The 144,179-nt window shown below is 39.4% G+C and overlaps 1 protein-coding gene across 1 annotated transcript; it reads left to right on the top strand.

The window, feature by feature from the left end:
* The first annotated feature begins 24,363 nt into the window (after positions 1-24,363).
* MEI4 (meiotic double-stranded break formation protein 4) lies at positions 24,364-141,769 on the top strand. Its single transcript, XM_036318411.1, has 4 exons — positions 24,364-24,670; positions 52,763-53,298; positions 88,465-88,596; positions 141,500-141,769. The coding sequence occupies exons 1-4, from the start codon at positions 24,364-24,366 to the stop codon at positions 141,767-141,769; spliced, it is 1,245 nt and encodes a 414-aa protein (XP_036174304.1).
* Positions 141,770-144,179: the final 2,410 nt, after the last annotated feature.

The following is a 144,179-nucleotide window of genomic DNA, read 5'->3' as shown; positions in this document are numbered from 1 at the left end:
CGGGCCGGATCCGGCCCGCGGGCCGTAGTTTGCCCATGGCTGCTTTAGACTCTTGATTCTGTCATTGGGTGACAGACTAGATTACCTCTTCTAACACCAAGCTTTTAAGAATCCTTGACATATATTCAACTTAGTTTTGGTGCTAAAGAAATTTTATTATACTCACAATCTATTAAAATAGATGATCTGTTCCAAAATATGGTAATTTAATATATCCACATGATGGACAATACAGAAAGATAAAAGGTTTTCGAATCAAGTTTGTATCTTTATTTCTTACTATGTGATTTTGAGCAAGTTATTCCCTGAACCCCTATTTGCACATTCATAAAGAGTGCTTAATAGCAGTTATGTCACAGGGTTATTGGAGGATCAAATATGATGATGGACATAAATCCATATATGTATTGTATCATACAAATACTGATATTGAAAGTAATTTTTTCCTGTTCTATAATGTATCATGCTATGACCTCCTGAAAGCATTGAGCACTCTACTGCAGAAATAAAATATCGTGACATCGCCCGCATTTTTTCTAAAGTTGAAGCTTTCTTTTATCATTCAGGTTCATTCTTGAATGTCTTCCCAATGAATAATAAATATCAAGTTTATCCAGAATAACAAAAGAATGATGACAAATCTACCTAAAATTGTAGCTCATTTCCTACCATGTATAAGCATCTCCAGATTCCAGCATACAGATGCACCTTTCTATGGTTATTTCTCTTTCATTTTCGATTTATATAGACACACATACATAAAGTACTTGACCATGATTAGAAATATCTGGAATCATTTTGCTTATTGAGAAGTAATTTAAAAGTAACTGTGGGCTTTCCGGCGTAGCTCCCTAATTTCAAAATAGGAAGTGTATGTGTGTATTTATATGTATGTATACATACTCATGTACACCTGATTACTTGGGTATACAGACACATTAAATACAGGTGCAGATTGTTAAGTATTCTTTCTCATGCTGAAAGGCTCTAAATTTTAAGTAGTTTCAATTAAGAAAATGTTGATTTTTTTCTTTCATAATTTTTAATTGTGCTTCAAATGTTTAAAAGATGAACTTTTCTGCATATTTCCTGGTAATGCTGACTGTTTTAAGTGTTTATTATTATTATTATGGTTAGTATCATCATGTTGTAATTTACTATGCTGTAAGAATTCTGCTTTGAGGACATTGAACTACTGAGTAAAAGTAAAAACAGAGAAAGAGAAACAAATATATACACATGTTAGATACATGCTCCCAAATACACATATCTGTAGAAGCTAAACTTTGCTGAGCTTTTCCTATGTGCTTGGCACCATGTTAAGTCCTTCACGTGGATTATTTCATTTAATCCTCACCATAACACCTATGAGGTAACTTCTATTATTTTTATTTCATATAAGCAAACTAAGGTTTATAAAGGTCAAGTGTACAAATCGTAGGAGTGGTAGAGACTGCAGTTTCACTAAGCTGTTTGGCTTCACAGCTGCAGCATTTAGCTGCCACACTGCAGTGCCGGGTGCTTGTGTAATCACAGACTCAGCCTTCGGAAAGATAGCGGTCAGTCTGTGTAGCCTTCACTGCAGTGAAGTGCTGAAATCTGTCTTCATCTCAGACTGATGGCCATTCAGCCTCTGCTTGGGTAACTCTAGTCATTGGAGTTTCATAACTTGACATGACAGCCCATTCCACTGTTGGACAGCTGCTGTCACTGGGTATCTTATTCATCTCTGCGTTGGAAGTGTGTCTCTGTGTAATTTCCATGTATGGGTTAATTGTGCCTTCTAGAGAAACATTGAACACCTCTCTCGCTCTTCAGTCTGGCAGCCTTTCAAATGTGGTTCTCCTCCAGGTCTTCTCTTTCCTCAGCAGTCCCACACGAAGTCTCCAGACCCGTCACTGTTACAATCACCCTTCAGGACAGTCTGGTTTAATCCTCATTCCTGACAAGTTGCAGGACACAGAATTGGACACAGCAGCGTGGCAGTCGGTGCAGAGGAAGATAACTAGGCTGAGCTGTAAGACTGAGGTGAAGGTGTGAGCACTACTGCTTACTGTGTTGCATTGGACAAGTGGAAACATAGCTGAACCTCAGACCCTCATCTATAACATGGACATAATAACTACTGTAATGGACAGAATTATTATGGGGGTCAAATAAGATGGTGCTGGGGAAAGTGCTCTTTGGACCGCAGCCCCTGCCTCAGGCCTGTCAGCTTCCCTCTCCTTGGCCTTCACTTTCCACTCTTCCTCATCAGCCTAAGGTGCTCCCTCACTGCTCTTTGCATCTTTGCTCAAAAGTCATCTGCTCATTGAGGCCTTTTTTGATTACTATATTGAAAATTACATCCAGTCCCTTCTCCCTCCATCTTACCTGAATTATTTTTTAGCTGTTTATCATGATTTGTATACAAGTATTTTATTTATTTTGCAACTCCCCCAATGTGAGCTCAAGAATTCATCTGTTTCTATTACTGCTATATTCTGGATATAGCTAGAGACCAGATAATACTTTTTGGGTAAATGAATGAATTATCATCATGTTTATGTTTCAGATGTGGTCTGACTACCAAAAAGTACAGTGAGATGCTTTCCAGTTTTTTGAACAGAAGAAAGGTACAGCTGGGAAATTTATGAATTGTTCTTTTTTATATTTCAGATTCATAAATTAATTGGTCAGTTAATTCCCTTGTGCTGCAAGGCTATTTTCTGGCAGAATAGTTATATGAGTGGGATTCCTGGAGTGAAATATTAGAATTCTCAAATTAAAAAAATATTACTGAAAATGAAAAAAATATAGTTCATCACTGGCTTTAATTTCTAACCACTTAAGGTCACAGTTTGGTGAATAAAGTTTTATTTTACTAGTAAAGTAACAACAAGTAATTGACCTTTCTGTTTCTATGCTCACTGTAACTATCATCTAGATTTCTGATTTGACAGTGTGCCACTACAAGACTTTTGTCTCAGAGTGATTGCAGCCCCAGCTAGTTGGCTATTTCTGTGTTAATATGGTTTGGAGTTAGTGGATGAAGGGGATTTAACATAGCCAGGGAGGCAGAAATGCCAATGTATTTAGGCTGTACAAGTAGAAGGTTAAGTTGGGCCAGAAGGGTGCTGGGATCTCCCAGCATGAACAGAGCCCAAGAAACATGTTACCTGCCTAGATAGAGTTCTCAGGGTTGGGTTAGGAACACCTCCTTCATCTACTTGAAGGGGATTGAGGGCTTAAGATTACTGGAGGTTCAGGGAGTGCCAAATTTCTGCACCAATTGCTGTCTTTTGTGGTTTAGTGACTTGCACATTGAGCTAGCTGGCTGCCTCGTCTTAATGGACTAAAACAACTGAAGTCAGCAAAACATCTGATTGTAACAGGTGGTCTGTCTACTGGCAGGCTGAAGAGGGAAGACTTTGTGCAGAGCAAAAATGTGTCTTGGGATACAGGGAAAAAATTAAAGCATACACTTTCCTTACCCAAGAGAGTTGACTCTAGACCTATGAATTATTGACACATGCTTTTTTGTTGTTGAATGTTTGCACGTCTACTCAGATCAAATAATGCTGTCAGCAGCTAGTGCTGTGTCAAACTGTTCTAAATTTAAATCTGCAGGATCGTGTTTGGTCTGAGTGCCTGGAAAATCTCACAACCGCATATTTAAACTTATTTTTAATTTGCTTTAAAATGTATTTAATCACAAAGGAGCTTTCAGCAGAATGTTATAAATATATCATTGCTAAATACCAAAGTCTTGCAAATACTAGTATACTTAACATGGGAGAATAGTGTTTTGGGAAAGGGGGGAGGGGTAATATATGTGTTAGAAGAAACTGTGTTTGAGTAGATGTATGAAAGTGAGTTTATGATTTTATAAAATATATTGGAATTAAACAAAATAATTTCACTAGGGACATCACTGATACCAGGTCAGTGTAAACTTTAATAACAGCAATTATGATGGAAGCTTTTAAGTAAACAATTACCCTTATCTAGAAAAGTGAACATTTGGGCACAGAATGACTAATTATTTTTCTAGTTATACCAGAATTGCATTTGGATTCAAGCTTACTAATTGGGTGTCAAGGAAGACATTGATCAATGTAATGGTTACACTAGTAAAATTGGGTAGGAAAGCACAAAATTAGAAATTATGTGGTTCCAAGACTCATTTGTTCCCTTCAAATAAATTGTAGTGTAATAGCATAGCTGTAATAGTAGTACTAGTAGTAGTAGTAGTGATAAAAATAACCAACAATTCTTGAGTGGATTCAGCAGGTACTATACATGCTTTTCAATCATGATTCACATTGTCTTTAAACCAATTTTATGAGAATGTTAACTACTAAACACATAGTTGTACACTGATTTTTTACTGTGTGGGACATCTGCACACCCTAAAACTTACGTTGTTCAAGGATCAACTGTATATTTTTCATTTTGTGCCTAAAGTGAGATATAATTACTCTCTCATTTAGCTAACAAAGGGCAGAGCTGGGTTTGGCCTGCAGGCCTGCCATTTGAAAATCTGGGCTTTAGTCCCTCTGCTACCCAATTAAGGTAGGGATACCTACTTATTTAGACTTATTTGCCGGTGTTAGTGGAGGAGTGAAGAAGGGAAAGACGACATAATCTCTGACCCCTATAGCCTTTGATCCCTAAATAAGTTAATGCTAACAGAAAGGGAAGACAAAACAGATCATTATTAAGAGCTAGAATTAGTGGTCAGGAGATGAGGGAAAATCACAAGGGTCTGAAATAGCTGAGGAAGACTTCCTGAAAGAGGTAGACTTTGTGTTATGCCTTAAGTGCTGATTAAGTTTTTTGCCACAACACCTTGTATCCTTTGGTGTTCAGGTTCTAATAAGAATTCTATGAATAGGAATCTAGCTTTGTTTGCCTCAAAAGGGGACTTTGGACACTTTAAAAATGTAGTTCAAATATGTATATACTTTCAGTGTTGCAGTTCATTTCTGAAAATAAATATGGTATTGCTTATCTCTTCTAAAATGTGGAAGTAGATAATATCAGCTTGTTAACAGTGTCTTCTGTATAGACATGAAGGAAAGAGTTCAGAGCAGTGTTTTGGAAGAACTGAAAGAGAGAGAGCAGTGCTTTGAAAAGATAACTTTCCACATTTCATAGTATCACCCACAGTAAATGCTTCCTTCCTTTAGCAGTTGGGTTGGGCTTGACTATATTAATTATATGAATTCTTTATTCAAATTTTACTGTTGGGCTCTTGTTTTTAAGATCATTTAATCATTCCAAAAGAAAATAAAATATTTAAGATACATACATATTATGACTTTTTAAGACATACAAAAAAGTCATCATGCCCTAACCGGTTTGGCTCAGTGGATAGAGCGTCTGCCTGCGGACTGAAAGGTCCCAGGTTCGATTCCGGTCAAGGGCATGTACTTTGGTTGCAGGCACATCCCCAGTAGGAGGTGTGCAGGAGGCAGCTGATGGATGTTTCTCTCTCATCGATGTTTCTAACTCTCCCTTCCTCTCTGTAAAAAATCAATAAAAAAATACTTTTTTTAAAAAAAGTCATCGTATATAATAAAGAGCTAATATGCTGATTAGACGGAATAGCAGAATGACCGTCTGGATGACCTTAAGGACGAAGCCAGGGCTGTGAGGGCCGGCTGAGGCTGTGAGGGCCAAGTCCCTTGCACAAATCTCATGCATCAGGCCTCTAGTAAAGAATAATACAACAAATACCAGTGCATTCAACTTCTAGCTCAAAGAACTAGATATTTGCAAGGCAGAAGAAACCCTTTTTCTTTCTGATTTTACCCCTCCTTCCCCTGCAGAAGTAATCACATTGCTAAGTTTGGAATGCATCACCGCATGCATTTCTTTGTACTTTTGTACATATGTTTATATTATTAAGCAATATATAGTACTCTTTATATTATTTATATCAAAGTATATGCATTTTTTATTCTTGTTGCTTTTCTTTTAACTATGAAACAGTTAACTTTTCTTGCTTAATAGTATTTGATTGCATAAATATACCACAATTTATATAGCTGTTCTATTAACTGATATTTAGATTTATAATTTTTATTACAGACAATGAAATTGTGAACAGTTTTGAACATGTCTCTGCATATATTGTGACATTCTTTCATGTCTAAGACCATTTTCTTAGCTTTTCTGTGGCTTGCTTGTTCATCTCTTTTGCTCATTTTTTCAAGTGGATCATCTTTTTTTTCATAGATACACTTAAGATGTTTGAATATTCACTCCACCCCCCCCCCTTTTTTTAACCATTTGTTGAAAATATCTTTGCCTAGTCTTTGGCTTACCTTTTTACTTTTGTGTGGTGTCTTTTGAAGAACAGACTTTTAAAATTTTAATGTAAAATTTGTCATTTCCCCCCTTTATAACCATATGTTTCTGGTGTAAGAAGTCTTCCATATTGAGGGAATAAAATTTAAAAGTGTACTTTAAAGCTAAAGATGAAAATAACAAGCATGACCATTTAATTAAGAACTCATAGTCAAAATTGGCTCACAAACAGTTAACATATATTTTTGTCAGCACCAGTTTACTCAAAAGAGGTTATTATGAGATGAACAATGAAACTGCTTAAAATATGAGAGTCTTCCATTGTTTATTTTATTCTTGTTTTTAGGCTGAAAGTCATTCAATCTTCTGAAAGAGATATTGTTTCCAGGAACAGAGTATGGTAGTGGTTCTCTAATTTTACTCTTTAGACCAACAACACCAGTGTTACCTGGGAACATGTAAGAAGTTCAAATTATGGGGCCAACTCCAGACCTATTAAAGTAGAACCTCTAGTGGTGGAGCCTAGGAATCTGTGTTTCAAGCCCTCCAGGTGATTCCAAGGCAGGCTCAAATGTGAGAACCACTGAAACAGGATAAAGGAAGAGGAAGCAGCATTTCTGTTGTTTGTTTGGGTTTTTTTGGACAGCTGTGTGTTCTGCTTTGTGAAGAGCCACATTTCCATGGATTGCCTTTCCATCTATGGCCTTTTCTTGGCCTGCCTTTCTCAGATGTTTTGCCCATAGCAGTAGTCACATGTCAAAGTGAGGTACAAGGGGATAACTAAATTAACATACCAGTGTTCACAGCCCTCCACTCTTTTTCCCCCCTCCCCATCTCCTAGATGAAAATTATTCTAACCAGTGATGCCAGTTTTTGTGGAAATGGGACTTTAGGGTCTGCTTTTTCAGGCTTATTGGAAGGAGAACAGCCACCAGAAAGCCTTTTTGTGACATATATTTTTATATTTCTTGGGTAAATAAATGAGTGGATTTCCTAGGCTATATTTGTTCAAATGATAAGAAACTGTGACACCTTTTCCAAAAATGGTTGTCATTTTACAGTTCCACCACCGATGTGAGAGAGTCCCATTTGCATTCATGTATTTCTTAAGTTTAGCTATTTTTGTGGGTGTGAAGTGGTGTATCACTGGGATTTTAATGTGTTTCTCTAATAACTAATAATATAATAAAAGGGTAATATGCAAATAGACAAAACCGCAGAACAACCAATCAAAGTGTAATATGCTAATGATATGCTAAGGCTGCTCAACTGCTTGCTATGACGTGCACTGATGCCAGGGGGCAGACAGTCAACTGGTTGACCAGTTGCCATGATGTGCACTGACCACCAGGGGGCAGATGCTCCAACCAGTAGGTTAGCTTGCTGCTGGAGTCCGCTGATTGTGACTGAGCGAGATAGGCCAGACACGCCCTGGAGCCCTCCCGCAGTCCCTCCCCGGCCTGATTGTGCACCGGTGGGGTCCCTCAGCCTGGCCTCACCCTCTCGCAATCTGGGACCCCTTGGGGATGTCGGAGAGCCAGTTTCAGCCCAATCCCGCAGGCCACTCCCCTTGGGAGGGTGCCAGAGGCAGGGCTCATGGCTGGCAAGTGCTGCTGCAGCAGGCACCGTGAGCCTCTCCCGATCGGGACTGATTGGGTGCGAGCCCACATCAGGCACAGTGGGGCCGGGATGAGTGGGAGTGGCAGGTAGGAGCTGCAGGTGGTGTTGAACTGCGGGTTTCGGCCTGATCCCTGCAGGCCACCAAGAGGGACGCCACCCGAGCGTTAATGCGTGCACTGGGCCTCTAGTAACTAATAATGTTGAATACCTTTTTATACAGGGGCGGGCAAATGAGGTTAACTATAATAATAAAGACAATAATCCTATCTAATAAAGAGGGAATATGCTAATTGATGACCCTGCCCACAAAGATGGCGGCGCCCACAGCCAATAAGGAGGGAATATGCTAATTGACTGCCCCGCCCTCAAAGATGGTGGCACCCACGGCCATTAAGGAGAGAATATGCTAATTGACTGCCCCGCCCTCAAAGATGGTGGCACCCACAGCCACAAGATGGCAGCGCCCAGTCCCCTCAGCCCTGCTGGGGTGGCTGGCGCATGGCAAGGCTGGGCCGGCCCCGCGTGCCTGCCTCCGGTGTCTCCCAGTCCCCTCAGCCCCCCAGCTGCCCAGGGCTGGCCCGGGGCGCAGGTAACAGGGCTGGCTGAGGCTTGTGCTGCTGGCAGTGGCAGCAGCAGAGGAGTGATGGGGCGTCACCTTCCCCTGATCGCCGGGTCACCTCCTGCCCATGAGGGCTCCTGGACTGAGAGAGGGGGCAGGCCGGACTGAGGGAACCCCTCTAGTTAATAAATAATAATATAAGAATGTGGATACTTTCGTGCACTGGGCCTCTAGTTAATAAATAATAATATAAGAATGTGGATACTCACAATTATAAACCCTCTTTTATGACATACTAGAGGCCCAGTGCACAAAATTTGTGCACTGTGGGGGTGGGGGGTGGTCGTAGTGAGGGTTCCTCAGCCCAGCCTGCTCCCAATCACAGTTCAGGAGACCTCAAGGAATGTCCTACTGATGGCTTAGGCCTGCTGGGGAGTGGGCCTAAGCCGTAGTCTGGCCACAGAGGCTCGGACAAGGCGCTGTGTATGTGTGTGTGTGTGGGTCCATTGGGGGCCTGCCCCCAGCCGCACTGCGGAGGTTCAGAGCAGGCGCCCCATGTGTGTGTGTGTGTCTGTCTGTCCATTGGGGGCCTGCCCCCAGTTGCATAGGAGGCTCGGAGAAGGTGCCCCTGTGTGTGTGTGTGTGTGTGTGTGTGTGTATGTGTGTGTGTGTGTGTCTGCTGCGGGCCTGTCCCCAGGCGCGCTATGGAGGCTCAGAGAAGGTGCCCTTCTGTGTTGATCTCTCAGGCTGCAGGCCGTGCCTATGTGTTGTTCTCTCAGGCTCGGTGCCACACCTGGCCCCTGTCCCTGAGCTGGTTGTCACTATTATGGAGTCCTGACCTCATTTGCATATTACTTCTTTATACACACACACACACACATATAGACATATATGTGTTTTGAGCATTTTTTAGTTGGGTTGTCTTTTTTTAAATGATATGTAGAAGTTCTTTACATAGTTGTATCCAAGTCCTTTGTCAGATACAGAGAGTGAACATTTCCTTCCAGTTCATTGTTTTCCTTTTTATTAGTGTTTTGATGACGTTATTTAGCAGACTGAACTTTCTTGGTCTAATTTATCAGTTTTTCTCTAATGATTATTACTCTTTTGACTTTGATGAATAATCTTTCCTGTACCTTATTTCATCCTGTTTTTACATTTAGGTTTTAGGTCTGTGAGTCAGCTAAATGTAATTTTTGGGTAAGATTAGAATAGATGACAGAGTTCATTTTTTCTCATATATTTAACTAATTGTTTTAGCACAATTTGTTGAAAAGACTTTACTTTCCCAATTTCCGTGATGCCCTTGTTGAAAATGAGTTGACTGTAAAAATGTGGACCTTATTCTAAACTTGCTGTTTTGTTTCATTGCTCTGTCTTTATTTTAATACCACATTGTCTTGATTGCTTGGTTTGTCTGTATTGTGTGTTGCAGTTAAGCAGTGTGATTTTTCCAGTTTTTTTTGTGTGTTTTTCAGGATTATTTTGGCTATTATAGTTTTTTTACAACTTTGGTATAAAATTTAGAATTTATCAACATCTAAAAATAAAATTGATTGGAATTTTGATTAGGATTGTGTATATAGTTCAATTTGAGGTGAACCAAGATCTTAAATCTCCCAAACCCTGAACACAGTATATCTCTCTAATTTATTTAGGTCTTTAATTTATTGAACAATGCTTTACAGTTTTCTAGGCCCAAGTCCTTCACATCTACTGTAAAGTTTATTCCTAATTATTTTGCTTTTTAAAAATTTTAACTTAAATGGATTTTGTGTAGACATAATCAATTTTTACATATTGAACTTATTTCATGAGCCTTAGCTAAATTCACTCATAAATTCTAGTAGTTGTTTGGTTTAAGATTCCTTTAAGTTTTCTATAGGCATTCATACTGTATCTAAAAGTAGAATTTTTCTTTTTTTTCCAATCAATTCATTTCTTTCTGTATTTCACGGTCTGTTACCTCTATTAAAGTATTTAATAGGAATAAGAAGAGTGGCTGTCCTTGTGTTTTCAGTCTTAGGGATAAAGTTTCTTATGAAACTGTTAAGGTGATCATACATTGATTTTTATATAATTTATTCTGTTACTATGTTCAATTACAGTGATTGACTTTTTAAAAGAATTTTTTTTAATTATTGATTTTAGAGAGGAAGGGAGAGGGAGAGAGATACAGAAACATCAATGATAAAAGAGAATCATTGATTGGTTGCCTCCTGCATGCCCACTTCGGGATTGAGCCTGCAACCCAAGCATGTGCCGTGGCTGGGAATCGAACTATAACCTCATGGTTCATAGGTTGATGCTCAATCACTGAGCCACTCTACCTGGGCTACAATGATTGACTTTTGAGTGTTAAACCAATCTTTCATTCTTGGTAAAATTCTGCTAGATGATGATGGTGATGAATTTTATAAATGGCAGGTTTGATTTACTAGTATTATATAAATGATTCTTAATCTGTTTATTATACATACTGGTTTATAGTGGTTTTATTTTTTTTCCTTGCAATACTTTGTAAATTTTTGTATCAGGGTTATGCCAATATACATATCAAATTATAAAATAAGTTATGTTACCAAGTTGTATAAACTTTGTATAATTTCTTTTTCTTATTGTTTACTAGAATCCAATAGTGAAACAATGTGGAAATGGAATTTTTGTATGATTGTGGTTTTTAATAAACATATAATGTCTTTAATAGAATAGGGGTTCTCAGAAATATTTGTCTTTTTTATGAATTGTTGGTCAGTATATTTTCTCAAAAAACATTAATTTCAGCATTAATACTCAAATTTATTAGCATAGATCTTCATTTTGCCTTATTTTTTAATAGCTGGAAGATATATAGTGAAATCTTTCTTGTTATTCCTGATCTTGGTATGATTGGTGTTATTTCTCTTTATTTTATTTTATTTTTGATAAGTTCTTCTAGGTATTTATCAATTTTATTAATCTTTGAAAAACTTTTGCCTTTTAAATTTTCTTCATTGTTTCTTTCTTATTGAATTGCATTCTAATTATATCTCTATGACATCTTCCTTGTACTTCCTCTGGTTTTAATTTGCTATTTTTTTTCTAATTTTCTGAGGTGGAAATGTGGATCATTGACCTTAAACCTTTCTTTTATAAAAATAAGCATTTGAAGCTATAATTTTTTTTTTACAAGGTCTTTTGGCTTTCTCCTTCAAATTTTGATATGGTGTGATTTTAGTATCATTCCATTTAAAAGATACTCTAATTACACTTATACTTTTTTTGTCCCCTATTTTGTTTAGAAATGTGTTATTTTCCAAATATTTGAGGGATTTTTCTAGATATTTCTAATTGTTTTTCTTGTGGCTAGAGAACCTAGTGTCTCAGCTTATGATCTGTCTTTTTGAATGTCCCATGTGAATAAGTGTGCATCTTCTGTCAATAAGGTGTAATGTTCTATAAATATCAATCAGTTCAAGATGATTGGTAGTACTTTTCAAATCTGTTATATTATCATTAGAGGCCTGGTGCACGAAATTCATGCATGGGGGTGGGGAGCAAGTCCCCTCAGCCCAGCCTGTACCCTCTCCAATCCGGGACCCCTCAGGAGATGTCCGACTGCCGGTTTAGGCCTAATCCCGGGGATCAGACATCCCTCCCATGATCCTATACCGCTGGCTCCTAATCGCTCACCTGCCTATCTGCCTGATTTCCCCTAACTGCCCCCCCCCCCCCTGCTGGCCTGGTCGCCCCTAACTGCCCCCCTGCTGCCAGCCTTGTTGCCCCCAACTGCCCCTCTGCTGGCCTGGTCACCCCCAACTTCTCCCCCTGCCGGCCTGGTCGCCCCACACAGCCTGCTTGTTCAGTTTGGTCATCCCTCACTAACACCCCTGCCAGCCTGGGGCATGCCATCTTGTGAGGGCATGAGGGTTAATTTGCATATTACCTTTTTATTATATAGGATCATTATTATTCCAGGTCTAGTTATTCTATCATTTATTGAAAGAAGTGTGTTAAAATCTTCACATATGATTGTGGGTTTGCCCACCTCTTCCTTAAGTTCTGTCAACATAAGAAACATTCAAATCTGTGCAGAATTTCTGTGAGTTTATTTGAGCTAAGCTGTCAACAAATGCCCGAAAGCAGAATTTCAATTACTTGAGATAATGCTCCAGAGAATGGCACCTTGTTTTATGCATTATAATAAAAAAAAAGAGATGTAAGTGGGTTATATGGAATCCATTGGTCATAGATTAGGGAGGCAGGAGAAAGCAAAGGGGAAACCTCTGGGATTGGATAAAAAGTAAAATGATAGACACACACTTCTTTTACTTAGGTGGGTATAGGATAGTTAACAGTCAACAATGAACTCAGTAACAATTAGGGGGTTTGTGGTCTCCACAGAGCGGTGCCTGTGCTTTGAGGGGTTCAGATAAAGGAAAATTACTTTGACATTCCAAGGATATGTTATCATAGATGCAAAAAGTCAATAGACAGCCTCAGTTAAAGTAAAGATTGACGTTTGTCAGACAAGATACTGGCCTAGGACATGACTACCCACCATAAACTGCTTTTCAGTTTTAAAAATTTTAATTTCAGACCATCCTTTGTGGTTCCTTTAGGTCTCTGAGTTTACAAAGTCACCATGCAGGCCTTCCCTGAGCTAGTCAGGTTAGCATGTGGCCCCTTTTTGTCCACAGTACTTTCAATTTCTGTTTCATATTTTTGGAAATTCTATAATTGCTTTTATGTGCATACACTTTAAGGATTTTTTAATCTGCCCAAATAATTGCCTTTTTATCATTATAAAATGTTTCTCTATATCTCTTTGTAATATTTTCTTGTCATGAGATTTCTTTTGTTTGCTATTAATAAAGCCATCCCAGATTTCTGTTTACTGTTTACATTTCATTTTCAACATGTTTGTCTAAAAATAGATAATTACCTTAACCTACATATTTTCAATTTAGCCCTTCATATGCAAGTCAAATAACTTAGGTAGACCATCTAGATTAAAATTGTCTTTTGCAATGAATTATTAAATATATGTGTAAATTAATAATTTTTCTTTATTTTCTTAGTAACTTTTCACTTAATAGTTCAGTAAAATTTGTAAGAGGGTAAAACCCAAATTTTATAAATTTCTTATAGTTATTGAAAGGACAAATAGATTTAGACTGAGAAACCGTAAATTAAAGATCTGAATTTCTTTTATGGTATGAGCTACTTTAAGAAATTCCTATGGTTTTAAACAAATGATTTTAATTGATTACCCTGGAGTAAAACTGAACCACTGATGTAACTAGGGCTTATTTCTATTATTTAAGTATTCTATTTATAAGATGAAGTAGATTGATGATATTTTCAATAAAAGACCTCTTTTATGGTCACAAGATAGCATGATAAAAAAAGGTTCTAGAAATTCTTAATACAAATGGTGTCACTTAAAAAAAAAAAAAAAAAAGATGCCTACGCAGCTGCAGTTCTGCCTATACTTCCATGGGCACCAAGGTTCAGGCCTGGCCATGGTGTCATCAGGAGGCCACTTGTTGGCAGTGATGAGTTTGTTTGGGTTGGTAATCTCAGGTTGGTCAGATCTAAATTTTAAGGAGGAAAGCAAGTTCTCATGGGTGGAACAAATGGGGAATTGGAAAGTTTGGTATAGGTGCCTGGGAAAAGTAGACAATAGCTGTTAGGCCACAGGGATTGCCATCATTTTTTACCTTAAATGGATCCTGTTACATGGGTGGAGGTAGGTATTGGTTCTAATAGTGGAGGATACCTAAGGACTAATTCCTGCTTTGGATGCCCTCACCTGGTACCCAGGGATATGTGCCTTATGCTGTTTTTTGTTGTTGCCTAAGAGGGTACTATACTGGTTTTTAGGACTGGCTTGCAGCTTCTTCTGGCATTTCTTAGTTGGTTAGGGTTTGTAGTTCGACCAAGTGGGACAGGGATAGGTAGTGTGGATCCTGTGAATTGACACGTTCTGGGTAGAGAACAGCTTTGTATTGATATAGGATGGAACTTCTGTGCTGTGAAAGTAGGTGAGTCTGTCACTGTCTGACTTCGGAGGATATGCAGTCATAGAACTAAGTTGACATTCTGACACCCTGACAGGTGGGAACAGATAGTTGTAGTGGAAAGCATGAGGACCAGTCCTGAGTGATGACTGACTTACAACAAAGGCGATATTTTGTGTGTGTGTGTGTGTGTGTGTGTGTGTGTGTGTGTGTTTGGAGCAAGTTGAGGAGTTGAGTTTAAAGGGATAAACATGCAAAGGACATCATGTGCTAGAGAATGTCTACAATCAAAGTGCTCAATATTTGTGAAACGATGCATCTCTAATAGGCTAGAAAAAGTAGAACTCTATTTTTTAAATGCAAATCTAAGTAGAAAGTTGAAGAAATATTGGATTACCTGTAAAATGAAGCTCTGTGAGAAGCTGTGAAACATTGTCAGTGCTGTGATGCTCCCCTTGGTGAGATTTAAGTGAAACAGCTGAGAATTAGAGTGCTTTTTAAGCATTAAAAATGAGCCTTAAGGCCAAAACCGGTTTGGCTCAGTGGATAGAGCGTCAGCCTGCAGACTGAAAGGTCCCAGGTTCGATTCCGGTCAAGGGCATGTACCTTGGTTGCGGGCACATCCCCAGTGGGAGATGTGCAGGAGGCAGCTGATCGATGTTTCTCTCTCATCGATGTTTCTAACTCTCTCTCCCTTCCTCTCTGTAAAAAATCAATAAAATATATATTTAAAAAAAAAAAAAAAAAAAAAAAAAAAATAAAAAAAAAAAAAATGAGCCTTAAAGAAAATGTTTCTGTGGGGCTGCTTGTGCTTTCTTGAGTTCATATCTGAAGTGTACACAAAAGTGAAGTCTAGGACGACGTTACATAATAGTCTCTGCAAAAACACATCTTATTTTCGAATGTGTCACTCACAAAATGGGACTTCTTATGATAGGGTCATGTACCTTTTCCAGAGGGCTTTGTGCCTTGCCTACTCCCCTCTTCACTCTTCTTTTTCTTGAAGCTTAGCCCTGGCTTGCTGGTTCCCAGAAGCCAGCCGTTCCTCTGTCCTGGGGCTGGCTGGCTGACCCTCTCTCAATTGCCTCTTCTGGGTTTTTCTTAGGTTTCTGGCTTTATTCTATAATCTTCATTCTATAATCTTTTTCTTTTAACTTTTTGCCATTTCCGAAGTGTAGCCTCATAAAGATTTCTGATTTGTAGAGGGTATAGATTTAAGTTGGGTTGATTATCAGGTAATTTTTTGTGCCCTAAAGAACAATATACTTGTTTTGGTGATGAGTATTATGTCCACATCACTATATGAAATACTATTAGTTTAACTAGGAAACACCTGTAATTCTTTCAAATTATTTTTTAAAAAATATGTGTAAATAGTAGGTATCAGGTCTCCTTTCTTCCTATGGGACTTACATAGTGGAAAATGATTGCTGCTGTGCTGTATATATGTGACTCAATTTCTGAATCAGTGTACTTTTTGCTGATTTATAAAATGTGTTTGATGTGTTTTCCTGTGTGAAATTCTGCACTAGTTACTTGCCAGAATCCAGAGAAAATACTTTATATGCCAAAAAAAGAAGTATTTAGGAATCAAAAGGTGAGGGGTGGGAGTTTGTGTAAAAATAAAGCAGTGTTGCCCCGCTGGTGTGGCTCAGTGGTTGTGCATTGATTTATGAACCAGGAGATCAGGGTTAGATTCCAATCAGGGCACCTACTTGGGTTGCAGGCTCGATCCCCAGTAGGGGGCATGCAGGAAGCAGCCAATCAATTATTTTCTCTCCCTCTCCCTTCCTCTCTGAAATCAATAAAATACATTTTTTTAAAAAAGAAAGCAGTGTTAAGAGACTCTATAGACAATTAAAATCTGTGATTAGTTAACTTTCAAAAAGAGGAAAATGATAGTTAATTGGCCTGTTTTGATGGAAATGAAACAGAAAGAAATAAAACAAGCATCCTTTTTATCCTTACTAGCCTCTTGTCATGCTCAGACTTTCTTTGCTGAAAAGGCTTTTGAAGGCCACCTTAATAATTCAGGTGGAGAGTTTTGAAATCTTGGCTAACTCCTGATTTTTCAATTTAAAATTTCACATGATGTTAATCTGCTGAGCACTTCACAATACAGTATTATTGAAACTATACAAATAATCGGGGATTTGTCAGCTAGATCTAATCCAAAAATTGTATGTTAGACTCTGTATGTTTACTGAAACTAATTCTCTAAAAAATCTTATAATAACTTACTTTTCTGGCATTGGCAGAGCTTTGCTGTGCCCCAGACCAATATTTGATAAATGCATATTCCGTCACCATGGTATATGAGGACTTCCTCATATACTCAGACTCTTGTCCTCATCATATTTATCTCAGTAACTTAGGTAATGTTCAGTCAATGTTCTTCGGTTTCTTGCTTTGATGGAGAAGGCAATTACTGTATTTATTGTAGGGTTCACAATGAAGTAAAATCTGGCTTTCTCCCTTATAGTTTACCAACTCAGACCTAATAAACCTCTGTATGAACTAGATTTCATATATTTTCTTTACTCAGAAATTGTTTGGATGAAAGTTTAAAGTTATACTGTAGAAAGGCATAAGTTTAGAGGGAGTATATTCCCTGGAAGTTTACTCAAGTAAGGACACATCACAAAGTGAAGTGTGCTGGGCCAGCACAGCCAAGGGTTCAGTGAGCCTGGGGAGGGGGTGGGGGGTGGGGCAGAGAAGGATGTAAAAAGACAAAGAGAATAAGCTGGGGCTCTGTGGATCTCCTGTGCTTGGCTGAGGCCACAGAGAGAGACCCAGGCAAGCTGAGCCTTTATTTTATAGCCAGAGGTAAACGAGGTAGTGGTCACCATAGTTACAATGTTCTTGTGAGTTTCACTTGTTTTGGCAGCACTTGCTGCACCTCCCACAGCCCATTAGCTACCCAGGTAAGATCAAGGGAGCATTTTAAGGTCACGCTTAATTATGTTAAGAGGGCTGTGCCCTCTAAGCTGGGACTTGTTTTTGGCTTTGCCAACAGGTCAGTCAGAGACTTAACCCTGTAGTCGCTCCCTACAGTAAAGGAGACATGAGACCTTTAGGTTAACTAATTAAATTCCCTTCCCAATCCATTCCCCCTCCAATGCCATTCTCCCTAGTATGTAATCTACAAAGATTTACTGATGATAGCCAGGATTAAGAACTGGTCAGGCAGCTATCTGTGACTGCCTGACCTACATTGATATGCTCATTCATTTATTCACTCATTCAGGTACTTAGTAGAGTTCTTACTACCAGCCAGTCAGTGCTCCTGCTTCAGGGCTGTGGTGGCTTGTAGCTTGCTGCTTGGGGATATGGGAAAGCTTTGTGTCCCACCTCCAAAACATATCGTGTGCTTTGAATTAGTTGAAGAAACACCAAACACATCTAAATGATTTTTTTGGTAATTATTCTACAGATTATATATGGGAATAAAGTTTTGTACACAGCTCTACTTGTGGACATGGAGAGGTCTGAACTTTATAAAATTTAAGTAGACTTTGGGGAAAGCTGATCAGGAAGGGAGATTAGAGAATTTGTGACAAAATTCTCATTTTACTGACTATGTTTGCTCGATTTTGAAAGTACTTTGTTGCTAGGTTAAAATTTTTTGAGTATGTTTAATGTACTATTATTTCATTCCCCTCTCCCAAGCTGCTGTTGGACTGATGTTGTGTTTTATAGTTAAGGACGTCTCAGAATTCAGGACATGAACTCTATGGGCTGGAGCTTCTTATCACAGCCATAAAATGATTGGTATAAAGTTCTGGGGCTTTATTAAAAACCTGTCTTCATTTTTTCTATAATTTTTACTTTGAAAAAGAATAGGGAATATTTCTGTAGGATTAGTATTAAGACATTTTTATGTCTTATGTAATATGTTTTCTAAGGCTCATTGTGAAATACTTGGAAACTATAGAAAAGTATAAACAAGAACATAAAATTAGACTTCCTCAACTCATAGTCAATGTATCATTTGTATTTTGGTAAATAACTCTAGTTTACCTTTCTCCTTCCCCCTTCCCTCTTTCTCTTTTTTCTCCCCATCCGTCCCTCCCAACTATTTCTAAATCTATCAATATTTCAATCTCTGTAGATATTTTCCCTCAAATGTCCAATTTTACTGCATTTATGCTTATGTTTTACTCTGCAGTTAACATCATGTGGGAAATATGTTCACATACTTTGAAATGTTTTCAAAAACCTTTTCAATTGAATGTATAATAGGTCATAATTTAATGAATGTATCTATTATTAGATATTCAAACTGGTGACAGGTTTTGTTTTAGGTTTTGGTGGGATTTTTTGGTAATTATAAATTATCCTATAAGATGATCTATGAGCATGAAGTTTTGTACATAGCTCTGATCATTTCTTTAAGATAAAATCTTAAATTAAAATGTTAGAACCTATTCTGGACCAAAGGAGATAAATACTTGAAGGTGTTTGATACATATTAAGGAATTATTGTCCTGAATGGTTATCTTATTTAAACTTCCACCAGTCCTGTATAGGAGTGATCTGGGGCTCTTATACAGAATTTTCATCAATGATCTTGGAGATTAACTAATTTAAGAATTTAGGATTATAATTCAAAATAGTTTTGACAGTTTAGAGAGTTGGTTATAGATGGCAAATTATAGTAGAGAAAAGTAAGGGTAGGAGAAATTGGACAGTAAATATTGTCAAAATACTGTTTGCAGAGTAGCTGTTTATATACATACTAGAAGCCCAATGCATGAAATTCATGCAAGAGTAGGCCTTCCTTCCCCTGGCTGCTGGCACCGGCTTCCCTCTGGCACCTGTGATCCGGGCTTCCTTCTGGCTGCCGGCAGGCTCCGGGGACCTGCAGCCCTGGCTTCATCCCAAAGGATGTCCTGTCTAATTAGCATATTATGCTTGTATTATTATAGATTGCTTGAAGGAGAAACTAGGGATCTTAAGGAATGTGATTAGATTTTTCAAAGCCCTGTTCTCAAATGCAAAGAAAAATAAAGCACTTTTGAAAGAAGACTCTATTTTAAAAAGACTGTTAAAATTTTATATTTTCAGCTATTAAGAACTCAAGGACACTCTATATCTTAGGGGAACATTAAATGTTCATTTTAATTATTTACTATAATTATTTGAGCATCAATTGAATATTTAAGAAGTTTTTAAATCTATGGTGACAGAAGATTTGACTTTGTGTGGTGGACCCACAATGCAGTATATAGATCATATATTATAGAAATCTGTATTTGAAACCTTTATAATCTTACTAACCAATGGGACCCCAATAAATTTAATTTTAAAGAAAGGAAAAAAAGTGCAAGATAATTAAAAAAAAAAAAAAGGTTTTCTGAAAGTTACTACTGATCTTTCCTAAATAAAACAGAGAATATGTTTAGGAAGCTCACCCTTTTTTCTCCCACAACATTTTAGGAGAAATAGAATTATCTTTACCTTGCTAATGGCACATGGAGGATAGGAACCACAAAGACCCCATATATCGAAAGCAGTATTAAGAAAGAAGAATAAAGTTGGAGGTATCACTCTACTTGATATCAAATTACACTACAAGACTATAATAATCAAAACAGCATAGTACTAGTATAAAAACATACATAAAGTTCAACGGAACAAAATAGAGAACCCAGAAATAAACCCACACCTACATGGTCAATTAATCTATGAAAAGGAGGCAAGAATACACAGCGGGATAAAGACAGTCTTTTTAATAAATGGTGTTGAGAAAACTGAACATACGCATGCCGAAGAAAGAAGCTGGATCATTTTCTTACACCCTATACAAGAATAAACTAAAAATGGATTAAAGATGTAAATGTAAGACCTGAACCCATAAAACTCCTGGAGTAATAACATAGGCAGTAAAAATTTTAACATAGATAGTAATCAATACAGTTTTTGGATATGTCTCCTCAGACAAGGGAAACAAAAAAACCCAATGGGACTATATCAAACTAAAGAGTTTTGCACAATGAAGAAGCCATTAGTGACGAAAAGACTACCTGTTGAGTGGAAGAAGACATTTGGAAATGATACATTCAGTAAGGAGTTAATATTCCAAATATATGAGGAACTCATACTACTTAACATAAAAACATAAACAATAAATTAAAAAATAGCAGAAGACCTGAATAGACATTTCTCCAATGAGGACATACAGATGGCCAATAGAAGCTCAACACTACTAATCCTCAGCGAAATGCAAATTTAAACCACAATGAGAGATCACCTCACAACTGCCAGAATTGCTATTAATAAGTAAACAAAAACAAATAAGTGTTGGTGAAGATTTGGAGAAAAGGGAACACTTGTGCACTGCTGGTGGGATTGCAAATTGCTGCAGCCATTATGGAAAACAGTATGGAGGTTGCTCAAAACTACTATAAAACTAGGACTACCATATGTCTTAGCAATTCTGGGTATTCACCTGAAGATTTCCAAAATACTAATTCAAAAAGACATATGCTCCCCTATGTTCATTACAGCATTACTTACAATAGCCAAGATATAGAAGCAACCTAAGTGTCCTTCAATAAACAAATGGATAAAGAAGACATGGTACATATATACAATGGAATAGTAGACAAAAAGAAGAATGTAATCTTGACATATGCGACTACATGGATGGACCCAGAGGGTATTTTTCTATGTGAAATAAGCCAGACAGAGAAAGACAAATACCATATGATTTCACTGATATGTGGAATTTAAAAAACAAAATAAATGAACAAAGAAGATAGAAACAAAATCATAGATACAGAGAACATTTTGATGGCTTCCAGATGGGAGGGGGGCTAAGGGAATGGGTGAAAAAGGAAGGAATTAAGATGTACAGATTGCCAGTTATAAAAACAGTCACAGGGTTGCAAAGTACAGCATAGCCAATATCATCCTAATAAAAGAGAAACATGGTAATTGGCATACGACCGCTACCCTTCCCATTGGCTAATCAGGGCAATATGCAAATTAACTGTCAGCCAAGATGGCGGCCGGCAGCCAGGCAGGTTGGAAACTAACATGAGGCTTGCTTGCTTCAGTGACGGAGGACTCCAACGTTCCCCGCCTGCTGCTGCAGGTCTCTGAGCTGCAAGCAACTATGTAACAAACATAGAAGCTAAACAAAACCCCAGAAACCTGCCAGGCTTCAGCCAGCAGGATCGCAACATTGTAAGCAAAGGCCAGAAACCTACTTTCAGGAGGGGAGGCCTAAGAGCTGGAGCCAAGCCTCAAAGCTAAAGCTGGCCCAGAATAAAAAAAGAAAAAAAAAGAAAAAAAGGAGCGGTTGGGAGCTTCAGTCACCCCCAGCCTGAAAACAGCCCTCAGCTCCTCACCCAGACTGGCCAGGCACCCCAGTGGGGACCCCTACCCTGAAGGGTGTGTGACCAGCTACAAACAGCCATCATCCCCTCACCCAGGCTGGCCAGGCACCCCAGTGGGGACCCCCACCCTGATCCAGGACACCCTTCAGGGCAAACCAGCCGGCACCCACCCATGCACCAGGCCTCTACCCTATATAGTAAAAGGGTAACATGCCTCCCAGCACCGGGATCAGCGGAGCCGCGAGGCCTCCCGGCACCGGGATCAGCGTGACAAGGGGCAGCGCCCAAACCCCCTGATCGCCCTGCGGCTCTGTGACAGGGTGCGGCGCCCCAACGTCCCCCTCCCCCCCACGGGCCCTGCTCTGTGTGTGATGGGGTAGAGCCATAACCTCCCCGTCGGCCCTGCCCTGAGTGTGAGAGTGGCGGCACCCCAAACCCCTGATCGGCCCTGCTCTGTGGGTGATAGAGGGCGGCGCCCTAACCCCCTGATGGGCCCTGCTCTGTGCGTGACAGGGGGCTGCGCCCCAACCCCCCTGATGAGCCCTGCTCTGTGAGTGACAGGGGGAAATGCCCCAACCCCCTGATTGGCCCTGTTCTGTGCATGACGGGGTGGCGCCGCAACCTCCCCATCGACCCTGCCTTGAGTGTGACGGGATGGTGCCCCAACCCTCCAATCGGCCCTACCCTGAGCGTGACTGAGGGTGGAATCACAACCTCCCGAACGCCCTGCTCTGTGCATGACAGGGGGCGGTGCCCCAACTCCCCAATCGACCCTGCTCTGAGCCCAACCAGGGGCTGCACCTAGGGATTGGGCCTGCCCTCTGCCACCTGGGAGCAGGCCTAAGCCAGCAGGTCATTATCTCCCGAGGGGTCCCAGTCTGCGAGAGGGCACAGGCTGGGCTGAGGGGTCCCCCTCCCCCCCGAGTGCACAAATTTTTGTGCACCGGGCCTCTAGTCCTATCTAATAAAAGACAAAAAGGGTAATTAACCGTACCTCCGCTATGCTTCCCATTGGCTAATCAGGGCGATATACAAATTAACTGCCAACAAAGATGGAGGCTGGCAGCCACGCAGCTGAAGCAAACAGGAGGCTTGCTTGCTCCAGTGATGGAGGAAGCCAAGGTTTCCCACCTGCTGCGGCCCGGCTCGGAGCTCTGAAAGCAAAAATGTTTAATTATAGAAGCTAAACAAACCCCAGATACCTGCTTTCAGCCTGCCGGGGCCTCAGAGCTTAGAGCGCCAGTGGTGGCAACAGAGTTTCAATTATAGAAGGTAAATAAATCCCAGAATAAAAAGAAAAAAGAAAAAAAGGAGAAGCTGGGAGGTTCAGTCACCCGCCAGCCTGAAAACGGCCCTCAGCCCCTCACCCAGACTGGCCAGGCACCCCAGTGGGGTCCTCCACCCTGAAGGGGGTGTGACCAGCTGCAAACAGCTATCAGCCCCTCACCCATGCTAGCCAGGCACCCCAGTGGTCCCCCACCCTGATCCGGGACACCCTTCAGGGTAAACCAGCCGGCCCCCACCCGTGCACCAGGCCTCTATCCTATATAGTAAAAGGGTAATATGCAAACTGACCCTAACAGCAGAAAGACTGGGAATGACTGGTCACTATGACACACACTGACCACCAGGGGGCAGACGCTCAATGCAGGAGCTGCCCTCTGGTGGTCAGTGAGTTCCTACATGGGGGAGTTCTGCTCAGCCACAAGCCAGGCTGATGGCTGCCAGTACAGTGGTGGTGGTGGGGGCCTCTCCTGCCTCCTCAGCAGCGCTAAGGATGTCCAATTTCAGCTTAGGCCTGCTCCCCGCTGGCAAGTGGACTTCTCCCGAGGGCTGCCTGGCTGCCAGAGGGATGTCTGATTACCATCTTAGGCCCAATCCCCCGGGGAGCAGGCCTAAGCCAGCAGGTGGTCATCCCCCGAGGGGTCCCAGAATGCGAGAGGGCACAGGCCGGGCTAAGGGACCCCCCCACTCCCGAGTGCACAAATTTTTGTGCACTGGGCCTCTAGTCAATATTATAATAGCTATGCATGGTGTCAGACAAGTACTAGACTCACTGGGGTGATCATTTTGTAAGTTATATAAATGTCTAATTGCTATGTTGTACACCTGAAACTACTATAATATTGTATGTCAACTGTAATTGAAAAATAAAAAAGTTATAAAAAAGTATCAGTTCTACCCCTGACTTACTGAATTAGAATATTTTGGGGGATGGGACCATGTGTGTGTACCTGTGTGTGTGTGTGTGTGTGTGTGTGTAAGAGAGAGAGAGAGAGAGAGAGAGAGAGAGAGACTCTGATGTATGCCATTTGTTAGATATCACTAAGTGAATTAATGTATGTGTTTTCCATCCCAAGAATTTGTCAAATTGTCTGAGCCTATTGTTTTTAATATTAATAAACTTAATATGCATGTGCATAGATTTTTCTTCTGCATATTTTTTATAATGCTTTCAGTTCCTGGGAAATTTTTTTCTGTTACTTGGTGTCAGCTGGTATAAACTTATTAATTAGTGTTACTCCGTAAAATCAATTTTGAGCAAATGAAATGCAGTGCAGAAGTTAAAAGGCACTTCCGTAACTTTCTTTCTTATTGCCCCATAGGGACAGAAGCCAGGACGGATAATCAAGTATGGTACCTGAGAACTGCAAAGCTGGCTCTGGCCTTGGCGATTATCCGCTCAAAGCCAGCAGACAGAAGCAGCAGGGAGCACACGGAGCACCTTGCGAGGGTCGTGTCGGGGCAGGAGTCTGAGTGGAGATCTAGAGTTGAAACCCTGGAAGCTGAAGTTTTGCAGTTGCGTCAAAAACTTCTTCTGAGCAGGATGCGTTCCGGATCGTTTCAGAGTGGTGAGTGTGAAATTACCTTTTGTTAATACCTCCATCTGTTTTATTTCAGTTTCACAATTATTTAGAAATTGTTTAGGTTCCTAAAACTAGACTTCTTCTAGGCCTATAAAGATTTTTTACTTCTAGCCATTTATTAAAACTTTATTGTTACTTCCTAATGAATGGGCTACATTAAGCAGTGGGATGAATTTAGAGAATGAAAATAGATGTGAAGACAACAATGTTTTAAGGCTTACAGATAAATTAATTTTAAAATCACATTGTTCAACCTTATTGGTATATGTATTTTATGTTGCTTTGGTATTAAATGTTATTTGTGTATTTTATGTCGCTTTTATGTCAGATAATTCATCTAGCAATCATATATCAAGTACCAGCTGTGGACCAGGCATTTAGTGGGTGATGAGGACCCAAAACCTACAAGAGGAGGTGCTGTCCTTGCCACTAGGTTCCTATTGTTCCAGCAGGGAAAATAGTTGTGATAAATGGGATAATAGAGGTGCTAACCAGGTGCAGAGGGGAAGCTATTCATTCTTCCTGGTTTCTAGAAGGTCTCCCAGCTCTGGCTACTAGTCATGAGATGGCCCTGAGGCAGTCGCAGGAACAAAGGCAGAGCAGTGGAAGACCCGTGTCCCATTCAGGATACTGCCAGCCACACTTCACAGTGACCAGAACACCGTAAGGTAGTGATGTGACGGGGGAGAAGTGAGCTTGTAGGATAAAAGGTTGTGTTCAGATTTGTCTGAGTATAATCTGACCCTGAATATACAGGGATTACCTCAAAGGAAGGTGAAATTATGTTTCTAAAATTCAAAGGGGATGAGAGGGAAGAGAGGTGAGTTGGGACCAGGATCAGGAGAGCCTTGAATATCAGCCTAGAGACTATTTTACTATATATCCTATCAGTAAGTTTACCATACAATTTATGGTCTGGGTAGGACGCTTATGAGAGAGAAAGGAAGGGACTATTGATAATTATACTAGGGCAACAGGAAAAAACCAGGACTCACTTTAACAAACTAGAACATGTGGTCACCCCCTTCATTAGGAGCCATGGGACTCCTTTGATGCAGGGGATTGACCCTAATATTGGGGTTGGGAAACATAATTCTGGTGATTTAAAAACAAAACAGAAAAAATAAATTAGATCATGTTACTCCTTTGTGGAAAACCCTTCTCTGTATCCAGTCCACTTTACGTTATATACAGACTTGTGGTCGGTGCTGGGGATGCTGTGGGTGACTTCACCTCTATTCACCTCTCCCACCTTCTCTCATACACACCCCCTTGTCAACTCTGTCACAGCCACCATGGGCGTCCTTCCAGCCCTCGAGGCTCTTCTTGCCTTGGTCTTTGTTATGCTCTTTTCTTGGACTCTCTTTGTGGCTGGCCTCTTCCCTTCCTAGAGGTCTGATTCTAAATGACACCTCCTAAGTGTGTACTCTATATACACAGTAACCCCTCACAATTATTCTTTAAGCAAACACCCCCTATGGGCTATTTATTTGTTTAATTAGTTGCTGCCATAGTCTGTTTATTTATTTAGGCTCTCCAGATCGAGAGCCTAAATTCACTGGGAAAAGGACCCATGGAAAGAATGTGACTGTCACATTAGGAGTACGCAAGTGTAGTGCACACATGATTGCTACGGGTGATAGGTACTCACTAACTTCCGTTTGGGGGATGGTCAGGAAAGCTCACTATCCTAATATCCAGATGTTACTAAAGAGTGTTATATGATTGATAGCCACATTTTAGTCTCTCTAGAGCAGTGGTTCTCAACCTTCTGGCCCTTTAAATATAGTTCCTCATGTTGTGACCCCAACCATAAAATTATTTTCGTTGCTACTTCATAACTGTAATGTTGCTACTGTTATGAATCGTAATGTAAATATCTGATATGCAGGATGGTCTTAGGCGACCCCTGTGAAAGGGTCGTTTGACCGCCAAAGGGGTCACGACCCACAGGTTGAGAACCGCTGCTCTAGAGTCTTTCTAGGTAATGGTACCCAGTGAATGGCAAACATAATCACTTTTAATTTTCTCTGTAAAGTTATGATTGACACAATGCATACATATAAAAATTTCCAGTAATCTTAAAGTGTGACTATCATAAACATCCATATCAAAACTGCTGTTTACTGTGGTCTATTTATAACCCTGATATAGTGACATGATGTATTTTTTGTTTGGAATAAGAGTGTCCCTAACAGTGAGAGCCTTGGAGATAACTTGTTCTTACACTGAAAACTTTCATAGCGCCTGTGAGAGAAATTTTCAAATACCGTATAATTAAAATCAGTTTTACTCACAGCAGGAGTTGCAGGTAAAGCGTTTCATCGCAGATGTTTGGACATAATCTATCTCTCAATCTGTTAGCTTAAACTTGAAAAATAAGGAATAAATGGATTGATTCAGATAAATAGAGTCACTCTTAAAGGAAAGAAAAAAACCTTAAGGGGGTAAAGTAGATTGATAGGAAAATAAAGGAGGAACACAGATGTTATTTCAAGATGTATAATTTGAAAGGCTGACATACCTTGCTAAGAAAACTTCATACCTAAAAGTCAAAATGATGTTATAGATGTATTTATATTATTAAATATTTCTTTCTGGAACTTTCAGGGTTGCTTTACATATGCAACTCTTCTGGAGTGTTTAGACAGCAGGCCCTCGATAAATGTTGAATGAAATACTTCTTGACAGAAAGAGGGGCTGAGGAACTGAGTTTACAATATCAACTACCCATTGAAGCAACTGAGATACCCAGATTGAAATAAAGCAGAGCTGAAATGTCAAAGTAAACAAATAAGGAAGTATGATATACTTTTTAAAGCATTTTAGGAACTCAGCTATTTAATTTCTTTTTCTACAGCTTCTTAAAGAGAAATATATTTTTAAATATTATTTATTAAGGGACTAAACTATACATAGAAGGGATAAATAGAACTTTCTGAGAATTATGCCACATTTTTATTTTACTTAAATGCTCCTTAGCAGTGGGAAGAAAGAAGGAAAGAAAGAAGGAGAAAGGGAGGGAGAGAGAAAGAGAGGAAGGATCAAAGAAGCCCAGATATCCAGTGACATTCCTCAGAACCCTTGTGGTGGTGCATGGCAAACATAGTAAGCTGTCTACTTTATATCTAGCTTTTTTCTTCCTTACTAAAGAACTACTAATTTTCTTTTGGCAGAAGTGTGCTCATGTCCAGTGAGTTAACCCATGAACACCTTTGACTTGTTTTTGCCAATATTGTTCTAAGGTTGGGCAGCAACCATTGAAAGATAAAAAGCAGTCTTATGAGCTTTTTTTCTTAATTTTAATTTATTAATTTTAGAGAGAGGAAGGGAGAGGGAGAAAGAGAGGCAGAGAGACAGAAACATTGATCAACTGCTTCGTGCACGCCCCCTATCTAGGATCAAGCTCACAACTGGGAATCGAACCAGCAACCTTGTGGGTGCATGGGATAACACCAAACTAACTGAGCCCAAAACAGCCAGGGTAGTCTTTTGAGTTTTTGATAAATATTTGTTTCTTTGGTTAAAAGACTGAGGTTCCTGAAAGAGAGTGATTAATATATTTTTTTTAACCTCAATCATCCTTTTTCCTGTATGAGTCACTGCCACATGAAGACATGATGCCTGGGACTGTGGTAGCCATTTTGTAACTGGAGGCAATATTGAAAACTAGAGGCCCAGTGCACGAAATTGTGCACGGGGGGGGGGGTGTCCCTCAGCCAAGCCTGCACCCTCTCATAATCCAGAACCGCTGTCTCCTAACCGCTAGCCTGCCTGCCTGCCTGATCGCCCCTAACTGCTCACCTGCCTGCCTGATCACCCCTAACTGCTCACCTGCCTGCCTGATCGCCGCTAACTGCTCACCTGCCTGCCTGATTGCCCCTAACCACTCTTCCTGCCTGCCTGATCACCCCTAACTGCCTCTGCCTCAGCCCCTGCCGCTGCGGCTTCGTCTAGAAGGACGACAGCAATGACATCAGGAGGTTGTTCAGATGTCTGGTCTAATTAGCATATTGCTCTTTTATTATTATAGATTAATGCCAACATGCTAAGAATGGTGAAGTAGTAGGATAAGAAGAACCTGCGTCCTTCTCGACATTGCTGAGAGGTCAAAGCAACTCTAGGCTTACTTTATAAGGAATTTTTAGAAAGGTCAACAATGGTTTAGGTCATTGTTATCCATGTATTCTCTTCCTTGTATCTGAGCACATCCTAATTTATGGGGTGGTGGGGGAGAGGGGTCATGAATAAATTAGAGCAACACTAAATTTTTCTCCCAAGAATCTTCTTGATCTACAGTGGAGAAAATTAAAGAGAAAAACTGTGTTATTTAATCTAGAACAGTTTCTTAAAGATGGCTTCATGATATTGGCAAGGATTTCATCTAGGACTGAGTAGGTGGGTGTGCGAGACCCAGAGCATAGAGATAGGCCAGGCAGGTGTTAGTGACTATTAGTGACTATTCTTCAGTGTTGACTAGGGATTGAAAGTGCATGGTGTCAGGAGCAGTGCCTTGTTGAGTGTGTGTGTGTGTGTGTGTGTGTGTGTGTGTGTGTGTGTGTGTGAGAGAGAGAGAGAGAGAGAGAGAGAGAGAGAGAGAGAGAGAGATTGAGAGATTGATTGAGAGATTGAGGGGAGACAGGCAAGGGGAATCTGGAGTTTGCTATGATACTTGTATAGTAATTTGGCATTCACAGGAGGGAAGCAGATGGATGAAGTGTCAGGTATGTGCTTTTCCCCTTACAATGTTATGTACTCAGTGTGTCTTTGGAAATGATAGATAGGCTACTGGAGGAGTAACTGGCTAGAGTAAAGAGAAAGTATGAGAAATTCAAATTAAATGAATTCATTGCTTTATTTGTGAAGCTCATTGAATACAGAGTAAGTGTGGAGGTTGTGTGCAGAGCAGTACAATTAGTTTAGGATGAATTTAGCTCATCTGCTAGTAAGATTGGGTCCTGTGAAACAACCCATCCAACCAGATGGCTTTGGGAGCATCCCTACCCTTCTAGCTGACAACGCTTAGGGTTGTTCACCTCCTCCTTGCTGTGCCCTTTGAGTGCTTTATATCCTGAAGACTGAGTCCTCAGTGTCCCATTGCCTTCCCTAGACCCAGCCTCTTGGCTTATGTGAGTTTGGATTTAGGAAAAGGTTTTTAGCTGCACTGGTGTTGACCAAGGGTCAGAACAATGACTGGATTTAACAGCTGCCCATGTGCACCTCCTCAGACCCAGCATGGACCTTGTCTTTCTCTCCTGATGCTTACTTTTCTGGTCCAGGCCACTCAGCCTCTGCCCCATCTCTTTGTTCTCGCCTTGTCCCAGACCATGTACTGAGGAGACAAGGCAAACAATTGCCTTAACAGCTCAGCACTTATATGTTGGAGCACTCACAGTTTTACAGATGCTGAAAGAGCATGAAAAATGAATGCATAAGCATTTCCTTCTTAGTTTTCACATAGGTCTTCTGATATAAATTGTCAAATATAATGATAGACGTTTACTTAAAATTGCAGTTGATTTAAAACACATATGCATAATGTACATAAACATTCGAGAATGTGCCCTTAATTTAATATTGGTTCGAATGAAAGGCTCCCAAACAAAATAGAAACAGGCTCATAGATGTGGAGAACAGACTGATGGTTGCCATAGGGGAGAGGCAGTGGGTGAAAAAAGGTGAAATGAAAAAAATAAAGAAAAGAAAAAGGTGGAGTGATTAAAAAGTACAAATTGGCAGTAACCAAATAGTCCTGGGGTTGTAAAGTACAGAATAGGGAGTATAGCCAGTAACACTGTAATGACTATGTATGGTGCCAGGTATGCTTGAAATATTGGGAGATCATTTTGTAAAGTATATGATTGTCTAACCACTGTGCTGTCCACCTGAAACTAATACAGAATAATATTGAATGTCAACTGTAATTGAAATTAAAAAAAGGAAAGGCTCCAAAATAAATTATATAGGTAATTATACATTAGATATGTTTTCTTCATTATATAAAAAGTGAGTTGTTCTTTTGAAATTAGAGATCACCAACATACAAAGAAATTAAAGTTAAAAAAACTCAGAACATTTTGTAAAGGCTTTAACAGTGACAAGGCAATAATTTAGAAATGTAAACATCGTGGTTTTATAACAGGAGCTGACTCTGGTAAGGAGGGGTGTGTGGAGATAGAGCGTAAGAAGGGCCAGACAAGCACTGGAGCAGGTGCTGGGCCCGAAGGAATCCAGGACCTTCAGAGGCTGGGCCTAGGTGAGGGCAGGCGCGCTTCCCGCGTTATGTAGTGTTCCGGTTGGAATCATCAGTCCTCCCAATCTCTTCCCTGCACCAGGCTCTGAATCTCACTGCATGGTACAGCCGTCTTCCTTGCCTCGCTGGGTTCTAGGAAAGTATGTATCTTGAATGCCAGGGTAACCCCCTTGATGGGTTTGACTTTACTTTCTGTGTATCTCTGGATTCTCTCTCCTCCCCTCCATCCTTCCTTTCCTCTTCCCTTCCTAATAAGCACCCATGTGTCCCATGATAGAGGATTCCGAATATGTCTGTGCAGTTGTATGAGACAGCCCCCCCCCCCCGCTTTTTGTTTTGTTTTGCAGGAAAAACATCCTTTTTTTAATATTGATCTCAAGTAATTTAAAAGACATCTTGTAAGGCAATTTTTGGATAGGAAATGCAGTATGCAGTATACGAGAACAGTAGAAAACCTTACATTCTGATTAAACTATGCTATTATACCAATCCTGAAGGAGTAACATAACTAAAAAATAAATATACTGCTATGAATTAATGCTAGCGTGTTATAGACAATAAGACAAAACACGTTTACGCATAAAGTTTTTTATCATGCACTTGGAACTGTGAACACACATACTTGCATTATATTCTGGATTGTACTGAGAGCTAAACTCTCTAACCTGATGTGAAATGAATTTGAATGAATTCCTAAATGGAACCTGGAGACGAGGCACATTTATCAGTAACAGTGGTACAAAACCAGCAGTTCTGGGGAGTGAACCTCTGTGGAGGGAGGTCCAATGTGTGGGACCATATGGGTTCTTCTATGGCTGTGAGAGAGCACTCATTTAAGGACGGGCATTATGCATTTCTTACACCGCAGGTAAATGGTGGTCTTGTCAGTGGAATCTCCTGTTTTGGAAACGTGGGTTTTAAAATTGAAATTGCTCATAAGCATTTCTTAGGGTTAGTGAGGCAATGAAACACATCAGAGAGTGCCTCCGCTGTGGGACATGCGTGCTGTGCAGGAGACACAGGTGGTGAGCTGCTCTCAGCCACTGAGCAAACCCGTTGTTTCCACAGCATCAATTACTGGATGGTAAGCATATGATAATTTTTCTTGTTTTTGGTCTCTCACATTTCTCTTAGAGTCAGAAAGAAACATTGCCTGTGTGTCTCTAATACATTTAGACTATGTCTGCCATGTTTTGTGCTTTGAAATAAACAAGAAAAAGATTGTTTCCAGAGAAAACTGGTTCTTATGCTTTCAAAATCCTAGCTCTAAAAATTCCTCATTACTCTTTTAATTAATAAGTCACATGAAGAACAGACAGGGTTGCTTTTGTGCCCTCCCTCAGTGCTTGATTCAGTGTGATCTTACACAGGGTAGTTCTTCAAAGATGTTTCTCAGTTTGATATTCAAATTACCATCTCCAATTAGGCTTGTAAATATTTGTAGTGTAAATAACTCTCACGAGCTCAAGTGGGATTGTCTATCTGAAATGTAATGTAATACATACATTTTACATCAGTTTGATGTAGCCACTTGCTGAAAAAGTAACTGGTAATTTAAAAAATGCTTCCTATCCTATGTACTATTGCGGAATTTTGGCATCTTTCTCTCCTTCCATTGTTATTCTAATAACAGATACCTTTCCCCCTGGTATTTAGTATAATTTGTTCATTCTTTCTGGTATAATAATATTTTTGATAGAATGACCTTATTCTTTGACCCTTTCATAACAAATTAGATGGCACTTTGCATATTTTAATACCTAATTTTGCTGTTGTGCCTTTAATAACTGAAGTTATTTCTACCTGTGTATTTTGTAAAGTATTTATCCTCATCTGATTTTTTATCCTGTGAACCGCGAGGCGTCTCATCATGTCTGTAATTTCCAGGCAGGAGTCAATCCAAAGTAGGACAAGTCCATGCTGGTGGGCTGCTTTGTGTGGCTGTGCAGCTCTCTGATGTCTGAGGAGCTGGGCCCAGAGAAGCACGGGCCTCGGTGATCTGTTCTTTTCCGGTCCCTCTGAAACTTCTCGTAAACAAGTGCCTTGTCCTTGCATAGACGTCTGCGGAGGTGAACACAGTGATGACAAACTTAGCTGCTCACTTGCTTTTTAACAGAAAATGTGGTTATATGTGAATTGTTTGTACCTGTGTGAAAAAGAGAAGTGCCATTAATCAAATTTGCAACTTAAAATTAAGTGTATTTTTACGTTTAAGCCACTTTCTAAAAGGCTTTGCCTCTGCAGTGTTGGTAAACACCGGCTAAGCTCCATGCAGTGGCCTTGATGCTGTCTGTGCATCAGGATCACTGGGAAGCTGTTAAAAATCCTGACACCTAAATTGCACCCCAGACCAATTGTGTCAAAATCTTAGGAGGTTGGGCAGAGGCATTGGTATTTTTTCATAATCCCGAGGTTATTCTGAAATACAGCTAGGATTGAGGAACATTGGTTAGAGGTAGACTTTTATTTTCTACTAGAGGCCCAGTGCATGAAAATCATGTACTCGGGGGGAGGGAGCGTTTCTCAGCTCAGCCTGCGTCCTCTCACAAGTCCCGGAGCCCTTGGGGGATGTCCGACTGAAGGCTTAGGTCCACCTCTCTCCCCCACCCTCCAGGGAACGGGCCTAAGCTGTCAGTCGGACATCCTTAACACTGCTGTGGAGGTGGGAGAGGCTCCTACCACCACTGCTGCACTTGCCAGCCATGAGCCCAGCTCAGGGCTTCTGGCTGAGCAGCGCTCTCCCTGTGGAAGCGCACTGACTACCAGGGGGAAGCTCCTGCATTGAGTGTCTGCCCCCTGGTGGTCAGTGAGCATCATAGCAACTGGTCGTTTTGACATTTGGTTGATTTGCACATTAGCCTTTTATTATATAGGATGTTCAACTCAAACACCTTTATTAACAGCTTTTATTACTAATCCCACTTAGTTTTAATCCCCTATTTTATTGGATTAATCTATCAGAGTATTTAGTACACTGTAGTTATTTATTGGAAAGTAGAAAACAATAATTGGCCCTTTTGTGGGGGTACATTTGACTGTAGACTTAGTCTACACTAATTTACTTCAGTCTGAAATTTGGGATCATGGATGACATTGTGGGAAGGGAGGATTGGTGTGTGGGCAGCTGTGGGGAGGGCAGTTCAGTTGTTTATATGCATGTTTGGATGTGCTGGCGGCACAGCTGGTTTGGAGTTTGGTCTTTGGTGGATCTCAAGCTTCTTTGTGTGAATAGTTAACTATAAAATGAAAACTGGCACTTTTTCCAATCTCCTTTTTCATTCTGTAAGGATAAATAATAGTAGTAGACAGCTACTTCCAGCCTCCAAAGCAATATCTGAAGGCATTATCATTTTAAAAATTAGGGAATACTTGCATTTCTTCTCTTCTTTCAATTATTTTTAGTAATATTTTTATTGACTTTAGAGAGGAGAGAGAGAGAGAGAGAGAGAGAGAGAGAGAGAGAGAGAAACATCGATTGGTTGCCTCCCACGAGAGAGAGAGAGAGAGAGAGAGAGAGAGAGAGAGAGAGAGAGAGGAGAAAGAGAGAAACATCGATTGGTTGCCTCCCACATGTGCCCTCACTGGGGACTGAACCCGCAATCTGGGTATATGCCCAGACCGGGAATCAATTCTGACACCTCTTAATGTATGGGACAATGCTCCAACCAAATGAGTCACATGGGCCGGGCTCTTGTGTCAGTTTTATTTGTTTGTTATAGTATATAGCTTAGTGAATAATTTGTGGCATGCTTTTCAAATGCACCTTTTTATGTTATTGCTCTGTTTACTACACTGTTCAGGGTCCTTGAGTTATTCAGCAGCCCATGGTAAGTGAAAATGCCTCTTCAGAAAGCAGCCAGTATCTTTCCTCCCTTTCATTTACACGTTGCAGGTGGTTTCCCATATTAGATGGCTATGAAATCTTTTTTTTTTTTAAATATATTTTATTGATTTTTTTTTTATAGAGAGGAAGGGAGAGAGATAGAGAGTTAGAAACATCGATGAGAGAGAAACATCGATCAGCTGCCTCCTGCACATCCCCCACTGGGGATATGCCCGCAACCCAGGTACATGCCCTTGACCGGAATCGAACCCGGGACCCTTCAGTCCGCAGGCCGACGCTCTATCCACTGAGCCAAACCGGTTTCGGCGGCTATGAAATCTTATTGGCAATACTTTGGTATATTTTTGAGAAATCCTATATCAACTGATGCAGAGACATTCTCTTTTGCATGGTTTATAAGTAAGTCTTTAATTGAGAGGGTACTTAACATATATACACACACAACTAATAGTGCTTTAGTTAAAATTTCATTAAAACCATTGTGGCAGCATGATCTTAATTCATGGATTCTGATTTTAATTCTGTTGACTTTATCAAGAATTCTCAGCTACTAAAATTACTTAGTATATTAGCTTTCAGGTAGTTCCATAGTAAATTCTTTTCCCTCCAAAAACTAAAATTTCCTATATTTCCTGGAGATGAGTAGACACTCCGGTTTTATGGCATGAATATTATGAGCCTGTATGTTTACCGTAAGACATCTTGGAAATTGTAAATAGACGTGATGTGATTGTAACATCCATTATGACAGCATGTTTGAATGAGGAACAGGATAATGCCTAGAGCACCATGCTCAATATAAAACATTTTTCTACACTGATGAGTGGTCATCATCAAGGTCTAGCACCCAGTAGTTACTCAGTGATTAATTTAAGAATGAACATGCATAAATGAATGAAGAAAGAACCTCCAAAGGGAGGGGAGGTATTATTGAAGGGGGAACGGGTTGCTGAGGACATATTTTGGACATAGAGTTTTTTTATTGGAAAGAGCATGGATTTAGAGTTAAATGAATCTGGGCTGAATCTCAGATCTACCCATATTTGCTAAGCTTCTTTCTTTACATCCCAGGAGAATCACTTTCCCCCTCTGTAAAATAAGGATAAAGTGGAGGAGGAGGAGGATAATAACAGGCAATGGTGAGGTTTGATGGGAAATACTTGGCACCGAGCTTCCTGACACACAGATAAAAATAAATAAATAAAGACTAGTTGCCTTCCTCCTCGGCCTTGATGCTCTGATGGAAATTGTCATTGAGTCTTGGGTTTTCGTTTTGTTTTTGTTTAGTTCTATCTCGCAAAGTCCTGGTTCTAGCTGTTTTAGCAGCTTATACAGATGGGAAAGGGAAGAACGAGGGTTTAAGGGTATGTGTATTTGGCTTTCCAGTAGTAAAACTGAATGATTGGCATCACGGCCACATTCTCAGTTTTAATCCAGTAACAAAAGGAGAAGGTCCTCAGTGTGTTGCAGGCCTGGCCATCTGAGTAGGAATTTAGCTGTCATCCTGTTTAATTACTTTGGGAGTTACATTAATGGAACTTGATTTCCATTCTCTACTCTGTTTCATAAAAAGTTCTAATCTGAGTTCTAGCCTTTGCCCTGATTTCCCAATTATATAACTTTCAGTGTTCTTATTCTTCCTCAGAAAGCCCTATGAGTTCTCTCTCTTCTATAAAATATCATTCTCTTATTTCAGGAGTTCCCTGTAGCTTAATGCCACCCTTTTGCTTCTACAATTTTCCTTACAATTAAGAGTGTGTTTTAAACAGTGGATAGCTTTCTGTTGTCTAGGGACAGATTACATTCACAGCCCTTCCCATTGTGAACCCAGACTTATTTCCCCGACCTGCATCCTACTCTACACACCTCTGCATTCCCTGTGTTCCAGCTACCCCTTCTACGAGCCATTGCCCATGGCTCTTGCCTCTTGGTCATGCTCTTTCCTGACAGGAAAGACCTCCCTAATAAAAGCTTTGTGAGCCCTTGACACTCATATTACATGAAATCTTTCTTGATTTTTCCGAGTTTGAACTAATTTCTTTGTATTCTTAGAGCATATCATCTGCACCTGTGCTTGAACTAATGCCTCTTGACCTATTGTAGAGCTAGTTATTGGCCTTTTATTCTTAGTCCTTTGATGATAGGAGGCCATACCTCATTTACCATTTGAGTCCATTTAGCCCCTTTTCCAATGCCTTTATATTGTATCATTGCATACATATAAGCTCTGTGAAACTGTCTATTCTGGCAAGGCAGAATTTATTCTGTTGGCTTATTTTCTCTGAAAAATGTGTGCTCATTTTATTTTTTAATGGTAAGAGATTGTGCTCCTCTTTTGGTCAAGTTTATTTAATTTCCTCAACCACTTATTTTTACAATGGCTGATGGATGAATCAACTGTAATATTGAAGCTATGCTGTACTGCTTTATACTCAGCCTTGCGAGTTAGGAAAACCAGAACCCCTGAGAAAGCACTTTATCTTCAGGAATGTAACAATAGTAAAATCAGTAGTAATGAGTTCTACTTGGTTAGAAATAAGGTGATTGCTTGCAGAAAATTGATTTTGAGTTCTCCCTCACAAGAATATATTTTAATCATAATCCACATGTAATGACTGACTACTGAGCTCTCTCTGGCTACACCTCTTTTTCAGAATTAAGAATATTTTTGCATGATGTCCTTATGCTAGAGAACAGACTCTACAGAATTAAGTATATGACTTTTGGCCATAGCCATGCTTTCTTACAGAGTTATCATTCAGGCTTTATTGTCAGATAGACTATACTTAAAAGGGAAAAAAAGAATGTTAGCTATGGAAATGCATACGTCCCTAGACTGTGAATGATTCTTGATCTTCAAAACAAGCCTGTGATTAGTTCATATACTTAGGGCATCTGATGAACTGTTATGTCATTCTTCAAATATTTTATTCCAGAGTGAAATGAAAGACATTTAATTCTGAGATTGAAAATTGTCCAATTATAGTATTTTTCTATTTTTGAATTGTCACTCAGTTTAGGAGTATTGCCAATATTTTAAAATAGTCTTATGAGCTTTTAAAGAGAAGAGTCACTTATGTTATCCCATAGTGAAATAATCTTTTCACCTCTGAGATTGCATAACACTTTTCTTGTAATGCTGTTATAACATTTAGCGAAATTGCTGCACACCCACCTCCTGCCTGGCTCCATGCTAAGTGCTTAGGATACAGTGGTAAGACAGATGTGGTGCCTTGTCTTTGGAGTTTAAGTCTCAGGCAGAAGACAGCTAACAAACATAATAACCAGTTTTATGGGAGTCCTTTTCAGAGGAATTTGATCTCATCTAGAAAGTCAGAAAAGGCCTTCCTGAGGGGGAACATTTAAATTCAAATCTGAAGATTGAATAGTACTGAGGATAGGTAGGTTTGAAAGGGGTAGGAGAATGTTCTAGATTTTAAAATTAGCACAGAAGTGTTGAGCTGTATATGTCTAAAAAAGTGATTTCCAACCTTGGTTGCATATTAAAATCACCTGAGGAGTTTGAAAAAATTCAGTGTTTAGACCAGTGGTTCTCAACCTTGGCTGCACCTTAGAATCACCTGGGAATCTTTTTAAAATCCTGATTTCTGGGCCTCATCCTCCGGAAATTCTGTTTCTTTGTTATGGGGTGGGGCCACAACATTGGTAACAAAGAAACAGAATTTCCAGAGGATGAGGCCCGGAAATCAGGATTTTAAAAAGATTCCCAGGTGATTCTAATGTGCAGCCAAGGTTGAGAACCACTGGCGTAGACCTTACTCTGAGAGAGACTATGGATACTTGGAAAACCATTATTGAGGTATTTTTAGCAGGTGGGTAACATAAGATTTGTGATTGAGAAGATCACTGGGCTCCAGCATGAGACAGATTGGAGAGGGAGGAGGCGGAATGTGCAGAGACCAGTTACGAGGCATTGCAGTGAATTGTGCAAGAGAGAGGCATAGCTTCGATGAGGCTGGCATTCGTTGGGATGGTGAACAATGGTAAGAGTAAAAGTTGGTGTCTTAGTCTGTAAGGGCTGTTATACCATAGACTGGGCAGCTTATAAACAACAGAATTGATTTCTCTTAGTTCTGGAGGCTGGGAAGTATAGGTCAAGGTGTCAGCAGATTCAGAGTCTGGTGAGGACCCCCTTCCTGGCCTACATATAGCACCTTCCCCTGTGTCCTCACCTGGTGGGAGGGGGGAGGGAACTGTCTGGGGCCTCTTTTGTGATGCACTGACTCCATTCCTAAAGATTCCATCCTTATCACCTAATCATCTCCCAAAGATGTTACCTCTTAATGTCATTACCTTGGGGGTGAGAATATCAACATATAAATTATGGGGAACACAAACACCCAGACTATAGCAGCAGCAAAAGGAAATAAAAAAATGATCATTAGGTAGAATGAAAATTCTAAGATAGCATTACATAAACCAAGTGAAGAGAATATTTTGAGAAGGAGGAACTGCATGAGATGAAAGGTCCAGCAAGGTAGAAATTGTTCACTGTCTATTAAATCAAGTGACCAGGAGTTCATTCATTCATTGTCAACATTGCTGAGAGAAGAATATATATGGAAAACCCACACACATGCAAAAGGCAGCAAGTTTTATGACTGTCAATGGAAAGGTAACTGTGGGTGTGGTTAGGAAACTTTAAGGGAAGAGAGAGCCTGTGAATGAGGCACTGAACTTCAGCAAGCCAGAGTGTATTCCCCACAAAGGGAAGCATATCCTGAGGCTGAGTGTGGTGTGTTGTCCCAGAAGACAGGATTTTTTTAAGGAAGTTTGGACTTTATTTTCCAGTAATAAGGAGGCATTAAAAGGGTATGGATTAAGACTGAGTGTTAATCCAGCAATAGGGTGCTGCATGTAAGAGAGGGGAAGACACTGAAGGCAGGAAAGCCTGGTAGGCGGTGGTAGATAGTCCACGCAAGAAACGAAAAGGGCATGGACTGGGATCCTGGCAAAAGGAATGAAAAAGTTCCAAAGGTACATTTTGAAACAAACAAAAAATATGCAGCTTATTGAATAACTGAGAAGAAAAAGAGAGTGCTCAAAAAGAATTAAAAATATTGAAAATTGGCCCTTTGAAGAAAGAACTTTTTATTTAGCAGTGATAACAGTGATGCATGTATATGTTATGTGTTGGTTTTGTTGACTCTGAGGTCAAACACATTTTGTATTTTGAGAGGGAAAGGGCAAACACATTTAAGGAACCAATGCCTTACAATTTTGTTTGGTGCCTGCAAAATCCATATTCTGACCGCTCTTGGAGTGACATCTCCATATGAAAAGGAGTGGTGATTTCTGAGCCCAGCAGGGTCTTAGAGGATCCTGGGGCAGAGTGCCTTCACCAGAGTCAACAGAATTTATGAGGACTCCTGCACCATGGGGAGATAATAGGTGAATACATCAAGGCTCTGCAAGGCACAAGGAACATGACTGGCGTGTCTGATGGGGGACACATTCTTTTTAGTCACCAGAACTGAAGATTAAAGGGGATTTATGAATGTTTTGTGTATCCCAGGACAACGTGGTTATTTCCTTGAAGAAGCCTAAGTTATTTGAAGATATATGTTTAGCAGTTACCTGGGGACAGAATGAACTGTTACTAATTCTGAAAATTAATAAGAAGAGACATTGGAACGTAGTAATGCCCACTCTAGGCATAAATAAAATCATGTTTTAAGTGCTACTAGAAAAGTAACTTTGCCTGAGTTTTTAAGGTTTTCCCCCTCTGCTTCATAGAGAACAATTTCTTTAGTATCTTTGATCCTAGTTTTGCACAATAATTTTTTATAGCTTTTCAACAAAGCCTACATTCCATGGACTGGTTTTGATATGTCAGATTTAAATAAATAATAAATAGATAGATAAAATCTTGAAACCAGAACTCATAGCCACGAGTTACTATATAAGACAGGCTTTTAAAAATGTCCTGGTCAGCGGATGTTCTTATCCCTAGGAATGCAGTTGATCTTGGGATGTCCCTGTAGTGTTCTGAATTATTTTTATCTGAACAGATGTGTATCAGCTAGACAAATATGTGCCTGGCTCCATATCAGGCAATGCAATGACCACATACAGGTCAAAACTGCAATTATAGATTTTACAAGTTGCAAGGTACCTAACAAGATGAATGTAATTTGGAGAGTGGAATGAAAAGGTAAAAAAAAAAATTAGAAGGTGAATTAAAATTAGAGACTTAATGTTCTTGTTCAGGTGTGATATTGTGAACATATAGTTTAGGCAGAAAGTTAAAAAACCAACAACACACATACATATTTTTTCAGCATAATACAAGGATCTTCTAAAATAGCCCATATCAGTAAATTTTTAAGTGTATGATACTTAATCAGTACTGAGCTTGACTTTCAAGATTAGAAAAGAAGAAAAAAGTTTACTTGCTGCTCATTATGACTTTATGGTCTGGTTAGAGAGGCAAGATCTCCTGAGACAGACACAATAAAAATATTATATATGAGCTATATAGTTTTGGTTATATTTATTCATGGTCATTTGTTGATTAGTTGCTTCATTTAAAAAAAAAAAAAAACACAAAAAAACAAAAACAAAAAAAACACCCAGTGATTTCTGGAGACCCAATAGTAGAAGATAGAAGAAAAATAGAATTTATATTCCAGTGGAGGAGACAGGTAATAACATGTAAACCAATAAGCAAGAAAAAATCAGAGTGTTAAAAGCTGTGAGGAAAACAAATGAGGTTGAAGTGAGGAGTGCCTGGGGGTGGGGCAGGGCTGCTACTGTAGACAGGGTGGTCAGTGAGACCTCATTGAGAAGGAGGCATTTGAGCTGACTCCTGCCCCGGCAGTGTCATCCGGGTGGCCCCGAGGCAGCACCTCGCTGGCATCAATGAGCAGAAACAAGCCAGTGGCTACACAGCAGAGTGAGTGAGGTGTAGAGGGCAGGGGATGAGGCCAGAGAGTGGACAAGAATGCAGATTATGTAGGGCTGTTCTAGTAGGAACACTTTGATGAGCATTAAGCAGGAGACTTAAACTTCTTGTTCTGGCTGCTTGTGGAGAATGTAAGAGGGAGTAGGAGCAGGACTTCTGGGTAGGCATCCCAGTCTGTGGTCTGTAAGTGAATCTGGCGGGCTTAGGACAAGGCAGGAAGGACACAGCTAGAATAGGTAAAGCTCCAGTTCTGCAGAATAGGACATAAACTGACAAAGGTGAACCCTGAAAAGGAGTGGAATCCAGCTGAACTTGGAAATATTAAGCATAAATTAAACATGAACCTGTAGGGAGGAAACAGATATTTCTGGGAGGTTTGAAGGTATGATTGGAGATGGCATGAATGGGACACAGCCACTTCTCTGCTACCCAAAGAAAGCAGAACAGATAAATTAATCTTGTAGTTCTCACACTAGAGCCACTTGGGAAGCTTTAAAAAATAGTGATATTTGAGGCCCACCCCCAAGATTCTGATGTACTTAGGTTGGGCTGTGGTCTGGTATTGGAGTTTAAAAAAGTTCCTAAAATCACTGTTAACATGCAAGTAAGGTTGAAAACCACCCATGTAAAATCTCTCTAAACTAGGAGATTTCGAGCCTAGCAAGAAACAAGTAAAGCAGGCTTAGTGCATGGGTTTAGGAATAGAGAAAAGCATTGTTCTTGAAACTTGCTCAATTATGAGACTTACATGAGATATTTACTTAAAATACAAGTTTCTGGATTCCTCCCTGATTCCCTGTGCCTAGGAATACTTAATTTTAGTATGTTCCACTTACGCGGATGTACAGGTGGGGAAACATTGCACTGGATAAAAGACCTCGGTGCTTCTGATTTTTGATAAAGTGAGCCAAATGGACACATTCATGGGTATGAATGTCAACCTCAATTGTCTAAGGGGGGCTCTGGGTATCAAGCCAGCTTAGAGTTAACATCTTGGCAGTATAGATGTGAGCAGTTGGAACTCTGTGGTCAAGAGCTGAAATCAAAGCAGTGTATCCAAGGGATGGTGGGAAACAAATTCAGGCAAATTCTTTGGAAGAGGCTTGGTCAGTAAGAGTTTAGAGATCTGGGGGATCTCAGCAGGCAAGGTAATTGGGGCTAGATTGTAGAGAGCTGTGTGGTTTGGCATTCACAGCATTGGGAGGCTAATTAACATGGTGTATTGCTGCCATAGTAATTACCCGTTCCACATGGTGTTCATAACATCCACACACTGATGAATGGGAGTTATGCAGGTGGATTCATTGGTTCACTTGGCAGAGTGCTGTACTTTTGAGGGTTTGATGTTATTCTGTAGGGCTGTGATATTGGCATCACAGTATAAAAATCCACTGTCTCTCGACCTGATTCTGTCTGTGAGGAAATAGAATTAGGACTGTTTTTTTGTTGTTGTTTTTTTTACCTATCCTGCTCATCTTTGCTCCATAAATGACTGAATCCAAAGGGTGATTGCTGCTGCTTACCAGCTCCTCATTTTGCCTTAATAACTCTTCCTTTAGAGAAGTTCTTTTGTTCATACATTCAGTCCCTTTTTATTCAGTAGCTATTAGCTACAAACGATGTAGATAATACAAAGAGAGAAGGTCCATGCCCTGCCCATTGGATCACATAGCCTGTTGAGATCATAAGTCACTGCTTGTAGCCACTAAGACTCTGTGGTCCAGAAAAAGATACTGTCGTTCAGAGGAGAAAGCGAGTGATTATTTTGCTTTAGAGAACAGGACTTTTTTTTTTTTTAATATATTTTATTGATTCCTCACAGAGAGGAAGGGAGAGAGACAAGAGAGTCAGAAACATTGACGAGAGAGAAACATCGATCAGCTGCCTCCTGCACATCCCCCACTGGGGAAACGCCTGCAACCAAGGCACATGCCCTTGACCGGAACCGAACCTGGGACACCCCAGTCCGCAGACCGACGCTCTATCCACTGAGCCAAACTGGTTTTGGCTAGAGAACAGGACTTTTGAAAGGATTTTTGGGGGGAGGAAGTTGCTGACCTTGAAGGATAGGTAGGATTTAGAAAGCTATGGAAACTATGATATTTCAGTCAAGAGGGAACCGTGTAAAGTACAACACAGGACTCTACTGGCAAATGGCTTAATTGACTGCAGCATCTAGAGCATGAAGTGGTGCTCTGGACAATAAGATGCAAAACTAGCTTGGAGCTTATTAAGAGGAATGACAGCCAGTGGAAAACACGCTTTATTCTGTAGGCGACGAGGAGCCTTTGGAGATTTTTTCAACAGGGAAATTAACATGTATGGGGTGTGCGCTAGGCGCGTGCCAAGCAGTATGCTTCCTGCAAGTGATTTCTTTAGGTGGCCTGAGGGGTAGTTATTTAGGCAGAGTAATTGGGTAGTTGTGTTTAGAATTATTTGGAAGAGGAAGGGGACTGGAGACAAGAACATCACTGTCACAGCCAGGTCTTACCTGTAATTATTTAAGCATGGGAAAAAAAAGAGGTGACATAAAAGAGGTTTTTATTTATTGAGTAAATAGTTATTGAGCTCTTACACCACATTCCAGGCTCTGGTATATGGCCACAAACCACGCAGTCCAAGACTGTCATAGAGTGCTCATTCTTGTGGGTGAGACAGGTTATACCAGCAGGAAATGATCAGGCAGTGTAAAGTGAGATTCAGAGAATTAAAACAGGAATATGTGACAGAAATTATTTTGGTGGCTTCTTTTTTTTTTAAGAATTTATTTTATTATTTTTTAATCCTCACTTGAGGATATTTTTCCACTGATTTTTTTAAAAGAGAAAGTAGAAGAAGGAGGGAAAGACAGAGAGAAAAACATCAATTGGTTGTCTCCTGCACATGCCCTGACCAGGGCCTGGGTTGGAGAGAAGCCTGAAACCAAGATACAGTGGGGCCTTGACTTACGAGTTTAATTCTTTCCTTGACGGAGCTTGTAACTCAAATTACTCATATGTCAAATCTTAAAGTGAATGAGTGAGACACGTGATGCTGGGCTGATGTTGTGGCGTTCACTGTGACATTCGCTGCGCCAACTAGCGGTGGGGTATCTGAAGCTGGCTCGTAACCCGAATTTTAGCTCGCAACTCAAAGCAAAAAATCAGCCGAGAGACGACGGCTCGTATCTCAAAATACTCATTAGTCAGGACACTTGTAAGTCAAGGTCCCACTGTACATGCCCTTGACCGGAATTGAACCCGGGCCCCTTCAATCTGCAGACTGACACTCTATCCACTGAGCCAAACCAGCTAGGACTATTTTGGTGGCTTCTTTAGCTTGGGTGGTCAGGGAAGGCCTTTCTGAAGGAGTGACATTTAAACAGACACTGGAATGATAAGTAACCAGTCTTGAGAAAATTGAGGTGGGGTGTGGAGAGCATCTGAGGGAACGTTTAATGCAAAGACCCTCAAAATGGGAATAAACTTAGTATACCCAAGGAACAGAAAGGTGAGACAGGATTAATATTACTTGTCAGTGGAATGTATATGAGGTTCAACGAAGAGTCAGAGTTGACTCTTAGTTTTCAGATGTTCAAAGGAAGAGCAGTAGTACTGTTATTTGGAAATTGGACCAAGTTTAAAAGTGAAGGATATGATTTGTTTTGACATATGAGGTTTAAAGTGGTGAGACCAAGTTATGTCAAGATACCTAGGGACTTGAGCGTGGGAGAGGAGGTAGGATTGGAGATAGAGATTTGGGGGGCATCTGCTTAAAAAAATTATTTGAGGCTGTAGGAAAGGTGGAGACATCCAGGAAGCTCGAACAGGGGAAAAAAGCCAAAGGCATAATGATGAGCAAGGTTTAAATTTGGCAAACTAGAAGATGGCTTGGGAGAGAGAGATGGGGGTAGCTAGAAAATTTTAGAGTTTGAGCACCTGAAAGCAGGAGGCATTATATTGTCAAATAGTCCTAAACCAAGCATACAAATACAACAACAAATACACTGTTTTGTGAACCTCATGCAGTGAAGACAATTCAGCTAAGACATATCATACCATTAGCTTGGAATTTCATGCATTTGACATTGCTTCTCCCTTGGTGTATTCAAAGTTAGAGTTGCGACATGCTGCTAGAGAGGGATTAATCAAAACTTCAGCCTTTTCGATCAGCATTTCTCAAATATGTTTTACAATAGGCTAAAATATATCCTTCCAGATGCAGAAGACAAACAATTGCTTTAAAGTGATTTTTTTTTTTCCCAAATGAATTGTGTAGTACTTTAACATTGCATTTCCTGTTTGACCACCAGGTGGCGTAAACATTACTTTTATTCTATGTATCCCTACATGTGATTATTATTAATGCTAAGAAATCGTAGTTGGTAGTGATGACCTTTCAGTGAATTGAAAAGACGCTATTTGATTTTACTTTTTGTTAATATATATGGAACAAGTCTTTAGACCACCAACCATGTAGAAGGGTAGGCATTAGGCGAAAGAAAATACTGAGTAGTACACTCTGTCTGCCCTTAAGTAGGTTTACAGTTATGACTATGTGAAACACAGAGTTTATTCTTGTATTATTATTCATTAATTATTGTATTATTTTCCATACAAACAACTGTAAACCTACTTTTGCCACACCCTGTATTTACTGAGCATTTTATGTATGCTAGACTGTGCTTGAGTAGTGTGTTTTATCTCTTTCAAATCTAATGACAAGCATGTTAGTTAGATCATATCCAATGGCTTGGAGAGAAATTATAGTCCTCAGTCCCTTCAGCCCAAGAAGAAGTTAAAAGAGAGCCCTGGCCAATATGGGTCAGTTGGTTGAGCATCATCCTGTGTACCCAAAGATTGCCAGTTAGATTCCCGGTCAGGGCACATGCCCAGGTTGCAAGTAAGGGTGTGTGTAGAAGTTTCTCTGTCATCAATGTTTCCCTCTGTCTCTGACTCTCTTTCTCCCCTTCTCCTTCTCCTATCTTCCACTCTCTCTAAAATCAATTAAAACATTTTTTTAAAAAGAGAGAGAAGTAACATTTGACTTCTGCTTCACCTTAGTCCCTCCTGGAAAAATGGGAACAGCAGAAAGCTGCAGTATCATATCTCTATTTTCTCCTCCCTCTTTTGGGTATGATGTTTTGTTAGCCATGCTTTGAGATTTATGATTAGAAAAGTCATCCAAGCAAATGAGTAGAAGAGTCTGTTTGTAATTTGTAAGACTTATTTAAAAGAGACAAGAGTATATTACTGTCCTTTTCCATGCTATATATTACTCAAATAAGCTTGGGTATTTAAAAATCTTGTTTGTATGAATAAATATATTATTAATGATTATTGTCAGAGATTGTAATCTGTTAATATTCAGTATTACTGAAAATGTTTACTTTTCTCTAGAAAGCTTTTTTCTCCTCTTTCTCTTTTCCATCTTATAAGGATATATTCAGTAGTGATACTTGCCCGCTATTATTTACTGCACTAGTATTAGGCAGGGCGTGTCTAATATGGAAGTGCTGGTTTCCCATGCAAACCCTGTTCATAGTCCTCAAAGTTTTCATCATTGAGAACAAATAGGAGAGGAAATAAATTGGTTATTGATTATATATAAGAGTTAGTAGGTTCTATAAAAAGTATATTATTGGCTATTTGTTAACAAGTATTTTGAGACATTTTAAATGATTACTACAATAGCCAAATTCTTTCCGTCTGTCTATATATTCTATGTTATTTTTCTTATTTATTCATAAACTTTTGTGGTTTGGTATAAGTTGCAAAGGAATTGATCCTCTTAGTGAGGCTGAGCCTGCATTTCATTATCTCCCAATGTCATTATGAATATTAAAGGATGACAGAAGGTCTGTCTGTCATAGCCAGCAGCAAGTGGTAGCACTAATAGTTTATCCTGATAAGGTGTCTTCTGCAGGTGATGTTATTATTCAGTGAGATGTCCACAGAGATTGCAAGAGACAGGACTTCTGCCATTCAGGAGCTCATACGCAAGTGGACAACATATAGAACTTGATGAATACTATAATGGGAATGTCCAGAAGCTGCTATGGAAAAACACAGGATTCTTTTGTTTTTTTGTTTTCCTGCTGTGGTTAGAACATGATTGGACTTGGAACTGAAGAATTGGTTTTACTTGCTCACTGTATGGCTTTTCCCAGGCCTCTTAGTCAAGTTGAGCCCGCATTTCATTATCTCCCAGGGCTGTTGTTGGGAAGAACAATTGAATTATGTGGTGAAGCTACTTTTTAAAGTGAAATATGAACATCAGAGTTTTCTGTTCAATTCAATAGAGTGGCTTTAACACTGTAAGCCATATTGTATAAAATCTCAGCATCCTATCCCCATCCTAACCCTAACCCTAACACCAGAGCAAGGAATGGGTAAAACTACTCCCTTCAAATGAGTACCTCTTGGTACAGGAAGGAGATGAGGTGGTGTGACTGTGATTTGCCAAAAGGCACAGCAATGAGGAGCAAAAAGCAGAAACAAGAAAGCAGATTTTTGCTTCCCAGTTTAATAGCTGGTAGAATTTATTTTATGAGTCTTCCTTAAAATCATCACCCATGAAATTCAGCTTACCTTGATGGGAAATTGAGTAGGTTAATGAAATATTTAAACTGTTCACTTTCTTAGTGGAGCAATGGTTTGAATTCCCTAGAAGAAAAATATACTCTACCCGAATAATTACCATAATAACCACCCCCTCTCTTTACTTTTGTGAAGAATGAGATAGATGTGGTGAGAAGTCATTTTAAATGTTTATCCTTGCTCATAAGTAAAAGAAACTGTCCATTGGCTTAAAACGAGCAGGCTGTCTTGCCTGGTTTAGTATAGAAATAGCCACATGCAGTTAGACACTTTGCTGATAGTTCACTGTCCTGGGTACCACCACATTTTTTTAACTTACTGCATTTTCTCCCTAACATGAAGTACAGATAGTATAGTGATAATTAGCAAGCACACATTTGCACACCGGCAGTGATTATAGCAGGCACTTGTTAAGTGAATGATCTCTAAGTTAAAGCTCCGATTTGGTCTCATCAGCTTCTAATTTTACCGAAGGACAAAAGAGCAACAAGTGGAACCTCAGTTCTCAAACTTAATTCATTCCACAAGGCTGTTTGAGAAGGGATTTGTTTGGAAACCGAGTTATTTTTAACCGTTAGAAATAATGTACATTGAATTAATCTGTTCCAGACCCACAGATGATTCCGTTTTAACCTTTTTAATGTATAGTGCATGTATAATGTATTGTTTAATCTATAAATAAACACTTCTTAAATTTATCAAGCTACCCCTCACAACCCAAAGGAATCCCTTTCAGCACTGGTTCCAGGGGTGTCTTTGAGGAGATCAGGATGCAGATGAGGCATCTTCACTTTTTCACATATCACCGCCTCCAAAGGCTGTCACTGGCTAACTGCTTTCCTTTATCCAAATCAACAGCAATTTTTCTACTTATTCTGTTGCCTTTGATTGTTGTTTTGTGAGCGCTTTCACACCCTTAGCGACATTAGCACTCTTGATGGCCTCTTTATGTTTTAAAATTGCGCTAATCCTCATTTGGCCAGCCACAAAAGCATTCTCTCCTTTGTTTGTTGCCTGAGAGACACTGTTTGCCATGCTGAAGTATCAGCATGAAAGGGTTGTCAGATTGAAAACTAAATTTTTTGTCCACAATCAAGACATTTTTTCTGTGAACATCTCGGTGGAGAACCGAAATGTTCCAGAAGGGAGACATTTGAAAACTGGGGTTGGATTTCCAGATATCTGGTGCTGAGGGTAGAAGTTGTCGCTTTCATCATTATTCTTATGCCTTGATCAATTAGTGTCCCCCTGTCTCCAGCTTTAAAAAAATATCTAACTTCTTAGGTGAGATGTCCTTTAACTTGCTATATGACAGGGGCATTTAAAAAATATTCCTATACGTTCCCTCCATCTTTCCTTTAGCCTCAGAGAGAAAAAAAAATACTTCCCCATCACTAAGCACCCATCCACTAGCATCCTTGACTCAGTCTCCTCCCTTCTCTCAGGCCATGCCTCACCTGGCATTTTTATATTTTCTCATATCTCCAACACTTGCTTCTCTGTTCTTAGTCTGTAATTCCTCATGTTTCTCCTAATTTGTCAGGCCACATCTGCCTTCAGTTACTCTCCAGTTTATACTTTCCGGATCCAAGTCCTGAAAAGTGTTACCATTCTTCCCTTGCTTTCTCCCCATCCACTCTTCAGGCCATTGCAGCCTGACCTCTCTCTACCACCCTGACTCACCAAAGCTGCTATGGATGTGATCACTGGTGATAAGCATTGACAAACAACAACAACCTTATTTATGTTTCTGATGGCATCTCTACCAAAGAATGATCTACACTTAGTAGGTTAAACTTAACTGCAGTATTTCTCTAGCAGTGTCAGAGATTCTAGTGATTATAGACATCGTTTCAAGGATAGATAGATAGATAATTATAAATAAGTACACATACACATATAAATTGTTTATTTTTATGTATAAGTGCATTGAATTACACTCACTCTGCACTTGTAAATTCTAGGGTCCTTAATACAATTTAAAACATCTTTTATGACTTGGCCTCTTAATCTCCATCTTAATCTCTTGCCTTATTTATTTATTATTTATTTATTTATTTATTTTGTAAAAGGAATGTCAAATTACTGTGGATCCTTATATACACAATGCTTTTCTTTTTCTTCTTAAGCCTGTGCTTTTGTGCTTACCCTTTGGGTATATGGAGTTCTCTGTCTTCCTCCATTCCCCTAACTTTTAGCTTTGAATTTCAATTTATGTTTTATAAGTTAGCTCCACCATCACCTCTTCCAGAATGAACTAAGCTAGCCAGGGTCCTTCTATTTGCATAGCACCCTGAGCAAGTCTCTCTCTAGGCACACTGTATTGCTTGTTGGACTCTACCAGATGGAGACCTCGTTCAGGTTTTGTGTTTCTCCTCTGTATCTTTCAAGTGTGGCACACAGTTGAATGACAGATAGTGATATAGATGAATCACCTTTACTTCCTACCAGTAAAGATAAAAACCTTTTCCACAGTCAGCCTAGTCAATTCCTTTCAGTTTTTCAATTTTTACAATACTGCTTTAAAATGTTTAATGCATATCTACGTGCTTCATTTAGCATTTTAAATTAGAAAAGTCAATGTCTAGTTTTTATATGAAAATATCTTATACTATTTTATATTATTATAATATTTATAATATTATAAAATATCTTTTAATTTTATATAATAACTAGAGGCCCGGTGCACAAAAATTTGTGCACTCGGGGGGGAGGAGGGGTCCCTAGCCCAGCCTGTGCCCTCTCGAAGTCTGGGACCCCTCGGGAGATAACGACCTGCTGCCTTAGGCCTGCTCCCGGGTGGCAGAGGGCAGGCCCAATCCCTAGGTGCAGCCCCTGGTCAGGCTCAGAGCAGGGCCGATTGGGGAGTTGGGGCGCCGCCCCCTGTCATGCACAGAGCAGGGCGGATTGGGAGGTTGCGATGCCACCCTCAGTCACACTCGGGGTAGGGCCGATTGGGGGGTTGGGGCATCGCCCCCTGTCACACTCAAGGCAGGGCCGATCAGGGGGTTGGGGCGCTGCCCCCTGTCACGCACAGAGCAGGGCCCATCAGGGGGGTTGGGGGCTCCATACCCTGTCACGCACAGAGCAGGGCCAATCGGGGTTGGGGCGCTGCCCCCTGTCACGCACAGAGCAGGGCCCATCAGGGGGGTTGGGGCTCCGTACCCTGTCATGCACAGAGAAGGGCCCATCAGGGGGTTGGGGAGCTCCCCCCTGTCACGCACAGAGCAGGGCGGATCAGGGGGTTGGGGCGCCGCCACTGTCACACTCAGGGCAGGGCCGATGGGTAGGTTATGGCTTTACCCTGTCACACACAGAGCAGGGCCTGTGGTGGGGGGGTGGGGGGGGTTGGGGCGCTGAACCCTGTCACACACAGAGCAGGGCCGATCAGGGGGTTGGGGCACCGCACCCTGTCACACATAGAGCTGCAGGGCGATCAGGGGGTTGGGGAGCTCCCCCCTATCAGGCATAGGTCAGGGCTGATCAGGAGGTTGGGGCGCCTTCCCCTATCACGAACAGAGCAGGGCGGATAGGGAGGTTGTGGCCCCGCCCCCTGTCACACACAGAGCCACAGGGCAATCAGGGGGTTTGGGCGCTGCCCCCTGTCACACTGATCCCGGTGCCAGGAGGCCTCTCAGCTCCACTGATCCCGGTGCTGGGAGGCCTCACGGCTCCGCTGATCCCGGTGCTGGGAGGCATATTACCCTTTTACTATATAGGATAGAGGCCTGGTGCATAAGTGGTGGCCAGCTGGTTTGCCCTGAAGGGTGTCCTGGATCAGGGTGGGGGTCCCCACTGGGGTGCCTGGCCAGTCTGGGTGAGGGGCTGAGGGCTGTTTTCAGGCTGGCGTGTGACTGAAGCTCCCAACTGCTCCTTTTTTTCTTTTTTTCTTTTTTATTCTGGGCCAGCTTTAGCTCTGGCTCTAGCTCTGAGGCCTCTGTTGCTGAAAGCAGGTATCTGGTTTGTTTCGATTCTATAATCGAAACACTGTTTCAACTCCAACTCTAGATCCAGGCTGGCTGAAAGCAGGTTTCTGGAGTTTTGTTTAGCTTCTATATTTGTAACAATGTTTCAGACTGCAAGCTCAGAGGCCGGCAAGGCAGGCGGGGAACGTTGGAGTCCTCCATCACTGAAGCAAGCAAGCCTCATGTTAGCTTCAAGCTGCCTGGCTTCCGGCCGCCATCTTGGCTGGCAGTTAATTTGCATATCGCCCTGATTAGCCAATGGGAAGGGTAGCAGAGGTACGGCTAATTACCATGTTTCTCTTTTATTAGATAGGTTATCTTATTGCTTCAGTGTTGCTGTCTACATAAATGCAAATGTGGAAAGCTTGTGCCTTTTTACTTTGAATTACCCTCTCTGTTCTTAATCACATCCTTGGATTCTTCTCTTTTGTTTTGCCCTGCCTGCATTTACTTCCTATTGCTTAAAAAGTCTCAGTACAGAAAGATTACACTTGTATTTCTTTCCATTTCAGGAGACTCACCTTCCCAGCTGCAGGCTCAGGAGCCTGGAAGTTCTGAAAATACATTAACTGGGCTGGAAGATTCTGGGTGTGATTTATCAAATGAGCAGAAAACTGAACCTTCAGAGGTGTCTCAAGATTTTGTGGAGAGCTGCACCCCCACACTCTTTCCACCACTGACAATTGCAAAGAAACACTGTGCGACTTCAAAAAATCCTTTGTCTTCTCACATGCAATTTTTGCAACATCTGCTTGAACTGAAGAACTGGACAGAATCAGGGAGTCTTAAAACAGACTTAAGCCACTTGGAGAACACCTCTTCCACGGTATCTGATTCTGTTTTTCAGTTGCTAGAAGGCCTGATCACTTTTTACCGTGACCCAAAATTTCCTCTTTCAAGCTTTTGGACAGAAGCTGTTGCTACTTTAGGTAGACTGCTCAGTGATTGTAATTTATCTAGTCATATTCTTAAAACGTGTTCCAAGAAGTTGGAAGAATTTGAGAAAACTCTACTGCACATTATTTTAAGGAGCAACCATATAAATCGGGTAAGTAGTAAACCTCTTCTATTTATGAAATCTCTAATATATCTGTAATTTTGGTGAACATTCCCATTGGATAATGGCTATTGCTGTCCCTTAGCCTTGTGGCTCAGTTTTTAGTTGGACGTTTTGCAGCTATTACCAGTCATCATGTCCCCATCTCTGCCTCTGATTGCTACAGTGTTGCTGTCTACATAGATGCATATGTGGAAAGCTTGTGCCTTTCTGCTTTGAATTACCCTCTCTGTTCTTTATCACATCCTTGGATTCTTCTCTTTTGTTTTGCCCTGCCTGCATTTACTTCCTATTGCTTAAAAAGTCTCAAGTATTTTTTTTAAAAAAAACCAGTAATATTGATAGTTTCCCAATCTATAACGTCTATGGATTCCCTATACTGTATTGATTTTATTTTCTTTTTTCTGATATTGACTAACAGAGGCCTGGAAGTCAAAGAATATGTTTTTTTAAAAAATATATTTTATTGATTTTTTTATAGAGAGGAAGGGAGAGAGATAGTTAGAAACATCGATGAGAGAGAAACATCGATCAGCTGCCTCCTGCACATCTCCTACTGGGGATGTGCCCGCAACCCAGGTACATGCCCTTGACCGGAATCGAACCTGGGACCTTTCAGTCCGCAGGCCGACGCTCTATCCACTGAGCCAAACCGGTTTCGGCCAAAGAATATGTTTTATCTTCTTTTAGAATTTCTCTCGTAAGTGATATAATACCCTGTGGACCCTCTGCAGATATGGGTTAATTGAATAAATTGGCTGAAGAACACATAATATAGGCTTTATTACAGTTTTTTTTTTCTTAATTTATTGAACATTGCTTAGAAAGGTTGGCTCAGGGATTCTTTTTTCACAAGTGACATTGAGGTAAACTGAAGTGTTTTGTTGTCTGGCTCTTGAGACATAATGGAGAGTTGTTTTCTTCATTACATTCTATTTTCCTCACTATCTGATCCTTTGGGAAACTCCAATGCCTTTACATTTTAATCCTTTTTAATTGAAAGCTGAAAATCTCAGGAAAAACTAAAAGGTCTGTCTAACTTATTAACTTTATTTCACTAGAGGAAAATGTTGTTGGACTTTGTTTTGTTAGCTATATCATTATTGAGTGTCCTCAGCCATTATCTAATGCTCAGAGTTTTGGTACTGTGTTGGCTTTACCTGAATTTTCAAATCTCTGACAAAATTTGAATAACCTAATTTGTTGCATATATATATATCTGTTCTTTCCTTCTCTCTTAAGGTATGATTTAATTAACATTATAGAAAACTTCATGTTGTTGCATATATATATATCTGTTCTTTCCTTCTCTCTTAAGGTATGATTTAATTAACATTATAGAAAACTTCATGATTAACCTTTTGGCATTTGTGAAAATCATTGAATTTTCTGTCTGGCAAACTGATTTTTTGGGGGGGAGCATATTTTTGCTTTCTTCTTTTAAAACTACTTTAGACAGGTTTTGTGTGATTTGGACCCTTTAAGATGTTCTGATTTATATTCCTTATCAGTTACCACATGATGTTTTCAGTCTAGTCTTTCTCTTACTTAAGGATTAAACCACCCAAGATTAGCCATAGGAATTGTATGGAAGTAAAGGAGGGTGGAAGAAGCTTCTGATGGTACAGATGGGTCTTAAGTACATTTTCATGACATTTGTCATGCTGCAAGCCATTGTTGAGTAGTTAGAAAAATAAGTAAATGAATGGCTTTGGTATTTTCTCAAAGATGTAATTTTTGCACTTAGAGAGAGAATTATAAAATAGCACACTGGACTTACAATTAGGATGATGATCTATAAATAAGTTTTAATGACATTTTATCGGGGTTTTTTTTCCTCCCCAGTAAAAGCATCTTAGACTAAGTCATTAAAATTGTTGTCACCCTTACCATCATTATGACCATCACCATCATCTCCCAGTTATGTTCAGAAAGCTTCTTTATTATAACAATTGAATACTGATTGCTCTTTATAAATGCTTTTCTGTCTTTTGTAGCCTTCTTGAGTAATAAGCAAAGTCTCAGAAAGAATATATTTTGACATGAAATATAGGATAGCTCCTATTATTACATTTTTATTGATACTACTCTTGATTGATTAAAACAAAATAGCATAGTTTAGAAAAAATATACTCCTTTGGAAAAACCTATTTGCATAGATTAGAAGTGTTTAATTAAATTATACTGCTTAAAAACTCGAGCTCTGCTATTGATTTCATTTAAGTGAGCTTATGTTTGTATAATGTAATAGGAAAATTTGTGGTGTGAATACTTTAATATTCTTACAGGAATTGTAATAGTTATGCTTTAAATAAAATATAAATCTTCAACCGCATGTTCTCAATACATTTAGTCATAAAATTATTCTAACTTAAGTTTTCTGTAATGAACAATAAGAACTTGTTTCTGTCTGGAAACTGATTTTTTTTTCTTCTTTTAAAACTACTTTAGACAGGTTTTGTGTGATTTAAATCCTTTCAGATGCTCACATTCATATTCCTTATCTGTTACCACATGATACAAAGATGTTGAGGTCATCATTGTGAATATTAGTTATGTCAGGGCTGTCTGCATTCAAGAGATAGGAAGTACCCTGAAATTTGTTTTAAATAATTCCCTGATATTAGCTTGGTTGAAATTATTTGTAAGTTTAGAGGGAAAAATGTGTGATTTGTGAATTTTCAGATATAGATAAATCCTATTTATTTCATGCTATTTTAGAATCTTTATATTTATTTAATAACAATTTTTTAAGGAATTGTTATCTTAGACCAGGGTTGGGGAACGTTCCGGCCTGCAGGCCGTATAAGGCCCACAAAATCCTTTTGGTCTGGCTTTGCCAAGGCATTGGGGTGAATTAATTAAATGTTTGACCAAATATAGCAGGCTAATTTTTAAGTTGATATTTTGTATGGCCGGTGAGTGATGGTCCCCAAATAGTCAAATGGTCCCTTGGCAGAAAAAAGTTCCCCACCCTGTCTTAGACCTACGTCTGTACAGAAGTCACCCCTTATTCACAGTTTTGCTTTCCATTTCAGTTATCTGCGATCAGCCATGGTCTGAAAATATTAAATGGAAAATTTTAGAAATAAGCAGTTCATTGTTTTAAATGGAAAACTCTCCTGACTAGTGTGATGAAATCTTGCCCACCTTGAATCATCCCTTTGTCTAGCATATCCACCTATTAGTCACTTGGTAGCCATCTGGGTTATCAGATCGGCTATCCTGGTATTGCAGTGTTTGTGTTCAAGTAGTCCTTATAGTAGCCTAAGGTAATATCATTATGCCTATCCATGGTCGGCAAACTGCGGGTTGCGAGCCACATGGTCGGCAAACTGTGGGTTGCGAGCCACATCCATGGTCGGCAAACTGCGGGTTTGGCCCCTTGAGTGTGGCCCTTCCACAAAATACCACGTGCGGGCGCACACGTACAGTGCAATTGAAACTTCGTGGCCCATGCACAGAAGTCGGTATTTTGTGGAAGAGCCACACTCTTCCACAGAGCCGCATGTGGCTTGTGAACCGCAGTTGGCTGAGCCACATTTTGCCGACTACTGGCCTACGTCATTCTCCTCACTTCATCTCATCACGCAGGCATTGTATCATCTCACATCATCATGAGAAGAAGGGTGAGCACAGTGCAGTACAAGAGAGAGGGAGACTTCATTCACATAACTTTTATTACAATATATTGTTATAATTTTCTATTTTATTATTATTATTGTTAACCTTTTACTTGCTTAATTTATAAATTAAACTTTATCATGTATTTATAGAAAAACCATAGTATATAGAGAGTTCAGTGCTATTTGTTGTTTCAGGCATTCACTGGGGATTTGGAGTGAATTCCCTGTGGAAAAGTGGGGACTAGTGTATTATGTTTTTAGAATAACCATTAAGTGGGACAAGAAGGTATAATGTACAATGACATATTTGGCATATATAGAAGATATGTGTCTTGAAACCAGATGGCTTACAGAGGTCTACGCTAGGCCTATTATAGGGCACCTGGGATGTAGACTTAACTTGGTTGAGCTGTCCTCTACTTGCAGGCTCCAGTATAGTACCCTTCCTCACCTGCCTGTGTACTTGCTTTGTGTTGGGAATGTTTACCGTAGAGCAAGCATGTCAAACTCAAAGGCTAACATGGGCCAAATACACAAGCTTTAAGTTTTTGTGGACAACAACAACAAAAAAAGCTTCGAGAGGAACCAAGATGGCAGCATAGGTACACAATTGTACTTGCTGCCTCACACAACCACATCAAAACTACAACTAAAAGACAAAATGGACATCATCCAGAACCATGGGAAGGCTGGCTAAGTGGAAATTCTACAACGAGAAGGAAAGAGAAAAGTGCATTAAAGCTGGTAGGAGGTACAGAGGTGCGGAAATGCAGAGGTATGGAGGTGCGCAGAAACGGGCTGGCAACTTGGTACACTGTTGTCTTTTTCAGTCATGAGGGAGTTACAAGCTCCCAATTGCTCTGAACTCCAGTTTTGGGTGAGACTCTGGGAACCCAGACTCATATGGGGAGAAACTGGACTGTCTGGCATTGAACCAGAATACGAGGGCGGCTTTCCCGCAGAGGTGCTTGCAGTGATCATTGTTCCTGCACGGGGCCGCAGGACACAGAGACCTTGGGACCTCTCTGAGGCAGAGCAGCCATTGCGGTTTGCTCCACCCTGATTCCCTGAGACCCCGCCCCACCCAATTTACAACCTCATCCAAACTGTGTGCAGAGGCTTTTGCATATGAATGGCCTGGCCTTTTGCAATCTAAACCTAACAAACTGCAGCTGGGTCAAAGAGCACCAAAGCCTCCAAAAGAAGGCCTAGATAGCAGCCTGCATTGCTTCACAGCCAGGCCTCATCTGGACACTTCCAAACCCCAAACAAAGAGGAGGAATCTGCAGATCTCTCTGTAGCTCCTGCTGGGTGGCCTCAGGCAGTGGGTGACATTGCACCTCCTTGGAAATCCAAGAGCCAGTGTACCCAGTGGTCAGAGTGAGACCATCCAGATTACAGCTCTTCACATCCATAAGAGACACACTCAACGGGCAGACTCAGTGAACACCAAAGCTCCACTGAAGCAAGTCCTGCTCCATAAGGGTGTCTCTAGCACAGCAGTTCTCCCATTGTAGACACAGCTGGTCCTCACAGCCAGTTGGCCTGGTGGTCAATTCCTCCCAGTGATACCAACAGCAATCAAGACTTAACAACAACAAGACTGTGCACACAGCCCACAAAGGGGTGCACCAAGAGTGTCAGCCTCAGATAATTAGGGAGGCTGAGCCACTGGGCCCTATAGGACACCTACCACACAAAGCCACTCTATCAACACAGGGAAGCAGCCAAAATGTGGAGACAAAGAAACATGTCACAAACGAAAGAAATGGAGGAAAGCAAACCACTGGATATAGAGTTCAAAACCACGGTTATAAGGTTACTCAAGAATCTTCTAGAAACCTCCGAGAAATTTAGTGAGACCCTCGAGGATATGAAAAAGGACCAATTATAAATTAAGCATTCACTGACTGAAGTAAAGACTAATACACAGAGATCCAACAGCAGACTAGAGGACCCCAAGAATCAAGTCAAAGATTTGAAATACGAAGGAGCAAAAAACACCCAACCAGAAAAGCAAAAAGAATCCAAAAATATGAAGATAGTGTAAGGAGCCTCTGGGACAACTTCAAGCATACCAACATCTGAATTATGGGGGTGCCGGAAGAAGAGAGAGAGCAAGATATTGACAACCTATTTGAAGAAATAATGACAGAAAACTTCCCCTACCTGGTGAAAGAAATAGACTTACAAGTCCAGGAAGCACAGAGAACCCCAAACAAGAGGAATCCAAAGAGGACCACACCAAGACACATCATAATTAAAATGCCAAGGGCAAAAGACAGAGAATACTAAAAGCAGCAAGAGAAAAAAGGATAGTTACCTACAAGGGAGTACCCATAAGACTGTCAGCTGATTTCTCAACAGAAACCATGCAGGCCAGAAGGGAGTGGCAAGAAATATTCAAAGTGATCAATAGCAAGAACCTACAACCAAGATTACTCTACCCAGCAAAGCTATCATTTAGAATTGAAGAGCTTCATGGATAAGGAAAAGCTAAAGGAGTTCATCACCATCAAACCAGTATTATATGAAATGCTGAAGGGTATTCTTTAAGAAGGGGAAGAAGAAGAAAAAGGTAAAGATAAAAATTATGAACAACAAAGTGACAACAAATACATATCTATCAACAAGTGAATCTAAAAATCAAGTGAATTAAAAATCTGATGAACAGAATAAACTGGTGACTAGAATAGAATCAGGGGAATAGAAAGGGAGTGGACTGACAATTCTCGGGGTTGGGGGGAAGGGGAGGTGGGGGGTGAGGGAAGAGACTGGCCAAAAATCGTATACCTATGGATGAGGACAGTGGGGGGATAAGGGCATGGGGTGGGGTGGGAACTGGGTGAAAGGGAGCTATGGGGGGTGGGGGGAAGAGGAACAACTGTAATAATTTTAACAATAAAGATTTATTAAATAAAAAAAGCTTAAATTTTCATAGAAATGTAGGCTTATTTCGATAGAGACATGCAGGATACAAAGGACTGAAATAAATGAGTAATCGTTAACATAAAATAATAGAACATTTTAATAACAATATTCTTTCTTGAACATTAACTTACCAGACACTGAATAACTGCACAAGTTAATAAGCATAACACAAATAAACCTATTTTTTTGGTTCTCTGAAAGCGAAATATTTCCTGTAGCGCACACCAAACAAGTCAGTCCAAGACTAATGACTTGGCAATTGGCTGCTAAAATATTCGCTGCTAGTATTAGTGGAGAGAAATGGTGCGCCTGCGTATAAGGTGCAGGATTATAGTTATCAGTCATTAGTGAATGTTGTAATTCGTTATTAATAATTATGTATAACAGTATATTGTAAAAATTAATTTACAAAATTTTTATTAAAATGTTTCTTACATATTGGCTGGGCCGCAAAAATATCAGTTGTGGGCTGCATGCGGCCCTCATGCTTGCCTTAAGTATCTACTAGTATTGCCCTTTGTATGACTGAATGCCTGACTTTTCCTATAATTCCACACCCCAAATTGTTGAGTTCTATAACTAGAAAAAGCATGAGCTAATCCTAGCATCGTACTACCAACTATTTCCTTACAGGGCTGGATACTATCATAGTATGCTTATGATTCTGTTTAGATTTTGCAATGGTATCTTTGTCTTAAATTTTCATTTGTTTTGAAGAGATGGGAATGATTATATTAAGTTAAATATTTAAAAAATCTGTAGTTATTGAACTTGGGTAGCATATATTGCTAAATTTTAGAGACATATTAGTGAGTTACTTAGAAAACAGTGTCTTCAGATTTCTTTTTTTTTTTTTTTACCTATAAAATAACTCTTGGACCTACTGTGAAATTTTTTTAAAAATTGACTGCCAAGTAGACATTAAATTAGAATTTTTTGTATGTAGGGTAAACAGAATAATGGTCCCGGCAAAGATGTCTATATCCTAGTACTTGGAATTTGGGACTGTGTTACACGGTTGGGGGGGTGGGGTGGGGAGTTAAGGTTGCTACTCAGCTGACTTTGGAATAAGGAGATCATCCTGGCCTACCAGCTTGGACCCAGTACTCACAACAGTCCTTGTGAGTAAGAGGGAAACAGGAGAGTCAGTGTAGGCATGAGAGGCATTTGAAGACGCTGACGTAGGAACGAGAGAGACATTTGAAGCCATGAGCAAATGCAGGTTGGAAAGGCAAGGGAATGGATTCTTCTCTAGAGCCTCCACAAGGAACACAGGCCGCCAACACTTCCATTTTGGCCTGGAGTTCTGGCCTCTAGAACTTTAATCGGATAAATTTGTGTTGTTTGAATCCACTAAGTTTGTGGTAGTTTGATATAGCAGTAACAGGAAATAGTACACTAGCTTACCATTTTATAGTGTTTAATATCCATTTTCTTATTATATATCTGTACAATAACTCTGTGAGATAGGCTTGGTTGCCATTCTTATTTCCATTTAATATTTGAGAAAGATGAGGCCCAGACAGATTGGCCCACGGCCACCAGGCTAGCTAGCAGCACTGTGAACCCTAGCACCTACCATTGAGGGTGGCTATGCTTTCCCTCTTCATTCTCTCTCCTCAGATTTCTAAACCGACCTGGATTAGGGGACATGTGCAGACATCATTTATATAACCCCCCTCTCCCCTACTGTGTGGCCCCTATGCTCGCTCTCCCTGTCTAGATTCCTGCATGCGCCTGCTATCAGATTCCTGACTCATCTGACCCTCCTCCAGTCATCCAGGTCATGTTGTTAAAGTGATTTTTAAAACATGCTGAAAATCCTTCAGGGACTCCTCAGGGATTTATAAGAAAGTACACATTCTTCACCATAGTCAGTAAGGCTCTTCTCTACCTGGCGCCTCCCCGGCCTCTCTGGCATTATCTTTCTCCATTCCACGTGAAGTACTCTTCACGCCGGTCAGATTCTTATTTCTAGTTTCCCAAGCACTTTCTATTCCAGTGATGGCGAACCTATGACACGCATGTCAGAGGTGACACGCGAACTCATTTTTTTGGTTGATTTTTCTTTGTTAAATGGCATTTAAATATATAAAATAAACATCAAAAATATAAATCTTTATTTTACTATGGTTGCAAATATCAGAAAATTTTTATATGTGACACAGCACCAGATTTAAGTTAGGGTTTTTCAAAATGCTGACATGCTGAGCTCAAAAGGTTCGCCATCACTGCCTTAGGGCATGCCCCTGAAATTTGGAAAGCATCATTACATTTCTTTGTAAATCTGTTGTTTCCCCCCACTCCTTGTATTGTCAGTTGCAGCTACGTTTAGCCTTCTACAGTTTCAAGGGAAACCATGGGATGCTTTCTCGGAAATAGAAGAACTGAACTTCCCTACACATTCCAGGGATTGCTGTTTGGAGGATGGGGCTTTTCCTCCTCCCTATTTCCCTGTAATACATGCTTAGTCTACGATAGGAATATACCGAAGGGTATAAAAGGGGCAGTGGCAAAACACTTTAAAAATACACCTTCCCTGCCTTTCAAATGTGTTCATTTTCCCCCGAGTCTTAAACCAACAAATATGAAAAACATGATGAACCTGCTTTATCTACATGACTATAATAATTTCGGATACTAGGAAATATAGAAAATAAAACAATAATATGTATTCCATTTCGTGGCTTTGTAAATAATTGAAACCAGAACAGTCTTAGAAAGATCTCTTAATTTATTTCACTGGGAGTGGAAGCAAATTCTTCTGAAATATGAGATCAATTATTGTACAAAGTAAAAGGTTTCTTTCTTTTATTTTAGCCATTTTCATGAATATTTCTGATATTTTATGATAAGCAATTTCTCTCGAGAAAGAAATCAGATTGAACAAAATGAGAGAAAGTAGATGTTGCCAGTCTAATCTTTTTATTGCTTCAGAGTAAAATCAAATAATAAAATCAGGACACTTAAACATTAATACATACTACATTTAAACCAAGATTTGTATGTAGTTACTTAAAAATATGTTTACTAAATACTTACTTAGTGTCAGTCTTCTGTCAAGAGATGAGTTCCTTAGAAAATAGTACTAGAATTTCCTTTTTATAGCAAACTAATCTTAAATAATTAAGAGAAATCAAGGCTTAACAAGCATCAATGTAGAATTTTTTTCAAATAATTTCTACTAATTGACATAAAATTACATGTTTCTTAACCTGTGTTTTGTTGTTTGTTTTTGTTTTTAAACAGTGCCTAAATCCCATGCCAAAACCATTAATATTTAATCTTTAGGCATTTGGTATTTTTAAAAGTTTCACAGGCAATTCTAATGCTCAATATTATGGAGAACCACTAAGCTAGAAGCATCATATATATACATACATATATATACATACATATATACATACACACACACACACACACACACACACACACCATTTAGTAACTGAAAGGACACAATTATTTTTAGATGATTTAGTGTAGATCCTGAAGTTTTCAGGTCCTGAAATGAGCACTGATCTCTCGCCATGATGTGGTGTGTGGTCTAGTTTAAGCTGTTACTGAGCAGACACTGTGAGCTGAGCAGCCATCACATGCTGGTTTGGGCAACTGTTGAGTTGACATAATTTTACTCAGCTGCCAGGAGAGGTTTTCTCTTCATGGACACATGCTATTCTAATATAGATTAATGTATCTCCTTGATGCATTTCAAACCAATGAACATGAGGCTTCATTCTCCATGAATTAATTAAATACCAAAGGAATTTAATGCAGAAGAAATACTGTACATTCTTAGGTGCAAGAGTGTTGATGAAAGCTGACAGAACAACAGTTCAATCACAGGGGTTATTAAGAAGCTCTCATAAAATTTGCAGTCTGGTAAGTAACAGCAAATGACTGCATGCTGAGCACTGTTAAATGTAAACCTCAAATTAAATTGACTTGCACTAGGTTGGTTTTCTCCAGTACCATATTAACTTGCATAATTTCTCCTTTTATACCCCCAGGATAGAGAGACGAGAAAATATAATCAACCATCTGGGCCCGTTCAGGTGCCATCCAAGGCAACCCTTATTAATTCTATTTATCCCTCTTCCTAATGAGCTACTTGTTCACATTTTCCAAGGGAATCAGTTGCAGTTTGCATTACTTACCCAAGGATTGAGGCTTATTAAAAGTTGTTAATACTCATTCCCCTCCCAGTTACCTCTATGAATAACACACTGACACTAAAATTCCTCCATCACGTAAACATTTGGGTTAAGATGGTATAGAATACAGAAAATCACTAGGGATTAGAGGGAGAAGTGAGTTTTTCACTTACAAATAAGTCACATAACCTCTGTGTAGTTTCATTTTATCATTTGAAAATGGATTAGGGGATGATAAAATGATGTTTATGGAGGCAGTTTGTAAATTTTTGAAACTTTATGCACATGCTATTATTTTATTGTTAAACCCAGCCTTCTCTGGAATGAGAAATGAGACATAAAGGTTACAGTCATCATAAAAATCCTTGTGAGGATTTGTCTCAAGCTATTCCAAACTACAGATCATAGCTTGGAATAATAGGCCTAGTTTGGTATGAAGAGGCGTCATATTTTCCATATTTGCAATAAGCTCTTTGGAAGGAGGGAGAGTGGAGCAAGAAGAGTGAGAGGCCATTGAGAAGGAAAATGTAAGGACACAGAATAGAAATGTCTCTCATTTCAGTATTCCTTCGTTTTTCTCTGACTCTGCTATGTCCTTCTGTAAAAAGTTGGTTGGAATGACACACATGCAAGATGCTATATGTGTGTATGTGCCACTGGACATTGCTTGAATGTGGGGGAGATTACCAGCATTATGTTTTGGGAGTGGAAAAGTGAGGAGAGTTTTCAATTGATTTGTCTTTATAAGGAAGGCCTTTGGCTCCTGGGTAAGAATAACTTGGTAAATGCAACTTGGAGGAACTGGATTAGGAAAAAGTGGAGAAGGAGCAGCTAAAGCAGTAAAACTGAACAAGGGCTGTTGTTCTCCCCACAGTAAATAGGCATCAGCTTTGTGTGCTCCAGTATCCCCGTTCCCACTGGACATCAGAATCACCCACACTGCTCCCACCAGAGTTACAGTATTAGAATTTTAGGGGGCATTGTGGCATACTTAATTTTGAAGGAGGGCATAGAAAGAAACACCCTGAGGCACAGCCAGTGTTTAATCTTGTTTTTTTTTCACCATTCTAAATGTACAGCTCATGTGTTATCTTTTCTCATAACTTAAATTATTCACTGAGGATCTATAGATTATTTTTACACTAACTTTCATTCAGAGTGATTCTATTTATTTATTATGAATGAAATCAAGTTGGCATATTAATACTAATATCAAGTTGTTGAACATTATTCAGAATTTTCCCCGTACATGTTCTGGATATAAGAAATACGGAGGCGGTAAAAATTCCATGCCATATTTTGAAGGAATCATGACTGTGCATTTAACTACAAACTGACTTGAAAGTTGGACATTAGGCTTCCTCATATATTACTAACTTGAAAAAAGTCAAAGAAAGATATGATTTTTAGTACAGACTTGAGAGAAGAAGTTGCCATTTAGGTTCTAGTTGTGGCAATATAGCTAGGAGTGTGCTGTGATACTATGGGAAGAATATGGTGAATACTGAAAGGATAGTTAAAAAATATGACTGCTTATTTCCTAGCTATTACTTTAGGTGTTGTTTTTTACTTAAAGATATTTTTACTGTTTTAACTTAAAGCTTCTAAACACCAGGAAGCCACTCCATATTTTTTCAGGAAAAAATTAAAGATACAAGATAGACCTGGCCGGTGTTGCTCAGTGGTTGAACATCAACCCATGAAGTAATAGGTCGCTGGTTCAGTTCCTGGCATCTGGGTAGATGCTCGGGTTGCCATTTCATTCCCTGGTAGGAGGCGTGCAGGAGGCAGGCAATCGATGATGTTCTCTCTAGTTGATGTTTCTATATCTCTCTCTCTCTAAAAATCAATAAAAACATATATATATTTTAAAAAGATAAGAGATGGTCAGATTGGTCACATGTTCTATCAGGAATAGTGCTGATGAATCCAGCAATTGTTTGGGCCTATCTGTCAGGATATACACACACAAAATCAGGATGATGCTTAATTGAAGCAAGGACAGACAGATTTGCTCTCCTTGGAATGTAGAATTAGACAAGAACTGGAGTCAGCTGATGGTGAACACTAGGGCTCTAGTGTTACACAATCCAAGCATTAAACAAAATGTTAAGTTGTGGGAAAATAGTAGAATCCAGACCTTAGAAAGGAGAATGGAGTGAATAGAAAAAAATAAATCATTTGGTTCCCAAGAGAGTCAGAAAAGCTAGCCATTGATGACTTCATTTCTGATGGGCCTGTCTGTTCTCTCAGCACATTTGCACATTTGCCCCTATCAACACATGTACTCCTTCCTGCCAACAAACTTCCATTTTTACATGAGCATTGAGTGGGTTTCTCTTTCTTAAACCTGCCTTAAGGTTGGAGGGATATGCCAGTTCCAGTGCATGCTGAATACGAAACCATTTTCTTCTCCCTCTTTCCTTTTTCTTTTTTTCTTTTTGTTTGCATTTTTATATAATACTCTCTGTTGTCTAGCTCCATCAGTGGTTTACATCCCTAGAATTATTTAGCCAACTTTTAAACATATGAATGTCCAGGACCCATTCCAGACAAATCAACATTTCTGGGTGACAGGGTTCAGGTATCAGTATAATTTTAAAAGCTCCCCAGGTGATTCTGAAGTATATCCAGTTTTAGAGGCACTGATCTATACATGATATTTTCTAGTCTTCTAAGATAATCATCTCTCTATTTAGTAGACCTTTATTGACATGTATGCTTATAGATGTTTCATTTTGATACAGTATGCCTACTAAATATATTTTATGGGCCATTGGATTTTTGGTTAGCAGGTTTTATCTGTACTTTCAGCGTCAGTATTAGGCATATGACTTTTTAACCTTAAAACACTTTGAAATCATATTGAGTAGTGCATTTTTTCACTTTTTTATTATACAGTATAGTACAATAAAATAATAGGAGATATTTTCATCTTGTGTGATAATGATAAGAATGTTCTATTAAAGTAAAAATATCTTTAGGTTGGAAAAGTAAAAAATAAGTGAAGAATAAGATCTACAATAATGTCCTCCCTCCATGTCTTGGGCCTTCTGATTAAATTGAACTATAGTGATTTGAATTTGAATGAAATAGTGTTCTGCGAACTACCACCATTACCTGCTATGTGTTTTTCTTATTCAAGGTGAATGATTACAATTTAATGAGCTTTCAAACCTCACATTTTAGATAATGCTATGTTAATTTATTATCAATTACATATTACTATATAAAAATGGATCGTTGAAGAATGTTCTATGTATGATCTGGTTTAAAAATTTTTGTTGGGGAACATTATTGCTCAGGGGTTAAACAAAGGATAGGAGTCGAATTTTAAATTCCAATTTTTAAGTTCCATTTAAATAATAATTAGAACTTTACATTCTGATGAATAATTCTTAGTTGTATAAGAGGGAAAGAAAGGCAGTATAAGCAGTTATTTAGTACCAGTAGTTTAAACCAGAAAAATACATATTTAGAGTTAAGTTTCAAACATTTTGCAGTTTGAAACCAGAGTTATTGCTTCAAGAAGTAAAAATTCTAAAAGGATGAGGGCAATCGGTTAGGGATGATTTAAGTTTTAAAACATATTCAGGTTTCTTACACAGGTAATGTATGCTGTTTTATATCTCCCTCAAGAACAGGACAAGGAAAAAATTCATCTTATTTTGTAGTATAAGGGACTAATGAAGATTATTTTCTGAGAGCAAAATTTGTTAAGCATTAGAACAGATTACCAGAGTAGGTTGTAAAATCACTTTCTCTTGAGGTCTCTAAAATAGAATTATTTCTCCTTTTTTTGGTATGTTAAGAATGTTTCTTCCTAAGAGGGATGAATAACCTGACCTCTAACTGTCCCTTTCATCTGGTCTGTTTTCGGGTGCTGTGCATGGAAAGAAAATATGGCCAGAAACTTCATTAGGGTCTTGGCAAAGAAAAATGTGGACTACAGGAATAACTTTAGAACAGAGCATGTAGTTAAAGTGTACATGAGCTATGCTGTTACTTTCCATGAAGTACTATGTCTGCATATTATTTGCTTTGGACTTTAAGAAAAATAAATGAAGTTTAATATTGTCAGTATAGTAGCCCCCCTTACCTAATGCTTTCTGAGGTTACCTGCCGTTCCAATATTAAATGGAAAATTCCAGAAATAAACAATTCAGTAAACGATTCATAACTTTTAAATTGGGCACCGATCTGAGTAGCATGGTAAAATCTCACCCTGTCCCTCTGTCCAGCAAGGCTTAGTTAGTACCAATAGGTTAAACCAGAAAAGTAAATATTTGAAGTTAAGTTTCAAACATTAAGTTTCAAGTGAAGCATCCCTTGGTCCATAGCATCCATACTGTGTGTGGACCCCACCCATTATTCACTTAATAGCTATCTCTGTTGAACTGTGTGGCAGGATCACGGTGCTGATGTTTAACCCTTATTTTACTTAATAATGGCCCCAAAGCAAAAGAACAGTGATGCTGGCAACTTTGATATGCCAAAGAGGAGCCACAAAAGCTTCCCTTAAGTGAAAAGGTGAAAGTTCTCAACTTACTAAGGAAAGGGGAAAAAAACATATGCTGAAGTTGCTAAGACCTACTGTATTTGTGCTAGTTTTGCTGTCGCACCTCCGACTGCAAAAGTTACGGTCACAGTGTGTGATAGGTGCTTAAATAAGAAGGAAAAGGCATTAAATTTGTGGATGGGAGACATGAACAGAAGAACTGAACTTCTGTACATGTCATGGTAGAAACAATTGTTGGCAGCGTGTTGTGCCAGCAAACATTGAGCCTGCAGTAAGACTTCAGCAAGGGATCCCCTGAAGCAAGTGATCACATTCACATAACTTTTATTACAATATATTGTTATAGTTGTTCTACTTATTATTGTTTATTGTTAATCTCTTACTGTGTCTAATTTATAAATTAAACTTTCTCATAGATATGTATGTATAGGAAAAACCATAGTCTCTATAGGGTTTGGTACTATCTGTGATTTGGGCCTCCAGTCTTGGACAATATCCCCCATGGATAAAGGGGGACTATTGTATTAAAAGAGAAGTACATATCTACTCTGAGAGGCTGAAGTGGCAGTGTCCACCACACCCAGAAATGCCTTTAACAGACCTTCTGATTAGCCAGGGCAATAAAGGTGGGGATATAGAACTTAAAGAATTTGTAATATCTGATAAGTACCTTCATTGCATTTTACACACGTACTAGAGGCCCGGTGCATGGATTCATGCACTGGTCGGGGGGCATGGACTGTGGGGATCGGCCAGCTGTGGGAGTGGAGTGCTGCTCATCCCAGTCAGTGGAGAGGCTGTGGATCCACCCTCTGAATGGCTGCTCTCGCTGTGGGAGCTCCTGCATTGAGCGTCTGACCCCTGGTGGTCAGTGCGCATCATTGCAACTGGTCTACTGGCCCTTGTGCTGTTCAGTCACTGGGCTTTTATGTAGATGTTTGGGGGAGGTGTTAACTCTGCCAAGACTCAGGGTAAGTACAGAAATCTAGAGGCTTCACATGGAGAATATTGTGTGTTATAGGTATTGGAATATTAATAAGTGCTCAACCAAAAGTTTGCCAAGTCTGTGGCAATGCAAAACATAGGGAGAAGCTTCCAGAGCATGGGGTACTGGCAGGAAATTGGCTCTAAGGGCCTTTTGGGGTCATATTCATGTGGAACCTTGGATTACTATTTTAAAGGAACTTAATTGTTGAGAACCTTGGATTATTGTTTTAAGGAATTTGTTGTTAACCTGGATTGGGTGGCAGACTATGCTAGTGGACCAGATCTACCCTGCCAACTGTTTTTGTAAATTTGGTTTTATTAGAACTATCTGCACACACTTGTTTATATATTGTCTGTGGCTGCGTTTGCACTACAGTGGGAGAATTGGGTAGTTGCAACAGAGACCTCTGGCCCACAAAGCTTAAGATATTTATTATCTGACACAGAAAGTGTGGCAATCCTGTCTTGAGTGATAGTTTTATCTTATTTTTCTGGGCATGGCCTGACCACATTTATGACTTACAAAATCAGCTTTGGCAGGTGAGAGGACACTAGTTTCTTGACATATCCTAGTTCTTACAAATAGATGTGCTTGATAAAGATAATTTGAAGAATGAATGAATGAATGTATTCATGGTCTGCGGGGATCGGCCAGCTGTGGGAGTGGAGTGCCGCTCATCCCAGTCAGCGGAGAGGCTGTGGGGATAGCAAAGTGAGTCAAAAAGTAAACTCAGATTTCAGGCAAGAGATAATAAAATCCTGAAGAAAGGATAGTGTCAGGAGGAGGTTTAAAGTTATTTACGAACTACAATTAACTGGGCATGCCAGTGATTTCAGTTTATGTCATTTATTCATTTGTTTGTTTTACCAATAGCTCTTATTTTTAAGCTTTTTATTATCAAAATTTTCAAACATATGCAAAAGTAGGGATGAACAACCATGTAATGGACCCTCCATCTCAGCCATAACCAGCATGTGCCAATCATGTTCTATCTTCACTCCTCAAGAAATTCTATCATTGCTGGAGTATTCTAAACCAAAACCAAGCACTGGTCAAAGGGTAACCCATACTGCTAAGCCTATTAATAGTCTCACTGCAGATAAGGGTACATAATCAATATTTGTGTATCTTTCTCTTTAATTTAAAAAGTGGCTGGAACAGTGCTTGTCAGAGAGTAATGCAATGGTTCTCATCCTGGGAAAGTTTTCCAAAACGCGCAGGCCTGGGGTACTCCAGACATTCTGATTTTGTGGTTCTGGAAATGTCCTGTAGGCATGCATTTTGAAAATGTCCCATAGGTGATGCCAAAAAGCCTCAAAGGCTGTGGAGGGGTTAGTTAAATACCACAGCTCCATGAGACATCTTAATGGGTTTCACACTCAAAATGTCAATGCTACATTTTCTACCATGACATCATTTGGGATCCAAATCAGTATGAAGGCTGTGAACATTAGGACATTAAAACTCTGTGTAGTCATTCTGTAACTTAAGAAAGTTTGAAAACAGTGCAGTGAATACCTTGTACCTAGAATGGACATCTGTCATCAATTGCCTGGGTTAGTTCTGGTTTTCTCTTTTCCTGGAGTAAATGTTAATAGCATGTTGTTTCACGCTCAAAAGCATCCATTTGAATAACTATGAATGACTGGATATGAAAAGTGAATATTCACTATTATGAAAAGTATTCAGCCTACTCCTAGATCATGGATAATGTTTTGAATTTTTATCAAGAAACGTAATGGAAAGTCCCTGAAGCAGAAGAAGAATGTGGTTTGATTTATGTTTTTAAAAGATCAGTAGCCGGCATGTGAAGAATTGATTGAAAGGCAGCTAAGGTGTCCCTGCCTCCTGACGGTGGCACCAAATGGGGATGCCATTCAGATGAACTGTTGGTTTTACAAATGTGAAACTCAGAAGAGCAGTGTGGATTAGAGATCAGTGTGGGAACCTTTAACATCAAGAAATATAGAAATTGTTGAAATAAACTAGAGTGGTGAAAAAAAAAAGGAGAAGCAGGGCTGGTTCTGGGTCAGTCTAGCATCTTAATGTGTGTAGGAGGAGAAAAGAGGTCCCACCAAGGATTATACCCTGAGAGGAGGTTGCTTTGGAGGCAGTTTACTCTCTGAAAATTCTGAGAATGTCTCAGGTTGAATTCCCTGGGAATCAGATTCTGGGAAGAAGTGTGATGTGCAGGATGTTTATCCAGGAGTCCTTAGGATCCACATCTGTGGAAGAGAAGGATAGGAAGCAGGAAAAGCAGGAGAAATGGAGTCGGGATGTAGGCCCAACATCAAGCTCGGTTGACCCCCAAGAGAGCTCTGGAGCTAGAATGGTCCTTTAGAGCTGTCCTGAGTTGGGCCCAAAGGCCAGGTCACTATACTTCCAGTGGAATATGGGCCACCCTACAAAGGGACATGACTTCAAGTGAGGTCGCTCCATGGAGCTGAGGCAATATCTGGCAATTGAATGCTATCTGCTAACAGCACTCCTAGCAGCTGTGACAGTTGCTTCATTGAACAGGGATCTGCACGGCCATCAGTGTCTACCACGAGGACAAATTAGATGAGGACTGATAAGTTACCTTTGTTTATTTACTTACTCAACATCCTATATAATAAAACCTAAAATGCTAAGTGTCTGGTCGTCCATTTGGCTGTTCAACCAATCAAAGTATAATATGCTAATGATATGCTAAGGCTGCTCAACTGCTCGCTATGAAGTGCACTGACCACCATGGGGCAGACAGTCAACTGGTTGACCAGTCGCTGACGTACACTGACCACCAGGAGGTAGACACTCCGACCAGTAGGTTAGCTTGCTGCTGGGGCCCAGCTGATTGGGACTGAGCGACATGGGCTGGACACACCCTCCCACGATCCCTCCCCAGCTGGCCAACCTCCCACATCCCTCCCAGCCCTGATCATGCTCCCTTGGCCTGACCTGTGCCCTCTTGCAATCCGGGACACCTCAGAGGATGTCAGAAAGCCGGGTTCAGCCCAATCCTGCAGGCCAGGCCAAGAGACCCCACTGGTGCAAGAATTCGTGCACTGGGCCTCTAGTAGTTATTGATGATCTAAGGTATGCCAGGCAGATTATAAGTAAGGATACTGGAGTTCATAGAGTCTGAGAAGCGCATCTTTTCATATCTTCTCCACTAGTCTTTCCATCAAATCAAACTGACCTGCCAACTGGTTGGTATTAGGGAGAGCTTAAATATCTTTTATCAAATTCAAATAATCATGTTGCATGAGAGTTTCCAAGTGAAATATATTATTTGGGACATGCTTATACCAAGAAGTTACTCGTTGTTTATCTGAAATTCGAATTAACTCTATTTCCTGTATTTTAATTTGCTGAGTCAGGCAGCTCTAGTTGTATGACACAATGAGATTTTCAGCTTCTTTTACAGTCTGTGCTGCAAAGAAAAAAAAGAAAAAAGAAAGAATCCCTTGATAGCATGTGCAATTGGCAACACTAGAAAATGTAAGACCTACGTTGATGGGCATGCCTAAGTGAATGCAAGTTAATGTGAGCTAAATCAATGCATGCTGAGCAAGTCTGGCTTGTATATGTTGCCCACTATCAGATGTGGGATCTCATTAATGTCTATCGAATCTTCCCAGGTGAGAAGAGAGACATGACAAGACTGTTTTAATGAGTATAGAGGTGTACTTGGCAGATGGTCTAGCAATTTCTATTGCCAAGCAGCAAAAATCTATAGTTAACACTTGAATGGATCTCTCAGTCTTCCTCCAGACCACCTGTTGGGGACTCTGGCAGTCTTGCGCTGGCCTCAGAATGGTAAATGTTCTGGAAAAAGGGAATAGGAGCAATTTGTCCCAGTTCACCATGATTAGAAACTGATCTGTAGGCCAGCTGCTGCCAGTGAAAGCATCTTTAAGAGTGTGATCATAGAGATAAAACTGTACATGAGCTTCACAGGAGGCAAAGAAGTCATCTGCCTGGTGCCAGAAGATAAAAGGAAAAGGCAAGTTAGGCAATACATTTCACAAGTATTTGTTTTAATATCAGTGTTAATCTCAAGCTTATACTGAGCCCCTAAGCTAGCGATTTTCAACCTTTTTTATCTCATGGTACACATAAACTAATTACTAAAATTCAGTGACACACCAAAAATATATTTTTGCTGATCTGACCAAAAACCAAATGGCTACTGTCATGTTGGCTGCTGCCATTTTTAAAAAGATATTTTTACTAATGTTTAGAGAAAGGGGGAGGGAGAGATAGAAACATCACATGAGAGCAAAACATGGATTGGCTGCCTCCTACGTGTCCCCAACCAGGGATCAAGTTGCAACTCTGGCATGCATCTGGCATTAAACTGGCAGCCTTTTTGTGCACTGGACAATGCCCAGCCAATAGAGCCACACATAGTTGTCATTTTTTTATTTGACAATTTAAGGGAAAAGAGGTCATTGCCCCTGACTAAATAGTCAGGTATTGCATGCTTTAAAAATTCTTGCAGCACACCAGTTGAAAATCGCTGCCCTGAGCTATTAATTTTATAACTAGAGGCCCAGTGCACGAATTCGTGCACCTTGAAAGGAACTGTGGGCCACGAGGCTGAGGTGGGCACAGGGGCGAGTCTCAGCCCATCCTCCACACCCTCGCCCAACCCCTCCCGCCGCAACCCTGCTCCTGCTGCTGCTGCTCCCATGCACTGACGGCGCCGGCCCGCTCGCACCTCCTGACAATATGGAGCGAAGGGGGCTAGCACCAGCAGCAGGTGTGAGTGGGGCCGGCACCGTCAGTAGGTGCAAGTGGCGGCTGCTGTCCCGATTGCCTCTCAGGAGCAGGGGGAGGTGGAGAAGCCCTTGGGTGATTGGGGCTGGCAGCAGTGTGAGCAGTGGCTCTGGCGCCAGCTGTGGATGTGAGTGGGGCTGGCACCAGCAGCAGGTACGAGTGCCGGCTGGGACCGTGGCACACGGAGCAAAGAATTTTCAGTAACCACTAAAGGCTCACCCCAATGACAGCGAACAGTGCCCGCCTTGGTCTGGCACCCCCACTCGCTCCACCATCCTCCCGCTGCTGACACCTGTGATGTTCCATGCGTGCCCTCTGGTGGTCAACGCATGTCATAGCAACCAGTTGTTTGGTTGTTCTGCTGTTCAGTCTATTTGCATATTAGGGATATATATATATATATATATATATATACACACACACACACACACACATATATATATAGATAGATAGATACACACACACACACACACCAGTAGCCCTGAGCACAAATCCGTGCACCAGTAGCTTGGTGCCGCCCTCCAGTAGCTCCCTCCGTCCCCCCTCCCTCCCGCCCCTCTCATAGCTTGCTGCCCTGCCTCCTCCTGTTGCTCTCTGCCGCCCGCTTGTAGCCAGTAGCTCGCTGCCACCCTCCTGTAGCTCTCCACCCACTGCCCCGCCTTCCTGTAGCTCCCTCCGCCACCCACCCCCCCATAGCTTGCTGCCCTGCCCCCTCCTGTAGCTTGCTGCCCCACCCTCCTGCTGATCCGTGATCAGGTTGTTATGTGGTCGGTCGTTATGTTTAACGGCGTAATGACCATTTGCATGTTAGATCTTTATTATATAGATGTAAAAATTAATTAAAACAGACTTTGGGGGCCTTTTCAGTACTTGGCCCTATTAATAGAATCTTATTGCTATTAAATGGAAGATATATGCCATAGACACTCTGAATTTGTAATAATCAAAGGTTAATACATAAATAGGTCACAAAATATAGACGTGTCCACAAATGTAATACATTTTTTTCTGGTACACAAGCAGCAGTATCTATCCTTATTTGTATTTGGATATTATAAATGGTTTCTTTTTATATTGTAAGAATCCATTGTCTGTCTCCAAATTAAGGCATATAAATATATCTTCTTGATTAGAACTCTTGCTGTGAGCAGGAAGAGAAAGAAAAAAATCAATCTACTTAAAATCACAACTGCTTATATTGAAATTGATTGCATGATTGGATATTCAAGGGTATTTAATTAAAGCTCAGTTGTACTCTAATTTTCTTTTAGCAATTTATTAAAGTTGTGTAATTAGATATCAGAGTCATCATTCCTTTGTTTATAGATGCATCTCTAGTATTGAAAAACAAATTTATTTTAAGCATACATGTCTGTTTGTTTGTCTGACATATACTTAAGAAAACAGTTTTTTGTATCAGATTAAATTTATTGGGGTGACAGTGGTTAATAAGATTATATAGGTTTCAAGTGTACAGTTCTTTGATATATCATCTATATCAGTGATGGCGAACATATGACACGCGTGTCAGAGGTGACACGCGAACTCATTTTTTTGGTTGATTTTTCTTAAATGGCATTTAAATATATAAAATAAATATCAAAAATATAAGTCTTTGTTTTACTATGGTTGCAAATATCAAAAAATTTCTATATGTGACACGGCACCAGAGTTAAGTTAGGGTTTTTCAAAATGCTGACACGCCGAGCTCAAAAGGTTCGCCATCACTGATCTATATCTTGCATTGTGTGCCCAACACCCAAAGTCAAACCTTCTTCTGTCATCATATATTTGATCCCCTTTACCCTTTACTACCCCCTACTCACCTTCCCCCTCTGGTAACCCCCTTACTGTTATCTGTGTCTATGAGTTTTTGTTTGCTTATTTTTCTTATTTGTTCATTGGTTGCTTTCAGTTTCATATCTCACATAACACTGTGCTTTCAGAGATTATTTCTATAATTTGTAGTGTTTTAAAATTAGTGTTTATATGCAAGCAAAGATATGCATTTATTAGCTTTTCTTTTGCTAATTTGAGACACTCACTATAATTATTTGATGTATGTACTTGGTTTCTAAGATCCTTTTCTAGGCAATTAATAAACTCACCATGTATAAAGTAATCTAGTTTAGGATCCTGAGAGATGTGTGTGGAAATATATCTTATTTCTGTTCAAAAGAAGGTACTTAAATAATGATAATCTTTTTCTGTGGATTTATAGCTAAAACATATTCATTATAGCTTTTCTTTATTTTATTGTTCCTTGATTATATGCTTCCTGAAAAGCTCAATACTGGAATATGTAACTGCTGTTGTGAACCCATATGGATAAATATTCTTTGGGGAATCCACAAAGAATCATTTCCTATATTCCTTAATTATGAAAAGCTTAAATATGCAAATTCTAAATATTTATTTTGATTACACAAATCATATGGTTCAGTGAATATTAATGTATTAATTTAGATGAGAAAAAGATTAAACAGGTAGAACAAAAAAGTTTTTGATTTTTAGAGAGAATGGAAGGGAGAGGGAGTGTGAGAGAGAAACATCAATTGGCTGCCTCCTGCAGGTCCTCACTGAGATCAGGCCCAAAACCCTGACATGTGCTGGACCAGGAATCTAACTGGCAACCTCTCAGTGCATGGGTTGACACCCAATCACTGAGCCACACCAGCTGGGCAAGCAAGTAGAACTTTTGAAGGTGAAAATAAAAGGATATACTAAACTATATGCATAGATTCTGTAGGGAATTGTGTCCATCTCACTGTTCTTGGTTTCATTTGGAGTCAGAAGAGGAAATGAGCTACTCTCCAGGCCAGTTATCTATCGGTGATACAGAGTTTGACTCCCTGGAGTGGAGGTTGGGCTGGGGAACAAGGTAAACATCTAATACTTTGCCTAGAGTACAGCAAAAGGTAGCCTTCGTATTTCCTAGTCCACGGACACTTTCATGCAGGGGTACCGAGGCATTAGGAGAGCAGGAGAAGCCACATGGGCTTTGATTCTAATCCTCCAAAAGACCACCAGGAAAAAACTATTGATTAAGCAAAGCAAAGTTTATAGAACAGCCCTTTGGCACAGTTGTAGTGGTATTTACAAATGGAAAAATTCAGGAAGGCTATTTATAGAATTTTAGGGCCTGAGCTCAATGATTTTCAGGTGGGTCTTGCCAAATGTCAAACTGATTGGGACTGGCAAGAATTTTGTTGATGGCTTTTTTGCTATATGGAAGCATTTTATTTGTTATAGTCCCACTTGATTTTTGCTTTCATTGCCTTTTCTTTAGATGTTACATCCAAAGCAATCATTGCCAAAACTGATGTCAAGGAATGTACCACCCATGTGTTCTATTAGGATCTTTATAGTTTCAGGTCTTACATTCAAGTTGTTATTCCATGGTCAGTTAATTTTTGTGCATGGTGGAATATAGTGGCCCAGTGTCACTCTTTTCCACGTGGCTGTCCACTTTTCTCAGCACTATTTATTGAATAGAATATCTTTTCCTTATTGTATATTCTTGGCTCTGTTGAATAAATTAATTGACCATATATGTGTGGGTTTATTTCTGGGCTCTCTATTCTGTTCCACTGATCTATGTGTCTGTTTTGATTACTATAACTTTGGATTACATTTTGAAATCAGGGAGTGTGATGTCTCCAGCTCTGTTCTGTTTTCTCAATATTATTTTGGCTTTTTGCGGTCTCTTGTGGTTCCATACAAATTTTAGAATTGTTTCTATTTCTCTATAAAATGCTTTGTAATTTTGATAAGGTGGGGATTATATTGAACCTATTAACTGGTTTAGGTAGTATGGACATTTTAACAATATTAATTCTTCCAATCAGTGAGCATAGACTACTCATTTATTTGTGTCTTTTTCAATTCCTTTTATTAATGTCTTATAATTTACAGTATACAGATCTTTCACCTCCTTGGTTTAATGTTTCCTTGGGCATTTTTTCTGATGCAATTATAAATAGGATTTTCTTAATTTCTATTTCTGGTAGCTTGTTAGTGTATAGAAATGCAACAGATTTCTATATATGGATTTAGTATTCTGCAACTTTATTGAATTCATTATTTGTAACATTTTTTTTGGTGTAGTCTTTAGGGTTTTCTATATATAACATCATATCATATGCAAATAGTGACCATATTGGTTGCCTTTTATTTATTTTTATTTTTTTTTATTTATTTTTCTTGTCTAAGTGCTCTGGTGAGTACTTCTAATACTTTGTTGAACAAAAGTGGTGATAGTGGGCTTCCTGTCTTGTTTCTGATCTTAGAAGAAAAGCTTTTCAGCTTTTCACCATTATATATGATGTAAGCTGTGGGTTTATAATATATGGCCATTACTGTGTTGAGGTATGCTCCCTTATGCCCACTTTCTTGATAGTTTTTCTCATAAATGGATGTTGAATTTTTCTGCATATATTCAGATGGTCATATAATCTTTATCTTTCATTTTGTTAATGTGATGTATCAAGTTAATTGATTTGCAGATGTTGAATCAATCTTGCATCCCTGCAATAAATCCTACTTGATCATGATGTATGATCCTTTTAATAAATTGTTGAATTTGTTTTGTTAAAATTTTGTTGAGGATTTTTACATCTATATTCATCATGGATATTGGCCTGTAATTTTCTTTTCTTGTCTGATATAATTATTTCAAAAAAAGGGACTTATTAGCATGAAAGACAGAGAAAAGGTTTATCTGTGGAGAGGGAGAGGAGTGCTGGCCAAGTTTCATTTCTTGACCTGGGGGTGGTACTTATTACATAAATGTTTATTTTCTAACTATTTGTTAAAATGTTAATGCTTGTGTGTGTTTTATAACAATGCACTTTCTGTATACAAGTTATAGTTTGCAATGAAAAGACCTTACATTTAATTATGCAGTCACTATACTCTTGCAAATGCAAGAGGACATGACAGGAGTGTGTGGGTCAGTCTAAAGAGGACAATCCAGTAAGAATCTTGGTAGAAGATGCAGGCCTTCAACATATTCAACAACGGGTTTTCTTGTGAGGTGATACTGAACGCTGCTTTAATGAGAATAAAAATAGGAATCCTGACTGGAAGTAGAATCCAGTAGAAACCCACATGGACAAACATGTACAGTTTTGACGTTTAGGGCCACATTCTTTGTGTTCTTCTAAGAAATTTCCCCTTGGTTTGCATCTGGAATTTTGGCAGGCATGATGTGGTTTTATTTAGACAGTCACTCCCTTGCCTTTCCCCCACAGGTAGGAGAAAGGTAGCAAGTGGGAATCTGTTTACAGTTGGATCACAATCTAGCTATTTTCAAGAGTCTACCTATCTTTGTCAATCAGTTCTCCCTGTATATGGTCCCTTGTCCTTCTACAGATGAGAAAACAAGAAAACAACTGATAGTGATTATAGGAAGTGACGTTGGCTTCCCTAAAGTATCAGTAACTTCTTTTTCATGTCAAGGCTGCAGCAAGGTCCGAGTCTGGTCAGGGGCTTCCACACTGTGCAAAGGCGGCCAGCAGAGATGCATGAACTCCTGAGCTTGACTTGATTTTGTCATCTGGGTTTTCATTTTTCTTTGGTCTGTGGGCTGATTTCTGTTGAGCTGTGTCAGGTTTATTGTCCATCAGAAGCCAAAACTAATTTCCGAATGTGCCCTCACTATGTATAGTACTGGCTCCAAGCCCTGTAAGGCATCACCATAATACCTTTTATATCACTTCTGTTGAACACTAGAAGTGCAGAGCTAATACTTTATGACCAAGATATTTTTATTAATGAAAAGGGTTACACTTCTCTCTTTTTCTGATTTGTTTTGCCCTTGATATCTACTTATTCCTGAATAACAACTAATCCTTTTCATTCTTAAAATTTCTGTAAGCAGTCCTCCTGTCTTCATCTAGATAGCTACAATTTTATTGTTCATTCTCACCCTTCCATTGTCATTCTCCTTTCTATAGGCACATTACTGTAAATACAATTAACTTGCTCAATAAGTTGAATTAAGCTAAAATACTCTCTTGTCTAGATGTTTTAATACATTGTCAAGTTCATTTTTGCTTTTTATTAATTCTCTTAAAAGTATATATTTTAAATTATTATTAATAGTAAATATTTAAACTATTATTGGCAATTTCTGAGCTTCAAATTTATCATACCCATGCCCAATCCAATCCAATACTGTTGTTCAAAACCTCAGATCCAGTAGGAGCCAAAGATGGACTGGCAATATAAGTACTCCAACTTGACCTCAAGTAAGCACATAAACAGTGTACTCCCTAAGTGATGCTTTGACCGGTAAACTTATTGTAATTGTGAGTACCTCTATTTGGAATGCTCTCTTGTTAAATGTTCAGTTCCAGTTTGTCCTAATGAAACTCTTGCCATCATCTGCCATCACCGTCATATTTATTTTTTAAAGACTATATTTGCTTACCCCTTCAGGCTGTAGTTTATATCATAGTTCTTTTTCACACAAAATCAAGGACTTGGCTTATTACCTGGGTAGAAACTACAGAGGGTAAAAAATACTTTGTTATTCAAGCTAAAATCCCAGCCACCATTATACTTCTGTGCATTTTTAAAATTGGACTTAGTTTTGTTTTTTCTTTTATTTTATATATGGTTGCTGTCATCTCCCTTACTAGTCTGGAAAATTTACATTGTCACATGGCCTGTTTCAGTATTTTCATTATGTTTTGGTACGTGTATGTTTACTGCCGTAAGTTTTCATTGAAAACTGTTTAAAATCAGTGTCCTTAGAAAAGTGTATTTCATATCTAATTTTCCTTTAGAGCATATCTCAAAAGCATCAGAGATCTTGCAAAATAGGTGCTTTATTTTGTATATCTTTTCATAAGGTCAAAAAAAAAATCACATATACCATTACAACTACAATAGTATTTGATTTACATTTACAGGGTGGGGCAAAAGTAGGTTTACAGTTCTAAATACACGAAACAGAGTTTATTCTTATATTATTTTCCCTGTGAACAACTGTAAGCCTGCTTTTGCCCATCCTGTATATCAGTCCAATTGGTTTCTTGAATTCATGTTTTCTTGAGCTTTTAAAACAGAAATATCAACATTAACACAACTCTAAAATGAAGTCAAATTTTTCTTCCTGGTCTCAACAAATACACTTTTTCCCCCTTAATTTTTTTAAAAAAACTAATCACTTTTTTTTTTACATGTTTCACTGTATTATGATAAAAGTATTCTATGTTGTACACCATTGTAATGTTTGCTATATATAATAGATGCACCCAAATTCCTACATTGTTGGATATTTAGCGTTTTAAAAACATATAATTTCTCTCTCTCTCTCTCTCTCTATATATATATATACACACACACACAGTATTTTTATTCCCTCACATTGTTTAAATAGTATGTTCTTTGTTTTAATTTGGCTATTTTGAGGTACTGAACCCTTTTCTCAAATAATCAATTACTATTTCTATTTACTTCTCTGTGAATTACCTACTAATATTTTATATTAAGTGCTCAATGATGTTTTAACACTTTGGGTATATTTTACTAGTTCCATTAACTCTAATAGATTTTTTACTCACAAGTTTTTTCTCACTTTTAGTTACTAAAAACTTTTTATATGTGAACTTTTTTTTGTCTTACTCATTTTATTGCTCAAAACTTAGAAAAGTTATTACCTGACCAGAACTCTAATGAACATAAGTATTATTTTCTGGTATTAACTACTTAATCTACCTTTAATTCAGTTTACTGTGGATATTTTAATTAACCAGTGAGCATCCCAAGTTCTTTCTGTCCAAGATTTCCATCACTTTGCCCTTTTCCCCCCCAATGAGTATATTAACATGATGTGGGAGATACTTTTAAGTGATGCTGTAGAATTTGGGTAGTAGTTTTCCTCTGTTAAAGAGATCTACCAGTTAATGCCTTAAAAAATGAAAAGAGCCTTTCTCTTTTATTTGGAATTTAATATTTCCTAGATATATCTTGGTTTCAGTGTATCGATTTTGTTTGAAAACTGGAGTCCTGTTTCCTATATTTGTTCGTTCTAGAAAGATTTATTTACTTTGAACTTTGATGATTTATTCTGATTCATTTGTTCAAGAACTTGTGATTTTCACAATATCTAACTCTTATGTGTACCTGATTTTCTTTATTTCTTCCATTACTATTTAAATTTGTTTTTATTATGAGCTTCCTGAAATCATAAACCTTATTTATTTTGTCCCCATGTTTTTACCTTTCTTCTCTCTGAACTCTGTAGCTTTACTAAGTGGCCAGCAAATGCTAGTATCAGAATATGCTTTCTTTTGGTGCAGATTAAAATGAAATATAAAAGTAGGTCTAAAGAAAATTTAAAATAAATTGTCACAGAAAAGGGAAACAGACCTCTTCAGAATACCAAATAAAAGGAGACTCCAGGGATAATTTTCCCTTTTTTTAAAGTCCAACTTTTACAGGTCCCTTTGGTACTATTCAGTAAGTATTAAACTACCGTTTGTTTTATTCATTAAAAATGTCTCATTTCTTTTCTTAAGAACAAAATTATGGATTCATATACTTGTGCCTAGCACACAGTTATAGATTAATATATTTTTTTTCTCTAAGTGTTCTGACGACAATATGCCAAAGGCTTATTATGGCTTTTATTCTTGCTGTTGAGGAATTATGTGTCAGTCTAATTGTTCTTTTCTGTTAGTATATATTATGCTTCCCTTACCTGTGAATGCTTGTTGTTCTTATGCCTGGAAAACTTTCTTCCTTTATATTTCCCTGTGTTGTTTCTTCTCCAGATGTCTCTCTCTATTAAAAAAAGAAATCTATATAAACATATAACACCTATTGTTAACCTCAATTCATATTTACACAGTCTCTTTTTTATATTCTGAATGATTTCTTTACATCTATTTCCAACTCACTATCTTTCCTTCTAGTTGGCTATTTTTGTCATTCAGTGAGTTTTTATTTCTCAGTTTCAGTTGCTTTTAGGATATCCAAATTTATTATTACTGTTTAAAAGATGATGGCTTATTTTCAAGTTTATTTGGTCACTGCTTAGTATTAGTCCATGTTTGTCAAAATTTTACCTGTTGGTTTTCCCAAGAACTAAATTGGAGATGTTTTCTTCAAAAGTGATTTTGTAATGGTTTCCATGGTGAATCTTTACCAAATGTTTAAATAAAAATATTCCCAGAAATTGAAGAGGAAAGAACACTCTTAAACTCAATATATGAGGCCAGCATTACCTAGCTACCAAAGTCAGATAAGGACACTACAAGAAAAGTAACTATAGGCCAATATCCCTGGTAATTATCTTTGTAAAAATTATCAACAAAATGTAATCAAACCAAACTCAACAGCACATTAAAAGGATCATACACCATGATCAAGAGCAATTTATTTCTGGAATATAAAAATGGTTCAGTAAATGTGATATACCATATAAAGAACTAGATAAAAAGCATATGACTATCTCAATAGATGCAGAAAAGACATTGCCAACACAATACCCTTTCATTATAACAACTCTCAACAAATTGGGTACAGAAGGAACATACTCGGGAAGATGTGCTAGAATAGATAAAGATGGCATGGGTGTTGAGCGAGTTTTCCATGGTTTCCATTATGGTAGCCTCACCTACAATGTTATTGTCAGCCCTGGCCTCCTTGTCAACCTGTCTCAAAAGTTCTGCTGTATTTACAAAAGAAAAGTGTCAAATATGATGTAAAGAAGAGAAGAGATGCCATTTTTATAATAGTTTACACAAATTTAATTACCTAATGGTTATATACTTACATTTTTGCTCTCATATGAACTTCAGTCATATTGGGGAGACAGTAGTTCATAGCTATAGCATGGAACATCTCTCTGATGAAATCTAGTTCTCAGCAATGTCCTCTACCAGGACTGTACTAATTCTAGAAAAGTAGATTTTATTGCTGGTATTTAACTTTTCAAGGGTTAGTGAATTAACCTTATATAACCTTCAATACTTTTATCATTCTACATCAGCCGTGGGCAAACTACGGCTCGCGGGCCGGATCCAGCCCGTTTGAAATGAATAAAACTAAAAAAAAAAAGACCGTACCCTTTTATGTAATGATGTTTACTTTGAATTTATATTACTTCACACAAACACTCCATCCATGCTTTTGTTCCGGCCCTCCGGTCCAGTTTAAGAACCCATTGTGGCCCTCGAGTCAAAAAGTTTGCCCACCCCTGTTCTACATTATAATAACTTTTAACACTTATTGAGCACTTACTAGGTGCCTTGCACTATGTTAACCATTTTTATTGAATCTTAATATGCACAGCAATTTTAGGAAGCAAGTGCTGTCACAATCACTAGTTTGCAGATGTGGAAACTGAGACATAACAGTTTAACTAAGTTGTTAGTACAAGTGAATAAGTAGTGGAGCTGGGTTTGACTCAGACAGTGTTGGGCTTCCAAGTCTGCAAACCTCTTACTCACTAAAGCCCCTCTTACTTTACTGTGAACTCTTTCTTCACTTTAAGCAGGGGTGGGGAACCTTTTTCCTGCCAAGGGCCATTTGGATATTTATAACATTATTTGAGGGCCATACAAAATTGTCAACTTAAAAATTAGCCTGCTATATTTGATCAAACATTTCATTAACTCACCCCTAATGCCTTGGCAGGGCCAGACCAAATGATTTTGGGGCCTTTTGGGTCCAGGTGCTGGAGGTTTCCCACCCCTCCCACAAAGAATTAAATACTGAGAAAGGAGATAAGTAAACCTTTAAAACAGTAGTGAAATACCCAAAAGAAGGTTTTTAGAGCTTAGATAAGCGTACTCTTTCTTTTCAGGTACAAAGAAAATAATCTGAAAATAATAAGTAGTACTGGAATATTATAAAGGGTGTCTGAACCAATTATATATTTAAGAAATAACAAGATAAATAACTAGACCTCTATGGTAATATATTGATGTGATTTTATGATTATGTTGATTTAGAAAACTATTAATAGCTAGTTATGTATGTCCAGAATAATAAAATTGCTTTTGAACTCTATAATCCATTAATTTTATTATATTGACTTTTAAAATTAAAATATATCTTTAAAATGTCAATTGGAGCCCTGGCTAAGTGGCTCAGTTAGTTGCAGCCTTGTCCCAAAACTCAAAAGGTGGCAATTCAATTCCTGCTCAGGGTACATACCTAAGTTGCAGTTTTGATCCCCCATGCAGCGCACGTGGGAGGCAGTTCATCAGTGTTTCTGTCTCACATCCATGTTTCTCTTTCTCTCTTCCTCTGTCTCTAAAGTCAATAAAAACATATCCTAGGATGAGGGTTAAAAAAATGTCGTTTTGAGAAATATCTACATTAAGTGTTCACCCTAAAGAATATGAGTGACATTTTCATATGGCATTTAATATTAAATAAATAAATCATTTAAACATCCTATCTAATAAAAGACAAACAGGGTAATTGACTACCTTCGCTACGCTTCCCATTGGCTAATCTGGGCGATATGCAAATTAACTACCAAGAAAGATGGTGGTTAACTGCCAACAAAGATGGCGGTTAATTTGCATATGTAGGCGCAATGATGGGAGGCAAAAGGGGAAGGACTGAAGAATGGTGATCAGAAACCCAGGCGGCAGGTAAGAGCCGGGGGACAGGGCAAAGGCGGCCCATAGGGCCCTATGGGCCGCCTTTGCCCTGCCCCTCAGCCCTGGATTGGAGAACCGGGGCCACCTTTGCCTGCCCCCCCAGCCAGTGATTGCGATTGGAAAGCTGGGCCGCAGGAGCCACTTTGCCCAAGGCCGGCATGCCTAAGGATTTTTTGTACATGTCCCACAGTCTAGAAGCACAGTCAGAATCAAGAAGTGGAGTCTTACCTCAGCGCTGGGGTGTTTAAAAGTATCTAAAAATAGCAGTTCCATTGTGGAGTCCACCACCAAGTTTGCCCCCACGGGAGGCATGCAGAGGACTTCCAGGGCAGCCCTATAACCTCCAGGCAGCGACAGCAGCTCTGGAGAGGGAAAAACTGCAGCACTACCTGTGTCCGAAGTGCTAGCGGTGCAAACCTTGGCCTATCTCCAGCACAGCAGAGAAAAGCTGAGAGAGGAGAGGTGGGTACGGTGGCTCCAGTGGTCCAAATCCTGTCATTGTCTGCATTACCTAGCCTCGGCGCCCTCCAGAGCAGCCTCAGTGCCAGTGCAGAGGAGGCTTTGGAAAGGGTGGTGGTGAGGAGAATGCTTCTGACTCTGGATACCCAGTGAAACTGCTGTCAGGAGCCTTTCTAGGACTTGCAGGAAAACGTGGCAATGAGTGAAGAATAATGTCTCAAAATGAAAAGTTTTTTGTTTTTTTTCTCATCAGCAAAATGTGAATATTACCTAACCCACAGACTTTGCAAGAATTGAAATAAAATTCCAGAAATCATATAATGGCCGGGCTGAATTTAGATAGGTTGGTTGAGCGTGGTCCTGTGCATGGAAAGGCTGCAGGTTCGATTCTAGGTCAGGGCACCTACCTGGGTTTCAAGTTGGATCCCTGATTGGGGCTCCTAAGGAAGGCAGCTGCAGGGATGTTTCTTACATTGATGTTTATCTCTATATATATCCCTCTCCCTTCCACTCTCTCTAAAAATCAATTGAAAAATGAACTAATGCCATATCTACAAACGTGGATAATCTGAAGAAAAAAATAAAAATAAAAAAATAAAGTCGGGGAGCCCTAACTGGTTTGGCTCAGTGGATAGATTATTAGCCTGCAGACTGAAGGGTTCCAGGATCGATTCCGGTCAAGAGGCATGTACCTTGGTTGCAGGCACATCCCCAGTTGGGGGTGTGCAGGAGGCAGCTGATCGATGTTTCTCTCTCATTGATGTTCCTCTCTATCCCTCTCCCTTCCTTTCCATTAAAAAAATCGATATATTTAGGAAAAAAAAAACACGGGTAAAAGAGGTTGAATATGTACTGTATAATTTAAAGTATGTAAAAAAAATATAACTTTTTAGGCGCATATATGTTACCTATACTAAAAAAAGGGTAATATGCTAATTAGACCAGACATCTTTCGTACATCCATCCAGACATCCTTCTGGACAAAGCCACTGTGTTGGGGGCCAAGGCAGAAGCTGTTACAGGCGATCAGGCTGGCAGGGGAGGGCACTTAGGGGCAACCAGGCCACCAAGGGAGGGCAGTTAGGGGTGACCAAGCTGGTAGGGGAGGGCGGTAAGGGGTGATCAGGCAGGCAGAGTGGTTAGGGGCGATCAGGCAGGTAAGCAGGTGATCTGTTAGGAGCCAGCAGTCCCGGATTGCGAGAGGGGTCCTAGATTGGAGATGGTGCAGGCCGGGCTGAGGGACCCCTCCCATGCACGAATTTCGTGCACCGGGCCTCTAGTTTTATATATAAAAGCCATGTCTCCTTAGTATGCTTTTAAGCTTATATAGAACAATCATAAGGTAGATGCTATTTCTGGGTTTTGAGATTCTCCTTGAAGCATTCTTCCTCCCAGATATTTTAAAGGATATATTTAATGCATTTCCAGGTGTGAGTTATATACCCCTTATTTAATGTGGTTAATAATCAACTGGCCTTTCTTCTAATAACTATATGTAAAATAGTTTATTGTCTTCAACTGTCCTTTTAATTTTATTAGTGCTAAGTACTTTTGTGGCCTCTGGATGAAAATTTAGAGCCCCTCATTTTATTCTCCTTACTCTAAAGTGCTTAGCCTTTGACTTGTGAAGACTAGAGAAGTACCTCCACATAGAAGTGGGACTCATACTACACCAGTAGCTCTCCCCAACGACGTCTCCAAACTTCTCTCTTTCAAGCCTTTTCTATATCTGTCTATAATATTAATCTATCCATCTAGTGGCTACGGGCTTGAGAGTCTGTTTGTCATCTCTTTTTTCATCTTGTATGTAGTCTATCATCTAAATGGGTACATCATCTTTTGATACTTCAGCTAAAATATCCATTTTGCACCTTGTCATACAATTAAAAATATGAACTGCTATATAAAATTTCATTACTTATATTATTATTTATCTATTTCATAATTGTGCTTGAGACTCACCTAGAATTTATTGACACCTTTTGTACTCCCCACAGCGTGGAGCTCACTGGTGAAGTGTTAGAAAATGTCCACTAAATCTATTTTGACCTGGGTTGATAAAAAGTAGAACCCTACTCATTTTTACCTTCAGTTTCAGGTACAGCATTGTGTATCTCAGAGTCTGGTAACCCTGGGAAGTTGCAGCGTGTTGAGAAAATCTATAATATCTCTGCTTCTATCAGAAGTAAATAGCTTCATTGATGATCTGGATACCATCAATCAGGTATTTATAACTGAAACTGTACCTCTCCTTTATTGTTAATAGGGCTGTAGCTTTTCTTTCCCATCCCCCCTCTTCTTGCCAGGCTGATATTTTACTTATTACCTTATTTCTTACGTATATGAATACTATTACTGCCTACTGAAATTACAGAAAGCTTTTTTCAGAAAATAGTTTTCAAAATAACATCCTGTTACTTGTACTTGTATACATGTACCAAAGGTGCCACTGGTGACAGCAAAGGAATGCTTAGGTGAAGGGCCTTAAATCTCCAAGCAGGCAGCATGTTCCTAAAGCAAAGCAGTGAGAGAAAGTGGATGGGAAAAGGTTCTGAGTGGAGCATAGCCTCTGACCAGTGGTGGTTCTTCCTAATTGCTGTGAGAATCGTCTGGCTAAATGTAAACATCTAGTTCCCAAGCCATATACCATTCATATTAAATGGGGGTATCTGTGGTTAAACCTCTCCAGGTGATTCCAAAGTGTGTCCGAGGTTGAAAACCAGTGCTCTGAGCCCTTCTATATGTATATCTTATATCACTGCTGACAGATATGTCTAAGAAACAGCTGTCATTCCCATATTGTAATGTTGACTGGTATATTATACATTCATTTTGTTAGCATATTTAAGATTATTGCTGTTTCTATGGTAGAATTAAGTACAATTAAAGGAAAAAAGAGGCTGGTAGAAATGTTTTGGTAAAGAGGAAAAAATTAAGAATACAAAAATGTATGTATATAATTTCAAGTACCTTTAACCAAGTTCTTACTTCTGAGTTCTCTACACTACATTTAATAGCATATGCCAAAAATACTGATAATCTAATTGAATTCAGTGAATGACATGGCAAATCATCTAGTCAGCAGTTTGTTCAAGTGACTACTAAATGGTAAACTCTCTTAAGAACTCTGTTAGGTAATTTTTTAATGTAATTGCTACTGATCTCAAGGACTTAAAAGTCAATTTCCGAAAGAAATAAGGCACATTTTACTAATTAGGAAAAAAGCAAAGTGTCAAAATGCCTAGTGCTGTTTGTAGGAGCTCCAAGATCAAAGAAGTGATCAAGGTAGGTTGCAAGTCCCTGCAAAGACTTCATGAAAAGGGAAGAACTTGAAAAATGGCTTTAAGTTGAAAAAGAGATGATAACAGAATATACAGACATTGCATGTTTTTAAAAAATGTGTGCCCAGGATTCTGAGAAGACAGGTAAGGTCATGGCATTTAAAAACAGGAAGTAATGTGGGAAATTAGCTCATCAAGTAAGATTATTTGTGTGGAGAATAACAAAATATAGAAAAAAAATATTTAGTTATATACTCATTTAATTTTCACAAAACTTCATGAAGTAGTTGTATTTTTTACCTACATTATAATGAAATCAAATTTTAGAGCAGTTAAGTAACTTGACCAAGATTGCAGAAAGAACATATGCTGAAGATATCTCATACCCTGGCCCTCTAATTGTTATGGTGCTAACAATAACACAAGAACAATAACTACGTTTCTGCTGTTTATATGCTTTACCTGAATTGTCCCTATCAATTCTTCTAATAACCCTTCAAGATGTTAGAATTGTTATTTAAAGATGAGGAAACTCTTAGTTGGCATTCTTTCTTAAAAAAATTTTTTTAATTGATTTCAGAGAAGAAGGGAGAGGGGGAGATAGAAACATCAATGGGCTACCTCATGCACACCCCCTACTGGGGACTGAGCTCGCAACCTGGGCATGTGCCCTGACTGGAATTAAACCCTGACCTTTTGGTTCATAGATCGACACAACCACTGAGCTAAACCATCCAGGTTAGTTGGTATTCTTAATAGTAGACAATAAAATTCACTCCAGACAATTTATGCCTAAAAGGATGCAGGAATAGCTATTAAATTGTTGGAAGGGCTAAAGAGACCACATGCCTTATTTCATGAATGACTCCCATAACCACCCAGCAGAATTTAGCTACCAAAGGAATTGCTGTCTTTGCCATTATGACCAGGACACTACCTGCTGAATTAAGAAGCTGCTGTTACAGTCAGAGAGTCCAGAAAACAGTCCAGCCACAATGTACAACCGCCAAACGTATGCCCTGTACCTGTCTCACTCTGTGATTCAGTTTCAACTACAAAGGTTTTGTGACTGCATTTGTTTCTGAACCAACAGCATATACAGAATCCTAGCAGCAAGGAAGTATAGAAAATGCAGTTTTACAGTTTTTCACTCTAGTCCAAGGTGTCCATCATATATAAGGTTCAGAGACTCAGTAGCAAGCTGGTAAGAGATGGAGTCAGAGTAGGGAGTGAAGACAGGGAGGCCATTTGTTTGGGACTCTCAGTGCAATACATCTTCCTCAAGCGGCAATAGAAATAATCACTGGATATAAGAGGCATTATCCAAAGAACTCAAGGAAAGATTTAAGGTGAAAGAGAATTGTAAAACTAAGAGAAGGAAAATGTTACCATTGAGAAGGATTAGGTAACTGGGAAGGAATGCTTGTTTGTAAATGGCATAAGTTGAGTTTGTATATATTAAGTTGAGGAAGCAATGAAGTAATCTAAATTTAGGCAGATATAAATAGTAAATTAAAAACAAGAGAAAGGAGAGGGGCATACATTGAAATTTGGGAAATATCACTATATGGCAATCATGAAATCATAGTCAGAAAGAGAACAGGGACTCAGAAAAGTAAAGTGGAATAGGAAAGGCAGATTTACAAACAAGGAGAGAAGACAAGTTTTACTTTAATATATATGTTAGATTGCCATTATAAAAGTCAGATTAAAATGGTTTAAAATTTTTGTCAGATATAAATAATATGCTTTATATGTAATGTCGTTTTGCAGAAAATCTCTATATATAAAAGCCTAAGCAACCATTTGATCAATTGACTGGTAGCTATGACCCACACTGACCACCATTGGAAACATGGAACAGACTGATGAATCTCAGAGGGAAGGGGGAGAAGAAATTAACCAAAGATCTTACATGCATACTAGAGGGTGAGGTCTGGCCTGCAGGGAACGTGCTGAAACCAGTAGTCTGACATCCCCCGAAGGGTCCTGGATTGTGAGAGGGCACACCCAGACCGAGGGACCCCACAGGTGCATGAATCCACGCACTGAGCCTCTAGTCTGTAAATAAAAATATAAATATTAAAATCATACTTCACATTTGTTTCCTTTATATCTTAGTTTTCTGCTCCCCCAAAACATCTGTATCATATAATACATAGTTTTGTATTCTGCTTTCTCACTAGAAAATGTGATTTTTTTAGTGTCTCAGTAGTATTCTACGTTATTTATGTTCCTTGATTTAGCCTATTGTTGGACATTTAGGTTATTGTTATGCAATTTGACCTCTGATATAAAACTTAACCATTTTCTAAAACTGACTCATGAAGATATATATTTCAGTTGACTTCACTGAATTAACTGCATTCAATCTTATTAGTGATTTGTATCCCAAACTTGAATATTAAGATTTTTGAGAAAGTATATAATAATATCTAATTATAATTAAAAAATAAGCCCTGACTGGTTTGGCTCAGTGGGTAGAGCATCGGTCTGCGGACTGGAGGGTCCCAGGTTCTATTCCGGGCAAGGGCATGTACCTTGGTTGCGGGCACATCCCCAGTAGGGGTTGTGCAGGAGGCAGCTGATCGATGTTTCTCTCTCTTCGATGTTTATAACTCTCTATCCCTCTCCCTTCCTCTCTGTAAAAAAAAAAAATCAATAAAATCTGTTTTAAAAATAAAATAAAATTGCTCAGAACTTCTGAAAACTAATTTTAAAAAGTCGTGATAATTTACTGTTAATAGAATATCTTTCCCAATGTGAATAGCTAAAAATCTGGACTTAGATATGAATTTAAATTTAAGACAAAAGGTGGTACAAACTGTGATTCTGTAGATAGGGAACGTGACATGAGCCCCATGATTGCCTTGACTTTGGGTTGAAGGCCCTTCCTGTACAGGCACAGGTGGAGCCCAGCCATATCCCAGCAGCTTCCCTCAACTGAAGAGACAGGTGGGAGTTCAGGAGCACTGATGTAGGTAGAATTTCTAGGTCATGCTCATGAAGAGAAGAAAACTGAAGCGGAATAGCTCAGGAAATGTAAACAGAGGTTTTCTTGATTATTTGTTGAATACTAAGTTGCATGTATGCAGGACACTTCACCAGGCCAAGTGAAGAAAATCTACACAGGAAAGAACTACAGAGAAGCTGTGAGCTGAACCATGGCCAGAGCTCACACAGTGCTTGGGGCCATCTCAATTCTACCCAGTCATATTGGCAAGACCTTATTTAATGCTCTGGACAGTCAGTAGAGACCCCAAAAGGTTACACCTTAGCAGCACTGTGATTTATAGTCCTAGGATAAAGGCTCTGCTGGATGGATCCTAGCAAAGCTTATAAAGAAGCCCTGAGAGGATCTTGCTGATTCACAGCTAAATTAACTGCCTGCTGGAAGGACACAATACAGAACCTCAACGACATGATGTCTTTCATGTCTGTCGCCCATTCAGAAAGTACATGTGAAGAAGCAAGAATGTACAAATCATAAGCATGAGAAAAAAACATCAATTAATGAAAAATAAAACCAAAAATGACAGAAATATGGAATTAGCATGCAAGTACCAAGATAGCTATTATAAATATGTTCAAAAAAAACATGAATAATAAGGCAAAAATAGGAACTTTCAACATAAAAATATTATATATTAAAGCTGTTAAACACTATTCTAAACATTTCATAATCTTCCAAGGCTTTTACATATTTTTTTAAAATTTAAAATAGCTAACTATTAACCAGTTTTTTGAGAAAGGATGTGTATCCATTTATCTTGTCATCTTTTTCTATAGCTGTGTTTATTTGAATGCTGTTTTCTTGGATGTTGAAAAATTGTTTATATAATGCTGAGGATAAAACTTTCCTAGTATCTTGACAAATATGTGATTTGTATTTCTCCACTTGGAGTTTTTATCAATTGATTTAAATTAAGAGTTTGTAGCTATCATTCTTTTTGGAATGACAGAATTTTCTCTTCATGATTATTGTATATTTACCATCTTGTGACAGAATCACCTTGGTTTTCTATTTATTTTGAGAATAACTTTGAAAAAGTGGCTCTTGTACAGGATTTGATAGAGTGCAGACACATTGACTTTCTGAAGGCCTGCCTTCTTTGGCTGTTCAAAATTGAGAACAAAATCAAGACATCGATTTTAATTTCCCAATCATTATGCCCCTGGGACATTGTGTTGGAAAATTTTGTGAGTAACTCCTTCCTTAAGTGACTTATCCTATATTTAGATTGAATGCAGCCAGCTTCCATATCTAGGAAAAGCCAGTCAGTAAATAGTTACAGAGCATCCATGGGCTGAACATCCTATATAATAAAGGGCTACTATGCAAATAGACCAAACGTCAAAATAACTGGTTGCTATGATGTGCGTTGACCACCAGGGGGTTTGCGTGGAACATGGTGGGCATCAGCTGCAGCGGGATGGTGGAGCAGGTGAGCGGGGCTGTCAGACCAAGGCAGGGTGCCCGTCACTGTCATTAGAGCAAGCCTCTGGTGGTTACTGAAAATTCTTTGCTCTTGGGCACCACAGTCCCACCCAGCACTCGCAACTGCTGCTAGCGCCGGACCCACTGCTTGCACCTGCTGCTGGTGCCCAGCACCAGTCCTGATCGCTTGGAGCCATCAGTGGGTGCGAGCAGCGGCTGCTGACCCTGATTGCCCCTGAGGGCTTTTCCACTTCCCCCTGCTCCTGAGGGGTGATCAGGGAAGCAGCTCCTGATTGCACTTGCTTCTGGCGCTGGCCTCAATTGCTCCTTGCCTTCAGCGGGTGCAAGCGGGGCTGGCGCTGGCAGAAAGGGGGCCAGGGGACATGGCAGGAGAGGCCAGGCAGGGGTATGGAGGATGGGCCGAGACCCGCCCCTGTGCCCACCACAGCCTCAAGGCCCACAGTTCCTTTCAAGGTGCACAAATCCGTGCACTGGGCCCCTAGTTGGTAATAAAGGAGCTTCCCCTGGTGGTCAGTGTGCTCCCAAAGGGGGAGTGCCACTCAGCTGGAAGCCAGGTTCATGGCTGGCGAGCCTCTGTGGCAGCGCTAAGGATGCCCAACTGCTGGCTGGGAGCCTGCCTACGCCATCAGTCGGACATCCACATCCCCCAAGGGCTCCCGGACTGTGAGAACCCCCCCTCCTGAATGCATGAATTTCATGCACCAGGCCTCTAGTCTACACATATATATATAGATACACACACACACACACACACACATACTTATTTTTAGTAAATTCTGCTTTGTGTGTAAGAATTTTGTTAATAATTTACAGTTTTTGCCCTGGCCAGCATGGTTCAATGATTAGAGGGTCAGCCTGTGCACTGGAGGGTTGCGGGTTCAATTCCTGGTTAAGGGTGAGTACCTAGGTTTCAGGTTCAATCCGCAGTCCTGGTTGGGGGTGTGTGTAGGAGGCAACTAATCAATGTGTCTCTCTCACATCAAAGTTTCTCTCTCTCTCTCTCTGTCCTCCTCCCCCATCCCTTCCACTCTCTCTGAGAAAAATGATTGAAAAAAATGTCCTCACTCCTTGAGTAAGGATTAAAAATAATAGTAATAAGTTTAAAGTTTTCTCTAGATGTATGTGATTTTCACAGAATCAGCTTTATGATCAGATATTGCTAAAATTTTATACTACTGAAAGCTAGTTTATCCATGTATTTTATTTTCAGACTTTAACAAAAGTAGTATTTTGTTAATGTGGAAGGTGACGTGGAAAAAGGGGCATGAATGTTTAGTTTATCTTTAAATACATATTAAAGAAACATAACTCCAGTCCCAGCTCCAATTTGGGCCTCAAGTTGCCTTGAGGTGAGGATAAGTAGGAAGGTGGCAAAGATAACGTTTTATGAAGATGCTAAATCAATAGAAAGTTTCTATGTATGGTATGCCAAGTAAAATCAGATAGGAGAAAGACCACAACAAGGCACAAAGTAAATAATATAGTGGGTTAGTGGGGGGTCGAGGCTTAGCCCTGACAAAATAGTTGCAGACACTGAGCAAACTCACATTTGGATTGAACCCTGTGAATCAGAGATCTTATTCTACATTACCTTTACTAATAATTTTCAAAGAGATAGACAATCAATGGGCACAGAGGAAGTAGAAAGAGATGTGGGACATCCTGTGTGGTTCTCAAGGTCCTAGTTTTGAAAAATGTATCTTTGTCCTCAAAAAAGACATGTGGTCCCCAAGTGAGACTTTTGTTGCGCTTCTCACACAGTGAGAGACTGAAGTTGTTACAGATCTCCATTTTATAACCTAGATAATTTTACAGCTTATATGGCCATGTTCATGAAGAAATGTCTCCTAGATTAAGTCTGTTTGGTATAAGTAGTTCTTTAGCTAGAAATTTTTTACTAAGGACATTCAGTAGATAAAATTTCCTCCCAATAACAACTAGCAGGAGATCCACTTGAGGAGGATATAGGCCTAGTCCAATGGTCAGCAAACTGCGGCTCGCGAGCCACATGCAGCTCTTTAGCCCCTTGAGTGTGGCTCTGCCACAAAATACCGACTTCTGCGCATGGGCCACAAAGTTTCAGTCACATTGTACGTGCGTTCCCGCACGTGGTATTTTGTGGAAGATCCACACTCAAGGGGCCAAAGAGCCGCATGTGGCTCGCGAGCTGCAGTTTGCCGACCACTGGCCTAGTCATCAGCCTCCTCTTCTTTTTCTTTTTCCTGGGGCCTATCCCCAGTAAGTACCGCCAGCTTATCTTCTTCCTCCCAACTTGCTGTCAAGTTCCTGAGGCCTCAGTATGCTAGGAGCATGTTTATGGAACCAAGTCAAATAAGAAAATTTCTGTAAGAAGGTGTATTTCAATTCTTGGCATGGTGAATAAGTGTAAGGTATTTCTCTTAAAAATATATGTAACTTATAAAAATTCAAGATTAATGTCAATATTGCATAATGGACTACACATTGATAAGAAAGAGAGAAAAACAATCCAATAGAAAAATAGCTAATGATGTGAAAAGGCAGTTTAATAGAAGAGGAAACACAAAAGTTAACTTGAATGATGCTCAACCTCAGCAGTACCAGGGGAATGGAAAATTACAAAACAATAAGTTGTTTCATGATTTACTGATTATATTGACATAATTATTTTTAAAGTTAACATGAGAACAATATTAGGTGTTTGTGATTTTGTGGGAAAATAGTTCATCACCAGGTAAAGTTAATGATATTTATCCTCTAAAATACAGCTAGTCTACTGTATCTGTACAAAGGAGACCTGAACAAGGTTGTGGACTTTACTGTTATTTCCATTTTTTTACAAAATTGTTAGTTATTTTTAAAAGATGGCTGAATGTGGTATGTCAAAATGAATATTCAGTTAAAATGAATAAATTAGGTCTTAATGTATTAACAGTGATAAATTTTAAAAGCATAATATTGAGTTATAAGGAAGAATGGAGTATCCAAGGAGGAAAGATACTCAAATGAGTTTTGAAAATTATATATACAAAACTGTTCACACACACACCACTCTTCCAGTATATCCATACATTTAAAATTTCTTTTAAAGATACATAATCTGAAGTATATATGAAAAAATATTAATGGTGTTGAATGTATACAGGGTGAGGCAAAAGTAGGTTTATAGTTGTAAGTATGCAAAACATCTACACTAATAAAAGGGAAACATGCAAATTGACCATCCCTCCACTAAGCCCACCAGCCAATCAGAGCGAGATGCAAATTAACCCAACAAAGATGGTGGTGGCCACGGAGCTGGAGGCTTGGGTTGCTCCCGGTGACGATGAAGGAAGCCAAGCTTCCTGCCCGCCTTGGCCTCTGCTCAAGGAGGGGCTGGGGGCCTGGGTCTCTGGGGGGCATGGCCAGCCTGAAAACGGCCCTCAGCCCCTCACCCAGGTTGGCAAGGCACCCCAGCGGGACCCCCCACCCTGAAGGGGCTCTGGCCAGCCTGAAAATGGCCCTCAGCCCCTCACCCAGGCTGCACATAACCCCATGGGGTGAGGGTCTCCCGCTGGGGGGCATGGCTAGCCTGTAAACAGCCATCAGCCCCTCACCCAGGCTGGCCACACACCCCCAGTAGGGACCCTCACCCCATGGTGGCGTGCCAGCCTGCAAACCACCGCAGGACCCTCTCCCAGGCTGCCCCACACCCCAAGGGAAGCCCCACTCTGATCTGGGACACCCTTCAGGGCAAACCAGCCGGCCCCCACCCATGCACCAGGCCTCTATACTAACAAAAGGGTAATATGCTAATTAGACTGGGAGACCTTCTAGACATTCTTCTGGACAAAGACATGGTGGCGGGGCCTAGGTAGAGGCAGTTAGAGGCCAAGAGGTGAGGGGGGCCATTGGGGGTGATCATGCCGGCGGGGGGGGGGCAGTTGGGGGTGATCAGGACTGTGGGGGGGGCAGTTTGGAGTGAGGGCAGCAGGGGGGCAGGTAGGGGCAAGCACACTGCGACAGGGGGCAGTTGAGGGTGATCAGGCTGGCAGGGGGGCAGTTGGGGGTGAGCAGGCCGGCAGGCAGAGTGGTTAGGGGCAATCAGGCAGGGAGGCAGGTGAGCAATTAGGAGCCAGCAGTCCCAGATTGCGAGGGGGATGTCTGACTGCCGGTTTAGGCCTGATCCCTGTAAACCGGCAGTAGGACATCCTTCCAAGGGTCCCAGATTGGAGAGGGTGCAGGCTGGGCTGAGGAACAACCTCCCCCCACCCCCCGCCCCCTCATGCATGAATTTCATGCACCCGGCCACTAGTTTTATTCTTATATTATTATTTATTAATTAATATGAACAACATTAAATTTCTTTTGCTGCACCCTGTATATTGTGTGTACTCAAGAGCTATGCTTTTTTCCATTATGAAATATATTTCTGATGAAAAAAATATTTCAGAATTAAAAATATAAAATAGATTCTAAAAGGAAAAGTCTTCTTAGGTATCAGAACTGTATTAATTTAAAATGAAATCTCAATTTTTAATGGATACTTTACAGGAGTGTTTTTCTCCTTTAAAGAGTTCATACCTCTATCTAATCAGCATGTTTTTGGGTATAGTAGCCACACTATTAAAAATGAATAATGCTTTTGGAATATTGATAAGGATGTGGTGAAATCTGAATTCAGAGTATTATGTACATACTTATATTAAATACTTCAGAAGCCTAATATTTACAAAGTAGATGAAATTTCTACATGAAAATTGATTTTTTAAATTAGAAGAAAAGCATATTAGCAGAAGAAAACTAAAATACTCTGCTGCTCACAAGGGGAAGCATTTTTACTTTCCAGATATCTGTTTAACTTATTAAATAAAATAAAAGCTAAGAAACTCACATATAAAAATAGAACATGCAAATTAAAGATTCTGAATCTGGAATGAGTTTGTTTATACTTTCTTTAAAGTAAACTAATTTTCAATAGCCAGACAAAATATAGCAATAAAATAAGCATTTTGTAATAAGATAAAGAGAAAAATAATCATAGCTCTGAGCAAGAAAGAGGTGACCTGGTTCAGCTGAGAGGAACCATAATGCTTTCTGTGAGTTTGCGTATTTTGATCCTATGCAGATCCCGGAAGCCTGGCTCCGTGAGCAGGCAGTCCACAGGGAGAGCAGGTTTGCATCAAACTGTGCTCAAGTGGACAACGTGGAGATTAGTATCCTCAGCGTGGGCTTTTCCTGTTTTAGCTTTATTTAACAGGGACTTGGGAGAAATTCCTCCTAAAGAGCTCTGTTTTAGATTAGCAGAGCTTTTCCTTTGCCGGTGTTTTTGATTCAAATAATGAAATTAGGTAAGGATTAAACAAGGCTTAACATTCCCCAACCTACATGATCGGTCAAAACATTACCATATTGCTGAATGCCTTTTTGAAGCTGCTACTTATGAAGAAAATCTATGAGCTGAACCTGCAATAAAGGTGAAAGTTAGCTGGGGCGTTTGCCACATATAGGCTAGATTTTTTTTTAATCCTCACAAGAGTATATGACTTTTTCTTGATTTTAGAGGGAGAGGATGGGAGAGAGAAAATATAAATCAAACATCGACGGGAGGGTGACAGCCTAGGTATATACCCTGACCAGGAATCAAACCTGCAACCTTTTGGTGTGTGGAATGATGATCCAACCAACTGAGCCAGCCCACTGGGGCTAGGCTAGATATCTTTAATAGAAGCCTCAAAGGATAAGATAAATCATTGTGCCTAAGAGCATGAGCTTTGGAATCAGATGTGTGGCTAAAATGCCAGGTGACTTCTGAAGTAGTCTTTTTTGTCAACAAATTGATTCTGAAGGCTCTAGAACGAATCACAAATGTATAGGCAACACAGAACAGAAGAACATGTTAAATTAACCATGAGGATACACTTGGTAAAATTGATGAATGGAACAGACTGACAGATCTCAGAGGGGGGGAGGAGGGAGCGATGGGAAGATATTAAATATGCATAGCCCAAGGACACAGACAATAGTGTGGTGAAGTTCTAGGGTAGGGCGGGGCTGGGTGGAGGGGGATTAAAGGGGAGGGAGGACTGGGGGACACCTTAAAAATATTTAGACTGTACAGGAAACCAACTCATTTTCTTCAACACATAGATTGCATAATAATGAGAAAAGCATAAAGAAAGAACAGAAGAAGGAGCCTGTATTTTAAGAGACTCAAGAGACATATTAACTGGTTGGTATATATCAGGGATTGAGCAACTGTAGTCCTTGGGCCAAATCTGGCCTGCCACCTGCTTTTGTAAATCAGGTTTTATTGGAACACAGACTTGCCCATTCATTTATGCCTTATCTATGGCTGTTTTTGCACTAAGACAACAGAGTTGAGTAGTTCCAACAGAGACCATATGCCCTGCAAAGCATTAAATATTTACTATCTGGCTCTTCACAAAAAAAGTATGCCAATTCTTGCTATATATGAATCGTATTTGTAACCTGATTCGAACGAATCATAAAATATAATAAATTATGAGACAGCTGGGGAAAGCTGAACACCATTTTAGAAGGTCCTTAGCTTTTAGAAATAAGTATTTAAATATTTAAGGATAAAATAAAAATAATCCTTTTAAACCTCAGATTTTCTTCTCTTAACATATTGACAGCAATAGTACTATGACAATTTTTGTGGGTCTTATTAATCTATATTTGCAATTAGCAAAATTAACACTGTCAGTGCCCAATTGCTGTTAGCTGCTCTTACTACTATTCAATAAGATATAAAGCTTAAAACAGAACACTCCACTGATGTTAATAGACATTTATAAAAATTTATGACATTTGAACCATATTCAAGAATAAGTTTCCAGGTATTATGTTTGTATTATTGTTTCCATCATTATGAATGACTAGAGGCCCGTTGCACAAAATTCGTGCAGGGTAAGGTCCCTAGGCCTGGCCTCCCTGCCTCCTCCATCCTTTGCTCCCTCAACACCCCCACCGCCACCACTGCTGGTCACCCGCCATATTCCGCGCTGCCCCCTGGTGGTCAGCACATGTCATAGCGAGAGAGTGAACTCCCGCTCTCCTGGTTGAACCCCCTAGCGGAGAATTTGCATATTAGCCAGATAGATAGATAGATAGATAGATAGATAGATAGGTAGGTAGGTAGGTAGGTAGGTAGGTAGGTATAGATAGGTAGGTAGATAGATAGATAGATAGATAGATAGATAGATAGATAGATAGTTTCTAAACCATGCTCTATAGAAACCAGGTATGAGTAACCACAAAGATTTTTGTTTTACTCAAGGAATGTAAGTTTATAATGTTCATCTCCCCTCAGTATAAATCTTGGACAAGTATCTAGGAAACACTTTGAAGAGGTACCAGAATTAGCCTGGTGATGTCTGAATTTCCTTGTGTGGCTAAGGCAGCAGATCTGGCAAGGCTTGAAAGGTTTGTCATGGGAGGCCATAAAATAAATTAGGCTTGCTTTCTGATTTTGTTTTTGTATAATAAAACTTAAAATTCTTAACATTCAAAAACCAAAATGTGACTTAGGATGCTGGATATGACAGAATAAGCCACTACACTCTCTCTCCCCCACTGATTAAACTAAAAAAAAAAAAAAAAAAAGCAACTACCTGAGGACTCTGAAATAAAAAAAATTTAAAAAAGCATGTGCATTGTTGAGGACAAAATTTGAACAAAAGTATCATATGGGTATGTTTCCCACTTTTCCCCTCTTTTATCTCTGGGATTTGATCTAAGATCAGCCCCACTCTAACTGTACAGTGCTTGAGGACAGCAAAAGCTTGGTCAGGAACTTATCTTTCTGGTAAGTAGACTGGAAATGCAGCATTTCTGAGCTGGAGAGTATGGAAAGAATCCTTGCAATGTTTTTTGTTTTGTTTTCTTTCCAGTTCCTTCAGTAGTGGTCAAGGTCATGTAACTGTGCACCAGCAGGGTGATAGGTGAAAACTCATATCTGAGAGAAACCTACTCTCCCGGGCAGGAAGTGAGAAAAGAGAGCAGGAGAGGAATGGGAGTGGCAGTGGGGGAACAAATATAAATTTTGATTCTCTTAGACATTAACCATCCTGGGTGGTGTTTTTATTTTGTTTGTTTCTTGGGCTGTTTCACAGGATTGACTGTCTTTTCTGGGGTGATGTGATGATTTAAAAAGAATTGCTTAGCTTTTTCGAAACCTACTGAAGCTTATATACTGTATTTATTTCAAATAAATGCTTTATGGTTGAATGCCATGCAAGTGGTGACCACTTAAAATAAAATACAACCAGAGTATTTCTGAGGAGTACAACTCCCACTTAGAAGATTTTGCTGAGAAGTTAACACTGGATAAATACCTGAGCGTTTTGTTTTTTTATGTGTAAAAGAAAAGTTTCTTTAGATCAATTCAAGATTCCTTATTTTGCAAAATTTTCTCTATTATGTAGTTCTCATTAAATGTTTAGTAATTTTAATTACTCTTTTCCGGTTTCAATTCAAAGCCATATAGGCTTGTTGAGAAAAACCAACTAAGGAGAAAGCTATTAAAATGTAGGCAGACTATTCTTTTAAAAATATGTTAAAAACCCAGAAATTGATCCAAGCCATTATGCTCAATTAATATTTGACAAAGGAGACAGGAGCATGCAATCGAACCAAGACAGTCTCTACAATAAATGGTGCTGGGAAAATTGGTCAGATACATGCAAAAAAAAAAAAAAATGAAACTAGATCACTAACTTACCCCATACACAAAAATAAACTCAAAATGGATAAAGGACTTAAACATAAGACAGGAAACCATAAAAATCTTAGAAGAATCCATAGGCAGCAAAATATAAGACATGTCTTAGCAATATCTTTATCAATACACCTCCTAGGGCAATGGAAACTAAAGAGAAAATAAACAAATGGGACTACATCAAAATAAAAAAGCTTCTGCACAGCAAAAGAAATCATCAACAAAACAACAAGAAAGCCCACTGCATGGGAGAACATATTTGCCAATGTTATATCCGATAAGGGCCTAATCTCCAAAATTTATAGGGAACTCATACATCTTAACAAAAAGAAGATAAACAATCCAATCAAAAAATGGGCAAAGCACCTAAATAGACACTTTTTGAAAGTTGACATACAGAAGGCCAAGAGACATATGAAAACATGCTCTAAGTCACTTAATCATCCGAGAGATGCAAATCAAAACGACAATGAAGATACCATCTTACACCTGTCAGAATGGCTATCATCAACAAATCAACAAATGACAAGTGCTGCCAAGGTTGTGGAGAAAAAGGAACACTCGTGCACTGCTGGTGGGAATGGAGACTGGTGCAACCACTGTGGAAAATAGTATGGAGTTTCCTCAAAATATTAAAAATGGAACTCCCATTTGACCCAGTAATTCCACTTCTAAGACTATATCCCAAGAAACTAGAAACACCCATTAGAAAGGATATATGCACCCCTATGTTCATAGCAGCACAATTTACAATAGCTAAGATTTGGAAACAACCTAAGTGCCCATCAGCAGATGAGTGGATTAAAAAAACTGGTACATCTACACAATGGGAATACTATGCTGCTGTAAAAAAGAACTCTTATCATTTGCAACAGCATGTATGGACCTGGAGAGCAGTATGCTAAGTGAAATAAGTCAGTCAGAGGAAGATAAATAGCACATGACCTCACTCATTTGTAGAATATAATGAACATCATAAACTGATTAATAAAAATAGATACAGAGAAGCATCGAACAGGCTGTCAAACTTCAGTGGGAAGGTAAGAGATCAACCAAAGGACTTACTTGTACACATGCATATAAGCATAACCAATGGACAAAGACACGGGGGGCGGGGGGAGGTGAGGGCATGTGCTGGGAGTTGGGGGTGGTGGGGGGAGGTTAATGAAGGAGAAAGGAAACATAAGTAATACTTTAAACAATAAAATAAAAAATATGTTAAAGAACAAGTGGTTCAAATAACCATTTCAGTCTCTATCTAGAGGACATGATCAGTGTATCAAAGGTAAAGACCTGGCTGAGTTATCACTAAAGGCCATACATTTCTATGTGCTTGTGAGCATTATACCAGTCTCTGTGTTCTAAGTCCAGAAGCTATGACAGTGCAATTCAGAATACAAAAATGAATGTATTACTTCTTAAAAATGGGCTGCCATTAAGTAATCATTAATTTACTCGTGACTTGATCATAGTTGAAGGCAGACATGTAATCAAATTGGTAAAATGGGTAGAAAGAGAACACAGTGCCAGTTGGAAGCTCTGGGTTCTGTTCTAGCTTCATTAACTAGTTGAGTGGCTATGGAAAATCTATTCCACTGAACATAATTCTAAAATCAAATGCAGTTACTGTTTGGTGGATGTATAATTTTTAATTCTTAGGCAGTTGAAGCAAAGACTTAGAGAGGCAGCCAATCCAACATGTGTTTTATGGAAACTTGTCAGACAGACTGCATCATGGTCACTCCGCTTTTGGGGGCATTTTACCACTTCAGTTTGGAGAGTTTCCCAAGGGTTATAGAGACAGATGCCTACACAGAGCCTGCTGATATCACTGATGCTTGTTTGAGTGGCTCATGAATTTGTTCATGTTTGTCTTTCTCTTGACACAATCATTATCTATAGCTTTGGAATCATGATATTAATAATTCTTTAAAAATAGAGTTTATGATAATAAAGCATGTTCTAAAATTTAGATTTGAAATTCCTGATCATTTTTATACCTGCAAACAGTGGCTCTCTGTGTACATTGAAAGGTCGCAGTGAAATATCTTTCAAACCTTTCAAAACATAACAGAATCCTTCCTTCAATGCATGATGAATTGGGGTTAATTTTCTCCATCTTGAAGATATGGACAATTTGTTTCTCCATAAAATTGATTAAACTATTTCAGCTCTCTAAATTTCTGCTTATTAATTCAGAAATTTGCATTGCACATTGAAATCTTTTGTTAAAGAACGATGGGGTGAATACAAAACATTAAATACATATAAATCAGTAATTTGATACATTTTTTATTCCATAATTTAAATTATACAGTGCATATATATATGAGAGTGTATTTATTGTTATATTTATAGCTGTGACCATGCCTTCAGCCAAACCCCAATCTCTGCCACATTGAAGAAAGAAGTTAAAGGCAATGGTTTTATATTTTATTTTATATTTACTTTATATGGATTTACTGTAATATATATTTACATTATACTGATAATAGAAAATGAAATGATGGTTTTTCCAGGAGGCTATGGAAAGAGTGTGGAGATCAAGTGAAGCAGGCAAGAATTCACACTCTTACTCTTTGAGCTTTGTTTTGTTTTCCTACTTCACCTACTAATGGAGACTTGGATGGCCTTGGCCTTATGTGGGTGCCTCAGTTCCAAATCCCACCTTGTATAGGCCACAGCCTTTGTTCTGTCCTGTGTAGAAGTAGCCAAGATGTTGGTCAGCCAGGATTGGCAAATTCTCCTGATGGGACAGCTTCAGCACTGTGGGACAGATCATCCCCTCTATATTCACTCTTTATTATTATTTCTCACTCCCAAAGATGGTGCTCATTTTCCACATAGTGCAGCCCTTCTCTTTGTCCTTACCCCTTACATGTAAAGCAAACTTCTTGAGTTCTTCCTTCATTATTTATTCAGTTTCCTATAATGTTGCTTCTTCAGTTTATTATCTTCAGTGTGGATTTCAGTTTTCCTTTTGGAATTTTTCCTCATTTCACCACATTACAGTTTTATTTCACTCTGTATGCTTTTTGTAATTCAGTATGTCTTTTATCTTTCATTGGCTTTTACCTTTTTAGAGTGAACATGTACCCTTTAATGCCTCGAACTTGTTTAACCATATTCTCTCTACTTATTCTAGTTTCTTTAGTAAGTCATTTCCAGTCTTGCTGTTACTCCTTGTATTTAGGATATTATTTCTTCTCTGTGTCGCCTCACTGTTTCTCATGGGTCTATATTTTTGTTTAATTGACTTTTCCTTTTCCCTTATGTAGTAAAGAGAAAATTTCCATCAGATCTGACTGGGATTTCCCCACAAATGCCCTGTCTGTTAGCCCTGGTCATTGTGCACTCAGGTGACAGAAAACCCCCATCCCTCTCCTAGGCTGGAGAGCAGACTGTGGCACCTGTGTTCAGTGCTTTCCTCATGGTCTTGACATGGAATCCTGTGTATCCCGGGCCAGAGTGCTTTGATGAGCAGGTGGGATATAGTAACACCAGAGTGCTAAGTATTGGCAATTTCCAGAACTTTTGCTGCAACTTGTCCTATACACAGCATTAGTGCTCCTGGACCCCCACCCTGTGGTTTGGCAAGTACAGGAGAATTGAGGCAGAGAGCAGGGAAGGCTTTGGATTATGTTTCTCAATCCAGCTCAGTCAGCCTCCTGCTTCGTTTCTTTTGCCCTCACAGATACTTAATGAGGAACTGGAGGACTCTTGGTGAAGTAATTTTTAATAAGAATTCCTTTTTTTGTTGTTGTTATTCCTCACCCAAGGACATTTTTCCATTGATTTTTAGAGAACTTGAAGGGAGGGGGAGAAACAGAAAGAGAGAAACATGTGAGAAAGACACATCAATTGATTGCCTCCCACACATATCCCAATCAGGGTGAGGCTGCAACATAATATGTGCCCTTGACCAGAATCTAACCCAGGACCCTTCAGTCCACATATGGACTCTATCCACTGAGCAAAACCAACTAGGGCAGACTTCCTGTCATTTTTAAGGGTGCAATGGAAAGGAGTGAGGGAACATTTCCTTAGGCACTTATTTTGGTGACTTAATGAAAAATGTGCTTAAATAAAAGAATCAGCGGCGCATGAAGTCATTTTGCATATACAGGAGCAAACAGTTGTGGAGGAATCAGGTGTATAGTTGCTGTCACAACCACTCTGTGCTTAGGTTATAATTAACTGGAGAAGTTTTCAGTAAGCATGGGAAATAAAGCCAATTATTTCCTCTGTATTTGGCTGTGCTAGCAATAAAATGTCAATTAAATATGATTAATTCTTACTTTTTTCCATAAGCATGAGAATGTATTGCTTCAGTTTTATTGGCTGTCAGGATAAAGGTCTGTCAGTAATAATAGAAATAATCAGAATCACTTCAGTATCATGAGAAAATTCCAAATGTATTTTAGTAATATGTCTCTTCCTGATTTTTTTCTTTCTGTGGCAAGTAATATCAAATTTGTTCTAAACAATTTTCTGATGCAGTTAAAACCTAATGGCTTCTGTGAAGTCTTTCCTAATCACCATGGGCAAGGAACTCCTATATCCTTCTTACTGCTATCTTTGTATGATAGATATTAACATATTTTATTGGAAATAATTATAATTCAATATTATTTGCTTGTCTTTTTCTTTGAATGTACCAAGGTTAGTGACAATGTCTTATTCATTTTTCTATTTCTCTAACTCACCTATGAGAAAAATAAGTGTGTTTATAAATGAGGATTTTTCTCTTTAAATTGAAATGAAATACCCCATAATCAGCAACTCTCACTGATTCTGAAACACCCACCACTTGTTTTCTAAATTGTGATTCACTCAGAATTTAGAAGAAGAAAATGAATGAAAAGAACATTGGGATCTACATCTCCTTACATGTCCACTTTATGCAGACATCCTTTGATGATAAAAAAAAAAAAAAGAATGATTTCAAGGAAAAAGACTAATATGTGGCTCTTCAGTTTTTAAAAGAAATTAAAGGATATGCAAGGCACATACTCCATACATTAAAAACTACATACTGAAGGAATAGAAAGAAATGGATTGACACCAAAAGCAAAGAAAGCAAAAATAAGCAACTGGGATTACAAATTAAAAAGTTTTTGCATAGCAAAGGAAACCATCAACAAAACGTAATGGAAACATATGGGAGAAAATATTTGCAAATTATTTATCTAAAATAAGAAGTTAATATTCAAAATATGTATAGAACTCATACAACTCTATTGAAAAAAAATCCAATAAAAGAATGGGGACAAGGGGCTGCATAGACATTTTTCCAAAGACATAAAAATGGCCAACAGATACATGAAAAAGTGTTCAACATCACTAATTATAAGGGAAAGGTAAATAAAAATCATGATGAGATATCACCTCAGACCTGTTGGGATGGCTATCCTTAAAGAGACAGGAGAGCCTGGTCAGTGTGGCTCAGTTGGCTGAGTGTTGTCCCATGCACCCAGAGGTCGCCGATTCAATTCACGGTCAGGGTACATGCCCAAGTTGCAGGCTCAAACCCCAGTAGAGGGCATGCAGGAGGCAGCCTATAGATGTCTCTCCCTCATTGATGTTTCTCTCTCTTCCTTTTACTCTCTCTCTCTTTCTCAAATCTATTTTAAAAAAACATTAAAAAAAAAAGACGGGATAAAATGTTGGTGAGGATGTGAAGAAAAGGGAGCCCTTGTGTACTGTTGGTGGAAATGTAAATTGGTGCAGCTGCTATGGAATACAGTATGCGAGTTCCTCAAAAAAATAAAAATAGAACTATTATATGGTCCAGCCATTCCTATTCTGGGTATATATCCAAAGGAAATGAAATCAGGATCTTGAAGAGATATCTGCACTTCCATGTTGATTGCAGTATTATTCACAATAGCCAAGACATGGAAACAACCTTAATTATCCATCTATGAATATATGGATAAAGAAAATATGGTGCATAGATACATACATACAACACAGATAATGGAATACTGTTTAGCCATAAAAAATGAAATATTGCAAAAAAAATGAAATATTGCCATATAGTATGGTTGAACCTTGAGAGCATTATACTGTGTGAAAGAAGTCAGACAGAGACAAATACTCTATGATCTCGCTTATATGAAGAATCTAAAAAAAAACTGCACTCAGATTGGTGGTTTCCAGAGGTGGTGGTAGGGGTTTAAGAAAGGGGTGAAGGAGGTCAAGAGGTATAAATTCCTAGTTACAAGAGAAATTCCGGGGATGAATTGTAAAGTATGGTGACTATACTTAGCAATACTATATTTTATATTTGAAAGTTGCTAAGAAAGTAGACCTTAAAAGTTCTTATCATAAGAAAAAGCCTTTGTAACTATGTGAAGTGATGATATTAAATAAACTTACTGTGATAATAATCTCACAAAATATACACATATCAAATCATGCTAAACACTTTTACTATAAAGCAGTGACTCTCAACCTTGGCTGCACATTAGAATCACCTGGGAATCTTTTTAAAATCCTGATTTCTGGGCCTCGTCCTCCGGAAATTCTGTGTCTTTGTTATGGGGTAGGGCCACAACATTAATAACAAAGAAACTGAATTTCCGGTGGATGAGGACCAGAAATCAGGATTTTAAGAAGATTCCCAGGTGCTTCTAATGTGCAGCCAAGGTTGAGAACCACTGCTCTAAAGTTATATGTCAATTACATCGTAATAAACCTAGGGGAAGAAAACAAAAGTAATTAACAGTGATGGGGCGTTCTGGATGGCCTAGAGGTGCCCAGTGACAAGTTCCGGGCCTGGAAGAAAGAAACAAAAAGAAGAAAAGCTGTGGTGAGTGTGGAAATTTAGAGTTTCAGATTTTAGAACTGAGCACTTCTAGCTGTTGGTTATGGAGGCGGTGTGAGGTTCATTGCAGTTAACTAGGCCAAGAAATCGTCAAGGGGCTTAGATGGTTCATCCTAGGGCCATAGGAATTATTCAAGATGACAGCCGCATGTACAGTCAAAGGAAAGGGGCCTGAGAGACAGATGCCTGGCATTTTGATCAGTGCCTACAAAGTGCTAGGCACACAGTATCTCAATAAATTGATGAAAGAATGGTAATTCTTTGGATTAAAAGTAGAGAAGAAAGGCTGGTATGAAGGTATCTTATTAAGGCCCCTGTTGTGTGCAACAGGCTCAACTCTGCCAGGATCTCTGGGGAGGTGAGCTTTGTAGTTGTGATATGGCATACGCAGACCTTCTGCCATGTGGTGCCACCTCTTTTCCAACTAGAGTGCCACTACCTAAGCCCCTCTCTCAAGTACATTCTGCAGTTGCCACCCTTAAGGGCACAGTCGGGTTTCAGAGGCAGAAGGTAGTCTCATCTGTATTTATGATTTTGCAGTGCTAAGTAGAATACTATAGTACTTCTTTTCTCATTTATTAACCACATTATTTTGAATATGAACTGTAGCTACTTTCAGACTATGTGTTTGTCCATCATTATTAACCTAACATACAATGAGCTATCACTGTGAGGCGAGTGTGGTGCTGAAATGTCCTGGGGAATGAGGCACATGGGGCATTCACAATTTCACTGTCAAGAGTAATCCAGACCAAAGTAGGTCATCAATAAGTATTTTAAATGGATATATGCATAAAATAATTGTTAAAAGAGCAGATTTGCATGCTACTTAATATATTTAGATTTATAGAGAGAAAGCATGTAAATATTTTAATGGAAAGAGCAAGTCCAAAAAGATTTTAAAAAAAAGAAAAATAAGGTGGATGGGCACTCCCCTGACCACCTCACAGAAAAGGAAGGATTTAAGCCCTCGGAGTGGTTGTAGGACTTACGGGAAACATTTCGGGTCAGCTGGGTGTATGATGGCCCAGAGCGGTGCCTGGGTATGTGAGAAGGGTGGACTGACCCATCAGAGCTGAATTCCTGTCACTCTGGGGAAAATCACATTCCATGTTTGTGCTCATCCTCTCCTTGGAGGTTTTGACGTTCACCATAACCTATGGCTTAGGGATTTTTATACTGATATTCGTATATTTTTGTACGTTTTCTTGAAAGTGCTTAGATGTTCAAAAGATGCAAATAAGAAAGAGTGAGAACCACAAAGTTGTTTATGAAGCAAGGCCTCTCCTTGGCACAGTCTTGGTGACTGCGGAGCTGTAGTGTGTGGTACGGAGTAGACGAGGGACTTGGTGGTGCCTGGCATGCCAAAGCGACCATTTCATGTGATTCTCTGTACAGTGCGGGGAAACCTCTTTGATTCCCAGTCAGTGCATGTGTATTCCTAAGAGTCTGACACTTTTTGGTGGAACTTCTATTTGACACAGTATTACATTAACATTTGAGGCAGTGTTTCCATCAACATGCATCTCATGTGGCAGATTGATTATAAACCCTTTTCCGATGAGCACATCTAATATTAAAATGTGAAAGCAGTGGCAGAATTTGGTAAAAAGTAATAAAAGTTGTATTTCTATTTTCATCTTAAATATGTACAATATATGGTTAAGCATCTGAGAAGATAACTATGCTATGTGTTCTATTTCATTCAGCCTTTGAAAAAATTACTGAAAAGCACCTATAGAAAGTTGAAAGCAGGGATTTGAGAAAGAAAATACTGATAGCTTCAAAAACAGTGAACTTGTATTATAATTGCATGGTGTCTGATTAGACCTTAATGGCCTAGACCAGGGGTGGGCAAACTTTTTGACTCGAGGGCCACAATGGGTTCTTAAACTGGACCGGAGGGCCAGAACAAAAGCATGAATGGAGTGTTTGTGTGAACTAATATAAATTCAAAGTAAACATCATTACATAAAAGGGTACGGTCTTTTTTTTCAATAGTTTCATTCATTTCAAACGGGCCGGATCCGGCCCGCGGGCCATAGTTTGCCCACGGCTGGCCTATACGTAATATAACTTGCTTATTTGTATACAGGCCCAGATTTTTGTTTTTGTTTTAATTAAACATCTAGGATTTATACATAGGAGGGGGAGAGTAAGGACCCAAATATGTAATACAGTTCCGTTCTTAGAGTGCTAATCAATTTCTCTCCTTAACTTGGATATTATACTGTTTTGTTTCTTTTCTGTACAAATAAAATGCCTTCTGAGCTTGGTTGCTTGGCTCTGGTGATTACAATGTCCCTTGTTAGAAAGCTGAGCCTCAGCTCCCCTGTCAGAAAGCCTCAGAAGTTGATGGGACGTGGCAAGTGTTAAAGAAAAGCTTTGAAAATAAAAATACATAAATTAAATCTTGTATCTTTCTTCAAATGGTGCCATAATTATCCTAAGGTTAACTATTACTTAAAATATGGATGCTATCTATATATATATAAAAGCCTAAGCGACAGTTCAAGCAGTAGCTATGATGCACACTGACCATCAGGGGGCAGACACTCAACGCACAGGCATGAAAACATGGAACAAACTGATGAATCTCAGAGGGAAGGGGGTATGGGGGAAAGCAGGAAGAGATTAACCAAAGATCTAGAGGACCAGTGCACGGATTTGTGCACCAGTGGGGTCCCTTGGCCTGGCCTGTGGGAATTGGGCCCAAACTGGCAGTCTGACATCCCCCAAGGGGTCCCGGATTGCAAGAGGGAACAGGCCAGGCCGAGGGACCCCACCAGTACATGAATCCATGCACCGGGCCTCTAGTAAAACATAGGAATAAAGCTTTTAAGATATATTTTGACTCAGAAAAAGCTGGCAGAATGCTTCCTCCTTCTTTAAAATAAGCTAATGTTTTCTCAATAACTTCAGTTTGAGAGGTTTAGGTTTGGCTTATGGATTATGTGTCTTAGAATTTAACAATAAGTTAAATCAACAAGTGTTTTCTATATGCAGTGTTCTAAATTAGATGTTCGAGATTCACAAAGCAGAAAAGGAGCCACTCACTATGATCAAGGAGTCAAAAGGCCATTGCTATTAGCATTTTTAGCAGGTATTATTAGCACATTTTGAAGATGCTTATGTATTATCCAAGTTGCTAACATTTTTTAATGATTTTTATAGAAAAGAGGAGTAAGCCCTTCTCATTCAGTAGAGCCATCTAATTCATTGATAAGAGTATTATGTATAAAGCATATTTTTCTTTTGAATCAATATAGGACACAGCTAAATGAAAAACCTTTTACAAAAGGACAACTACCAACTACTCTTTAAATGTTCATGTTTACAGTGTGGATAGGGAAGCAAGTGAATTCTTCATTATGCTAGAACCTGTCAAGCAAGCATTCAGAGGGCTTACAGCCTTCCTGAGCAGTGAGGTATATACCACCAGCATAGAACTATAGGCTTCAAGTACTGCTGCTGACTGTGCAGTAAGACACCACAAGGGAGTGGGCTGTCATGGGGGGTTTCCAAGCAGAGAGTGTGCAAGAAGCTTTTTGTCCTCTGGGAGCAAAGTTTATTACATGCACCTCTTAATCCTCAGTACCTTATGGGAAATGGGCAATAAATAGTTTTTTTCTTGAGTAAGGTGAGATTTGAAAGACTTGGCTTGTAATGTATTTTAATTTAACACAAATTAGTACATGTTTGTAGTGCCTCCTATATGCAAGATTTGATAGACCTTAAAGAATGAAAAGAATATAGAGACACAGGAAATGGGAGAGAATTGTAGAAATGGGGAAGAACATGAGCAAGAAAGATGAGAAACGCCAAATGTGTGTGTTCTTGGTGTCAACCAGTTTGAATCCATACAATGAATTTTTCATACTCTTCTGTTCTCTTAAATCCACTTTGAATGGATCTTTTACCCATGAATTAGTCATTTGAAAAATATTGGCTCACTGAGCTATATGTATTTTCTAAATGGTCACACATTTCATTATATAATATTAAATATATATGTAACATATATACATATAGTATATATATATATGTATCTCTTCATATTACTATTGATCTGATCAGAAAAGTTATTAAATATTAGAAAGCTCTCCAGCTCACTGTGGTGGATACAGGTTTATTAAACTTGCAATTTTTGCTTGGAAACTTGAATTTATCATCAAATATTGCAATTTGGAGTGTATGTTTTTTAAACGATAGTCTCACTTTATTCATAATTTCTTTATTCATAATGTTTTTATTAACTATTTTTCCAAGTAAAATTATATTTCATGCAAAAAGAAGTTAGTTCAGCTTGCAACTCATACACCCAAGTAATTTTGTGTGTGAAACTATCATACTTAAGCATGTAGCAGAAACACTTTATGCATTATTTCCAATTTTTTTTAAAATATATTTTATTAATTTTTTTACAGAGAGGAAGGGAGAGAGATAGTTAGAAACATCGATGAGAGAGAAACATCGATCAGCTGCCTCCTGCACATCCCCCACTGGGGATATGCCCACAACCTAGGTACATGCCCTTGACCGAAATCGAACCTGGGACCCTTCAGTCTGCAGGCCGACGCTCTATCCACTGAGCCAAACCGGTCTCGGCTATTTCCAATTTTGTAATATAGACTGTTAAAAAGAGGTGCACTCAGAATTGCTATTTATTAAAATTAATAATTTTTACTGTTCCATCAAGGGCATTCTTGAAACTGGCTTTTTTTTTTTTTTTTCATTTTGTGGTATATTTTGTTTTTTTTTTTTTACTTTTGTTTGTACTGTCATGCTAGATGGTGAAGAGCATTGCCTACTGGTATAGTTTGGTGTACCACTGTTTTGATTTGGTACTAAGGTGCCCAAGATTCAACCCATTATTGCTTTTGTATAATCCATGCAAATATTAAGACAGTGAAAAAGACAAATAATTTCTTAATTTTATTCTGATAGTTTTAACCTCACAGACCCTCTGAAGAGGTCTTGGGCCACAGCACTTTGTGGACCACACTCTGAGAACTGCTCATGGAGAGGAATAGGGATCCGTGAAGCTGACAAGAAAGGTTATTGCCAGCCAAACAAGGTTTCCTAATACCTAAGTATTAGTAACACATTGCTCTGTGCTCTACAGAATTGTAGATCTTCTACACTGTTCACTGCATTTTACTAGTGTGAGATGGAAGAACTCCAAGAAAGTCCCTGGCTAACCCAAAGTTGCTTATTCAACAGCAAAAGCGAGTGCTAACTCTGCAATTTCAGGGTTTGTGGACTTTGGCAAAAAGCCGTTTCATATCTCTGAATCACAGTTCCTTTGTTGTAATTCAAAGCTAACAATTTCTACACTACATAAGCTTAAAGGGTTGTGAAGAGCAAATGAGACAATGTACATCAGGGAGCTTTGGAAACTATATTAACATTAATGACACATCAAGGTCTGGAGAATTTTTACCCTGTGAAAACACTAAAGCTCCGTCTCTTCCAGAAGAGTTAACTGAACTCCACAGCGTGACCCGAGTCCTTGTGTGGGCATCTCCTGAATTTTCTGTATCAAGACATAAATTAGGTTCCACTAAAAGCTTAGGGGAGGAAATAATGAGAGGCTTAGACTATATAATCTCAAAAATAACTACATTAGAGAAGATCCATTTTTGATGACTCATTCATCAAAGACTATGCACTATTTTATTAGAATATCCAAGTAATGGGCTATTCTAGTTAATTGGATTTTCTGTTTAGCTAAGAGTTATTTGAACATAATTAAGTATTTTCTAGACAATCTTGGAGGGTGTGATGCTTGTGAATGTTAGTTCTCACTGGGTTTCATCTGAACTAAAGAGAATGCATTAATAATGGTTCTGTGTGACCATGACCTTTTTAAAAAATAAATCCTGCTTTCTACTTTTATTTTTTTGTTTGTTTCTCCTAAAATCATAAATGGGGGATAAGGGTAAGTTAATTGAGGATTCTAAATCACTTGGATTCTGGTTAAAGTTTATATTTGAGAATTTGCTCTATTTAAAGACATGGTATTAAATTTACCCTTTAAATCTTCACAAGAAATGGTATCACTCACCCCAACAACTTTTTACCTCAGTGTTTGAGATTAAATTCTTGACCAATGTGCTCAATATAAGACTTCTGTCTGGAAATATTACTCTTTAAAAAATCAATAACAGAAATAAATATTAAATAACTAAAATAATGCACAATACAAAGTTAATATCAGCAGTAATTGTAGAGTGATGGATTATGGATGACTTTTCATTTTTGTTAATCTAAATTCCCATTATACTATCTTTTTTTAATGGACTTTATTTTTTAGGGCAATTATAGGTTCACTGGAAAATTGAGGGGAGTTACCAAGATTTCCCAAATACCCCCTTGTTTCCATTTGTGCACAGCCACCCCACTTTGACATCCCCCACCAGAGCTGTACATTTGTTACAATTACTAAACTTATATTGACACCTCATTATTGCCAAGAGCCTGTAGTTTACATTAGGGTTCACTCTTGGTGTGCATTCTATGGGTTTGGACAAATGTATAATGACATGTTTCCACTATTATATGCTACAAAAGTAAGAAAAATATTGCACTTAAATGCTACAACTTCCCCTGAGGAAGTAACATTTAAATTATTTTCACATTAAAGCTCAGGAATTGAGATTCAGAGGCCATATGGTTCCAGATCACATGGTTTGTAAGCCTCAGGTGTATTTGACTTCAAACTCTAGGCCCTTAATTAGTATGCTATATTCTTGGAAAAACAAAGCAGCTAAGTTAAAAAGACTTTTTATGCTTTGCTAAGGTAGTTGGTTTTGCAGAGTAAGGATTAAATGGAGAAAAAATTCTGCAATTACTGAAAAGGTAGTTCCAAAAAACAAAACAAAACAACTCCCCCCCCCCCACACACACACACACACACACTTAGAAACAGATTGTATCATTAAGGAAATACAGTATATTGTTTTATTCATCTCAGTAGAGACAATCAGTTTAAGTAGAACTTTAGCAAATTTCTTTAACAAAAAATTAGAATGCCAAATAGGCAACTGTGCATTCTTGTGTGAAGAATTCGCTATCTGTTTTTGGCCTAATATATTTTCTCCTAATAATTTTACCCTGGATATTAGTTCTTCCCTTAACTCCCACAGGACTCTATGAAAAATGCTTTTCTTCCACTCGCATCCATTCTTTCATTAGTTACCTGGTAAAATCCAAGCTCCCTCACATGGTAGACAAGGCACTCTATGAACTGGCCCCCTACCTTTCCAGCCTGGTCTCTCACAGAGTGCACTGACATGCAGTATTTTCTGTATTACATCCTTGCCTTGGTTGATACTCCCTCTCTGCCTGGAATGCCATTCCCAATTCTATCCTTCCTTCTCTTCTCTGACGCCTTCTCATCCTTCAAATGCAACTCAGATGCTTACCTGACTCCCCCTTCTCGGTTGAGCATCTCTGGCATATGTCCCCATAAATCCCTTCTGTTTAGCCCATTGAGCACATGAAGGGTTACCTAAATTTATCAGGAAGGACAGGCTTCTTGGACATAGCATTGTTAACTATTTGATAAATGGAGAAATAGGAAGAGAAACAGATTAATGATAACCCACTTAGTGGCATGACCCCATGAGCATGTCACATGGTTTGGGAAATGCCCTTTGATTGTGACTCACGGTCCTTTTCAGGATGGCAAAGTGTAGAGCAAGAGCATGGATTAGTCCTGGTATCCAGACCTAGCCCTGCCAATCATAGCCACGTAGATTAGAGGAACTAAACTTTGGGGCTGTTTGTTTATAAAGTAGGATGATATTAATGCACCCATCGTTTACGTATGCTAAAATCAGGTATGTGAAAGAACAAACTTATAATATGTAAATCTGAGATCATGTTTCATACTTTTAAAAATCTTTCAATAGCTTCCAAAGTTCTCAAGGCATCCAACAGTTGTTTCAACCCTGGCTGCATATTAAATCACCTGTGAAGTTTAAAAACAAAAACAAAAAAAACAGATCCTACTTCAGGCTCCAGACAAGTTAAATCTGAATTGATGCCAGGTACATGAATAGGCATTTTGAAAAAACTTCAGGTAATTCAAATGCATAATCTAGCTTGAGAGCCTCTGGCCTAGAGGATAAATTCAATGTGCCTAATATGCAAAGCCCTCTTTGATCACACTAATTCCTGCCTCTCCAGCTTTCACCTTCTTAGCCTACCTCCTCCTCTTTCCCTGGAGAGTGCAGTGAAATTTGCAGATGCTATATTTTTTTGCCCATAGTATGTCATATATGTCAAAGAACCTTCCCCGAATTACTCCTGTACATACACATACAATCCTACATCACCTTTTACCTGGGTTACTTTCCTGGTTCAGCTCAGTTACACCTTAGCTTGGGTTAGAAGTTCCTCCTCTGCATCCCTAAAACTCCTTCACTGTAGATAATGAATCTACTGGTCATTTATCCAGAGAGCCAAGCACAGAGTCTAATATATGGATGAGGTAAGAGTAATTACTAGAAGGAAGGGCAGGGAGGATGGAGAGAAGAACACAGGGTCACCCCCCATGAGAATGTTTGAAACGGGCTCTGAGTGACATGGCAAGTGCAAAGACTTGAGAGAAGGAAAAGAGGGGAATGATGGCATAAAAGAGATTCTGAACTAAAAGGCTGTGAACCAAGCATTTCCCAAATCAACATCCCACAGATCACTGTCTCACGAGATTTTGTTGTCTGTAAAAAATAGCGTTAAAAGTAAAGGCATAGGAAACACATAAATTTATTCATTTATATTTGCTACAGAACTTATCAGCGACTTTACTATGAATATTACCAAACTAATGACCATGAACTCTTTTTATTTTCGTGTGATAAAACATCTTTTAACCAAACACAGTGTGAGAAACACCACTCTAGGACATATTTTGTGGCCAGTGAGTTTCAGAAGCCTTGGTGCATGTGCAGGGCTAAAAATAAATGAAAAACGAAAAGGAAATGCCACTAGCCAGAAAGATAAAGTGATTGATGTACATTAAAGTGACATTTTTCTGCTTACAAATCTTATATTGATTTTATTAATAATGCAGGTAAGTATGGTAGTTTAAATTTTTTAGATTAGATAAGAAAACTCAGGATACAAAGCATTTATTACTTTGACCTGCTTTTCCTAGCACCAATGTATGTTCAGACACTGACTTTATATGCTTTCGGCAATCATTCTATAGGAACTCTGTGAACAGATCAATACCTACACTTAAAAATGAAAGGAAAAACTTGGGCCATTATGCACCAACAGTAATATATACATAAATAAAATAGCTCTTCCATGCCAAATAAAATATATATATGTTGCAAACATAAAACAAATTATTAAAGGCAGAACAATCTAGAGCAGTGGTTCTCAACCTTCCTAATGTCGCAACCCTTTAATACAGTTCTTCATGTTGTGGTGACCCCCAGCCATAAAATTATTTTCGTTGCTACTTCATAACTGTAATTTTGCTACTGTTATGAATCGTAATGTAAATATCTGATATACAGGATGTATTTTCATTGTTAAAAATTGAACATAAAGCATAGTGATTAATCACAAAAACAATATGTAATTATATATGTGTTTTCTGATGGTCTTAGACGACCCCTGTGAAAGGGTCGTTCGACCCCCAAAGGGGTCGCGACCCACGGGTTGAGAAACCCTGATCTAGAGCATTGTCCAATAAACTCTCTTCTTGACCACCCCCCCTTGTTTCTTCAAAAGAAGTTATATAATTCCTGTGTTTGTGAATGGGAAAAGTAAAGATGTGAGGGTAATGAGAAAGAAAGGAAGATAATTACCCAATAACTCTAAAGTTATTGCCCCCCATCTTTAAGTCAAAAGATAAAATTATTGAGCAGAAGTTTCCAGAGGCTGAATCTGAGATCAGATAAATTATGTAATCTACATATAGAGTAGGTGTTCACGTTTGCCCCTGCCTGTGATCATCCCCGAGATACCAACCAGTGGTGCCCCAATTAAGCACTGCGTGGCTTCTGGGTGGAAAAGAGTGATTGGTAACTGTGCTTCATCCAGCCCTGGGGCCTTGTTTGGGTTTTCTGCTCCCTTGCTATTGGGATGTGACTTCCCCTTGGATGCATTGCCTGCTTGGCCAAGCCTAGTGCCTCATTCAGCGTTTGTATATTGAATGGCAACTCTATGCTAGAGACCGGTTTACCAGGGAAGATTGTTGCAGTGAACAAGGCAAAGCACTTCCTCCTGGATCTTACATTCCAGGAGCACAAGAAAAAAGATGCATATAAATTATGTCAAATAATAAGTGCGGGGAAGAAAAATAAGTTGTGGTGAGAAGATGGAACACTAGGGGGCCATGTCAGTAGGGTGTCAGGTGGACCTCATTGAAGATCTCACATTGAAACACTAACCCGGATGAAGGGAATAGTGAATATTTGGCAAAGAGAATATCAGGGAGAAGGGACAGCAAGCACAGAGGTCATGAGGCTGCAGAGTGCTTGGAATAACTATTTGGTGAATACATGGATGGCTGGTTGGATGGGTAGAAGTGGGCACATAGAAGTACCTACGGAATTGGGAGGAATGGGAGGAATGGAATGACTGCCAAATCTCCCCACTCCTAGACAACTTGTCTTGTCAGGGATCTGGAGTACAGGCGGGGCACAAATGTGGCCCTGCTTTATGGGGGGCTTCTCAGGGCAATCCCTTCATCCACCAGAGACAAAATGGGGCAAGTGCTCCATATGTACCAAATTTTGGAGCAGAGTAGATAGGATGAGGAGAGACAGAAAGGATATGGCAAACTGGTTCCCTTCAAGTGTAAACATTTTAGTGATGCATGCTAAAGCCCATGCCAAGGAGAACAAACAAAAGAACTACCAGTTAAGCTTAGATTGAGTTAGTTACATAATACGGCTAATGTCACTTTACTTCATACAGTGATATGTCCAAACTGTAAAGTTAAATGGATGTAGCTTTAATTTGACTTTAATTCTGGAATGATTTTGTTAGGCATTTAACAAAGAGGTTCAGGGACAGTAGTTAGGGGAAAACAGATAATTACGTGCCATTCAAACTGTTTACAAGCATGAAAGTTAGAGCTAGGAAAACTATAATTATATTCCCAGTAAAGTATGATGTGCTGGTTTGCATCAGGTAGTTGCATTCTTAGTTATGGTTACTTTTACAGCAAAGAGATGTAGTTTTAAAAAGAAATGTGTCTTCAATTTATAGACGTAATTGCTCATCATATTGTTTTCTGATAATAAATTATTGAAACTATTTCTTTCATTTAAAGTAATTAGCATAATACAGTTGTTTTAGATTAGGTTCCAAACTATGTTTGGATTGAGGAGATTTCATCAATTAATTTAGCATTTGGAAAATGCCTATGAATTATGTCTACAGTAATGATAATGCATTTCCTATGCATATTTCATACTTGTATATTTAGCAACATGAGTTGGATTCCTTAACACTCAAACAGAGACTTACCTTGAATTTTGATCATCATAGAATTTTACAGCTGGAGATGGCTTACAGGGTTTACATACCTCACAGCAAACCTTGGACTGGAAGCTCTTCACCTCTCATGCTCTTTTGTCCTATTAAACAACAACAACAAAAAGAATGAACCATAAGTCCCTTTAAAAAAAGGTACTTGAGAAAATAAAATTATACTGTAGAATATATTCATTTTAAATTCAACTTAATTTTATAGATTCAGATTCACATGTCACAACATGCCATAAAAAGTTATTCTCAGGAGAAATGTGTATGGAGGAAGGCAAAATTGTATTTTGTGAGCCCTAGAGAAGGCAGGAAGGTAGAAGGTCTTGCCTATTTTTAGTTTATTTACTTCAAAAGCTGAAAGGTCATAGCTAATAGAGTTGAATTTGTCCAATTGCATACATGGACCAGTCTTCCATCCCTTTCTGCCTGGAGTGTTGCCCGCTTCCTTCAAAAGGTGGTGCCTCTGTGGGCTCTCAACTGTCTAATGATTCCCTCATGGGGAGCTGCCCATCTCCTGATTTGATCTGTCATAGCATTCTATGTGTTTTCCTTATAGTATTCATTACTCTGTGTGTGTGTGTGTGTGTGTCTGTGTGTGTTTAGTTTAGTTTATTTCCAGTCTCCTTTACTAGACTCCAGTCTCCTTTACTAGATGTACCAGGCACATCTTACATCTTTTTGGTTCACTACTACATAGAAGCCAGCATTTTATGTAGCATATTGCAGGCAGTTAGGAAGTTATGAGAATGTATGACTCCATGAGAAATGACTAAAAGTATGAAAGAACTATGTGTTATCATAGGGTAATATGACTTTAAAAGACGTATTATGCCTCTGAAATTGTGAAATAAGCATTGAAAAGGGTGCATGAACTGGACAAAGAGTCGTTTTAGCTCCTACAGTTATTTGTAATGCTTCAAAACATCCAGAATTCAGAATCCTGGAAAGGGATGTCTGTCTCTAGCAGCAAGTACTGAGTTAATACTGTTCCATCTTCTTTTATGCTACATAAATGTCTCATACAGTTCTGTGGTAACAGAATTTAATATTTAATAATGTGCAAAGAATTGAGAGTTGCATTGAAATACATATTCAGTGGTAAAATGCATATCATACAGCATATAAGATGCATATACCACTTTATATGGGCATTGGAGCTCTAGTACATATGGAAGTTATCAAACCACAGTAATCAAGTACTTTTTGAATTGAAATTCTCATTTTTTACAAAGAAACTATAATCCAGAGAGATTAGGATTTATTTACTTAAAATCCTTTTTCTGATATGTGATGATATAAATCAATACATAACTGACTTTTCCAAGGTCACACCACAAGATACTAAAATTTAGAATAAGAAAGAACACAGATTCAGAGCCATAAAGACCCGGAGGGAATCACAGCTCCATCATGACACACGCAGCCCAGCTTCACTGTGTCTTTATATAAAACAGTGACAGTATCACCACCTAACCCATTATGGTTTAAATAAGAAGTCATATGTAAAATGCCTAGCACTGTGCCTGAACTACAGTTGGTACTCAATAAGTATTGGTTTTCTCTACATTCCCTTAAAGTCACCTCTCCTTAGGCAATCTAATCTAATAAAAGAGAAACATGCAAATTGACCGCACCTCTGCTATGCCCACCAGCCAGTCAGAGCGACTATATGAAAATTAACCCAACCAAGATGGCAGCTGGCAGCCACGCTGCTGGAGCAAGCAGGAGGCTTTGTTGCCCCGGTGATGGAGGAAGCCAAGCTTCCCGCCTGCCCTGGCTGGCCCTGGGCTCTGCTCAAGGCAACAAAGTTTCAATTATAGAAGATAAATAAACCTCAGATACCTGCTTCCCATGGCCAGCCTGCAAACAGCCATCAGCCCCTCACCCAGGATGGCCACACCCTCATGGGGTGAGGGACCCCGCTGGGGGAGCTTGGCCAGCCTGCAAACAGCCATCAGCCACTCACCCAGGCTGGCCAGGCACTCCAGCGGGGACCCCCACCCTGAAGGGCGTGTGGCCATCCTGCAAACAGCCCTCAGCCCCTTACCCAGGCTGGCCAGGCACCCCAGCAAGACCTCCACCCTGATCCAGGACACATTTCAGGGCAAACCAGCCGGCCCCCACCCATGCACCAGGCCTCTATCCTATATAATAAAAGGGTAATATGCAAATTGACCCTAACAGCAGAACCACTGGGAATGACTGGTCACTATGACACACATTGACCACCAGGGGGAAGACGCTAAATGCAGGAGCTGCCCTCTGGTGGTCACTGCGCTTCCACAGGGGGAACTCTGCTCAGCCACAAGCCAGGCTGACGACTGCCAGTACAGCGGTGGTGGTGGGAGCCTCTCCCACCTCCTCAGCAGCACTAAGGATGTCTGACTGCAGCTTAGGCCTGCTCCCTGCTGGCAAGTGGACATCCCCCGAGGGCTCCCGGGCTGCCAGAAGGATGTCTGACTGCCAGCTTAAGCCCAATCTCCTGGAGAGCAGGCCTAAGCCAGCAAGTGGTCATCCCCCGAGGGGTCCCAGACTGCGAGAGGGCACAGACCAGGCTGAGGGACCGCCCCCACCCCCCCCAGGTGCACAAATTTTTTTGCACCGGGCCTCTAGTCTAATCTAATAAAAGAGAAACATGGTAATTGGCGTACGACCGCTACCCTTCCCATTGGCTAATCAGGGGGATATGCAAATTAACTGTCAGCCAAGATGGCAGCCAGCAGCCAGGCAGCTTGAAACTAACATGAGGCTTGCTTGCTTCAGTGACGGAGGAAACCAATGTTCCCCGCCTGCCACTGCAGGCCTCTGAGCCTGTAGTTTGAGACATTTTAACAAAAATAGAAGCTAAAATAAAAAAACCCAGAAACCAGCTTTCAGTGAGCTGGGACCTCAGAGCTGGAGTCAGAGCTGGAGTTATACATTGTTTCGATTACCTACTTTCAGCAGCAGAGGCCTAAGAGCTAGAGCCTCAGAGCTAAAGCTGGCCCAGAATTAAAAACAAAAAAGAAAAAAAGGAGCGGTTGGGAGCTTCCGTCACCCGCCAGCCTGAAAACAGCCCTCAGCCCCTCACCCAGACTGGCCAGGCACCCCAGTGGGGACGCCCACCCTGAAGGGTGTGTGACCAGCTGCAAACAGCCCTCAGCCCCTCACCCAGGCTGGCCAGGCACCCCAGTGGGGACCCCAACCCTGAAGGGTGTGTGACCAGCTGCAAACAGCCATCATCCCTTCACCAAGGCTGGCCAAGCACCCCAGTGGGGACCCCCACTCTGAATGGTGTGTGACCAGCTGCAAACAGCCATCATCCCCTCACCCAGGCTGGCCAGGCACCCCAGTGGGGACCCCCACCCTGATCCAGGACACCCTTCAGGGCAAACCAGCCAGCCCCCACCCATGCACCAGGCCTCTATCCTATATAGTAAAAGGGTAATATGCCTCCCAGCACTGGGACCAGTGGAGCTGAGAGGCCTCCCGGCACCGGGATCAGCGTGACAGGGGGCAGTGCCCAAATCCCCTGATCGCCCTGCGGCTCTGTGTGTGACAGGGGGTGGGGCCACAACCTCCCTATCCGCCCTGCTCTGTTCGTGACAGGGGAAGGTGCCCCAACCCCCTGATCAGCCCTGCTCTGTGCCTGATACGGGGGAGCTCCCCAACCTCTGATCTCCCTGTGGCTCAGTGTGTGACAGGGTGCGGCGCTCCAACCCCCCCCCCCCCAACGGGCCCTGCTCTGTGTGTGACAGGGTAGAGCCATAACCTCCCCATCAGCCCTGCCCTGAGTGTGAGAGTGGCGGCGCTCCAACCCCCTGATCGGCCCTGCTCTGTGGGTGATAGAGGGCGGCGCCACAACCCCCACTCCTCCCACGGGCCCTGCTCTGTGTGTGATGGGGTAGAGCCATAACCTCCCCATCGGCCCTGCCCTGAGTGTGAGAGTGGTGGCGTCCCAACCCCCTGATCGGCTCTGCTCTGTGGGTGATAGAGGGCGGCGCCACAACCCCCTGATCCGCCCTGCTCTGTGTGTGACAGGGGGCGGTACCCCAACTCCCCTATCGGCCCTACTCTGTGAGTGACAGGGGGGAGCTCCTCAACCCCCTGATGGGCCCTGCTCTGTGTGGACAGGGGGCAGCGCCCCAACCCCCAGATTGGCCCTGCTCTGTGCGTGACAGGGTGGCGCCACAACCTCCCCATCGACCCTGCCTTGAGTGTGACAGGGGGCGGTGCCCCAATCGGCCCTACCCTGAGCGTGACTGGGGGTGGCATTGCAACCTCCTGATCCGCCCTGCTCTGTGCATGACAGGGGGCGGCGCCCCAACTCCCCAATCGGCCCTGCTCTGAGCCCGACCAGGGGCTGCACCTAGGGATTGGGCCTGCCCTCTGCCACCCGGGAGCAGGCCTAAGCCAGCAGGTCGTTATCTCCCGAGGGGTCCCAGACTGCGAGAGGGCACAGGCCAGGCTGAGGGACCCCTCCTTCCCCCCGAGTGCACACATTTTTGTGCACCGGGCCTCTAGTCCTATATAATAAAACCCTAATATGCAAATCAACTGAACAGCAGAATGACTGGTCGCTATGACACACACTGACCACCAGGAGGAAGACGCTCAATGCAGGAGCTGCCCCCTAGTGGTTAGTGTGCTTCCCCCTAGTGGTTAAGTGCTGCTCATCCAGAAGCTGGGCTGGTGAGTGCAGTGGCAATTGTGGGAGCCTCTCCCGCCTCTGCAACAGTGCTAAGGATGTCCGACTGACAGCTTACCCCCGCCTCCAGTGCATGAATTTTGTGCACCGGGCCTCTAGTATCCAATAATAGTAAACTAAACCCACGGTATTGCTGCCAACACATCTATTTACTGATCAGTTAAAGTTAAAAATACAAATCATCCTGTCTTAGGAAATATGAGACAGAATACCATAACAACTCCAAAGGCAACATATCTCAGGGATTGAGAAAAAGAAGTAAAAAATTTGTGAAATGGAGGGAGGTGAAGAAAAGAAGGAAAATAAAAAGGGAAATGCTGAGTGAAAATTTCAGATGTTAGTGTCATCACACTTAACTTTCATTGTCACTAGCTACAAACAGGAATATACAGTATATTATATATGAAATATTATATTATGTATTATATTAATTATATTTTCTTCCAAGTCTCATATGATCCTTCCAAGTTAGGTTGATAGGAGGCCATTAATAGATAGCATTGCTCAGATTTCGATGGCCAAATATTTCAGTGATAATCTTTTGAGAGTTGAAATGCCAGTATTCAGAAGAAAGATATTATGCCATTTTCCCTAAATGTCATCCAGGTGATAGTGGCTGACAAAGGAAGATTTCCTCACAGGCTTATATTTGCCAACCTTTATAACTGACATACGTACTCAAATACATGGATAATAGTTTAAACTGGAATAACAGTCTTAAATATTGACTATCAGAAATGTCAACTCTGGCCATTTGAAAAATGGATGTTTTGAAAATATCAGTTTCTGTGACTGATGGGAGCAGTCTGTTCTGTTGACTCAGTCTGTTCTCTAAGCGGTTTGTGTTGGGGAGGGTGAAATGCTCCGCTCCAGGAACCCAGGAGTCAATGTCTTCTTTTAGAACACGCCCTGGGTAAGGGGCACTAAGAATGGCCCTCTTAGTGCTCCTTACCCAGGGCATGTTCTAAAAGAAGACATCTGGAAGATGTGAGAATGATTCTCTGGCCTCTCACAAATCTTTTCTTTTCATTTAGACACTAGAAGCTCATTGCAGGAGGACTCCTGCAAGAACAGAGCTTCCTCGGGCCAATCGCACCTCCAAGCCCTGCCACCCAAGGCCACACAGAGGGGTCCCGGCTGGGGGCGGGGCTTAGGCGGCCCATTGGTGCCACCAAGCCCCGCCACCCAGGGCTTGACACGGGGGTCCTGGCTGGGGACGAGGCTTAGGAGGCACACAGGGGCCCAAATGGTGGCTCGCGCTGGCCCGCCCTGCCTGTATTATGCAAATTAGCCATCTTTGTTGGCGGTTAATTTGCATATTGTGCTGATTAGCCAATGGGAGGTGTAGCAAAGGTAAAGTCAATTACCATGTTTGTCTATTATTAGATAGGATAATAAAACAAATTGCTTTAAATGAGAACAAGAAGATTGGAAAAGATAATCCATGATATGAATTTTCTGAAAACTGCATATTATTGACTTTGAAATAGAAGTGATTACATCATAATATGTTGAGCCGAAGGGAAGTAAATGGAATGAACATTTAATAACACTCAGCATTTAATAATTAAAATTTAATATAGCATATTAGCAATAACATGCATCAAATGACTATTTTGTAGAGACCACTCTCAAAAGACTGGCTTGATTCAGGCCCTGACTGGTCATCAGGGGAAGCATTATCAGGGGCAGCATTATTATGTCAGAGCAGACTTAATGCCCTGGGCTGCTGTATGTTTTGCTATTTGTATCTCACACACACACAAATCTAAAATGAATGAATGAATATGACCTCCTGCTACTAAAGCCTAACTACTTTTAGCGAGCAAAAATGAATTAGTTAGTAAATTAAATACCATTGATTGTCAGTAGTTCAAACTGGAAGCATTCAACATTAAATAAATCATCACAAGACTTGACCTGAGGAACACTGTAAATGATTTGAAATGGATATTTAGCTAAAGTGCACAATTAATAGATAGAAGTTTCTACTGCCTCCATCAGGTTTGATAATAAACTAGAGTGACTCACAGAACCAAAGAAAGTGCACAACTATTTTATGATAAAAGATACAAATCAGGATCAGCCAAGTGAAAAGATGCATGCCCAAGGTCTGGAAGGGTCCTGAACATAGACTGTACATGCCCTCTTCTCATGGGAATCTGGGTACGGTACCCGCTCAGTATATCGGTGTGTTCACCAACTGGTAAGCCCCACCAAGCAATGTTTTCCAGAATTTTTATTGGAGTTTATTAGGTAGATGTGATAGATGGAATCATTAGCCACATGACTGAACTCAATCTCCAGCCCCCAGTCCTCGCTGAAGGTCAGGCTGGCTCAGTGCCCCAGTCCTTTAATTTGCATGTTTGGTGTTTCAGGTGACCACCCCATCCTTACTCATCTCCAGAGTAATTTCAAGTGTGAGCCTAAGGCCCACCATGAATAACAAAGACACTCCTATATACTCAGGAAGCTCCAAGGATTTAGAGGCTCCCAGGAACCAGGGCAAAGACCAGACAAATTCTGCATTATACAATACATGCTCACTGAATTTTTTTTTTTTTTTTACTAACCAAACTTTTATAAAAAATATCTTCAAACCAAAGTCTTATTTCATGGGAGCCAGTGCAGGTTTTTCCCTAATTGCTTTAGAATTGTGTTCATAAAACATTATTGTTACCAAGATATTACAAACACACTTGTGGGTCATTAAAGCAACTTAATTGTTTATATTAATTATATGCAGTTGTATACACGCACATACACAATTTCCTAAAATAAATTGTGCATATAGTATGGGTACTCTTTTTCTCTAAATAATATTTCTTAAAACTTAAACCTTTGAAAAGATATATAACTTAATCTATTATACTACTTGCTAAGAGTAACTGTTTCGTAGTAATTTTCTGTAGATAACCCCAAAATAAATAATGTTTGATGGTTCATCATATCTTCTAGGATTACTAGAAAAATTATGCTGCATAAGAAATGTTTTCTTGACTAAATTTGAACCCGGGACCATTCAGTCTGGGGGCCTACACTCTATGCACTGAGCCAAACCGGCTAGACCATTTTCTAAAGGTTATTTTAAATTAACCAATGACAATGAACTTACTGGGAACATTATTGTTTTCTGAAAACAATTGCTTGTAAAGCATATACCCAAGTCTTCACAGTGTTAATTAAGTAAACTAATTGATCTGTCTTATAAATGCAAGTGTTTCTTTAGAACACTTGATTTTGGTTTTGTAATATGTGTCTGAAAAAGATGAGCATCACTTTAACCTGTTTATTAGTATAAGTATGCTAAATTGTTCTTCTACTTGTTTTATTTTCAGTACATTTAAGTTAACGTGAATTTCCCATAATGCACTAACTTTCCTTATTCATGTGTTTTACTGTAACTCATTCAGCAGCAATGCCGCTTCAACAATACCATGGACATTACCCTCTTGTGATATATATATCCCATTATATCCTGGTCATTTATGTGTGATTCTACCTTGAACTGAGATGCCTAAAGGATTTAAAGCCATACTTGCTGCTGTTATGTAATTTACATCTCAGCATTGTAGCTGGCAGTAGCTACTGAGGAAATGGCATTTGAAGAAGGAATGAAAGCCTAAGACTTCCTCTGGATCATTACTCCTTTTTTTTTTTTTTTTAAACATTTGTCATCAGGTAGTGACTCTCACCAGATACTAAGATAAGAAAGCTATCTCTAGGTCAAGCATGTCAAACTTGCAGCCAGCAGGCCGCATGAGCTTTTAAATAAGTGAGGTATGCGGCCCACCAGCCGGGAGTTTGACATGCTTGCTCTAGGTCCACTTAGCATTTTGTGACATATCAATTTACCCAGCATCTTCTCAGCACAAAGATAATGAAAAAAGTTAAATCGATACCATTGTACTTAGCTAGTTATTAATAATAGGAAAGAAAACAATGGAAGGCCAGACATTATAGGCATGGAGTTACCTCCGCCTGGGGAACTGCATGTTCCCTACAAAGGAGAACTGGACAAAGGGAAGATAGCTGCAAGCCCAGTAAAGTTGGGATGACTAGGAAAGGTGCTTACTGTCAGTCACACCTGGGAACAGAAGTCATTGGCCAGAATGGGCATGGCCACTGCAAGCTCTCAGAAAATTTGGGGTATATAATCCCCTGAACAAAGAAGTTTACTCTCTTGGTTCCTCTTAGCATGCTTGGCTCCCTGGCATTTTCCCGTGTGGCCCATGGCCATGTGGATCTCCATACACAATGGACTGCAACTAGCCTGATGCTATGTTGGACCTGATCCAACATAGAAAGGAAATTCTCGATATTGACTTTGCTTCTAGTTTTACTTAAACCCCAGCTATACCTCTTCTATGACTGAACTAAGGGAAATGGGAATTTGGCAATGCAGGAATATAATTCCACTGAAATAGAGCTTTCTATCATATCTCATCCTACCCTGGCGACCTCTAGAAATGCTTCTTCCAGCGATACCCCAAGAATCATACTCCCACTAGCAACAGGGAAAGAAAAGACACATTATTCTCCAATAACAAAACCAGAAAAACTCATAGTTTGAAGCCTAGTTCCTTCTCCTAAGCTTTCCACATTACATATGGACTTTTCTTTTTGAAAGTTTCTCTGAAATATTTTTAGATAACAAAATTATAGTTGTTAGAGAAATATTTTATGTAGTAGTGAAAAAATACACTAAATGTTGTATATATATTTTAATAAATCAACTAGATAGAAGGTAACAAACATTTAAAATGTTTTTAAACAATATCATATAGTTGTAGCATGACTGCTTTTTCTTTATTCAAAGATTATTTCTGTAACAGTTCTCTCTTAGAAGTAATTTATCAAATTCATAAAACTACTTAAAAAGGGTAAATTTTACTGTGTGTCAATTCTATCTCAAAAACACCTGTTTTTTAAAAAATGAGAAATGGTGGTCGATTGGTTTTTTAAAAAAGAAGAAAAATATATTATTCACTTTGCTCTAGGCCCAGTCTCTATTGCAATAAAAAGATAAAATGTTGATAACATGGTGTTTTCTCCTTTATGTTTCTAAACCTCCCTCTGTGTTAGCCTTTGATAGCAAGTTCTAATACACTAGTTTCATTGAGTTAGTGGTGATACATACTGAAAATAGAAAGAAAAACAGAAAGATGTGTTGGCTTTTCATTTCTGCGAACCCAACCCTGTTCAGTTGGCCTTTGGGAGAGAATAACTAGAATATCTGAGGCAAATCAAATTTGACTTTCAATTTCTAAGCAAAATTATTGGAAAGGATCTGGTCACTTTTCAGCCCACCACCTTGTCACTAATCCCGGGCTTTAGATCCAGTGCTCTTAAAATATACATACATTGTATATTTACTTGCTTACTTAGGCACATTTATCAAAGCTTAGCTAAGCAGCCTCTAGGAAATTGTTTTAACCCTCTGTCTTTTGCCTGGTTGGGCAGTCACTGATGTTCCTCTAAAAATCTAGCACCTGCCTTCTGCCTGGTTGGTCAGGTTTAGATGCTGTCTTGGATAATCTTTTATTTAGAATCCTAAAGAAGAATGTTCCTTGTTGATTTTACCCCCAGTGGCTATTCGGACATTTGTTTTTCATCAGTAATGGCCATCTATATCTGTTTCCAGTGTATAGCCAGTATGTCATCAGCTTTGGCTTCTTTTTCTCAAGCTCTGTCTTAATTACATGGGAGGAATAGTTGAACTTAGTGAAACTGCATTCTCTCCCAAGAATACTACTTTCCTGCTTCTTCTTGTTATCCATTCCATCTTTCAGGAAGATAAGTATCAAACATTTAAGTGACTGTAGACCGCATGGAAACAATTATGCTCTTAAAGTTTTTGTTAACACTTAGAAGAGATTTGGCCCTTGACTGTGGAAACCAGTTATCTAGTCTATTTCCATGGCCTGAGAGAAGGCAAAGGCATTCTCCAGAATGAACTGCTGCAGAGATTGGTGACAGCCCTCCCTGCTGCCCCTTTAAAGCTCTCTGCCTCTCCTTTGCTTCACTGCATAGTCTCTTACCAGAGACAGGTGTTTTACCTATGCTGACAGTAATTTTCAAGTCATCTCCCAAAACATCCTGCCATCCCACCTAGCAGGAAGCAAACCTGCAGGATCATCATTCATGATTGAAGTCATTTCCTGCCCTTTAGCATGGTCTCACACCAAATGCCTCAATTCTCCTTGGAGTTCTTTTATAGCCCTTAGCGCATGCATTCTGCACTGTCATTATTTACTTACTTCTTTGTCTCCTTAGAGATGCGTACTAGAGTTCTTATATAGGTAGGGAACCTGTCCTGTTCATCTCTATCTGTAGCACTTACCGCAGAGTATGGCACATGAGGGTACTCAATAAATGTTTGTAATAGGACTGAACAGGGAGAGGGGAGTGCAAGGCAGGGAGAACCATAAAATTTTAAAGTGCTGAGTACTCCCAGCAGAATTAGTCCTTAAAGAACTCAGCTGCTTTTATTTCAGTCTCTGAGCCCTGTTCTTTCACTTAATAGACTTATATTAATAACCAAATCATCTGGTTTGTATTGTTTTGTTAAGAATTACTGTGATAAAAGTCCAGACTCATAAATGATATATTTGCTTCTCAAATTTATATTGAAGGATTTCCAGCTTTAGACCAAGTTTAATATTGTACTATAAAATAGTGGAAAAGTTACTGAGTGGGATTGATGACCCCGTAATTGAGGCTACAGATCCCAAGAAAGCAGTGGGGATGCAGCATAAAGCTATTTAAAGTTGACTCAAGAGATCTATTAGAACAGGAAAATGCTATGTCCATGTATTAAAATCAGTGTGGAATCTATCTTATGATCATATCCACCAGTCTGCTGGTAGGTAGGAGTCAAACCACAGGAATATGCAAATATAAAACATCAAAGTATTAGGGTCTAATCTATGATATTACTGAGTCACCAAAAGAACATGTTACTAGTATTTAGGACTCAGAATAGAACTGGCGTCTAGAATAGAACTTGAATAAGTTGACCCATCTAACACTAGTCAGATAATTGGAGAATATAACATTAAAGAGAGACAATCAAGCTAGCTCTTTAAATATGATGTTGATAGGAGTTGTTTGGAGTAAGGTCTGGGGTGGACTCTTTTGCAAATGTTCATATCCATGGGGCTTTCTAATATCAGAAAGGCTTTATAATAATCATCTTACATTTAGGTTCCTCAGCACCACTCTTTTATGCAAAAAGGAATTATCTTTTAGATTACTACTATCTTTGAAGGATTTTCTTGATAGAGGAAAGTAGTGCTGCCTCAGATTCTTGACACAGCTCTAGAACAATGCGCAGTAAACTTGAGATGTGTCCAATAACTGACACAGCACACTACTTGAATAATGCCAGTAAGTAGTCTTCTTCTAGGTGCAGAGTACCTTAGGAATAGGGGCTCTTTCACTTTGGGGAAAAAAACTTAATGATGGTGATTATGATAATAACACTTATTCAAAAAATCTGTGCTCCTGTGCTATGTTTTCAATGTATGGTTTAATGTAATCCTCTCAGCACAACCCAGGGAAGGAGTAACTGTTATTATTTCTAAGCTTTAGATGAGGAAAAATGTAAGGCTTAGTAAGGTTTAAATAACTTGCCCAGGTCACACAATTAGTAAATGGCCAACAGGGATTATTAAATCCATGAATATGTGTTCAGTTGATGGCCTTCCTTTACAAAGAAACCTTGCTCAGTACCATTCTGTTTTCTCAAAGATCTCAACCAACAAGAGGCACTGCCACATCTGTTTTTGTTGGGAGACTCAGTCTGTACTGTTGTCAAATACAAACTACCCTTTCACTCTCTGTGATCCTTGTCCAAAGTCCTCTTACACTATAGGGCTTTTTTTTTTTTTTTTTTTTTTTTTTTTTTTGTCTGCTCATTTTGCTATTACCTTACTATATAAATTCAGTCTCAGGGAACAGATTTGAGAAAAGTAAGTAAAATTGGTTAATGAGAAAAATCATTATTTTTGAACAAGGGTCATAATGACAGATTTTTAAAATCCTTTCTGTTATGTTTATTCCTCACATGCTATTTTTTATGTACAAATCTTGCATACTTGAACTACTCCCCATAGGAAACAAGGTAAACTATCAAGATTCCAAATGTTAGTAATGTCAGTAGTTTAGAACTCTATCTAAGTTACCTCACAAATTAGACATAAGCTCTTTAGAACAAGTCTCCAATATCCAACATTTAAGGTAGATATCTGTACCATTATCTGTATAAAGCAAAATGGATTAATAGCCATTGAATCATTTTTATTATTCTTTGCCCAGCACTTTGATCAGAAGATGACTCACCACTCTATAGCTCACACACCCTTTGAGCCCTGCCTCACAATTCATATCTATGAAATATTCCCAATTATATACTTTCTGCTCCGATCAGCCTTTAGCTTTATACTTCCTCAGTAAGGGTTGGCATCTAGGTGTTGGGCAGAGGAAAAGGATATGACATAATCTTTTTAGGAAACATAGTCTTAAGTGAATGTGTGCTTCTTTTGCAATCATAAGTTCATTGATTTCATATATTTATACACATGTATGTATATTATATAATGTATATATAATAGAAGTCTATAACTATATACTATAGATATTATATATCCTATCTAATAATAGGCAAACATGGTAATTGACCGTACCTTCGCTACGCCTCCCATGGGCTAATCAGTGAGATATGCAAATTAACCACCAACAAAGATGGCGGTTAATTTGCATATGTAGGCGCGAACAGCGGAGTGAAGGCTTGAAGGCGGCTCCGGCTGGAGCAGCAAAGACTGAAGGCGGCTCCAGCCGGAGCGAAGGCCTGGGTCCCGGGTGCTGGAGGAAAACCGGTGCCGGCAGCCAGGGGAAGGGAAGGCCTATTGCACGAATCTTTTCATGCAACAGGCCTCTAGTAGTTATATAATACTAGAGACCCAGAGCACGAAATTCATGCACTCAGGGGGTTTCTCAGCCCAGCCTGAGTCCTTCTCACAGTCCAAGAGTCCTCAGGGGATGTCAGATGTCCAACTGACAGCTTAGGCCTGTGGGAGCACACTGACCACCAGGGGGCAGCTCCTGCACTGAGCATCTGCCCCCTGGTGGTCAGTGTGCATCATAGCAACCAGTCATTCTGCCATTTGGTTGATTTGCATATTAGCCTTTTATTATATAGGATTAGATATGCTATGCATGTGGTTCTACTCTGCTCTAACGCACTGTTGCAGTACTGTGCAGGGCCCTAGCCAAGCCCCTGGTTATCTGTCAGCTCTGTAAATGCTTTCTCATGGGCTTCAGAAGCCTCAAAGGGCATAGTAACTGCTGATAGAGAGTGAACTTCCTCCTCCTCAGGTCCTTGACTGAAATTTACTGCTTCTTTGCTGTCTAGTAGATAAAAAGGCTAAGTTCTTAAAATTCAGGGGTATGTTTCTCATTTAGTTAATATGGGACAATGGACCTTTTCCTTTAAAGTATTTTGTTGAATTTATTCTTCTCAACACTATTGATTTCAGTTGCTACAGTCTCATAAAATCTGACATGTAGGATGCTGAACCATTGGTGTATTATAGTTAGTGATCATTGAATTTAACATTTAGGTTACATGCCTATACTCTTTTGTCTTGATGTTCTGCCCTGTAATGATCGGATTTTCTTTATCTCTTGAGTTTGAAGAAATACGAAGAAAATGTGTTGTGTTTTCACCCCTTCGCAGCATACTTATTTCTCCAAGTGTCAGACTTCACCTCTGCATGCCCTCAGCCAGCACATATCAATTAAAATGTTGATGAACATGGTCAGATTTTTTAGCATTAAACATAAACACCCAAACTTCAAGCCACACCTCCAGTGTACAGTGCCTCCATTATCTGCTACTAAGGAATGGGACTGTTTTTGTCCCTTTAGGCATCTCTTTCATTTCTGTGTCAGAGACAGCAGAAGGCGGCACCTTTTCAAAGCTAGGAACATGACTAGTTACCTTCCTGCCTAGATGAAGTCTCAAGGTCCCAAATATAAAAGGCCAAAATGGAGGAAGGGATCCCAACATAGTACAGGCAGGTACAGCTCCCTGTGTGGGACTACTGAGCTGCAGAGTGCCCTCCAGAACCTGGCCCTTCCTGCCCATCCCTGCATGGTCCTCATCCTCATGCTCACAGGATGGCTCTTCTACTTGAAAGCATTTCATCTGTACTTGCCCTCAGGAACAGTGGTGAAGAGGGAAGGCACAAGGTACATTCCACAAGAGTCCATCTGGTATTGAAGACAAAGAGCTTTCCCAGAAACCCCACCCTGTTGTTTCTGTTTACAGCTCTTTGACCAGAATTGGCCTTAAGGAAGACTGGACAATGTACACTTTTAGTTGATCTATTGTCACCAGGAACAAAACTGAGGTTGACAGATGAAAAAGAAAGGAAAAAAAAATGGATGTGGGTGAGCAAGTAGCAGTGTCTTTTTCAAGGATAGTACGTCTTTGCACAAATATCTGAATTCCAACTAGTTAGGAAACTAGCATAATATGTCTATAGCCTTAACTTCAGAATCTAACTTTTAAAGTGAAATTTAGCAGCATGTATAGAAATATTAATATTTTCTCACCATTTAAAAATATTTATATACTTTGACTTTCTCAAGCCCAGCTCAAGAATAGAAACATAAAATGTTTTAATTCTAAAATGTTCTACAAAATATATGATGATTTTTCTTTAGAAAGTATGTCCTCTTCTGAATGTTCCCTGCTGTCTAAACAGGATTGGGTCGTAAGAAGTAGTCATGGGACTATAGACGCTTCCTCTGAAGGCACCCTCAATCCTAAAAGACCTAAAGAGAGAAAGTGGTAGCAATGCATCAGACAGACACAGCCCTGATGCTTGTGACTGAAGTTCATTCCATCTTCCCCACAGGGTGTTCAGGCAAAAAGCCTGGGTATTTTCCAGGTGGGCATGTTCCTCCTGTGCTGGGTATTTTCTAACATAGTGTCGTTCAGTCTGATGTGATGCTGAGAATGTAGCAATTACACCAGAATATAGAAGAGGAAAAGCCATCACCTTAATACCATTTACTTTACTTTTGATTCAGGCAGTGCAGTAATTCTGAAAGTCTCTGAGCAGAGCAGGCAGCTTCCAGGGTGATGGTATTTGGTGACTACAAGAAAGACCTCCCCCACAGACATGCATTTTAGTCATGCTGAGAGGGAGGGCATGTAAGGTAGTGCATACTGTCTCAAATTAATATTCTACATGCTGTTAATATCTTGGAACAAAAGAGTTTATCCAGTTACTTATTATGAGAACAGGCCTTTAGGACAAAGGTGGGACCCAAGATAGATAAGTTCTGGTAAACGTAAAGAGCAAAGCCCAAAACCACATGGAGAAAGGAGACACTATATTGAGGACCCCAGGTAAACATGCCCAGAGTGCGAGTCTCAAAGCCAATGGGAAGGTGCCAAGACCCAGCCTGCGTGCTTTACACACATGCCCTGAAATTGCCCAGATGCTATGGCCTCTATTGGGAGGGAGACTTCTCTTTATGATAAGCACAGTTGGCAATTTTTAACTGTTTATAAAAATATGTTCTACATGTAAACCATGCTTAACTAGAAAGTAAACTACGCAACTTCAAAAAAGAATAACCATTTGGTTCACAAAATCCCAATGTATGGCCCAACAGAGTAAACACTAGAATATATAGCTAATATCAACAGAGGTGAACTCTAAAATCATTTGCAACGCTCTAACTATTATTGTCATTCTAAAATACTCTACCCTGCTGTAGTTAAAGCTTCAAATTAAATGAAATAAATGTGCCTTTTTGCTATAGAATTTGCATTTAAGTACTGCCTAATTTCTGTTAATGTTTAAATAAGTATATAAGTTTATAATAACAGTTCCAAGAAGAATTACCTATTTTCTCATACAGGAATTTGGACTATTCATGATCATTACTGAGCAGGTTTAAAAAAATATATTTAAGCATTGCTCACATGATCAGGTTAAACACATACTGCAAAAAAAATTTTAGTTTGGAATAAAGTGTTAATCATAATTTCATATGGAAAAATGCCACTAATAATCAATACAGTAATCCCCCCTTATCTGTGGGAGATAACATTTCAAGACCCCCAGTGGATGCCTGAAACTGAAGATAGCATTGAACTCTCTATATATTATGCTTTTCCTATACATAAACACCTATAATAAAGTTTCATTTATAAATTGGGCAATTTCATGGATAGAGTATTTGTTCTTACTATACATTTTAGCAACCTCAGCATATGATTTTTTTATTTCCTTATTGAGAACTTTCACCTTTTCACTTAAAAGAAGTACTTTATAGCTTTTCCTTGGCATACCCAAATTGCCAGCATCACTACTCTTGCACTTTGGGACCATTAAATAAAATAAGGGTTACGTGAACACAAGCTCTGAAATACTGTAATAGTGAATCTGATAACTGAGAGGGCCACTAAGGGGCTGGTAGCCTACACAGCATGGAAATGCTGGACAAAGGGGTGATTCATGTACCAGGAGGGATGGAGCAGGACAGCATGGGATTTCAGCACGCTACTGAGGTGTGCAATTTAAAACTTTCAAATTGTTTATTTTTGGATTTTTTATTTAATAATTTGGAAGGCAGTTTACCATGGGTAATTAAAACTGTAGAAAAAAAATCTGTAGATAAGGGAGCACTACTGCATGTGTCTGTAGAGGTACCTTTTACGTCACTACAATTCCTGTTCAATTCAAAACAAGAAATGTATATTGAGATTTACTATGGACAAGAAAGACATTGTTCTAGGAATTGTAGAAACTGTAGAGACGGGAACACATTAGCTTTACTCATCATGTGTAGAATCTTAACAGATGATAAAACAAATATATAAACAACCAGAATATAAGCTAAAAAATTCAAATCCATAAAAATGGTGGGATCCAGATACCTGGTATCTTTAGTACACATATCTTATTTTGAAGTAAAAAAACAAAGCGGGAACAAATACAATATTTGTATTTGCATGTGACCCGCAGGCTGTAGTTTGAGGACCCCTGGTTCAGACATAAACTCACATATTTACTAGAGGCCCAGTGCATGACACTCATGCACTGGGGGTGGAGGGTGTTCTTCAGCCCACCTTGCACCCTCTCGCAGTCTGGGACTCCTTGGGGGGTGTCCACCTGCTGGCTTAGGTCCACTCCTTAGTGCTGCCTTGAAGGCGGGAGAGGCCACAAAAATGTGGTGATATATCTATGAAATGGAATATTACTCAGCCATAAAAAATGATATTTTAGCATCTGCAACAACATGGATGGACCTAGAGAATATTATGTGAAATAAATCAGAGAAAGACAATTACCATATGGTTTCACTTATATGTGGAATCTAAAGAACAATATAAATGAACAAACAAAACAGAAACAGACTCATAGATACAGAGAACAGACTGATGGTTGCCAGAAGTGGAGTGGTTTGGTGGACTAAGTAAAAACGTTCTCATTACAAGAAAAATACATTTTTGCAGCTATATATGTTGATGGGTGTCAACTGAATATCTTATGAGATCATTTTGCAATATATACACATATCAAATCATTATATTGTACTAGAGGCCTGGTGCATGGATTTGTGCACCGGTGGGGTCCCTCAGACTGGTCTGCACCCTCTCACAACCTAGGACCCCTCGGGGGAAAGGGGATATAGCAGTGCCAAAGCGGCAGGAGACCAGGGAGGAGCCTCAGCCAGGGCCGGGCTCAGCTCCACTGCTGCTCATCCCCGCCCCGCTGCACCTGCCACTGCTACTGCTTGGTAGCACTGCTGCGGCAATAGAAGAGGCTCCCGCTGCCACAGCTGCGCTCACCAGCCATGAGCCCCTTCTGGCTGAGCGGTGCTCCCACTGTGGGAGCACACTGACCACCAGGGGGCAGCTCCTGCATTGAGCTTCTGCCCCCTGGTGGTCAGTGCACGTCATAGCAGCTGGTCATTCCAGTCGTTCAGTCATAAAGGTTGCTTAGGCTTTTATATATATAGATATCTGAAACTAATACAATGTTATGTATTAGGGGTTGAGAAGTACAGATTGGTAGTTACTAAATAGTCATAGCGATATAAAGTATAGCATAAAGTACAGTCAATAATGCTGTAATAACTATGTATGGTGCCAGGTATTGGAAATATCAGGGGGAACACTTTACAAAGTATATGATTGTCTAACCACTATGCTGTACACCTGAATATAATACAATATTCCATGTAAACTGTAACTGAAAACAAAACAAAAAAATTTTTCTGTACCTAATGACACGATCATATAGTTTTTCCCCTTAAATTTGTTATGATGGGTTATATTGATAAGATTTCCTATTATTGAAGCACCTAAAAAGAAATCCTGCTTGATTACATTACTGGATTAAATGTCATTGTTTGGAATCATGTGTCTATATTCATAAAACTTGGAAATGTTTATAGTCATAAATGAGACTGGTCTACAGTTTCCGGGTTGTTTTTAAATTGCCTTTATTAAATTTAAATTTGATTAGTTATCTATATATATTTGACTCTTGTTTATTAGAAGAATACATTCCTCTGGGCTCTAAAAGAATGTTTCTTCATTTACGTATTATTACAGTAAATAGATTTGGTGAATATTTCTAACATATTTCTTAATAAGTAAATGATAAAGCCATTTTCTATCTTTTCACTGATTCCTGTATTCCCTTGTGTTAGGCTTTCCATTGCCCATCTCATTTTCAGCCACCTAAGCCAAATAATAACTTCTACAAGACACATCTACATTTTCCCTCATGACCACGTATCCAATCCCACACAATCTAATCCTATTACTCCCTGATTTCTGTAGACTCAGGATCGCGTCTGGTCACTTACAGATCATAACTCTAACTGCTCTAAGACTGAGTTGTACAGTGAAACATGTTCCTAAAATCCTTCCCCTAAAAATCCTTATATTATCCTTGGCAAGAGTATTATTGATGGGAAGTCTTTGATGAAATGTTGAAATAAGCACACAGAACTTGGTATGTGTAAGCCTCTTTGCCAAGTATTCTCCGAATCATCTGAGTAATAAATTGTAGCAATAATGCAGAGAAAGGATTTAGAGCTATGTAAACCAGCAAGAGAAAAAAGTAATACAAGATTTTCCAGTTTTCTCCTTTGTTCTCGAAAAGGAACAAGAAGACAGAGGTATTAAGTCAAATACAGTTGACCCTTGAAAAACATGGGCGTGAACTCTGTGGGTTCACTTAAATGCTGATTGTTTTTCATTAAGTACCTGCACTGTTTTTTGTCTATGGTTGGGAGTCCACCTATGTGGAGAGTCGACTGTATGCATTAATCTACACCCTATTATATATAGGACTTGAGCATATGTAGATTTTCTACCCACTCAGGGCCCTGGAACCAATCCCCTTGGGTCCCAAGGGACAACTTAAATTTGGGGGTTTTCACAAGTTACACGTGGATTTTCAACTGTATGGGGGGAAGGTGGGTCAGTGCCTCTGACTTCTGTGTTCAAGGGTCAACTGTATTTATTTTTTGTCTGAAAATGTAATCACCTTATTTGGCTTTTTTTCTGATTTGAGCTACAACCAATATTTTTTTAAAAGGAGTGTGTTTATTTGTAGGTGCAAGCCAGTTATGATGCTTCACGCTATGAAAATATTTTCTCCCTCTTTTGGGTTCTGGAGCAGCTTCTTCAAAAGGAAAATGAAGAAGGCAGTACTTTGAGTTTGGGGCATGATGATCAAGAAATCAAGAAGTTTCTTCAGAAGCATGATGATGCTGTTTTGCAACTCTCTGATACATTTCCTTTATTTACTTTTTATTTATGGAGATTGGGCATTCTCTTGAACTCCATAGAAATAAAAACTGTTGAAAATAACTCACTTCCTTAGCAATTTACCAAATATATGAAACATACAAAAGTTGAATATATGAAGATCTTGTACTTAAAAGATTTTCAAGAATATTTTTAAATGAGCATTTTAAATGGATCTCTAAATATAATGATTAACTAAATTTAAGAGTCTTAACATGTGACAAATTATTATGAGTCATATTTCTTTCCTATAATCTGTCAGTATCAGCTATTCCCATGTGACTATATTTTATAATGTTATTCAATATAGGCCTCTTATTCTCTAAAATGGGTCATTAATTGTGCATGTCATAAAAGATATTTACTTTTAAAATATTTCCATGTAATAGATACTAAAAGGCAATGGAAGAGATCTTAAAAGTTTTATTGCTTCATCAACCCACCATTTAAAATAAGTGGTTATAAATTAGATTTTTAAAACTTTTTTCTTACACAGTTTCACTTATATCATTGTCTCTCTTAGAAGGGACTGCTGCAGGAGGGAAGTCGAACATTTGTAAAGGTAATTGCCTTTAATTTCCTATAATCAACAGATCTGTCAAATCCTTTTGAAAGTACTAATTAGTGGCTTAAATGCTCAGTTTGTTTTTTCAAAAAATGTTATTTTTGATTCTGTTAATTGGATATAATATTCCTGTTATTGTTAAAATGTAGTTTAAGTCGTGTGTAATAAGACATTAAGAAAATTTTCACAAATTATACCATCCAGAAATATACTTTATACTTACTAAAGGAATGTTTATACTTATTAAAAGTATTGGTTGAATTTTCCAGTTACACCATTTTTTTTACTTTATTTCAATTATTAAAATCATACCCAACTAGTTAAGTGAGCACATAGTATGTACTTTCCTATACCACAACTTAGGGCACAATAAACCCAAATTTGCTCCATAAGTTAATTACCATTCCCAAATGTCACGGATATTTTTTAAAATGTATATAAAATAATTATCTGTCAGTTATTTTTGGAATTATTTCTAACTTTATGGAAAAGAACAAGCCTTTTTTATAATACCGAGACTCACTGTATGTATCAGTCAGCGATTAGTATGTAGTGAACAACCACAAAATCTCAGTGACATAAAGCAGGAAGTAATTATTTCTCAGAGGTGTAGGCAGCACGTGGGGGTCAGCTCATCCAAACTGGGCCCTGCTGGGAAGCTCTGCTCAGGTTGCAGGTCCCACTGGCCTGGGCTCCTGATTGTAAACTGGGTTTTGGTCTCTGCCACATGGGCATGTTCTGGACCCCGAGTTGAGGGCAATGAAGACACTTTAACGAATGTGTAGCATTTGACCAGAGTAAGAACATCCTCAAACATTGATGCTTTCAAAGTGCAAAGCTCGCTCTAAAGGTGCGGTAGCCAGACTGCCAGGCCCCCGCGCCCAGTCCAGTGGGAGAGGAAACAAATGTGACCTTTTGTCCTTGGCTCTATAACTAGACATTGGTGACATTTTATGTAGGTCTTTCACAAACTGGTGCACCTTCCACTCTTACTTGTTGGCATAGATAAGGGCAGAATATTCCTGGATGAGAGGCAAGGCAAAAAGCTATTTACATTTCCAGATTTTTATGTACATTTGTAGATGTTTTAAAAATACTGGTGGTTCTAACTTAATGATAGTCTGGTTTCATTTATTCATCAATTATTAATCACCAGCTTTGTGTGCAAACCAATTATTTGCACATATAAAAATAAGCATATTGAGTTTTGTATTTTATCAGATTTGTAAAACAGCACTCTCTTTTAACAGTCAATATAATGACTCAACATCAATAGTTTGTATTTGCTGAAGATGATTAGAGTGGTAACATTGACCTCCTATTGAAAAAAGATACAGTATTTTATTATTATGGAAAGTCAATTCATTCTTTTTAAATTATTTATAGAATTGGACAACACTAAGTTCATCTGGTCAATGAACAGGCTACTCTGTTAAAAACTGTCAAAATCTTATGAGTATGACTGACTCTGGCTCTTTTTGTTTTGTTTTCATTTAATATGAAAGTCCTCTAAATAGTTTTAAGAATCCATCTATAATAATAATAGCGTAATATGCTAATTAGATCGTACATCCTTCTGGATGACCTTCCAGACGAAGCCAGGGCTGCAAGGGAAGCCTGGGTCCCAGGTGCCTGCCAACCGCCGGAGGAAAGCCTGGGTCCTGGGTGCCAGAGGAAGCCAGTGCCCGCAGCTGGGGGAAGGAAGACCTACTCTTGCATGAAGTTTGTGCATTGGGCCTCTAGTTACTAATAAGAAAGAAAACTTGTAAAAAGAAAATATGAGTCTAACACTCAAGACACTGAAATAATTCATAGATATATACTCTGAATTTATAAAATTCTCTTCTGATATTTTAATCTAATTTTGTTGTAGCTGCTTAACTGGTTGGTGAACTTATATTTTAGTTAATAGCTGTGTTTC

Source organism: Myotis myotis, unplaced genomic scaffold (assembly GCF_014108235.1).
Source record: "Myotis myotis isolate mMyoMyo1 unplaced genomic scaffold, mMyoMyo1.p scaffold_m19_p_7, whole genome shotgun sequence".
In the NCBI taxonomy this organism is placed as follows: Eukaryota; Metazoa; Chordata; class Mammalia; order Chiroptera; family Vespertilionidae; genus Myotis; species Myotis myotis.
This window is presented reverse-complemented; position numbering and strand designations above follow the sequence as displayed.

Excerpts from the sequence above, each read along its gene's own strand:
- MEI4 (XM_036318411.1), top strand. The coding sequence starts at position 24,364 with ATGAAATGCAGTGCAGAAGTTAAAAGGCACTTCCGTAACTTTCTTTCT. Across the intron at positions 24,671-52,762 it reads TTCCGGATCGTTTCAGAGTG|GAGACTCACCTTCCCAGCTG; the intron begins GTGAGTGTGAAA and ends TTTCCATTTCAG. Across the intron at positions 53,299-88,464 it reads GGAGCAACCATATAAATCGG|TTTCAGGTACAGCATTGTGT; the intron begins GTAAGTAGTAAA and ends TTTTACCTTCAG.